This window comes from Homo sapiens, chromosome Y, assembly GCF_000001405.40.
Source record: "Homo sapiens chromosome Y, GRCh38.p14 Primary Assembly".
NCBI lineage: Eukaryota > Metazoa > Chordata > Mammalia > Primates > Hominidae > Homo > Homo sapiens.
The window spans coordinates 22,425,137-22,569,315 of record NC_000024.10 but is presented as its reverse complement, the minus strand read 5'-3'; the positions used below and the strand labels follow the sequence as shown (position 1 = coordinate 22,569,315).

Below are 144,179 nucleotides of genomic sequence, written 5' to 3'. Positions count from 1 at the left end.
CAAACCAGGGGTCCTCCTTCATGACTCTGTGGAAACAGTAGATGATGTATTCTCAAGCCAGAAAGACCTTATAGAGCAACCCCTCTGGGACCCAGATGGTAAATACTATATACTGAAAGGGGTCCGTGAAACTGGGTATGCAGTGATAACATTAGATTCAGTGGTAGAAGCTCAGCCCACCAGAACATCAGCCCAAAAGGCAGAGCTAATAGCCCTAATGAGAGCGTTCTGCTGACAAAACGTAAAATGGCCAATGTTTATACTGATTCCAAGTATACTTTTGCCACGCTGCCTGATAATGGGGCTATATATAAAGAAAAAGGATTCTTAACTGCGGTGGGCCAAAAAGAAAAAAAAGTACAAAGAAAAAATTCTGCAACTCTTAGATGCTGTATGGACTCCAAAGAAGACAGCTGCTATGCACTGCAAGGGGCACCAAAAGCCAGGATCACTGGAGGCCAAAAGGAACAAAAAGGTAGACAGGTATGCAAAAGGGGCAGCAATGACTACCCATAGACAGACAGACAGCCATAGCTGACTCTCCTCCCAAATATGCACCTCTCAGAGGTTTCAAGTTACCTCCAAATGAGAAGCTCTGCTTTTCCCAAGGGTCTGGAAAATATATAAAAAGGGACGGTGAAAATTCTCCAATAGGAGGCTAGCCAACCACGAAATGCTGGCCCCAAAATTTGTAAAACAATTCCATCAAGGAACCCACATGGGAAAAATGTCACTGAAAACACTGCTAGGACACCATTTCTATGTGCCACAGCTCACTGTCATCACTTGATCTGTCTGCAAACAATGTCTAACTTGTGCCCAGAACATTCCATGACAAGGGCCCACTTGGCCCCTGGGAATTCAGGAAATGGGAGCCACACCCTGTGAAAACCTTCTTAGAAACTTCACTGAGATGCCCCAATCAGTGGGCTGTAAGTACATACTGGTGATTTTCTGTACCTTTTCAGGATGAGTTGAGGCTTTCCCCACCCTAACAGAGAAATCATGAGAAGTAACAGAAGTACTGTTAAGAGACGATATCCCCAGATTGAGAATGCCTCTAACTCTAGGGTCAGAAAATGGACTGAAATTTGTGACCGAGACAGTTCAGGGACTATTTTCCACTGGCCATCCCCAATCATAGCTCAAATTAGGGGTGAACTTTGCAAACTAGGGAATTAACTTTAAGAAGGCAAAGGCAGGCGTTAAAGAGAGCCATGCAAGAGGTCCATGGCTGGGTATGGGAAAGATTGTCCATAAGCCCAACAAACACAGCACACCACTTTAGACCTGGGGACTCTGTGTAGGTCAGAAATAAAATCCAACCACTCTAGAACCCATATGGGATGGGCCCCATCCTGCAACCTTGTCCACTTCCACTGCTGTTAACATTGCAGAAATTGTGCGTTGGATCCACCACAGTCAACTAAAACTTGCAGCCCAAGACAAGTGGACCAGCAAACATGACCCAGACCATCTGAGCTGGCTAATCCTATGACCTATTTGCCCTGAGAAATGATGAAGCCCTACTCTGGTCATTCCGAAAGCTGACTAGTCTGTTCTCAGCTAAAACTTGAGGAGTCAACAGCCCTGCTGTAGTCATCCTGGAAGCTGACTACTGTACGTACGTTTGAAGCTGGAGTAAAATATAATAAAATAGTGATAAAAATCTTAAATCCAATCATTGTTTTACTATTGTTCTCTCACTTTGCTCAACCTCCTCCCCTGTGTAAAAACTTCTTCTTTTCCTCCCTGGTATAAACATGTTACTCTTTACTTATTTCCTATTCCAGGCAATAGGAAAGCTAAGCCCACTTCTTTTCCTCCTAACTATAATACTCCCCTTATTTGTTTCAGAAAAGGAGACCAGAGAAGAGTGCCCACACTGCACTAACAATATGGTCAGGGAGCACCATAACCAAAACCCTGTTATATCACACTTATTAAAAGTGTACAGGGACCCACCTAGAAACTTGTACTCACAACGAAACTACTCAGTCTGTGACCCAGGAAATGGCTAGACTTATATGTGTTATAACCCCAAATTCCTACCTGAGACCTCTTTTAAAATTCATGGGTCAATAGAAGGAAACCTGCTACACCAAACCAAGGTCTCATCCTCCCATTGGGGAGTTATGTCCTTATCCTTTAATATATGCCAGTTAACATCCATGGGCTCAACCTTTCCCATAATCTCTAATTCTGAAGAGCACTATAATAGTTGCCACAAAAATATATGTTCACCCCTTGCTTTCTTTGCCAGTTTCTCAGAGACAATTTGCTGGAACTGCATAATTCAGTCCTGTAACCTGCAATCACTGGGGTGAGTCATACTTACAGCAAAAACAAACTGTAAGGCAAGCACTTGCTACCTGGAAAATCTCAGTACCTTAAAACCGTATCTGGCTGTATGGGCTACAAGTTTAAAGGCTCCTCTAGGAATACAAGTTAGTGGCCAGAAAACAGACTCAAAAGCCTATTTACATATTATCAAGAAATCTCGGATGGTTACACCTGAAAACTCTGTTTTAAAATCATTCTGTAAAAATTTCAACCAGGAACTGTTTGAACCCTCTCTCTTAGCCAGAAGCCTATTCAGTTGAAGTATATGGAAGCCTATTCAGTTGATGTATATTCAACTGGCTGAAAACATAGCCAGCAGCCTACATATCTCCTCATGCTATGTTTGTGGTTGGACCAACATGGGACACCAATGGCCATGGGAGGCAAGAAAGCTAATGCCCCAAGATAACTTCACTCTTACTGTCTCTTCCCCTGAACCTGTGTTCACAAGCCAGAGCATCTGATTCTTAAAGACCTCCATTATCAGAATATTATGCATTTCTTGTTGGAGAAAAACCTTACAGGCCCAGTAGGAAAGTCAACTTGCCTAGAACAATAATATTACAATAAAACAGTAGGAAAAACTGTATGTTGTGGTAAAAATAATTCCAAACTGCCCCAACCAGGCCCATTCTCCTGATTCCCTTCTTTAAAGCATTCTTTGTACCAACTTAACGCTCCTAATACCCGTCAGGTGCCCTCTGAGCTCTACTGGATCTGTGGGCCATGGGCATATTGCCCATTGCTGGCTAAATGGTCAGGGGCCAGTGTACTGGAAAAAATTAGGCTGTCTCCTTTCTAATCGCCTTAGGACAGGGAGGACCTTTAGGGTATCCGGTCTATTATAAAACAAATACAGAACAAACAAACAAAAGACATAACCATAAGAAATTGGTAAAACAATTAATGACCCCCTAAAAATTCCAACACCATGGCTCAGCCACCTGGACAGAAAATGGAATTTGGGGATACTGCACTCCTATTTACATATTCTACCACAACATAAGGTTACAGGCAGTGCTGAAAATTATTACTAATAACACTGCAAAGACCCTAAATCTGCAGGCCCAACAAGCCACAAAAATGAAGAATGCTATTCATCGAAATAGACTGTCTTTAAACTACTTCCTAGTCCAGGAAGGAAGGGTATGTGGAAAGTTCAATCTAACTAAATGCTGCCTAGAAAGATCATTAAGAATACAACTTCCAAAATCCAAAAATTGGCCCATGTTACAGTCCAGCCTTTTAAAGGGTAGTCTCCAGTTTCCCTCTTTGGGGGCTTGTTTTCATCCTTTGAAGAATTTAAGATCTTAGTAAAAATAGTTCTAGCCATACTAGGATTCTGCCTTGTTCTAATTTGTCTCTTACCCTCCTTGTTAAAAACATTCAAGCAGCCATAGAGGCTCTTGTAAACAAACACACGACTACTCAACTAATGGCTCTAACTAAACATCAACCCCTGCCAAATAGGGAACTGCTCCCCCTTGAAGAATTACTAGGTGATTCTCTCTATTAATCCTCATTTACAAAAAGCATGAAAGGTGGAAATGAAACAGGGAATGTTAAAAAAAAAAACATATTCTGTGTACTGAGCTGACTCACTCCAAAAACCCAGGGATAAGCCAGGCCCTGTTGGGGCTCTGATAGCACTATCAGCAGAGATGGGGCCTGTAAAGAATGGGTTCCAGGAGCAGGAGTGAAAATAACACGTTCTTATCTGTTTCCCCTCTATAGTACTCTCACCCAATACCATTATTCTTTGATGTGCTCTCACATATACTTTTATAACTACTTCTGGAAGTTGACAAAAATTTTGTAGGTTTCTGTTTTCCCATCCATATATTATTGAAAGTCATGATACATGCCTGAGTTATAACACCTGTCACTTTTTTTTAAAAACTCTCTTCATTCTACTCCTATAAGCTTGCTTGCCCATCCTGCAGATTTCATGCCATTAGCTGCCAACCCTCTTCAGTTGCATGTATGAAAGTCAAGCCCTATCTTTGTTCAGGGCTCAGTCTTTAAATGTTATTCCGCTAAGTCAACGTACGCCCAATAAAATCCTCCTGTTCCACCCATTGGTCTCTCCTGTCCCTTAATTCCCACAAGAGTGGGAGCTTTGTCCTTTGTTTCAGGGATGAGCAAACAGCCAGGCTCTTTTCTTTTGGGACCAAAGTATTTCATCCTCAAATATGAAAGTAATTTTCTCAAGGAAAGCCACCTCTTACTCCCTCCCAAACATTGGAAATACATCTTAAAAATATTTCCAAAATGTCTGGTTAGCAGTTTCTTGGGTATAGTCATGGCATTCAGTAACATATAGAATTACTTAAAGAGGCAAGGGATTTTGAGAAGTTTGATTTTGCTTATTCCAGAATAAATGCGTTTTGGAAACCACTCTGTAAGACCTGATCTAGAGCCTGTCTCTGCTGGGCAGTTTCCTTGGGGCTGATCATACAACAGTGAATCAAACCAAGCTCGTGTCATCCTGAATTTCTAGACACTGAGGCAGATGGTCAGCAAACCATTACCCAAGACTGTAGTAGAGTTGGGCTGAAGCAGATGAGTAGGGGCCATGGCTACAAGAGGGAGTTTTGACCGGCAGCCATTTGTCACAGACCTGGGAAAGGGACTGAAACAAGGTAATAAGATAAAGGAATTCAACTGAATAACTTGGTGTTCTGCCTCTGAGGTGGAATGTAGATTATAATACTGGATTTAGAAATTATTTACTGGGTGCAGTGGCTCTTTTGGAGGCTGAGATGAGTGCATCATGAGGTCAGGAGATTGAGACCATCCTGGCTAACGTGGTGAAACACCATCTCTACTAAAAATACAAAAATTAGCCAGGCATGGTGTCATGGGCTTGTAATCCCACCTACTTGTGAGGCTGAGGAAGGAGAATCAATTGAACCCAGGGGGTGGAGGTTGCATTAAGCTGACTGCTCAACTGCACTCCAGCCTAGGTGAAAGAGTGAGATTCAATAATAATAATAATAATAATAATAATAATAATAATATAAAAAAACATTATTAAGCAGCATAGTGAGTAACATTGGTGTTACTGAGAATTTTTTATATTCATCATTTCACTTCTTCTAGCCTCAATGGAAATTGAAAAGGCTGAAATATGCTCTCTCTGATGCAAGGGGCACAATGGACATACTTCATTTCTTTCCGTTGTGTCCAAAGAGGTTTCAGTATTCCACCACGTAGGTACAAAATATAAACCAGAGCAGTGAAGTAGTTTTGCTTCCTTTCTTCCTTAATAAAGAGGTGCTTAAATAATATTACTATCTTGAAATTACTATTTCATATAAGAAAGCAATCTCATTTATAAGTAACTTTTTTCTTCTTGTTCTTCTAGCACACAGAAAGTTGCCTTTCTACTTGCAGAAATGATTAACTGTCTCTTAAGGTATTTTAATTTCATGAGAAGGATTGAGAAGAGATGGTGGGTGGAGACAGAGAAAAAACTGTGTTGCTTTTCTCCTGTTTTTGAAACTAACTCAGTCCCTGCTGATGACTTTAGAACAAGGCAGAGCAAAAAGGTTCATGACCCTCTGGTGAACCTATAAATTCTTCTGTATATTTGCATTGCTTACTCATAAAAAAATAGGTTATGGGTAGAACTGGAAGAGAAAGGTCAGCATAATTGTTTCTGAGAATGAGGTCTATTTAAACATTTGAGATGTAGGGACCCGTGCCATGATGCAGAGGGAACAGACAATTTGTTGAAATATGGGCCTTCCCTGGAAGAGATAGAAACAGAAGAAACAAGTATGTGTATATTTTCAAGAAGCAGGTACAAGATATTGCACAATTAATGTGCTGGAGTGATTACTTTTCACTTCAGAAATAAGGAAGAGTTGGAATTTCAGTTTGGTCTCCAACAGCATATCACCCTTTATGACAGAATGGAAATGTCACCAGCTGAGGAGATAGTGAAGGCAAATGCCAAGCAAGGAAGCTACAGCCATAGTCAGACCCCAGAAAATGGGTTGGTACAGATGAAACATTTGTAGTACAATGTTGGTGGTGTTATGTGAAATCAATCTGGAAAGAAAAAGGCAGATTATCAGAGCCCAGAATACCATGGCATTGGACTCTACCAGAGCAGAGACACTGTACATGAGATACAATCTTCCCCTCAGGGAATGCCTGGTGCAGATGACCACAGGTTTCTCGCAGGCAGAGACTGAATTCACAGAGAGCCTTGACAGGGCTGTTTCAGTATTCCAGGCAGATGATGAGGAAGACCCCTCTTGCAGCCACAGGACAGAGAGTGTGAATGTGCCAGGGCTAGTTACTGGGTGGATGGAAGATGGCTCATGAGCGAAGGACTGGGATGATCACTCCTGGGATGAAGCTGGTGCTGTGGAGTTTCTACATGTGTATGGAAAGAAACTATCAGAAATGTGGATGGGAGGCTAGGTATAGAGATCAGGAGTGGAGTAAAAGATATGGAAAGGATCCACATCAGAGTAATCGCTGAAACTCTAAGAAGGGCTGCCGTCCATTTGCAAGACTCAGTTTCAACACAAACAAAAAATTAAGAATAATAATAAATTTAAAAAAGAGCTGAAATAAGAGGCTGTCAATGTCAGCTAGTTGGCTGTAGAAGAACCAAACAGTGAAGGTGGCTGCCAGTCCAAGGTTGCTTCCAGGGGCATACATTGCCTCCCTCCTTCCTCTGGTTCTCTGCTTCCCTTCTATATTCTGATTCTGGCCTAGCAGATAAATTTATCTGTCCAATTAATAGACCTGCTAAGTCTTGCTTGAATTACAGCAACATATGAATGTTCCTTAGATTCCTGGTTAATTCAAATCTGAAGCACAGGACACTTGAGGGAAATTAATCACTTCCTTCATTGAGATGACCTATTTGTTTTCCATTGATGATAGCAATGATTCCAATTTTAAAAATTAGTTCACTGGCATACACGATGGAATTATAGTACTGCATTTTTAAACACTTAAAATGTTTTATAAATGTGTTTGTGTATTTTGTGCTTTCATGCCCATCTGTTTTAGAGAAGATGATTCTGGAATCAATGAAGATGTTCGACAGCTTCTCCAGTCACAGAATTTCTCATTCATTACACTAAAAAGAGCTGTTTTTCTAAGCTTATATTTCCTAAATTTTAAATGAGTATAACCTATCATATTGATTAACTCCAGGCCTACTCTTTAAAGATTAAGCTATTTTCTTTCCTCTCCAGTGAAGGACTGCCATCTGTAAAATGAGGTCATCTTTTGCCGGCACATTTCAGTTTTCTCCCGGAACATAAAAACACACAGAAATTCCTAGGCTTTATGAATAGTACAATATTGCCTCTGATCTTTACATTTAATACCTGTGGTTTGAATGTGTGTGTCCTTCCAGAGTTCATATGTTGGAAGTTAAACCCTCCAGTGTGATAGAATTAAAAGGTGGGGGCTTCTGGAGGCAATTAAGAGTGCAATTAGCAACGCTATAAAAGGGCTTAATGGAAATAACTGGGCCCTTTTGCCCTTCCACCATTTAAGGATACTTTATTTGTCCTCTCTGGAGAACACAGCAACAAGATACCATCTTGGAAGCAGAAACTAGGCCTACGCCAGGCATTGAACCTGCCAGTGCCTTTACCTTGGGCTTCCCAACCTCTAAAACTGTAAGAAACATATTTCTGGTTTCATAACTTACCCAGTCTAAGGTATTGTGTTATAGGAACAGGAAGATACTGAGATAGCATCTTTATTGTGGAAACTTTGGTCATAATACTTCATGAATTGGCTTCAAGTATTTCATTAGTTTATAAATATAGGGTTCCTTCCCAGGTGGCAAGATCACTTTTGACAATTTAGAGACTTCTGGTGATCCTATCTATTACTTACACTTTCCTCTGTTGATTTGTGTGAATTAAATAATTGCACAAATTGTTACTTAAACAGAAGGTAGTATGTAGTGTGACAAATAGTACACCAATTGAACTGTGTACTCTTCTCCTGCCATGCATGAATGAAAGGAGATGATCCAGAGTCAGAACCTGAATTAGAGATGGCCATGTGTCAATAGTGATAAAGACTATGAGGCACTAAGAAATGTCAGATGCAGAGAACCCAAATTTAGAATCATGTTGACAGATAAGGAGTTCAAACAGATTATTAAATAAAATCCTGAGTAACATATTTAGCTCTGCTATTCTAGAGAGTAACTGTTAGAACCAGGTTTTTTTTTTTTATATATTCCTGAGTAAACCTTTCCATAGAATTTTGTACTATTGATTTGAAAAAATAACCAACTACACAGGGAAACTTATTGTTGTACTTTGCCCAAGTTTAAGCCTTGTTAATCTTACTGGTAGATAGATTTTATTTGTTGCAAAACTGGTCATAAAACGTATAACTTTATACAGAGAACTACAGAAGTGTTAGTGGCACTTTTATGCCCAATACAGCCCAGTGGATTATAATATTTTCTTAAATTGCTGAAGAGATTTTTGCCAAAAATAAAACAAGTAGCACTCACAGACTTGATTTTTATAACAACATGAAATCTTTACTATGCACATTATTCAAATGTGACACCATACTGGGGACAAAGATAGATTTATATATAGTAAAAAGGCAAGTAAATGAAGCTATAATATTACTTCATTACTCTTAGTACATCTACAACTATTTCCACTTATGGATGTCAGCAAAATAAGCATGCATAAATATTGACTATTTTCTACAAGTATTTATTGTAACGCTTGATTAGAACTATAGGAAGCGCTTGGCACTTGGGCACTGACGGAAGTTTTTTCTTTTTTTTTGTTTTTTTTGAGATGGAGTCTGCCCTGTTGCCCAGGTTGGAGAGCATTGGTGCAATCTTGGCTCACTGCAAGCTTTGCCTCCCGGGTTCACGCCATCCTCTGGCCTCAGCGTCTGGAGTAGCTGGGACTGCAGGCACCTGCCACAACGCCCGGCTAATTTTTTGTGTTTTTAGTAGAGACTGCGTTTTACCGTGTTAGTCAGGATGGGCCCAATCTCCTGATCTCATGATCCACATGCCTCGGCCTCCCAAAAGTTCTAGGATTCAAGGACTGAAAATGTTGATTCACTTTTAGATTATGACAATTTATACACAGCAAAATTTAATGCTCTTTACATAAAAAATATTAGACTACTTAAACAAAACTTTCAAAAATTCCTGCAGCTACCAGAATTAGAAAAGTAAAATTAGGGTTGAGACACTCCCCTTCTAGAAAACTGGACTTCAATGCATCACCACTGCTGGAAAAAATAGTCATGGAACAGGAAAACAAACAGTGAGATACTTTGAAATAGCCATTCTGCACAGAAGAGAGCTTCTCTCAATTAAAAAAAAAATCCCAAATAATAAAAAAACCCCCAAAACTCTACCGATATATGATACTTGATGTTCAAGTTTAATAGCATGCTGATAGAGGTGTGCTTCCTTACTCAATTTTGAATACATTTCTGCACATGTATATTATAAAATTCAGGAAACAGCCAAATCACAAGTTAATTCTTGACATGAATTTACAGTTAATCCTATTCTAAGCAGCACATTTGAAAGCACTGATATACCCAACAGTTACACAGATTATTTCATAATGAAAAACACAAAGTTTACCATCACTAATACCCAGTAACTATAGTCACTTAATGTCTGCTACTCAATAATAATGCAGAAGGCAAGCTTGTATTGAAACTGGCTTAAACTCAAGTACTTTTCTTGCTAAACATCAAACTTTATTATTCCAGGAAACTAAGATTTAGATTAAACAAATAAATACTAAACCTAATTTAAATTCTGTCTTCGAGTCTATAAAAGTAAGAGATTAGTGGCCTATGGTCAGTTTAAATTTAGGTTTTAGAGAGTTGGTATGAAACTGTTTAACTAGACCACTGAAATGGTTAAAATTGGGGGGTCATTTTAATAAAGTAACATTTTCTATTTAAGAAAAATATTTATGGAGCAAAATTACATGAAACATATTTGGGTCTGTGGTTGTGATACAAATTCTTAGAAATTTAAACATATCCTCCTTAAGATGGAGCTGACATTTTTATCCCAAGGATAATGAAAAATGGATGAGTATGTTGTTGGAATATAACCTATTAAAAAATTGCTTTTGGAAATCTTGTGAATGAGTCTTAATCCAGATCTGTTAGGAGTAGATTATAAAATTGCATTTGGAAAGCTAATCAATGAGTCAGAATCCAAATTCTTCTGTAGTGGAGTCAGCATAATTGTTGCTAATTTTTGCATTTTTGAAAAATATTTTCTTATTGGCTGAGGAAATTAAGGGAGCCTGGACTTGGGAAGAAAAGCTAATTTGAAAAGTCAGTCATAAAAATCACATTATCTTTGAGGCAAAGTTTAATAAATGCCAGCTCTAAGAATTGAAACTTCACCCCTATTCCATTTTATTTCCTATGTAGATAGCAGTTATTTGAGGATAGATGGCGTATATGTGAATTCGTGGTCTCATCCCTTGAAAGCTGGCATGTTACAGGTCCCTATCAAGAAGCATCACATATTCCAATGAGTGTCTTAATAGAACTGCTCTAGCAACAAATGTGAACATGCCACAAATTTCCGGAGTATGAACAATCATTTTAACAAAGGGTTGCCTTTTAAAATTGCTAACTTAAAACCTCTCATATTTTTTCTGAATAAAAAGATTTAACCACTGGGAAGTTTTCCTTGGAGATACATCCCAGTAGCTTGAGATAGAAAGTGAGGTATTTGAACATTTACATTAGTTTGGTGGAATACATATGTTTACTGCAGAGCAGCCATGTGATGATTTGTCAGAGCTGTAAATGCTTCAGCTGAAACACTCTGCCAAATATTTATGTGTAAGAATTGAGTTATTCATTTTACTACGACTTGATATCTTGCAGTTCCTGTTCCTTCTTTGCTTGGATATCTTCACAAGCCTGCATTGTGTTGGCATCCAAGTAAGCTCTGTTAGAAGACAGTATCATGAGAATGTGGATCTAGAAAAGAAGGGTGAGTAGGATGTCTAGAGAGCATGTGAGAAGGCAAAGCATCATGCTAGTTAGGTTAGATGGAGTTGACGTTGAAGGGGAAAAGTGTTATTCTGTATTAATATTTGCTCTATTGCAGAGCTGTGAAATTCTGAAAACATGCTCTACTACTTGGCTTCACATTTTGAAACTGAAGAAAAGTAAGTACACAAACATTGCAAAGTGTTTCTATTGATGACTAAATGTCTGTATACTCATTAGTCTAGATGAGTCACATATATAACACATCTCACTACAATTGGGGCTTGTCTATATAAATAGATATTCATAAAATTTGCCTCAGATGTATATTGTGATAATGCTACTGAGGAATTTATGTTTGTGACTGTTATATTATCTTTAAAATTTTTTAATATTTTGATGTTTCATATTTTGTCTGTTGCCTTGCATCTATAGTTCTCCATCTTTATTCCTTGCATTTTTTCTAAAATTCTCATTTTCCTTATATAATAACAGTGGCCTAATTTTTTTGGATAAATACTTGTTAATTTTTTCTAAATCCTTATTTTCAATATTTCAGTGTGATTATTCCTAGGTGAAAGCAAATTTTTATCAATCTAACGGTAGAGTATTTTATATTTTAACACATGAGTTTAAACAGCTTACATCTAATATGGTTACTCTCTTATCTAAATAACTAACACCTGCTCAGTCAGTTTTTCATTTACCCTAGATTTTCTTTGGCTCTGCCTTTGCCTCCTATCTGCCTTTGTTCTTCTCTCCCTTTCCCCACCCGTCACCTGTTTTTCTAATTGTATTCATTTACTTTTCTTACTCGTATTTTTTTCTTTTTGTGCTTTTGACATTAATCACCAAATTTCTACAGTTTCTGTAGTTAATCAAATTCAAAAATCAAATTAAAAAAATCAGAAAATCAAATTAAAAAAATTAAAGAATCAAATTAAAAAAATTCAATAGCATTTTTTAAACAAAGTAAAACCTATGTCTAGCCCCGTTCAGAAAACAAAACAAACAAACAAACAAAAACTTCCTGCCTACCTCTTTTATTTTGAGATTTATTTTTCTCTTTGCTAAAATAAAATAAGCTTTATGTTTCTTTCTCTTGGTCTTTTGATAAGTCTTTAATATTGGCATAATCTTTGAGAGTTAAAAATATGTTTCTAGTAAATGATAATTTATGTGGATAAATATTTTCTGTAGAGATTATTTTCAAAATCTGTGTGTTTCCCTTTCTGTATATTTTTGTCTTCTTTTGTTTCTTGTAAATGTATATAAAACCTTCCACCACTGAGTTCCACTTTCCTGACTTCTGTTTCATTTACGGTCACCAGATATAATACAGGATTACCAGTTATATTTTCATTTTAAATAAGCAAATAGCATTTTAGTATAATTCTCAATATTCTAGTAACTTACTAAAATTCTCGTTATCTCATGGGACAGGCTCATACTGAAAACAAATTCTTTATTGTTTGTCAAAAAGTAATCAAATTTTAAATTGAAATGTTATGTCCCTGCACCTGGCAAACTTACTACAGATCAACATAGGAAAGTACTTTTCCTACTGTACTTGTTCGGGGTCTACTGCAGAAGAAACAAACAAACAAAATATTATTTGAGTTCCTTTAATATATGGTTGATTTTTCAATAATGTATAATTGTCTATTTAAAAAAGATTATTTTTTTCCTCCTACCCACATCTTTTTTCCTTTAGATTCCATTTCTTCATCTCAGAGAACTCCTAAACCTACTCATTATGAAGACTTTTTTGATTCAACTTTTTATCCTTGAGTATGACCATTAAGTGTGTCTTCCTTTGCTACCCCTTAGGACATGGAACATCCATCTGTGAATTGTTAATGTCGTCTGTGAAGTGATAAAGCAATCTTTAGTTCTTGAGTGTAAAGTGATTCTTAGTGGGGCAGTTTTGTGTTAACCTTTTTAGGTTAACCTTTTAGGTTAATTGTTCAATCTAGTATTGTATACCCATTTCTGCCTTTGGGGACCTTATATTTTGTAGGCAACATGAAAAAATCTAACCTCAGTCTTGAATATACCACAGGATAGAGGCTGAGATATAAATCTTTCTCTCATGTATTTGAATACAAACCTCATTCTGTGTTAGATCCTAGTATCTGTGAGACATGACTCTCTGTACTGACTTAAGTATTTTACCAAAATGTCTGAATCATGCTTTCTTCCACCAATTATTTAGGCAGGGTGCCCAACCCCACTGGACACAGAAATGGTCTCTTTCCTGAAAATATATCTAAATTTACTCCTCAGTTTACTGTATCAATGAACTGTCAGGTTTAATCTCACACTAATATTGCTGGAGTCCAAACCTCAGGGATGTTTCTTTTCTTGATAGTCAGTGTGTTATTCTTTTTTAAAATTTTATCTTACACTTAGAAGCTCTGGCTTTCATAGGAGTTGTTTTTGCAGCTTTTAACTTTGCTCCAGTGAACTGAAAAATAAACGCTTGATTTCTATTAAATCATTTGTCACTTAACAAATAAAATCTCTGACAAAGGTCTTTCTACTATAACCCTTCAGCATTTGAGGAAGAACACATTTTTGCTTATATTTTCTGGAAGTCTTCCCAATTTTGTTTTATTTTGAAGGGTAGGATATGTATTTTATAATTTTTTCATTGATCTATATTATTAATATGCTCTAAATCATTGGCTATTTTACATATATTATAAAGGCTTTGTTGGGAACAGGCCCCAAAATCTGGTCATAGATTGGCCCCAAAACTGGCCATAAGCAATATCTCTATAGCACTGTGACATGCTTCTGATTGCTATGATGACTACAATGAAGGTTGTTTATCAGAATGAAGGCCAAGGACACCTGGCACACCCAGGGCAGAAAATCACTGAAGGTATTCCTGAACCACAAATAATACCATGAACGATCTGTGCCTCAAAGACACTTTCCCACTGCAGATAACTAGCCAGAGCCCATCCTTTGTCTCCTGTTTTAGTTAATCTGTAATCTATAGAAACAATGCTTATCACTGGCTTGCTGTCAATAAATATGTGTGTTAAACTCTGTTTATGGCTCTCAGCTCTGAAGGCTGTTAGCCCCCTGATTCTCACTGTGCACACTATATTTGTGTGTGTGTGTGTGTGTGTGTGTGTGTGTGTGTCTTTAATGCCGCTAGTGCCATTGGGTTATGGTTTCCATGACCGAGCTGGCCTCGGCAAGTGGTGACTATACGGGGTCTCAAACCCAGGTCAAAGGTCACCGGAGCAATGGTTGGAGAATGTAGGACTACACTGGAGGACATCTGGCTACTCTTAAGCAATCGCCATAGTGAGTTAGAAGGGGAGTTTGGAAGCATCAGGTTAACAATGGGACAAGTCCAGGTTCTGGTTTGTTCCACCTTGGAACATTTTCACATTGATGATTAGGAGGAAGGAGAGTATAGCAAAGTAACAGAAGAGGTGACAGAATAGGTTTGTTTGCCAGCTAAAGCTAAAGTGGCAAAGGAGAGAGAGGTTTGTCTCTGCCCTTCTTCACTCCCTCACTATTTTGAAGAAAAAGAGTGGTCTGACCCTGTAGATCTTTCTTTTCTGGAACCCACTGACCAAAAACTAGTTGCCCCATGATTGTTCAAGCAGTGCCATGAGCAATTGCTCTTCGTTCTATTCAGGCAGGAATTCAGCAACCTAGACGAGAGGGTGATATAGAGGCTTGGCAGCTCCCTGTTAGGATACATGCCCCAGGTCAACAGGGAAATATTATCACTACTTTTGAGCCTTTTCCTTTTAAATTACTCAAAGAATTTAAACCAGCTATTAATCAATATGGACCAGGTTCTTCTTTGGTAATGGTACCGTTAAAGAATGTTGCTGTCCCCAGTCAGATGATTCCTACTGAATGGGATGCTCTTACGTGAGCTTGCCTGACTCTCGCTCACTTTTTACAGTTTAAAACTTGGTGAGGAGAAGAAGCTTTTTTCAGCCTTCTCACAATGCGCAGGCCCAACCTCAAATTAATATAACTACAGACCATCTTTTGGGGGTAGGCAGCTGCGTTGGTTTGGATGCACAAGTGGTCATGCTGGGTGATGCCATAGAACAGCTTAGAGGAGTATGCATTAGAGTTTGGAAAAATAACTTCAGGAGGAGAACAATATCTTTCCTTTAGTGCTATAAAACAGGGACCAAAAGAACCATATGCAGATTTTATAGCTTGGTTATAGGAGTCTCTTAAAAAATGACTGCAGATTTAGCTGCTGAGGATATAATGTTGCAGTTATGAGCTTTCGACAATGAAAATCCATATTTCCAGGTGGCTCTGTGACCTATTAGAGGGAAAGCACATTTAATTGACTATATCAAGGCCTGTGATGGTATCAGAGGTAATCTGCATAAAGCTACTTTGGTGGTGCAAGCCATGACAGGACTGAAAGTGGGTAAAGGAAATACTCCATTTCCTGGAGCTTGTTTTAACTGTGGGAAGCATGGTCACACTGGAAAAGAATGTGAAAAAAATCAGTGAGTCAGGCCACAAGTTGAGGGATAAAAGGAAAACTGCTGAGCCTGGAATATGTCCAAAATGCAAAAAGAAAATTACTCGGATAATCAGTGTCACTCTAAGTTTGATAAAGATGGAAACCTGATTTTGGGAAATGCCAGGAGGGGCCGTCCCAGTCCGCTTTCTAAACCAGGGCATTTCCAGCTCAGGAAATGCCCTATATTTCATCTCAAAAGGTGGAGTTTGCAGCTGTAATTGAGGTATGGACTTGTTTTAGTATGCCTATAAATGTGATTTCTGATTCTTCATATGTGGTTCATTCTACACAGTTACTTGAAAATGCTCAGCTATGATTCCACACAGATGAGCAACTGATGACTTTATTTACCCAATTACACACAGCAGCTAGAAGTAGAATGAACCCTTTTTGCATTACTCATATTAGAGCTCATAAACCTCCTCCAGGACATTTGACTGCAGGGAATCAAATGGCTGATCCGCCAGTTGCTACTACAATATCTAATGCCAGACACTTTCACAATTCAACCCATGTTAATGTTTTTGGTCTCAAACACAGTACAGCATTATCTGGAAAGAAGTGAAAGCTATTATCCAGCGATACCCAACTTGCCAAATGGTGCATTCCTCATCTTTTACAGGAGGAGTTAATCCTCGAGGATTAGGACCTAATTCTCTTTGGCAAATGAATGTCACACATTTTCCCTTGTTTGGGAGACTAGCTTATATACATGTATGTGTGGACACATTTTCTCACTTTGTCTGAGCTACTTGCCAATCAAGAGAGTCTTCTGCCTGTGTTAAATGTCACCTTTTGCAGTGTTTTGTGGTGATGGGCATTCCAGCTTCTTTAAAAAGGACAGTGACCCAGGCTATAGTAGCCAAGTTCTAGCTACATTTTTCTCTATATGGAATATTAAACACATTACTGGTATCTCATATAATTTTCAAGGACAAGCCATAGTGGAAAGAATGAATCTCTTCCTTAAACAACAGTTGCAAAAGCAAAAGGTGGAAACAGGGACTGTGGGATGCCACATATGAAATTGAATCTAGCATGATTTACTCTAAATTTTTTGAGCTTGTCTAGGACCAGATGCTATCTGCAGCCAAACAGCATCTACAGAAGCCAGCTGCAAAGATAGAAGCAGAAAAACTGGTTTGGTGGAGAGATCCAATAATGGAAAGTTGGGAAATAGGTAAAATAATAACATCGAGTGGAGGTTATGCTTGTGTTTCTCCAGTACCAAATCAACTGCCAATGTGCATGCCATTGAGACATCTAAAGCCCTGCTATGAGCCAGATACCAAGAAAGTGGTTTTGAGAGGATTCCAAAGACACATCGGTGGCAGTCTTGTCTAAGTTGACCCTGAGGAGGACCCCAAATATCATGAGCAACACCCATCAAAAGCAGCCACCCACCTGAGGACAGATCAAGAAGCTGTCACAGATGGTGAGAGAAAATCTGAGGTGGGACAACCAGTCCCAGTGAGTAATTTAATGATAGCTATCAAAGCGGTGATCACCATTGCCATGAGTATTTCTTTAACAGAACTGACACAGTCCTGTCCATGCTGACACACATGCTTTCTGGTCTCAGTATATTTCATAATAAATCTGCTCCTATAATTGAGGCATACCACCCTTAAAAACCTATTTGTAAACAGAGCTGGACGTGGCCAGAGAAAATGAATGTACTTGTTTGGGAAAATTGCATTGCAGAACAGACTGAGGTGCTGTGTAACAATTCCTAGGGAATCCTTATTGTTTGGCCCCCTAAGGGGATGTTTACCTTAAATTGCAACTCTCAGTCTATGTGCCACAGCCACATTATGTTCAGCTGGTCTGAACAAAGCCATCAGATGGTAAAAATGGTAAGAAGTACCGCAAGAGTTCCTCTGGAAACATGGCGGTATAATGGCACCTCAACCTCAAATGATATGGCTCGCTCTAGGAGCTAAAAATAAGGATTTGTGGAACCTATTAATGGCTCTTCGTAGTATAAACATTTGGGAAAGAATAAAAAAGCATCTAGAAGGACACTCTATGAACATGTCTTTGGATATTGTAAATTAAAATAACAATTATTTGAAGTATCCCAGGCACACTTAACCTTAATGCCAGGAACAGGGGTACTTGAAGGAGCTGCAGATGGATTAGCAGCTACTAATCCAATAAAATGGATAAGAACTCTTGGAGGTTCTGTGATTTTAATGATGATTGTGCTTTTAGCCTCTGTTGTTTGTCTTTGTATAGTCTGCAGATGCAGATCCCGACTCCTGCGAGAAGTAGCTCAGAGTAGTAAAGCTGCATTTGCTTTTATTGTCTTAGAAAAACAAAAAAAGAAGACATGTTGGGAAAAGGCCCCCAAATTTGGCCATCGACAGGCCCCAAAACTGGCCATAAGCAAAATCTCTGAAGCACTATGACATGCTCAAAATAGATATGACGTCTACACTGAAGGTTGTGGGTTTACCAGAATGTGGGCAAGGAACACCTGGCCCACCCAGGGCAGAAAACCACTTAAGGCGTTCTTGAACCACAAATAATATCATGGGTGATCTGTGCCTCAACGACATGTTCCTGCTGCAGATAACTAACGAGAACCCCTCCCTTTGTCTTCCATTTTACTGAATCTATAATCTATAGAAACAACGCTGATCTCTGGCTTGCTGTCAAGAAATATGTGGGTAAAACTCTGTTCATGGCTGTCAGCTCTGAAGGCTGTCAGCCCACTGATCCCACTCTGCACTTTAGATTTCTGTGTGTGTGTCTTTAATTCCTCTAGTGCCACTGGGTTAAGGTCTTCACGACCTAGCTGATCTCAGCAGACTTCTCTAAGAATATTTAATTTTGGTGAAGACTTTATTTTATAAAACCACTTTATTGTAGGTAAATCATATCATGTCATTCTCTATAATCATATCTTCCCATGTTTTGCGTTATGAGATTTGGTTTGCATGGAACTTTCAAAGCCGTTCTCAACCATTCACTTCCTAGGATTTCCAGTTACGATGCAACAGCCCAGTGTTTCCTCCAAACAACTAAAACACCATGGATATAACGAGAAAAAAACAAGGACAGGCTCTGAAAGGCAGAAAGAGGAAGGCAGTTTGTCTAGGGACTTTAGGACTTAAAGATTGATAACATTGTCACTTTTCTGGGTTTTCCTATTTTCTTCCATATATCACAGATGATGGACTGTAGAAGCTTCCAACACAGAATCTCCAATAGGCACAGATAAAAAGGACTTCAAGCAAATCCTGTTCTCTCTCAGCCAAAGGACCAGGAGAGGATGGCCTAACCATACACAATCACACAAAACATTTCTAGGGGTAATAACCAAGCTATTCCAGACAAACGCTACGAGAAAAAAAAAAAAAAAGCTAGTATTGCCATTTGTGTGGAGCCATATACAAAGACAATCTTCTCACGGGGCAGTAATGCTTGATTCTCCATAAAGTCAAAGTAGGCAGCAATTTTTTTTTTTTTTTGAGCTGGAGTTTCTTTTTTGTTGACCAGGCTGGAGTGCGATGGTATGCAATCTCAGTTCACTGCAAGCTTCACCTCCTGGGTTGAAGCAATTCTCCTGCCTCAGCTCCCTGACTAGCTGAGATAACAGGAATGTGCCTCCACACTGAGCTAATTTTCCATTTTTTGTAGAGTCGGGGTTTCTCCATGTTAGCCTGGTTTTGAACTCCTGACCTCAGGTGATCCACCTGCCTCGTCCTCCCAGAATGCTGAGATTACAGGCGTGAGCCACCACATCTGGCCAGAGGGAATCTTCTATCACCCTCCCGGAGAAAGCAGAGGAGAGCATTCCAATTCCCTTATGTCAGGAGTCTCTGGTAGCAAGCTGATCATCTAGGTTGACTCAACAACAACAATTTTTAAAGGGCTAGAGCTGATTAGGACTGATTGCACTGTGTGGTTTGACTGCCTCCGCACCACCCTCCTCTATTCTATCCTGTCAGTGGGCTTTAGTGGAGAGTTAACCATCTACCACCACCCACCCTCCTAGGAACTGAACAACTGAAGTAAATCCAAACTAATTAGCACTCTGCTATTTTCCCACACTGCAGGTCAACAGGACCCCAAATTAGCAACTGTATGATCTACAACTGCTCCAAAGAACATCAAATGTTTTGATATGCATTTAAACAAAAGAAAACATGTATGAGATCTATGTGCTGAAACATGTAAAACACTGGTGAAAGAAATCAAATAGAGATAATGAGAGATACACTGTGTTCATGGATATGAAGACAATATATCCTGTTAATTTTCCCCAGCTTGATCTATATATTTGGTGAAATTCCTATCAGTATCTCAGCAAGAATTTTTGCAGACAAAGCAAACTTACTCACCATGATAGCTAAGACAATTATGAGTATACAAGTATATAGTGGGAGAAATTCATCAACATTTCTAAGACTTATTACACAGCTAAAATGAACATAACAGTTTGGTATTGGCATAGAAATAGATTCATATAAAAATGGAGCAGAAGAGAAGGCCCAGGAATAGAGCCACACTGGTGTGGATATGACCAAGTGATATGACACAAATCTGGCAAGCAGAAATCAGTGGAGGAAAAACAGCCTTTAAACAAATGGTGCCAGGGCACGTGGATATTTATAAATTTAAGAAATAAAGCCATAACATAAATCTTATACTACAGAAATTAACTCAAAATGTCTCATGAATTTCAATGTAATATAAAATTACAACACATTTTATAAAACGTTTTCAGAAAAAAAGAACGTAAAAAAATTCAAGCTTCTTAGTTGTAGCAAAATGTTATTATATTTGATACCAAATGCATAAGCCATAAAAGTAAAAAAAAAGATTAACTGTATCAAATCAAAATTAAAAACTGCTGCTCTGTGAAGGATCTTATGAAGACATTCAAAAGCCAGTCTGCTAAAGAAAGGAGTACCCTTCTTGCTGATTGCTGTAGACAACGGGAGGAGAGCAGTACCCTCTCCGCTGAGAGCAGCAGCTGCAACAGAGAGCTTCACAGACCTGCAGAGACATCTAAATGACTTGCCGACAGAGAGGAGCCTCTCTCTCTAGAGTGAACACACCATAGGAAGACCTGCCTATAGAGGAGAGCTACCCACTCCTTTGTGAGGTATTGCTCCTCACAAGAGGGCACTAGCTTCAGGGGTCTGCCCGCAGACCCTGACCCAAATTGCAGATGGATAAACCACACACTAGCACATAGATACTCTGTTTTGCCAGTCTAGCTGAATGTCTGAGCACCTGCATGACAAGAAAAGTTTGTTACTGAGGCCGGCCCTGAGCAGCTCGCACTCCAGGCATTTATTTAGTATACAATTAACAACAGAAGCTTTGAGTCAGCACACTTGTGGATAATTAACCTGGCTGAGAGAGTAGACCTATGAATGATTAAAGCTCAGGTACCGTGGTCTAAAGTAAATTACAGTATGGGGCAATATCCTTGGTCGACCTCCCTCCAATTGAATAATTGTTCAATTATTACAAGCTATGTAATCTTTCGGCCTTCCAAAAAGTTTGTGACTATTCCCTATACCTTTCCATAATATTTCCATTTCATATTTCTGCGACCGTACTGAAGGAATCCCAACACTTTGAACCGTTTTAATGCCAAATAGAACTCTGCTTCTTCTTTACCCTTCACCTGTCTGTGTACCTCATTCTTCCTGCAAACAGGACAAGAAGTCAAGCAAAGGCATCATGGCCACAGAAGTTTCTGGCAAGAAAAACTGACACCATAGTGATCCTTTAACAGTAGCACTAACATTTCTGTGTGAGATTTTTATTTGAAAGTTAAACATTTGGGGAAATGTTAGGAAACTCTGAACCATATTATGACATCCTATTTGTTCATTTGTAGCTGGCTTTGTCTGATACCACCATAACAAAGGAAAGTGTATGCTTGTAAAGGAAGGGCACAATTCCAAATTCTCTTCTTCACTTCCTTTGACATCCAAGGCAGCCCTTCTAGCTACTGATAAAAAAATATGCAGATTCCAGCTTCAACCTGGGTGTTACTTGTACCTCCCTGGCTAGAAGCAGAAGGGTGTCCCCATATGGCAGCATTGAAAACTCTAACTCTCTACTTTCCCTTATGTGATTCCACTCCAGCAGAGGGTTGGGGTGCCTCATTACTGCCTGGTGCTCTCTATGTTTCAACTTAAACATTGTTGTCCTGGCTAGCTTTTTTGGTTTGCTTTGTTTTCTGTTGTAATGTTTGACTAAAGTAGGAAGGCTATTGTAAAAATATTTTTCTCTTTGTAAGGTGTCCCTTTCCTAGCCATGTGGCTATAGAAGTTGGGTTTTGGGAGAACTTTTTGCCTGTACTTATTTACATTTTTGGGTACCAGCTCCATTAGGATCAAGTCTGTGATAACACCAGGCAAAAAGAATCCAGGAAACTCAACCATCTTATCACTTGTTGCATCTTAAATTTCCTCACCCGTTTATCTTCTTGCTCCATCCTTCAGTCTTATGTTTGCTTTATATACATTATGTGGTGCTATTAATTGTATTTATGTAAGGGGGAAAGTACATTTGCTCCATCTACTTCATTACTCAAGTGATGACCCAAGATGAAGAACGTCCGTGATGTTCCTTTTGGGCAGAAAATTCAAAGTAGTTTTTGTTGTTGAAACAGTTTAGTTTAACCTAGATGGAGAGAGAATACCTAAGAAGGTACAAGGTCTTTGAATCCTAGAGGAAGCTAGGATATTTTCTGGGTTAGACTACTCCGTGATTGATTACATTAAAATCTTGTCAGGATGTTCCTCAAAATACAAAGAATTTGCAGAGAGTGGGAATGAACAGATATTCTAATCATGCTGATTACTTTACATTTTGCATTTGCTTTCTCTTTTTCCTCATTCACCCTCTCTCTACCCCTCCCTGTGCTTGTTTTATTGTTGCTTTTGTTGTTTTTTTGACACTTGCATTATTCTGGCCTTAAATTTACAATAATGTATTCCACATTTTAATCTGTCTCAGTCCATCTTTCATTACTTTATCCTCACTTTCTAAAATATCATTTTCTTTTTTCTTTGTTGTCTTGGGGTTCACCCAAGTTAATCTTTTCACTTTTTATTTATTTGGCATTATCCATTTTATTGTTGTCCATTCTTTTGAGATGAAGTCTTACTCTATCACACAGGCTGGAGTGCAAAGGCAGGATCTCAGCTCACTGCAACCTCCACCTCCCAGGCTCAAGTGATTCTCCTGCCTCAGCCTCCTAACTAGCTTGGATTACAGGCACACATCACCAGGCTTCACAATTGTTGATTTTTTAGAAAAGATATGGTTGCACCATGTTGGCCTTGAACCACTGACCTCAGGTGTTCTACCCATCTTAGCCTCCCAAAATGCTGAGATTACAGGCCTGAGCCATCACCACTGGCCTAATTTTTTTAAACATTCTTCATATTAACTATTTAACCATGTCCATCGCACTACCCTCTGAAAATCCAGCGTGAGAACTAAAAAGTTAATAGTATGTGGACATAGGTGAAATGATCTTTGTCTTGTGTCATGGTCTGCCAGGAAAGGAAATCAGGATTCCCTTTTTATAGCATTGATTCTAAATTTCTTCTACTTATGCACAATCTGAAAATATAGGCATAGGGTAAGATGGCACCACTAGGTTTCCATACTGAGGAATCTGTCTGACCAAATCCATACTCCATTCCAATTTCAGTTGTCCCAGAAAACTGAGTGATGAATCTTGTCAGGCCTTAGCTGGTGACACCAAATGTTGCATAATATACCAAATCCACAGTGAATGCTCCTTCTGAACAATTGTGCAGCTGGATCCCCAGTGTAAGCCATTTCAGCACAACAACTGGGAATCTCTACAGCAAATAAAGGAAGGAGTGGCAAAGATAAAGCTATTCTTTCAGGCAAGGACCTGCCAGTCAAAGCAGAAGATGAAAAATAATTTTTAGAAGAAGCTGGGAAAAATCACAACCAGACCTTTTTTTCCAAAATGGTGGAATAGGAACAGCTCCAATCTACATCTCCCAGTAAGACTGATGCAGACGATGGGTAATTTCTGCATTTCCCACTGAGGTACGGGGTTCACATCACTGGGACTTGTCAGACAGTGGGTGCAGGACAGTGGGTTCAGCGCACTGAGCATGAGCCAAAGCAGGGCAAGGCATCACCTCACCCAGGAAGCACAAGGGGTCAGGGAATTCCCTTTCCTAGCCAAGGAAAGCTGTGACAGATGGCACCTGGAAAATCAGGTCACTCTCACCCTAATACTGCACTTTTCCAATGGTCTTAGCAAACAGGACACCAGGAGATTAGATCCCACACATGGCTCGGAGGATCCCATGCCCACAGAGCCTCACTCATTGCTAGCACAGCAGTTGGAGATCCACCTGCAAGGTGGCAGTGAGGCTGGGGGAATGGCACCCACCATTGCTGAGGCCTGAGTAGGTAAACAGAGTGGACAGGAAGCTCGAACTGGGTGGAGCCCACCCCAGCTCAAGGAGGCCTGCCTGCTTCTACAGACTCCACATCTGGAGGCAGGACATAGCCAAACAAAAGGCAGCAGAAACCTCTGCAGACTTAAATGTCCCTGTCAGACAGCTTTCAAGAGAGTAGTGGTTCTCCCAGCACGAAGTTTCAGATCTGACAACAGACAGAGTGCCTCCTCACATGGGTCCCTGACCCCCAAGTAACCTAACTGGGAGGCATGCCCCAGTAGGGGCAGACTGACACCTCACATGGCTGGGTACCTATCTGAGATGAAACTTTCAGAGGAATGATCAGGCAGCAACATTTGCTGTTCAGCAATATTCACTGTTTTGCAGCCTCCACTGCTGATAACCAGGCAAACAGGGTCTGGAGTGGACCTCCAGCAAACTCCAGCAGATGTGCAGCTGAGGGTCCTGATTGTTAGAAGGAAAACTAACAAACAGAAAGGACATCCATACCAAAACCCCATTTGTACATCACCATCATGAAAGACCAAAGGAAGATGAAACCACAAAGATGGGGAAAAAACAGAGCAGAAAACCTGAAAATTCTAAAAATCAGGGCACCTCTCACTCGCCAAAGGAACACAACTCCTCAGCAGCAATGGAACAAAGCTGGACGGACAATGACTTTGATGAGTTGAGAGAAGAAGGCTTCAGACAATCAAACTTCTCCAAGATAAAGGAGGAAGTTCAAACCCATCACAAAGAAGCTAAAAACCTTGAAAAAAGTTTAGCTGAATGGCTAATTAGAATAACCAATGTGCAGAAGTCCTTAAATAACCTGAGGGAGGTGAAAACCATGGCACGAGAACTACATGATGAATGCACAAGCTTCATTAACTAATCCAATCAACTGGAAGAAAGGGTATCAGAGATTGAAGATAAAATGAATGAAATGAAGTGAGAAGAGAAGTTTAGAGAAAAAATGAATAAAAAGAAATGAACAAAGCCTCCAAGAAATATGGGACTATGTGAAAAGACCAAATCTACGTCTGATTGGTGTACCTGAAAGTGAAGTTGAGAATGGAACCAAATTGGAAAACACTCTGCAGGATATTATCCAGGAGAACTTCCCCAACCTAGAAAGGCAGGCCAACTTTCAAATTCATTAAATACAGATAATGCAACAAAGATATTCCTCGAGAAGAGCAACTGCAAGACACAAAATTTTCAGATTCACCAAAGTTGAAAAGAAGGAAAAAATGTTAAGGGCAGCCAGGGAGAAAGGTCGGGTTACCCACAAAGGGAAGCCCGTTAGACTAACAGTGGATCTCTCAAAAGAAACTCTGAAAGCCAGAAGAGAGTGGGGGCCAATATTTAACATTCATAAAGAAAATATTTTTCAACCCAGAATTTCATATCGAGCCACACTAAGCTTCATAAGTGAAGAAGAAAAAAAAATCCTTTACAGACAAGCAAATGCTGAGAGATTTTGTCACAACAAGGCCTGCCCTACAAGAGCTCCTGAAGGAAGCACTAAACATGGAAAGGAAAAACTGGTACCAGCCACTGTAAAAATGTGCCAAATTTTAAAGACCATCAATGCTAGGAAGAAACTGCATCAACTAACGAGCAAAATAACCAGCTAATATCATAATGACAGGATCAAATTCACACATAACACCATTAACCTTAAATATAAATGGGCCAAATGCTCCAATTAAAAGATGCAGACTGGCAAATCGGATAAAGAATCAAGATCCATCAGTGTGCTGTATTCAGGAAACCCATCTCACATGCAGAGACACACATAGGCTTAAAATAAAGGGATGGAGGAAGATCTACCAAGCAAATGGAAAACAAAAAGAGGCAGCGGTTGCAATCCTAGTCTCTGATAAAACAGGCTTTAAACCAACAAGAACAAAAGAGAAAAAGAAGGCCATTACATAATGGTAAAGGGATAAATACAACAAAAAGAGCTAACTATCCTAAATATATATGCGCCCAATACAGGAGCACCCAAATTCATAAAGCAAGTTCTTAGAGACCTACAAAGAGACTTGGACTCCCACAGAATAATAATGGGAGGCTTTAACACCCCACTGTCTACATTAGACAGATCAATGAGACAGAAAGTTAACAATGACATCCAGGAATTGAACTCAGCTCTGCACCAAGCAGACCTAATAGACATCTACAGAACTCTCCACCACAAATCAACATAATATACATTCCTCTCAGCACCACATCTCACTTATTCCAAAATTGACCACATAGTTGGAAGTAAAGCACTCCTCAGCAAATGTAGAAGAACAGACATTATAGCAAACTGTCTGTCAGACCATGGTGCAATCAAACTAGAACTTAGGATTAAGAAACTCACTCAAAACCACTCAACTACATGGAAACTGAACATCATGCTCCTGAATGACTACTTGGGTACATAACAAAATGAAGGCACAAATAAAGATGTTCTTTGAAACCAATGAGAAGAAAGACACAACATACCAGAATCTCTGCGACACATTTAAAACAGTGTGTAGAGGGAAATTTATAGCATTAAATGCCCACAAGAGAAAGCAGGAAAGATCCAAAATTCACACCCTAACATCACAATTAAAAGAACTAGAGAAGCATGAGGAAACATATTCAAAAGCTAGCAGAAGGCAAGAAATAACTAATATCAGAGCAGAACTGAAGGAAATTGAGACCCAAAAACCCTTCAAAAAATCAATGAATCCAGGAGCTGGTTTTTGGAAAAGATCAACAAAATTGATAGACCGCTAGCAAGACTAACAAAGAAGAAAAGAGAGAAGAATCAAATAAACGCAATAAAGAATGATAAAGGGGATATCACCACTGATCTCACAGAAGTACAAACTACCATCATAGAATACTATAAACACCTCTATGCAAATAAACTAGAAAATCTAGAAGAAATGGATAAATTCCTTGACACACACATCCTCCCAAGACTAAACCAGGAAGAAGTTGAACCTCTGAATAGACCAATAGCAGGCTCTGAAATTGAGGCAATAATTAGTAGCTTACCAACCAAAAAAAGTGCAGGACCAGATGGATTCACGACTGAATTCTACAAGAGGTACAAGGAGGAGCTGGTACCATTCCATCTGAAACTGTTCCAATCCACAGAAAAAGAGGGAATCCTCTCTAGCTCATTGTATGCAGCCAGCATCATCCTGATACCAAAGCCTGGCAAAGACACACAAAAAAAGAGAATTTTAGACCAATATCCCACATGAACATTGATGCAAAAATCCTCAATAAAATACTGACAAACTAAATCCAGAAACACATCAAAAACCTTATCCACCATGACCAAGTTGGTTTCATCCCTGGGATGCAAGGCTGGTTCAATGTACACAAATCAATAAATGCAATCCAGCATATAAACAGAAAAAAAGACAAAAACCACACGATTGTCTCAATAGATGCAGAAAAGGCCTTTGACAAAATTCAACAGCCTTCATGCTAAAAACTCTCAATAAATTAGGTGTTCATGGGATGTATCTCAAAATAATAAGAGCTATGTATGACAAACCCACTGCCAATATCATACTGAATGGGCAAAAACTGGAAGCATTCCCTTTGAAAACTGGCACAAGACAGGGATGCCCTCTCTCACCACTCCTATTCAACATACTGTTGGAAGTTCTGACCAGGGCTATCAGGCAAGAGAAAGAAAGAAATGGTATTCAATTAGGAAAAGCTGAAGTCAAATTGTCCCTGTTCGCAAATGACATGATTGCATATCTAGAAAACCCCATCATCTCAGCCCAAAATCTCCTTAAGCTGATAAGCAACTTCAGCAAAGTCTCAGGATACAAAGTCAATGTGCAAAAATCACAAGCATTCTTATACACCAATAACAGACAAACAGAGAGCCACATCATGAGTGAACTCCCATGTAAAATTGCTTCAAAGAGAATAAAATACCTAGGAATCCAACTTACAAGGGATGTGAAGGACCTCTTCAAGGAGAACTACAAACCACTGCTCAATAAAATAAAAGAGGAAACATACAAATGGAAGTTTATTCCATGCTCATGGATAGGAAGAATCAATATTGTGAAAATGGCCATACTGCTCAAGGTAATTTATAGATTCAATGCCATCCCCATCAAGCTACCAATGACTTTCTTCACAGCATTGGAAAAAACTACTTTAAAGTTCATATGGAACCAAAAAAGAGCTCTCATTGCCAAGTCAATCCTAAGCTAAAAGAACAAAGATGGAGGCATTGCGCTATCTGACTTCAAACTATACTACAAAGTTACAGTAATCAAAACAGCATGGTACTGGTACCAAAACAGAGATATAGACCAATGGAGCAGAACAGAGCCCTCAGAAATGATACGACATATCTACAACCATCTGATCTTTGCCAAACCTGACAAAAACAAGAAATGAGGAAAGGATTCCCTATTTAATAAATGGTGCTGGGAAAACTGGATAGCCATATGCAGAAAGCTGAAACTGGATCCCTTCCTTACACCTTACACAAAAATTAATTCAAGATGTATTAAAGACTTAAATGTTAGACCTAAAACCATAAAAACCCTGGAAGAAATCCTAGGCAATACCATTAGGATGTAGGCATGGGCAAGGACTTCATGTCAAAAACAAAAAAAGCATGGCAACAAAAGCCAAAATACAAATGAGACCTAATTAAACTAAAGAGCTTCTGCAGACCAAAAAAAAAAAAAAAAAAAAAAAGTACCAGCAAAGCGAATAGGCAACCTACACGACTGGCAGAACATTTTTGCAATCTACTCATCTGACAAAGGGCTAATACCCAAAATCTACAAAGAACTCAAACAAATTTACAAGGAAAAAACAAACAACCCCATCCAAAAGTGGGTGAAGGATATGAACAGAGACTTTCTCAAAACAAGACATTTATGCAGCCAACAGACACATGAAAAAATGCTTGTCATCACTAGCCATCATAGAAATGCAAATCAAAACCACAATGAGGTACCATCTCACACCAGCTATAATAGCAATCATGAAAAAGTCAGGAAACAACTGGTGCTCAAGAGAATGTGGAGAAATAGGAACAGTTTTACATAATTGATGGGAGTGTAAACTACTTCAACCATGTGGAAGACAGTGTGGTGATTCCTCAAGGATCTAGAACTAGAAATATCATTTCACCCAGCCATCCCATTACTGGGTATATACCCAAAGGATTATAAATCATGCTTTTATAAAAACACACACACGTGTGTATTCACTGTGGCACTGTTCACAATAGCAAAGACTTCGAACCAACCCAAAATGTCCATGAATGACAGACTGGATTAAGAAAATGTGGCACATACACACCATGGAATACTATGCAGCTATAAAAAGTGATGAGTTCATGTCCTTTGTAGGGACATGGATGAAGCTGGAAATCATCCTTCTCAGGGAACTATTGCAAGGACAAAAAAACCAAACACCTCATGTTGTCACTCATAGGTGGGAATTGAACATTGAGAACACTTGGACACAGGAAAGGGAACATCACACACTGGGGCCTGTTGTGGAATGGTGGGGGAGGTATAGCATTAGGAGATATATCTAATGTAAATGACGAGTTAACAGGTGCAACACACCAACATGGCACATGTATACATATGTAACAGAACTGAACGTTGTGCACATGTAACCTAGAACTTAAAGTATAATAAAATATACAAATATATATAAAAATATATACAATATATTTAGAAAAATATGCAAATAAATATACAAAAAATATACAAATATAAAAATATACAAATATAAAAAAATAAAATATACAAATATGTAAATAATATATACACATTATACAAATATATAATATATGAATAATATAATATATAAATATATAAATATTTTTTACAATATATATAAATATAAATATATAAATAAATTTTTTACAAAAATGTAAAATATAACAAACATATACAAATAAATATACAAAAATATACAAACAAAAATATACAAATATAAAACATATACAAATATAAAAAATACATATACAAAAAATATACAAATATATACATATATAAAAAAACATACCTATACCGAAAAAGAAAGCGTGATAGTTGAAATGATAACCAGGGATGTTAATCTCAGTAAGTCAAAATTATTGCACCTCTAGTGAACAAAACTCTGACCTACCCTTTTATGAAAAGTTGTGGTGAGTAATGAAGAATAACAAGTAATACCACAACACCAATAATGTTCATTTTTGACAATGAAAATAGATTTTATGGTTGTATGTCCACAGTCAACATTCACAAATTCACATACATATGTGTGTGTGTGTGTGTGTGTGTGTGTGTGTATATAAATACAAAAATGTACATATATGTATTAGGTACTGTGTGACATCAGTGCTGGGTGTCCAGGAGACACAGACAGACAGACAAGAAAACTAATGTGACAGATAAGAAGCACCTTCTGGAAGGAGTGATGTCTGTGTTGTAGGAGTCTTAAGTAGGCAAATCGGGAGAGAGCATTTATCTCCAAGAAAAAATGGGGCCCAAGTTACAAGATAGGAAAGGGCATGGCTGAAAGTGGAGTTGTCCAGATGTTGCTCCAACTGGACTGTGGTGAAACAGAAAGACATGAAGCTGACAGGAAAATAAATATTAGGTCTGGAAGGGATTTGTTCAGCCATGCTGAGGATATGGATTCAGAATCTAAAAGGTATCAAATCCTGACAAAAGCCATGAAATCTGACTTTGTATAGATGAAACCAATGTGATGAACATCTGTATTAGAGGAGGGGTTTGGTGGCTCAACCTTGTAATTCCAGCACTTTTAGGGGCCAGGGTGGGTGGATCACGTGAGGCCAGGAATTCAAGACCATCCTGGCCAATTTGGTGAAACTCCGTTTCTACGAAAAATACAAAAATTAGCCCAGCTTGGTGGGCATATATAATTTTACCTACTCAAAAGTTTGAGGCACAGTAATTACTTGAACCCAGAGGCTGAGGTTGCAGTGAGCTGAAATAATGCCACTGCTCTCCAGCCAGGGTAACACAGTAAGACTATCTCAAAGAAAAAAAGAAGCAAGGAAATGTGCATTAGAAAACATGAAACATGGACTCTAACAGGAGGTAATGAAAGGCACAAACATGTTGGAATCCTTTAATGTAAGATCAAAAGTGTGTACTGTTAATGTTAGCTCCTGATCTAAAATGCTTCTTGTTGAAATCTTCATTGAATAAAGTAGGTATAAGTGAAGCATTTTTAACACCAATTCTTCTTTTCACCCTTACTAAATGCTGGGGACAGCCACGTTTGAAATTTGGATTATAATAAAACTTTAACTAAAACCAAAGAAAAAGGTAATTCAGTGCCATTTTAAACCGGGAGACAAGTGACAATAACAAACATAACACATAAAATATCAGATTTCTCTTTCGTCACACAAACTTAATGACATCAAATAATTCATGAACATTATTTGCTATTTTTAAGAAAGTGCTTGTTGGGAAAAAAAAGCACTCAAATTGTTAAGCCCTCAGGTGAAAACATGTTATATATTAATAGCAACATTACATTAAGTGGCTTTGATACATTTATTTGGAGTTCACTGGTAAGATTCAAAGTTTTAGCAACATTTCTGAAAACTCTGAAAGGTTGATGCTCAAGCTGAACTCAATAATTTCAAAAAAATAAATAATTTCTACCTTAATATTTTATATAATTTTCAACATCTGGTCTTGTTGCATGTATTAACATATTTACTGATGTTCAAAGTAAAATTACATACATACTTTACATAGAGTGGTAACTGAAATATGTTAAATGCTTTGCTTAAGGCATCGGATTCTTTCTCTTCTGCCAGAAAGGTGGCTAGAAAGGCAGATCTTTGAAAATTCTGTCGCAACGGAGACCTACTGGAGGCTTCTGAACCAGTTAACTAATCTTTGGGAGAAACATCTTGAATTTCTGAAGAAACATGTGCCATCTCAAATAAACATTTCTTTAGCTACTCTTCCAGCCTGCATGGTTTTCAAGACTGTGGCTTCAAATGCTGCTTCAGAAGGCCTAGGCAGGTAAAGAAATCTAGACCATCACGATGTTCCCAAGGTGAGTAGCAATGACATCACAAGAGGATTTTGGTCTCCTAGCAACCAACAAAAAATCTGACCAAAAGTGCTTCCTTCCCAGTCTGAGAAATGTATCCATTGAAAATCAAATATACACTGCTAACTTACACAGTGTCAGCTGCAAAAATCTCATCCCTTCAGCATGATTTAAATAAACAAGAAAATAATGTCCTCAATCCCAGAAATAAATGTAATTTTCTCCCTGACACACACACTTACTAGATTGGTGACAGGAGCATAGGTAATTGCAAAACAAAACAAAAAAAGGAAATTATTTAAATAGCAAGTGCTTAATTGTGTTACCATACCATAAACAGAGAATGTGTCCCCATGTACAAATGTTCTCATTTCCCCAGCAAATATCAAAAACAATGTAATGATAATTTTAAAGCTTATAATCTTTTTAATTTATTTATAAAAAGGTAAGTAAATAATCATTAACATCATCATGGTAATTATGCCATAACTAACTTAAGCAATACTTTCTTATCAAAGCTTAACATATTTATATATAGCAATCCTTTGGTATCTGTAGGGGATTGGCTCCAGAAACATCTCAAATACCAAAATGTATGTCTGCTCAAGCTTCTGCTTTATAATGATGCAGTAGGTAAGTATAATGCACACCCATCCTCCTGTGTAGTTTACTTTATCTCTACATAAATAATTAATAAAATGTAAATGCTATGTAGACAGATATTTTACTCTAATGACTTTAAATTTGTTACATTTTACCATAGTATTGATTTTTTTGTTTTTGTTTTCAAACACTTTAATATATGTCTAGGGAAATCTGTTTGCAGAACCTTTATATGCAAAAGGTCTCTTATTTGTTGCAAATCAGAAAACATTACTGACACAGAGAGTGATGGCTATGTGGTTCCATATAGCCACTACTATCTGTGTTACTTCTCTAATATTTTCTTTTATGCAATTAAGCAGAATTTGGTGTGAGCAAACTGAAGATACAAAGTAAGCAATAATGATAGCAGTTAATACTTATAGTGCTTAAAGTCAAGGTAATACACTAAGAGCTGCACACATATTAATAAATTTAATCCTCACTGTCCTTTCTTTTTGTGTGACAGTTTCACTCTCTTCACCTAGAATGCAGTGCAATGGCAGGATCTAGGCTCACTGCAACCTAGACCTCCCAGATTCAAGCGATTCACCTGTCCCAGCCTCCCCAGTAGCTAGTATTACAGGCATCTGCCGCCACACCTGGCTAATTTTCATATTTTTAGTAGAGATGGGGCTTCACCCTGTTGGCAAAGCTGGACTCTCTGTCTTATAAAAAGGTAAAACCTATACATAATACTTTAAACGGTGTGAATTAAGAGTGGCAGGCAGGGTGAAAAGAAATTGTTCCAAGTCTCAGAGGTGAAAATAGCAGGCAGTATGCTGTTAAAAATAAACCACAATTTAAATGGCAGCTAAGTGCAAGATAATGCAGACAGCTTGGAGGTGAGATGTTATGAAGGTCAAGAAAGACATACCTGTCATTTAATATATAATATCTTCAAAGACATTTTACCATTATATATCCTAGTCAAATTGCGAAGAAATAAAATTAGCTGGTTAGGCCTAAAGAAAGAGACCTGTTTGTGAAACTACAAGTGGTCGTTAAAATCTGTTGGAAGCCCATAAAATGAAGGAACATTTTTGCTTCAAGAGATTTTTATAGTAGAAAAAGAATAATGCTTTCTTCTACCAACTCTTCAAGATTCAATCATTAAAATGCAATTTATTTTAGAGTAGAGATGAAAACAATCTGGGAGATTATTTTACATCTCAAATTATTCACCTAATGAGAATAACTTTTTTTTTCCTAGTCAGTCATTCGATTTTGTCAATAACATTCTCCTTTAAGCCAGTTATCATCTTGACTACCTCTCTGATACCGTGCAAATACTAAAGAGAAAGCAGAAGTTAATTTTGTGGATGAGCACAAACACTTCTAATTGTCTTCTGGTTGTTTTCAATGAGATAATTATTTTTTTCAAAACTGAACAAAACAAACTTTTTATCACATTTTACAATGATGTGCATTTGCACATTCAATTTGATACACTGTTCCAAAGAATGAAGAAGATTTTGAAGACTGTTCATGTCCACATTTAAAGTTGTAAAAGATTTCTCACATTTGTATCAAAAGATATTATTTAAAATACAAATTATAAAATGTATTTTTTACTTTTATTTGTGAAGACAGGTTCTTTGTCACTGAAGCTAAAATGCAGTGGCACAATTCCAGTTCACTGTGGTCTCAAACTCTTTGGCTTGAGCTGGGGTTTCCCTAATCAGTATCCATCTGCGTCTTGTTATGAACTGGGGCTACACATCAACAGGTGAGTGGTGGCCAAGCATGGAAACCTTATCTCTATTTAAAACACTAAGTATGGTTCACAGTACTGCCTGAGATCCGCTTTCTGAAGATCAGTGGCAGCATCCGATTTTTATAGAAGCGAGGGAACTACTATTTACTGCACTTGAGAGAAATTTACGTTTTGCACTCTTTATAAGAATCAAAACAACTGATCACCTGCAACAGTCTCCCATCACCCACAGATAGAACCATCTAGCTACAGGAAAATAAGTTTAGGGCTCCCACTGAGTCTACATTATGGTGAGATGTATAATTATTTTGTTAAATATTATAATGTAATAATAAGACAAATAAAGCGCAAAATCAATGGAGGGTACTCAAATCTTCCAAAAACTGTCTCCACAACCCCAGTTGATGAAAATCTTGTCTTTCACAAAAACAGGCCCTGGTGCCAAGTGATAGCAGATGATCACATATAGATGCATGCACACATAAATTATTGAGTGAAAGTTTTGAAGACAGAAGCTCAAAGAGTTATAATAATTTGAGAGAACAAGAACAGAAATGTTGACTAGATTGCAGAAAAAGAAATGTTTTGAGTAGAGAAAGCTAATGAAAATAAATTGTTGACACAAGAAAAAATGAGAGTGAGGGACGTGTGCAGATAAAGAATTGAAATATGTAAATTAGAATTATATATGCAAATCATATTTATAACCTAGGTTTACAGTTTAGCTATGAAATTTGGAAACTTTTACTGAAAGCTATAATGGGCAGTCAGTTAATTACACGTGCACTAAAGACTTTTAAAGGAAATCTAAGTGATATGCTAATACATAGAAAGGGAACTACTGTGAGTAAAACAGAAGACAGCCCAGAAATCAGAAGATCCCTTTTTCTTCCTACCTCTGAGCTATCTAAGAAATACCTTCTTGAAAGAACACTAAACTCTTTCTCTGTGTGTGTGTGTGGTTTTGTGTGCATGTGTGGTTGTGTGTGTTTGTGTGGCACAGCTTCTCTTCATTACTCAGTCTGCAATGCAGCAACACGGTTACAGCTCAGGTGATGTTTTCGCCTTAGTGTCCCGGGTAGATGGGACTAGTGCAGACAATTACACTCAGCTAATTTATTGCATCTTAGTAGAGATGGGATATCACCATGTTGCACAGGCTGGTTTTGAACTCCTGAAATCAAGTAATCTGACTCCCTTGGCTTCCCAAAGTGCTAAGGCTATCCATGTGAGTGACAGGGCCTGGCCTAGTTGAGATTTTTCAAATCTAAACACGGACCAAGTGTTATTGGTCACTTTTGTAAGAGGCTCAAAATCTATGAGATTACATTCAGGCTTGCAAAAATTATGTGTATATTACATGAAGTTATAGATTATATATTTATATAAAAGTATATCATATATATTTTATCTTGCAGGACTAGGAAGCAGTACTTTTTTGTCAGTGATTAAAAGGTTTATTTGATAATAAAAATGCTTATTTGATGATGAGTAATATGGATTTCTGAGGTGATTATTATACATAATCTCAGGCATAAACATTACTCTAGAAACTAAAAGACATCATTGATGTGCTAGTCTAAATTGAACAGTATAATGAGGAAAGTGTAATCAAATATCAAAGTTAGTCAAATAAATGGTATTTTATCTTTCCAAGTAGCTGATACTACAGGCTCATATATCCACACCTGAATAATTTTTGTTTTGTTTTCATAGAGGCAGGGTTTTCTACGTTGCCCAAGGTTGTAAAATAATTTGTATTATGTGTGATAACAGTACCCTGGTCATATATTTTTGAAAAAACTTTAGGGATGTATTAAAATATCTGTACACTTAAAAAATGTACTTGACATTTGCTTCATTTGAGAACTGTTAAATCAAGGAGATGACTTCATTTTAATATTTTGATTATATAGATTACAAATCTTCCTATAAGAAGTCAATTATACCTTAAGAGATGAAAGAATACAGTGGCCTGTCTTTGCTGTGACAATTTTAACCTTTTTCTATTAGTATGACAATAATAAAAATGATCAAGAAATGCAGCTAGGATATTACTATTTTTTAAATATTACATGCCAAATAAACTATGTATTTTAAAGATCTATTTAAAAAATTTAATGTACAGACGATTTTATCAAAATTAAATTGATAAATCACCCATAATTTACCTGAAGTGTTTCCAAAAAATTTTCAGTACATAGTATTTTAGTCAGAAGGCAACTAAATGTAAAAGAGGCTTGAAGGTGTCTTTGGACACGAATATTGTTCTCTTTCCTATCTTCTATCTTGTTTAATGTGGGCTCATCTTTAAATTTATGACGTTAACTACGTACATCATTTTGGAGATGAGCATTGCTATAGAAACCAAAATACATTGGTGATGCACTAATCTAACGTTAAAATATAATAAAAGAAGTTGAAATAAATACCAAAACTTAGTTAATAAGATGATATGCATGTTTTAATATTATTTTCAAAGAACTTATTGTTTTTAATGTTTAGGATTAGTGATTATTTCACAGGGGGACCATCAGAAAGAGATCACAGAAAAATTATCCTTAGCAATAATAAAACAATAGCATATATTGCAGGTAATAAAATATACTACAGTGTTGTTGAGTAGACAGATTAAAAACAAATCAGTGCTCTGCCATATGAGGAATAAGATACTTTGTTCTCCTAGAATTCAGTGTCTTCTTGTGATTTTAATGCATTTTTACAGATTTCATGATATAATTTATGTGATGTATTTGGAATTATTACTGCACAATAAGTACAGCTATTAAGAGTAGTTGTGGAAGGAATGAGAGCACACACAGGAACGCCAAAGGTCATAATTTCCTTATAGCTACAGAGCAAAATACAGTTGTTTTACACATATCTCTCATGTTTCTGTATGTTTTTCTCTACATCTGAGGTTTTTGATACAATAATGAACAATATCCAGTTTGTGCCCTGATGAAGTTCATTGTATAGAAAAAGCAGCTAGGCAGACATGCAGCCACAGTAAAGCGCTAAGACATCATAAAGCACAAGCAATGAAGCACAAAGGTGGGGATTTAATTTGAATTTTATATTCTGTCTGCCTCATTCACTTCTTGCCAGTGTAATTAACCATCTCTATCTGTTTTAAATTCAAAACCCTAGGGGTAAAACTGATTACAGTACAAGGAACTAAATTTTACTTTTTGTTGTTGTTGTTGTTTATTAGTGACTATTAACCAAGTGTTAGCGAACGTCCCATATGGACATTCTACTAAAAGAAATGCTACCAAGGTTTTAATGCCTGCGTGGTGTGATCTATCAGATCTAGAAAGGGAGAGGCAAGTGTGTTTTTAATCTCCATAAATGATAAATGCTGAGATGCTATTTGAAAACCAAACTATTTCTGATCACTGAGGAAGAGAAATGTAGAAATTTAAGATTTATTACAATTAAAATATTCTAATTTCTTTATTTAGTTTCTATCAATACCTATGCAAAAAGTAAAGGAACTACTTGAGTACAAACATTTCCAAAATTCAAGTTTTTGGTATTCACTTATTTAATAGCTATATCTTAAATATGTAATCTGCCACTAAAACCTAATATTTTTGCTGCTTTATTTTCAACCAGATACTTTTTATTTTCAACCAGATGATTTATACCCTTAGCAGCCTGATTGTAATAGTTACGTCATGTTGCTAACAGGTCCATGTAGCATTATCTGAAAATCAATTTTTTTCCTTAGCAGAAAAAACCCTAATTTGAGAAAAATATTTAGAGAATCCTAAAAATAAGCACAACTTATATAACACAGATAGAACAGTAAAAAAGCCTACTTTATAAAACAAGATGAAAATATAATTATTAAAAACAAAAATTTCTCATTATCCAAAGAATGAATTGCATTTACCATGTTGTGCAAATGTGATTATATCAACCATGCTTTGAAAACAACAAAAAACATTGATAAATATTATTAACTAAAATTTCAACTTACTAGATAGTGATCACAATAAATATGCCAGTCATAGTATCTCAGATATTATAGCCATATCATCAAAATGCAGTCCTGATAAAACCTCATGAAACTATACTAATTTGAGGAAGAACAACAGTATCTACTATGAGAATATTCAAAAAATGATAATTAAAACTTACTTCACAATTTTGTTTCTCATCTTTGAACGATCATCGAGTTCATCACTAACTGTGTTTTCAATTGTAGAAATACTGTTTCTGATGACTGGGATTATGTATAGTTGCTGGATCACAGAATTATTAACCACAGACTTCTTAAGTCCACATTTTTAATGACATTGCTTCTGTAACAATTTTCTTAGAAAAGGTCATGCATGATGGTATAATATTAAATTCTAATGTGTTACACAGACTTAGCATTAATCATTACAAATTTACATATTAAAAAACTTTTGCACTTAAATGTATTCAATACATTTTAATCAGATCTTTACATAAATAGAACTTTAGAGTTTTCTCAGTTTTAATTGAGCACTACATTTACATTATTGTTCTGACTCATAAAAACTATAATCTTCACATAAATATCACTTTCTTCCTCAGCTAATAGTGATAATTGTTTTATCTATGTTCATAGTTTTATTGTGAGAAGAAGTCAATTAGAAGTTGTCTTTAAAATACCTGTGAAAATTGTAAATGCTACTTTTTGTAAAACTGAATATGACTTACACATAAATCCAACTTAGAGATGGATTACATAAATTAGAGCACATTGAACTGCAAGTTATGTAGCTACAAAACAGAATTAAATAGATCTTGTTGTATTGACAGGCGTGTGACTAAGTACAAAACAAGGTTAACCATATTGTATATAAACTCATTACTTAAAAAGTCAGATCATTCTGTGTCCTGTGGGATCTATGTAGAGAGAAGAGTTTCCTTTTTGAAAACACTTTTTTTTGTTAATTTGTTTAACTATTGTATTAGAATAGTAAATATATATTTTCAAAAGATTTTTTTACTTTGATCAGAAATATGATCATTTCTGTAAGAAAAAAAAATAGCTAATTGTATGAAGATGTGCATATATCTCAAAGAAAATCTCTGTACCAGAAATATAATATTGGTGGCAAGATAATAGTTTTTAGTGCATGTCCTCTTGTATATTTGAAAATATATATTAATCACAAGAAAACATTGGCTAGTTTAACAACAATACTGTTTATTTTAAAAAATCTCTTTTGAAAATACAAATTTACTATTCCAATACAATAGTTAAACAAATTAACAAAAAAAAAAAAGTGTTTTCAAAAAGGAAACTCTTCTCTCTACATAGATCCCACAGGACACAGAATGATCTGACCTTTTAAGTAATGAGTTTAGCTAGAAACTCCTACAATGTACTAAAAAATATACTCACACAGAGAAAAACATAAATATAATTTCACATTTTCCAATTAAATATCTGTACAGAATGCTGTTGTTAATTATGTACTTAACCCTCAGATTTCTCTTGAAATCAACTAAATTTCATGTTATTACTTGTTAATTTACTTACATTGGCTCCCAGTCTGAGTTTCAGTTTTGTGTAAGATTTCAACATTGCTACCTATTTTGCTTAACTAATATGGACATTTAAAAGTAATAAAATGCACTCAAATGTTCTCTTCTCACATTATGATTTTTAAAACAATACCTCTCTTATAATATAACTAAAATACCATGAAACAACTTCAAAGTTTGGGTTATGAAAATCTTTTTAATGCATACAGTTTAAATATAAAGTTTTTGTAGCATTAAATTTGGCTTCTTGTTATTCTAAAGGGTTAGTATTTTTTTTTCACATACAACTAAATAAAACCCACTGTGGTAAATTACCAAAACCAGCTATAGGAGAGAAGTTAAGAAATACATGCTTATTTTGAAAAATAATGTTCTCTTACTTACATGGTTTTAATTATATACCTGATGGCTACAAAATGGTAAACTAGTTAATCAAAAAGAAAAAACCCATAAGTTAATTTTTGCAAATGAAATAATAGAATTTTAAACTAAAGTGTGATTAATGAACAAAAACTGCTTTATAATTTAAAATATTCACTAGTTATTGCTTTGTCTTTGTAATATGTTTCAGTCAAACAGTCTAGCATCATTGTGAGATTTTTTACACAGCCAATAGCTGGTGCTGCAAGCAGCTCAAAACCAGGGTTGATGGTAGTGGGTCAGTTACAGACAAGAACAGCCTTCTCTGCTAGCAGTTATTCACTTCTTATGTATTGCAGGTGAACTTTAGATGAAGGCAAGATGAAAACGAATTAATTTCTAGTAAGTTAGAAGAAGTAATCACATATTATTAGTAGAAAAGACAGGTTATAAAAACTTTATTTTCAAAGAAAATACCTTTAAGTCTATTTCACATAATTAAACATCTCAATGTATCTTGAAACAATTTTGAATTTTCTTACAAAAGAAAATCCTGAGGAAAAAAAACTGAGTGCAATCAACTAATGTAACTAATTATCCAAATTAGATTTTTACAGAAATTTCTAAAACTTCAGAACTTTACACCAAAGCAAAATAACATTCTAAATATACCTACTATTTTAGTTACATATTAATAAAAATAAATTAATTTCCAAGTATAATACATTAAAATTATATTATTTTTCTTGAATTATGAGACATATAAAGAAACTCATCAAAAATATGATGTAGAAAATAAGGTTTTGCAAGATGGACTTTTTTATTCAATTAGAAATTCAATCAGGGGCCAGGCATGGCGATTCACACATGTAATTCCAGTACTTTTGGAAGCCAAGGCAGGCAGAGTACTTGAGGTCTGAATATTGAGACAAGCATGACCAATATGGTAAAAACACATGAGGTGTGGTGGTGCACACCTGTAATCTCAGCTATTCAAGAAGCCGAGGAAGAATAAATACTTGAAGCTGGGAAGCAGGGTGCTGCAGTGTGCTAAGATTGCACCAGTGCACTCCAGCCAAAGAGGCAATGTGAGATATCATTCTAAAAATAAAAGAAAACAAATTCAATCAATTAAAAATTGAGATGTACTACTTATTTAACTTTTCAATGCAGTTTGTGACAACTCTGATTTTTAATTACAAAATGTTTTAAATAAAGTGTGCACACATTTCAAAGTTACTACAACCCCACATCCAGAAAAAAAAGTTTTATTTTTATTTAATTAATTTAATTTTGTTTTATATTAAGTTCCACAGTACATGCAGGACATCCTGGTTTATTTCACAAATGACAGAATGTTAGAACAGCAGCAAGTTAGAGAAAATGTCAGGATGGCAGAATAGCCAAAAGTTAGAGAAAAATGAGATCTCATATAAAATTTCAGCAATTTTTTTTTTAAGACAGAGCTTTGCTCTTGTCATACAGGCTGCAGTGCAATGGTGTGATCTCAGCTCACTGCAACCTCCACCTCCTGGATTTAAGCAATTTTCCTGCCTCAATATCCCAAGTAGCCGGGATTCCAGCTGTCCACCACCATGCCCACCTAATTTTTCTTTCTCTATGTGTGTGTGTGTGTGTGTGTGTGTGTGTGTGCGCGCGCGCGCGCGTGCGTGTGTGTAATTTTAGTGAAAAAGAGGTTTCACCCTATTGACCAGGCTGGTCTAGAACTCCTAACGTCAGGTGATCCTACTGCCTCAGCCTCCCAAGGTGCTGGGATTACAGGTGTGAACCACCCCTCCTGGCATCTGCAACATTTTAAAAAGTGGTTTTTAATTTATTCTTCAGAACTCTCTAGAATAGTAAATGTCAACAATTTAGATTCCATGAGACACAAACGTATTAGGGTATTTCAACCACAGAAAAATGATGTTACTATTGCATTTAACAGAAAATGCCAGAAATGCGCTCATCATCTTACAATGCCCAGCAAAAGTGCCTCCCAAACAGAAACTACATAAGTACAAAATGTCAAAGTCCAGGAATTAGAAATACTGTTTCATAAGCAAGCTTCATAATCTACTAAAAGAATGCTAATCTGAAGCCCAATGCCATGCTAGGCACCATGGTGGGTGCCTGTAATCCCAGCTGCTTGGGAGGCAGAGGTGCACTGAGCTGAGACCATGCCATTGCACTCCAGCATGGACTACAAAAGTGAAAGTCCGTCTTTAAAAAAAAATGCAGTATACATAAGATGGATCAGGTGGTTCCATGCAAATAATAATCTTTCAAATTTGATTTTGTAAAAATTTTGAAATATAATCATTTCCAAATAAGGTTAAAAAAATCCAAAATGTAGGACACTGAATTTTCAGTATTTCAAGAACTAAAAGAAGTAAGTCATTTAAACACAACCAGCTATGCTGCTTTTGCAATGGGATTTTAGGGGAGTCACTTTGTCAGATGAAATCCTCTGTGGCCAGTGGGGCTTTCCCTGAGCTTTAATCAAGCCTGCTAAATTTGTTCTACCCACACTACCTGGCAGGCTACACCCAGCTGGAGTTACTGGAGTTATCACCTGCCAAGGGCAAACATGGATGAGTGGTGAGAGGTGTATGAGCAAGTGTGGCTTCCAGCCTCTAGACATGGTCAGTCATGCCAGCTGTGTCAGGTCAGGAAGTTTTAGGTGCCAACAGAACTGCTAGATCACTGAAAAGCTGCAACTGGGCCAGGCCTACTGCAAGCAGCCTCCACAGCTGATACTGGGGAATGTAGTGATGCCCAGAAGCTTGCAGATGCCAGAAAAGGCAAAGCCCCAAGGAAGGTGTGACAGCCCTCCCTGGCTTTGAGAGCTCCCTGGTCTGTGCGCCCTGAAGGGCCACAGCTCTCGTTTTATTTTTGTCTACCACAATGTGATAAGCAAGGGGAATGTTTTCTACCCGTTTGTGTTCCAGGTCATTCAGCCCTGCCATTCAGGTGATCTCATATTATTTTCCTGCATCCAGGAAAAACGAAGTTCATGCTGCCATGAGCCCTTCCACCTGTGTCTGTAGAGATAATCCCTGCGCTGGTTATGGCAACAGTGATGGCCTCCCCTAGAAGATGCTTGAGTATTCATTCTACTCAACACCTAGAATTATCTAGCCCTGGCTATAATCCTTGAAATCTTGGTTTTCATTTGGCTTGGTTATTGTAAAATCTTCACAACTTTTCTGTCATAAGAGACATTTAATATTTGTCTTATGGCAATCATTACGCTCGATGGGTATGCATAATGTAGTGTACCAATGCACATGTGTGCATCTGTATTCTGTATGCCTTCCAGTCGTATTCCGGATTAGCTCTATCCCAAAAGGCTTTGATTCAGTTTTCTCCATGGTATCTCAAAAATAGAGTGTGCCTAGGGTTTTATTTTGCTATATTAGCGTTTTACATAAATATTTAAAAATAATGGAAAAGAAAAGGGGAGAAAAAGGAAATATTTAGTTTACCTTTTTGTTTTTATTTGTTTTTTTGGAAACGGAGTCTCGCTCTGTTGCCCAGGCTGGAGTGCAGTGGCGCGATCTCAGCTTGCTGCAAACTCTGCCTCCCGGGTGTTCCCGCCATTCTGCCTCAGCTTCCGGAGGAGCTGGGACTACTGGCTCCCGCCACCATGTCCAGCTAATTTTTTTTCTTTTTTTTTTTTTTGTATTTTTAGTAGAGACGGGGTTTCACCAAGTTAGCCTGGATGGTCTCCATCTCCTGACCTGGTGATTGGACAGCCTTGGCCTCCCAAAGTGCTGGGATTACAGGCGTGAGCCACCGCACCCGGCCTATAGTTTAATTTCTAATTATTGATTAACTGAACTGACTTTACTTTACTAACGCTTACCCTAACTTGAATCAACTGAACTTTAAAAGAGCTTCTTAAAATCCTTCCGATTTACAGAAACCAGGGATTTTGAGTTAAGTGACTGTGAATATATAAAATCAAATTGTTCTAAAAGTGTGCTCCTATTTTTTTGTTTACAATTTTCTGGAGAGATGGTTCAATACTGTTAATTGCTCAAAGGTGCCTGACACTAGATTTTAAGATATTCAACAGCATTTCTAGCCTCTTGGCACTAGATGCTAGTAACAACCTTACCAATTCCACTTCCAGTCATGAACTTGGCTTAGAGTAAAACTCAAGTAAAATCTACTGACCTGTAGAAACCCTAGACAATCACATGGACTTTGTGTTACCCCCATGAGCTCATTGTCTGCAATCGTTTTCCTTCCACAGTCTGCTCCTTCCACAGTCTGCTCCATCCACAGTGACCTGGTCGTTTTTCAAACTGTTTATACAGGCTTCTGCCAGAGATCATCACACTTGTAGATCTTGCTGCATGCTTACATAATTATTCCCTTATTGTTTTATTTAGATATGTACTTGAAAGTCACTTTGGAAACAAATTATTTTATACTTTTTGTTTGTTTTTATTTTTTATTATACTTTAAGTTTTCGGGTACATGTGCACAACGTGCAGGTTTGTTACATATATACATGTTTTACATAAAACCAAGATGTACTACATAAGAGAATATTGCCCCTTGCCCTTTATACTAAATTGATAATATCAATTAATAGAAAGCAAACAACAAACTTCATACCGTAACCACTAAAACAAAAACCTAACAACTGGAAACATAAATTAAAAGTGTAACTTTCAATTTAAGTGTTTTAAACAACATTTTCATGGGACAAAAACATAGATCTCCTAAATAAAAATAAACTCTGAGATTACAAAACAATCAGTGCTTCCCAAATAAAAACGCAGGCAAAACTGCAGGCCTGGCAGCTTTGAACCATTCAAAGAAACATCACACCAATCAAACACTGTCTGAACCCTGTAAATCAATTGTTTGTATCAACCAAGGAATCCATCCAAAGAGACAATTTTAAAGTAGTAAATTTTTTTTAGATTGCCATACTGCCTCCCAGGCACAGATGAAGCCTTCAAAATTGAAATCCACATTTTCCATTTTAAACCCTGGTTCCTAATTCTGGGAGGAGTGAAGAAGCACTTGTGTGTTAATTTATTGTGTTTGTTCTAGTCTTTCTAGAAGATAAATAAACAATTGATGAAACATATTTATTACTGTTTTGCCAAACTCAGAAGTCACTCTTGGTTGAAAATGCCAGGAATTGGTCACAAACAAAATTTTAAGTTGTTGAAAGCAAAGAATACAGTTATTTCCTACAATAGACAATATAACAGATTTGTTAATACAGATCCAGTATTTAAAAAATAATAGTTTATATATCACTCTTATTCATAATGCTAATGGAATGTATTCAATGTATGGTTAACCTTTCTCTAAAAAAAAAAGAAATGCTATTACTATTACAATTCTGGCAAAGTTAGCTATTACTATTACAGCTCTGGTAGGCAGCTATTACATAAAAAATTACAAATTTACTTTAATGGACACTCAGTGTGTGCAGATAAAATCTGAGACAATAATATAAACTGAGAAAGAAAAGTACAAGAGCAGCATATATTTATATTGTTGAAATTAAAATTTAGATTATTCAAATAAGTTAATATTATTCAAAGAAGGCTCTATTAAGTTTAGAATACAATTAAAGTCCCAAATATAATGAATTATAACATAAAAATACAGAAAAAAGTTTTAAAAAGTTAACATTTTTTAATGGACAAAGGAGAAATTGAGGATCCAATAAAATAAAGAACATATAGAAAAAAAGTAAAATGTCAGAGTAATTTTTTACTTGTAATAACTTTAAATGTGAGCTCTTACATAAAAACACACAGACTGGCACAAATGCACCTTTAAAAGAACAATTCACTCGTGATTTCTATGCAAGTCTTACTTTAGGTTCAAAGAAACGAGATTGAAACTAAAATAATACAGTTTCTTGGAAAAGCATGACAACTTATTTTCAAACATAAAAAAAAAAAATTCTGGGCCAGTTCCAGTGGCTCTCAGAAAAAAAAAAATTCTGGAGATGAAAAATAAAACAATTGACATTAAAATTGACTAGAGGCCTGCAATTCCAGCACTTTGGGATGCCAAGGTACAGATCATAAGGTCAAGAAGTTGTGACTATCCAAGCCAACATGATGAAACCCCATCTTTACTAAAAACACACAAATTAGCTGGGTGTGGTGACACGTATCTATAGTTCCAGCTACTCAAGAGACTGAGGCAGGAGAATCAGTTGAACCCGAGAGGCAGAGGTTGCAGTGAGCCAAGATTGTGCACTGTACTCCAGCCTGGTGACAAAGCAAGACTCCATCTCAAAAAAAATTGTATAAATAACTAACTAAATAAGTACTACAGACATTTAAAAGGAGACTTGAGCATACAGAAGAAAATGTCACCAAATCGAATAAAAGGGGCAATTGAAATTATTAAGTCAGGAAGAGAAAAAATAAATAAATAAATGTGAAAACAGTCTAGAAACCAGTGTGACACCATCAAGCAGACCCACTTATCCATTTTGGAAGTTCAAGGAAAAGAAACAAAGAAATAGGGAGACTAAAAAAATGTGGTCAAACCTGTCACAAATTTAAGATAATAAATACCGAAGAAACTGAACAAACTCCAAGTAAAATAAACTCAAAGAGGCACATTCAAACATACATGATAGTTAAACTGTCTAAAATAAAGACAAAGAGAATCTTGAAAGCAGCCAAAGAAATTTTGACCAGTAATGTATGAAAGAACCCCTCATAAATAATCAGGGAATTTCTTATCTGAAAACTCAGGGTAGACTCATATATTCCAAATGCAGTAAGAAAAAAAAATTCAAACAAATGTTATGTTTAAACAAAGTGTCCATCAAAAATGAGGGAGAAATTATGAAATTCCTAAATAAAAGCCACATTCTTTTGCCAGTAGACAACCATTTAATAAATGCCTTATGTATTATTCCAGGGTAAAATGAAAGGACATCGAACAGCAGTACAAATAAACAAAGATTAAGGTAAAGATAAATATCCTGATGCAGAACAGACTGGAGAAGAGAACAGGTGCAAGATACACCCACTAATGTCTCAGGGGTCTGGCTCGGTTACTGCTTCCATGGTTACGGGCTCAGCTAACAAGGAAGGTACACTGGTATTAGCAATTCCATAAACAGCCAATGGAAGAAAAAAACATCCATACATTTGTTCCAAGCATGAGAGGGGGGAAAAGAGAGATTATTGATGATGAAAAAGACCAGCCTTTTATCAAAAGGATGTATTTAACCATAAGGCTAATAGAAAGTGCCAGTAGACTCAGAAACATTTTGGTGAGGGAAAATGATGGCTTTACCCAGAAAGTGCTATCAATGAGATTGACAGAGAACAACTCACTAAATATTGAAGTAATGAAAAAAAATCAAGAATGCTCTGTATAGGGCTGCTGCAGATGACAGGAAGCTTATGCTGCCTAGTGCAGATGGCTGCGTCCCTTGCTGAGGTCTTGATTTTGTTTGCATTTAAGAAATGACAGAAACAGAGAAAGCATTGAAAGAGTGGATACTGTAAAGAACATTGTGAATAGTTTCATTCAGTTTAAGAAGCCTATTGTTGTATCAGCCAATAGCCCAGCCATTTGACTAGATGCATCCATACTTCCTCTTTGTGATTTGGTTTAGGCTAACAAAAAGGCTTGGTTTTAAACTGCTTCTATGACCTTTGGACAGAGTCCAGGTTGCTGTTTTACCATTAAATTTCCCAAGATGATGGGTGAAGCATAGGCCAATGTAATGTTGATTGGTGGGAGAAAGCTGAAAGCATGGGAGGCATGTGCCAGAGACCTGGTCTCTCAGGTGTCTTGGACTGCAACTTTTCCCCCAAGTGGTTATGACTCAAATTAAGGACTTTGCCTCATATAATTCAGTTGTGCTAGAGAAAAGTAATGCCCTTATTTACTGTAAAGTTAAAGATGAAGTTAAAACAGGTCAATGAGAGAGTGTGGTGTGCCGAAAAAAATCTGAGTCTCAGCACAAGGAATAGAATCTGTGTTGATGTTAAGTGTGGGTTTCTGTGTTTCAGCCTTGTTTCTGTTACTAATCTTCAGGTTCTCCATTAAGTGGGTCTTGAATTCTTGATGCATATCCAGGGAGAATTATGTATGTGGAAAACAGGAGAATAATTAGGGTAAATAGATGCTTTATTGAGTGATGGCGCAGCTTTCAGGAGACAGAAAGTGGGTAAGTCCATTTCAAAAACAGGAAATACCTGCATCTCTGCAACACTCAGTGAAGACAGGGCCAAGAGAGACAAGATGAAGAAGCAGGTTGTTAAAACATCACTGAAGGCTTCAGTGGAGAGAAGTTTCAGAGTGGGTAGCGTCTATCTGCAGGAAGGTTGTTGAGATGTATCTGCAGCTTTAAGTTTGGAGAAGACATATCCATTTGCAGCCGTGCAATCCCAAGAAGTGTACAACTCACAGTGAAGAGGTGGCACATTGTTGGTAGATCCACTTTAAGTCAGGTTATTTCAAAGTCTGATGCAGGGCATGGTGGCTTTTGTCTATAATACCAGCAATTCAGGAGGCCAAGGCAGATGGATCACTTGCAGTTGAAAGTTTGAGACCAGCCTGACAAACATGGAGAAACCGTGTCTCTAATAAAAATACAAAATTAGTTAGGTGTGATGGTGGATGCCTTTAATCTCAGCTACTCAGGAGCTGAGGTAGGATAATCGCTTCAACCTGGGAGGCGGAGGTTGTGTGAGTTGAGGTCAAACCATACTACTCCAGTCACGTCAACAAGAGTGAAACTCCGTCTCCAATAAATAAATAAACAAACATATATAAACAAACAAACAAATAAACAAATAATCTAAATACGTATGGAATGCATATGAACCTCAGAAGTCAGAAAGAGAGTGCTGATTAGTCGGGTGAAGATGGGTGAAAAAGATGTCTAACCCTAAATATAACCCCTATTACTAACACTAAAACACTAACAATAACCCTCAAGCCCTAACCCTAATCTCCACATAAACCCAACCTGAACCATTAACAAAACATATCCCTATCCATAAATATAACCCTACCGCAACCCATAACCCTAAACATACACCTACACCTACCCCTAACCCTAAATCTACCCCAAACCCTAAATCTACCCTTAAACATAACACTCAGAAAAACACTAACAGAAATACTAAACCAAACCCTAACTCTAACACTACCTCTAAACACTGAACCCTAACCCCTAACTCTAACTCTGACCCCTAAATCTCCTTCAAACCTAACCCTAAAAGCACCCTTAACTCTAACCTGAAAATTAAAATTCTAACCTTAAAAACATAAGCATAACACATAACCAACATCCCTAATCCAAATTCCTACCCCAACCCTAATTCTAAAAATATGCTGACCATATCCCTAAACTTAATCCTGACACTAACCCTAACCCTAACTCTAACCCACAACCTCAAATGCAACTGCAACCATAGCTCTAACACTAAAACTTAAATGCTAACTATAATCACATATAATAAACCCAATCCCAACTGTAACCCTGAACTCTAACCCTAAAACTAAACCCACCCTAACGCTAACCCTAAAGCTTAACACTAGGCCAAACACTAACCCCTCATCCTAACCCTAAAGTGACCCTAACCCTAACCTAAATGCTAAACAATAACCCTAAAAATAACACTGCACCCTAAACACTAACCCTAATGCTAACCTGAAACCCTAAACCGAATCCTTATTCTTATCCTAACACAAACCCTAAACCCAAACCCTAACGCTAATGCACTAACCCTCTTACCCTAACCCTCACCGTCACCTTAACTCTCACCCTAAGCACTAACTCTAACCCTCACCATGAAGTTAAGCCAGAACCTAACCCTACACTAACAACAACCTCTAACTGTAGGCCTATTTCTTACCCTAAACCTAAACATAACCTGACCCTAAAACTAACATCTAATCTTGATTCTAACTGTAGCCCTAAACATAACACTAAACTTTAACCCTGTCCCTAATCCTAATCCTAATCATAACCCTAATCCTACCACAACACTGACCTCTAACCCAACCCCAGATCTAACCCTCAATCTAAACTTTTTTCTGCAATTGTAAACCCCTATTCCTAATCCCAAACTTCTATCCCATTCTTAATATTATCATATCACCCTTCAAAGAATTTTAAATATATCATCTATGACTCTAACCCCTAATGCCCATAAGAGTACACTTAACCTTACCTCTTAACTCCAATTGAAAATTGAATTAAACAGATGATGTCACTGGGACAAAACACTAAATGTTAACAAATATGATAATTAGAGACATTAGATTATGTAACCAAATAATAGTACATGGAATTAACTACACGAGGAAGACATTATGCACCTATGTGATTACGTTTTTTTTCTAGAAAATTGAGGCTTGTTTTAACATTCTGAAGCCATCCCTCTTCAATATACCACGTAAATTAAATGCTGGGAAAACAGTACATGTATATCTCAACTGTTACAGAAAATACTTAAAGTTAGTCAACATGTTTACTGATAACAACATCCAATAAACTGTGATTAAAATGTCTTTCACATGATAACACGTCTTTATACAAAACCCATAACAATCAGCGTCTGAATTGTTGGGAACAAAAGCTTTAAGATGAAGAACACAGCACTGATGCTCACTTTCATCATTGCATTTGATACTGTATTAGAAGTTCCATCCGAAATAATTGGAAAAGAAAAATATATATGAAGCCATTCATATGTCAAAAAATAAAATAAAACTACCTACTCATGGATCTCATGATCTCATATACAGAAAATCATAAGAAATCAACAAGAAATAATAAAATCTAATAAACAAATTAAACAAACATACAGTATATATATCAATACACTAAAATCTATTTGTATACACTAGCAATAAATGATATGAAAATGAAATTAACACAACAATTTTATTTGTAAAAACAACAAGCTGCATGTTCTCCAACTTCCCTTGAACACACAGGAGCAGGCAGCTGGGGTTGGGGGTGGCCTTGGAGTGGGGTCTGTGCTGCTTTATTGGGACCTGGGCTGCACTGTCCATGGGCTAAGCAGAAACTACTCAAGTTCCTGGGGAGTCAAAGTAGAAATACTTAAGTACATAATGGATGAAGAGTAGAAAATCTACAGTGGTTTTGAAAGCCCTCATGCCACGATGTCAAATGGATATCTTCAGAGTCATAAATTAATGATAAAAAGAGAACATGCATGAACATCAGCAACAGTGAAAGCCAGGGAGAGTGGCCCAGGTCATTTTGCTGAGAAGAAATGCATTGAGTTTAATTTGAGAGACGTCCCTTCACAAGTGCTGCTAAAGGCATACACATATTTTACCTAAATGTTTCACTGCGCCTACAGTTCCACAGAAATTCCTAAATTCCCATTTCACCTGAAACTGCAGTAGAACTGTTGATGGCTGTGAACTTTCTATATTGTATATAAATACAATTGATTTATAGGATAAAATAAATTAGAATAAACTCTTAAATTTTTTTTAGTGTTTAAGGCCTGTGGTTCAGTTCATATTTTTTATAGGTAGCACATTCCCTGTATGCAAGGTAACTATAAAATTAATCGCAGAAATCAAAACCACAATGAGATACCATCTCACACCAGTTAGAATGGCAATCATTGAAAAGTCAGGAAACAACAGGTGCTGGAGAGGATGTGGAGAAATAGGAACACTTTTACACTGTTGGTGGGACTGTAAACTAGTTCAACCATTGTGGAAGTCAGCGTGGCGATTCCTCAGGGATCTAGAACTAGAAATACCATTTGACCCAGCCATCCCATTACTGGGTATATACCCAAAGGACTATAAATCATGCTGCTATAAAGACACATGCACACATATGTTTATTGCGGCATTATTCACAATAGCAAAGACTTGGAACCAACCCAAATATCCAACAATGATAGACTGGATTAAGGAAATGTGGCACATATACACCATGGAATACTATACAGCCATAAGAAATGATGAGTTCATGTCCTTTGTAGGGACATGGATGAAATTGGAAATCATTGTTCTCAGTAAACTATCGCAAGAACAAAAAACCCAACACCGCATATTCTCACTCATAGGTCGGAATTGAACAATGAGATCACATGGACACAGGAAGGGGAACATCACACTCTGGGGACTGTGGTGGGGTGGGGGGAGGGGGGAGGGATAGCACTGGGAGATATATCTAATGCTAGATGATGAGTTAGTGGGTGCAGCGCACCAGCATGGCACATGTATACATATGTAACTAACCTGCACAATGTGCACATGTACCCTAAAACTTAAAGTATAGTAATAAAAGAAAAAAATTAATTGCAAAGAAGATTCTATTCTGTTTTTTTGCATAACAGAGTTGAAATTTATTTGTATTCTGAAAAAACTATGGACATTTTCACAAACAGAGAAATAAACAAATATGCCAATTCATAGGCGGTTTTGCCTTACCCCTTGAATATGACTTTAAAATGAGTAATGTTGACATAGAAAATGATGAAAATTAGACATATATAATTGCATAATATGCATGTTCATAACTTAGCCAAAAGATTGATTTTTATCTAACCCTAACATAAATGTTATATTAATGCCTGTAATCTCAGCACTTTTGGAGGCCAAGGCAGGCAGATAATGTGAGTCCAGGCATTTAAGACAGGTCCAGGCAACATGGCAAGTCTTTGTCTCTCTCAAAAAATACAAAAAGTTAGCCAGATATGATAACTGAAGCTAAGGCAGAAGATCAGTTGAGCTCAGCAGTTAGAGGCTGCAGTGAGCCATCATAGCACTTCTGCACTCCAGGCTGGGAAAAAGAATGAGACCCTGTCTCAAAATAAAAATAAAAGGAGAAGAAGAAGGAAAGGAATAAGAGTTGAAATTTTGTATGTCCTTTGATAAACCTCAGTAATGTTTAATATTGTCTTTTCATTTTGTTTATTGCTACAATTTAAGAAATTTACTTAAAAACACTTTTGGAAGGTTGCTGGGTACAATTTTTGAAGAAGCAACAGAACTATACCCAGATGGTCAACAGGTCAAATATATGACTTACAAGCAAAGCATCCTTGGCAACTTTAAAAACAGAAAGAAAAAAAAATCCATAAGGTTTGATGGGTTAGGTTATTTTCTATGTTTTTAGATTTAAGAAATCCCTTTTTTCTCTTAGATAATTATAATTTATAACACTTTAATAGGTTATACTTTTGTAAACAGAAATGAAACACTTGTTAAAAAAAATTAACTCTCCTGTCCCCCCGCCAACCACAGCCATCTGAATGGACCCCTCCTTTTGATCAAGAGCATTCCAAAATTGCTTCACTTCCTGACAAGAAAGAGGGACACACATGCTTCATTACATACTATTCCCTTTTGAACTTTAGAAAAAGCTGACCACCACTAACAGCAACACATACCTTAAATCTGATAAGGAATATTTACCACCTATTTTCTCGAGCCTGCTACATGGAGGCTTCATCATCATAATAAAACTTTGGTCTCTACAGCCCTTATTATTTATTGTAACCCAGTCATTCCTGTCTATTGATTTTATGTTTTTAGATAATAATTTAACTCTTTCAGCCAACTGCCAATTAAAACATATTTATATCTACCTGTAACTTGAAAGCCCAGCCCCACACCATCACTATTTTCAAGTTGTCCATCCTTCCTGGACCAAACCAATGTACATCTTACATGTGTTTGATTGATGTCTCAGGTCTCTCTAAAATGCATAAATGTAGGCTGTGAACATACCACCTGGGGCACATGTTCTCAGGATCTCCTGAGTAGGGATGTGTCATGGACCATTTGTCACTCATATCTGGATCAGAATTCTTCAACTAATTTTATGGCATAATATCAAAGTTTGATATTGTTAGTATATCTCAGCTAATGTAGGATGTCAATATGTATAAAGCAGACATTTACATTACCATTACAAATGCACTCTCAGTTAAACTGTGACTGTCTCAGGAAAAGAAAAAATGTTGCTAACCAGGCATATATCATATATTTAAACTTACATAATAATTCAAGTTCTAATATGCCTACTTAAAAAATGTTTCTATATTGTTTCAACTACTTTAGTTCTCTAAGAAAAATGAGTTATTAAAGCATGAAAAAAAGTGTTGTTGGAGGTTGTGATGTCTCCCCTGGCCTCAGCCCATCGTGGTTCCACTCAGCGCCTCTCCTTTCTCTGTACCAGAATCTCTGCCAGAAACAAGCCCAGATCATCTGCAAACCACACTTTGGTAGCTGTGACAATGCGTGGTCACTGCCTCACTCAAGGGACACTTTTGTAAGGTCAGAATTGGAGGCCAGGGCTGGGAAGTAAGGCCCAGGGCAGTGCCCCTCCTCAGTTCTGGGTGCTGCAGACAGGGTGTCTTTTCCTCACTTGGCCGCCAGATGTCTCAATGCCATGTACTCTCCTGGGAGGGTCCTGAGGAGACGTCTTTATTCTCACCCTGGTCGTAGCACCAGGTGACTTGTAGCAACGGCCACTCCTGGACATGTCCAGAAGAGAAGGAGGTTTTATCCTCATGGTGGACCCGACCCCAGGTGTCCCAAAGCCGCGGCCACTCTTGGGCGGGTCCTGAGATGAAGTAGGCTTAGTCTTCTTCATGAACGTGGCCACAGATGTCCCCAAGTGCCCTGAAACCACGGCCTCTCTCGAGTGTCCTGAGAAGGAAGCTCTGTCCGAGGCACTGTGAAGATAACCTGCTTCTCAGAGAGTTGGTTTGCAGGCTCAGTGCATCAGCTCCGTGCACCCTCTGGTGGTAGCCTTGGAAAATCTCTGAAATTTGGGGTGGGTTAATCCAGGCGGTCATCTCACGAAGTGGAAGTGAGATACAGCCAACCTTCCCATATCTAGAATGGAGATAAAAGGAAGCAAAGAAGACGGTCAATATACAAAACTCAATTGATTTTCTCTATATCAGCAATAATGAATATAAATAATTGGATTTTGAAATATTAAAACACCATTTACAATACTACCCGCAAAATTGAATCCATTAAGTATAACTGTAACAAAATATGCAGAATTCATTCAGAAAACAATGAGTCACCATTGGGAGAAATCAAAGGAAATGTTAGCAAATGCAGACAGGCTAGGCACGTTGTCACACGCCTGTAATCCCAGCACCTCGGGAGTCTGCAGCAGGCAGATACCTTGAGCCCATGAATTGGAGACCACCCTGGGGAACATGGTGAAAGCCCATCTCTGCCCAAAATACAAAAAAAATAAGCTGAGCTTGGTGGTGCATGCCTGTGGTCCCAGCTACTTGGGTCGTTGAAGTGGGAGAATCTGTGAGCTGAGATCATGCCACCGCACACCAACCTGGGTGACACAACTCCTCACAAAGTAAATAAATAGATGTTTCTTGTTCTGGAGAAGCACATTTATTATTATTTCAGCTATATTCCAATCAAATTCCAGGTAAATATATCAACAACTCTTCCTAAACCTAGAATAGATGAAATAAGACTGAAGAAGTGCAATGCCAGATGTGATATGAATACTTACACTAAAGCTAATGTAATAAACAAGAGTGTGTCATTCATGATTTAATAGACAAGCAGATAAGTGGAACAGAATAGTCAGCCCCAAAACAGGCCCAAGTCAAATGATTTTGTCGAAAATGCAAAGAGTGTCCTTTGGAAACAATAAGTCTCTTTCACAAGTGGCAAGAAAACAGCTGGAAACTATACGGAAACAAATGAACATAGACACAAATTTTACAGTTAAAAAAATTAGTCAAAAATACCCACACATTAAATTTTTTCAGTGCAAAGTTGTAATTGGAAAATATCTTCATGAGCTTGGGTTTAGTGATGAGTTATTATCAAGTCCATGAAAGAAAAAAAAACGGATAATATGAACTTTATTGAAAGTTGAAATGTCTACTCTGTAAAACACTCTGTTACCATTGGGCATGGCAGTTCAAGCTTGTAATCTCAGCACTTTTGGAGGTCGAAGCGGCCAGATCACCTGAGGACAGGGATTCCAGATCAGCATGGTAAACACGGTGAAACCCCGTCTCTAGGAAAAATTCAAAAATTTAACTGTGAGTTCTGGCGTGCACCTGTAATCCTAGCTGCTCAGGAGTCTGAGCCAGGAGTTTGAATCCCTTGAACTTGGGCGGTGGGGATTGCGGTAAGGCCATATAGGGTCATTGCACCCCAGCCTGGGTGACAAAATGAGACTCCACCTCCAGCTACTCGGGAGGCTGAGGCAGGAGAATGGCGTGAACCCGGGAGGCGGAGCTTGCAATGAGCCAGGATCGCGCCACTGCACTCCAGCCTAGGTGACAGAGTGAGACCCCGTTTCAGAAAAAAAAAAAAAAGAACCAAAGAACCAGCCACAGCCATAGATAGAAAAATTTAGCAAACTTATCTGAAAAGTGACTTGTATGCACAACATATGCAGAAACTCTAAAACTCAAAAAGATAAGCAACCCAATTCCAAGGTAAAAACCTGAGTAGATACATCACTAAGGAAGATACAGAGATGGAAAACAGGCAGACACACCAAACACTGCTTGCGGAAAGCCTGCTGCTTCTGCTGAAGGCTGACTCTAAGCCGTCCCATGGGGAGCAGCAGTGGCTGCCAGAGCGGCAAGTGGCTCCAGAGACCGCCCCCACCTACCCCACCTCCGCTCTTCCTCCAAGGTCCAAGGGTCCTGAAGGCACTAGGCATACTCTCCTAGAAAGAGCCGGAAGCTGGATACTTTATTTCTCGGCTTTCCTTAAAGTTCTGGAAGCTGCCAAGTATCCTTAAGTTGGAAGTTTTATTTTTTTCCTAAGCACCTTGAGGCACTGAGAAGCATTAGGAGAGGTGGTTTTTAACTCACACTTGTCTTCATAAAGAGATAAAAGAATTTGCTCCAACCCCTTTGTATTAAGTTGTTTTAAAATGTTTGGTTCAATATGTTGTTATTTTGCTTTCCTCCAGACACGAAACACAGAAAAAGCATTAAGTAAAAACCGAATAGGGAGTCATCATAAATTCATGGATACTATTTAGTTTTTCATTTAACCTGCCTTTTTTTATTGTAATTTAAATTATAGGATACATGTGCAGAACAGGCAGTTTTGTTACATAGGTGTACATGTGCCACGGTGGTTTGCTGCACCCATCAACCCATCATGTAAGTTTTAAGCCCTGAATGCATTAGGTATTTGTCCTAATGATCTCCTTCCACTTACCCCCTACTCCCTGACAGGCCCCATTGTGTCCTCATTGTTCCATTCCCACTTATGCATGAGAATAGGTAGTGTTTGCTTTTCTGTTCCTGTGTTAGCTTGCTGAGAATGACGGTTTCCACTTCATTCATGTCTCTGAAAAGGACATGAACTTATTCATTTTTGTGGCTGCATAGTATTCCATCGTGTATATGTGCCACATTTTCTTTATCCAGTCTATAATTGATGGGCATCTGGGTTTGTGCCATGTCTTTTTTGTGTGTAAATAGTGCTGCAATAAGCATACATGTGCAGTTTCCTTAGAGTAGAATGATTTACAATACTCTGGGTGTATACCACATAATGGGATTGCTGGGTCAAATGGTATTTCTGGTTATAGATCCTTGAGGAATCACCACACTGTCTTCCACAGTGATTGAACTAATTTATACTCCCACCAGCAGCATAGAGCATTCCTTTTTCTCCACATCTTCGCCAGCATCTGTGGTTTCCTGACTTTTTAATGGTCACCATTCTGACCGATGTGAGACAGTATCTCATTGTGGTTTTGATGTGCATTTCTCTAATGCTCAGTGATGCTGAGCTTTTTTTATATATATTTGTTGGCTGATTAAATGTCTTCTTTTGAGAAGTGTCTGTTGATATCCTTTACCACTTTTTGTTGGGGTTTGTTTTTTATTTTCTTATAAAATTTTTTAAGTTCCTTGTAGCTTTTGGATATTAGACCTTTGTCAGATAGATAGGTTGAAAAAATGTTTTCACATTCTGTATGTTGCCTGTTCACTCTGACGATATTTTCTTTTGCTGTGGAGAAGCTCCTTAGATTAATTAGGTCCCATTTGTCAATTTCGGATTTTGTTGCAATTGTTTTTTGGTCTTTTTGTCATGAAGTTTTTGCCCATGCCTATATCCTGAATGGTATTGCCTAGATTTTCTTCTAGGGTTTTTAGGGTTTTAGGTTTTACATTTAAGTCTTTTAATTCATCTTGAGTTAAGTTTTGTATGTGATGTAAGAAAGGGATTCAGTTTCAGGTTTCTGCATATGGCTCGCCAGTTTTCCCAGACCAGGGAATCCTTCCCTAGTTGCTTGTTTTTGTCAGGCTTGTCAAAGATCAGATCACTGTAGATGTGTGAATTACTTTAAGCAGTATGGTCATTTTAGGATAGAGCAGGATTTCAATCCCAGCTTTTTTTTTTTTTTTTACTTTCCATTTGCTTTGTAAATATTCCTCCATCCTTTTATTTTGAGCCTATGTGTGTCTTCACCCATGATATCAGTCTCCTGAATACAGCACACCAAAGGGTCTTGATTCTATCCAATTTGTCAGTCTGTGCACTTTAATTGGCAAATTTAGTTCACTTACATTTAAGGTTAATATTTGTACGGGTCAATTTGATCCTGGCATGGCAATACTAGCTGGTTATTTTGCATATTAATTGATCCACTTTCTTCTTAGTGTTGTTGGTCTTTATATTTTGCTACTTTTTTTAGTGATGAATACTGGTTTTGTTTTGTGTTGTTTTGTTTTCTGAGACAGAGTCTCGCTTTATTGGCCAGTATGGAGTGCAGTGCTGCGATGTCAGCTCACTGCAAGCTCCAACTCCCAGGTTCCTGCCATTCTCCTGCCTCAGCCTCCTGAGTCCAAGTACCTTTGACTACAGGCACCCGCCACCATGCCCAGCTAATTTTTTGTATTTTTAGTAGAAATGGGGTTTCACCATATTAGACAGGATGGCCTTTTACCTTTAGTTAAATAAGTTAGAGTAGAAACAAAGGAATGCGGGGTGTTTACCTAAGTAGCTTGCTTAGTCATGTGGTCCTAAGACTAATATTTGACTTAGCACAGTGCTAAATTGCTTTCTAACTGGGAAGTCCACACTGTCAATTACCCTTTAGTGGTGTTAACTAGAGCCTTGGTCAATTAATCCTTACTGAATAAATGCAAGTCTCACTAGCTGGCTGGGGCCACAGTCAAAACTGTTTGCAATAATTTGCCTGTAGTCTGTAAGCAGCTTGATGTTCAGCTGGACTGGCAAAGCATAATATCTGTGTGCTTTATTCATCCATTTATTCATTGTAGAAATCATGAATTAAAAAAATAACAGGATAAATGCGACAATATGTACTAGCATATTTTTTTCTTTCTTTTTTTTTAGTTTTTACTAAGTAGAGCTTAGAATATGATCAGTTTTCTGTGGCACAACACATGCCTGCTTCTTTTGGCAGCAATTATAGAATAATGAGAAAACAATAATAACAAAAAGTGCCAGTCTGAAGAGATCATGTATTTTATGATCATATTTCTATGACATTATAGAAATGTCTACAGAGAAGGTAAGCAGACCTGTGATGTACAGTGGTTTGTAGGGGAAAGAGAGTGAGTTGAATAGGGGAATAGGATGTTGGAAAGGGGGTACAAATGGGCCAGTTAGACTTAGACTGCCTCTGGTTCGTGAGGTCATGCTTGGTGTGTGGAAGAGCCAGGAGTGTGTAGTACAAGCATGATAAGAAGGTTTCTACTCAGCCAGATGTGGTGGCTCACCACATCTGCAGTCCCACCACTTTGGGAGGCTGAGTTGGGTGGATCACTAGGTCACGAGGTTGAGACCATCATGGCTAACACGGTGACACCCTACCTCTACTAAAAATACAAAAATTAGCCAGGCATGGTGGTGGGCACCTTTAGTCCCAGCTACTCAGGAGGCTGATGAAGGAGAATGGCATGAATATGGGAGTTGGAGCTTGCAGTGAGCAGAGACCACACCACTGCACACCAACCTAGGCCACAAAGGAAGACTCTGTTTCAAAACAAAAACAAACACAAAACAACAACAGCAACAAAAAACAAAGGCTTCTACTCACTCTAGGAGAGAGAAGGGTCCTCTTCTTTCCACATGGAACTATCTCAGGACTAGTTCTCAGGAAGCCTTTTTGGTATGTGGTAAAAGAAACGTAACATAAATTTACCAATCTAAACATTTGTAGGTGTACAGGTAAGTGGCATTATGTATGTTCATGTTACTGTGCAACCATCACCACCATTTCACATTCTCACCAGCAATGCACAAGGGTTCCATTTTCTCCACATACTCCCCAACTCTCCCTTTTTCAAAAAAAAAAAAAAAGACATTCTAGTGGGTTTAAGGTGATAATCTCATTGTGATTTAGATATCCATTTACCTAATGGCTAATGATGTCGAACATATCTTTCTGCGCTTATTGGCACTGAACTTGTTAATGGTTTCCTGGGTATGACAGAGAATGCACAGAAAACAAAAGAAAAAATAGATAAATTGAACTTCATTAAAACTAAAATCTTTCATGCTTCAAAGGGCACTATCAGGATGGTCAATAGAAAACCAACAGCATAGGACAAAATATTTTCAAGTCATATATAAGGGTAAGGGCCTAGTATCCAGGATATAGGAGAAATTCTTACAACTCAAGAACAAAAAGACAATCAACCCAATTAAAAAAATGATAGAGAAATTGAAAATACTTTTCTCCAAAGATACACACACACACAAAAACACATAAAAATTAGCTCAACATCACTTATTTCAGGGAAATGCAGATCAAAACCACAAGAAGACACCACTTTTCACCCATTGTAATTATTATTATTTAAAAACCATGAACGAACAAGGGTTGACGTGGAAGTGGAGAAAAACAAAAGTAAAATAGTTCATCTGCTGTGGAAAATAGTTTGGTGTTTCTGCAAAAAGCTAAACATGGAACCATCATAGAAACCAGCAAATCCCCCCCACCTCAGGTATATACACAAAAAATATAAAGCAGGTATTCAAACAAAACTGTGTGTGCACATATACTCATGGAAGAATTATTCACAATAACTAAAATGTGGAAACAAACCAAATGTCCACAAACAAATAATAGGAAAACAAAATGTAGTATACCTATACAATGGCATAATATCTAGCCATAAAAAGATTGAGACACTCATACTACAATGTGAAGATACTGCAAAACCATTGTGTTTAAAGAAGCTAAGCACAAAAGTCACATAGTGTATGATTTTATGTATATAAATGTCCAGAATAAGTAATTTCATAGAGAAAGAAAGCAGATTTGCTAATTGTCAGGGGTCAGAAAGAGGACAGATTGGGTAGTAGTTCCTTAATAGGTAGGGGATTTACTTCAGTAAAAAATATCCTATCCCCAGTATTCCAACAGCAGGCTGAGCTCTCATTCCATGGTGTCCCCTTAACCTGGGGTTCAAGTCCCCCCACAGTCCGGAAGTGCCTGGGGCCTGAGCAGGCACATTCTGGACACATACTCCAGCCATTGTGTCCACCAGCTCCTAGACCTGTTACCGGTGAAAAGTATCTGAGTTACTGGCAGCAAATCCGTCCGGGTCTTTAGCAATATCAATTCTTGCCTCCTCAGGTGAAAGAATTCAACTGGTGGGCATAAAGAAGGAAGAAGGAAGAAAATGCCATGGCAAGTTTCACAGCAGGAGTGGACGTTTATTAAAAAGCTTTAGAGCAGGAAAGAATGAAAATTGCACTCGAAAGAGATCCAAATGGGTGACTTGAAGAAGTGTGGCCATTAACCTTCCTTCTGGGACATTTTAGGCTGGCCTACCGCCAGCATCTGGTGCACCCTTTCCCATGATTCTTCCCCTAGCATGGGCTGCCCACAGGCACAGTGCCCTCGTTACCCTTGGGAAGTAAGTATAGACAGTGTGTTTAAGCAGTTATATGTATGCCCATCTGAGGCTTCCTCCCTTTTATTGGTGGGGTGACCCCAGAAAGTCATACTCCACCATTTTGTCTCTTAATGTGCACTCCTGGGTTCAGTCATCCAATGTCTGAGATTTTATGGGACGCCCTTTTTCCTCCTCTCTGGCATGTGAGTTTAATTAACACTTTAATGTTACCAGCTGTGTATCAGGCTATCCCTGGCCCCAGCCGCTAAATTATTATTTTTAGAGAAGCAATATGATAACTGTCCAACCATCACCCGATGGCCTGACATTCCTGGTATGCGGATGTGGAGAACCCGCTCTTGCCCCACTCATGACTGTTTAACCAACTGTAACAAACCCACGGGCCAATTTCACTTCCAGGTCAGTTTTTCTCTGCTGCCTTTCCGGACACCCAGTGATCAGTGATGCCTCCTCAGGGTTTACAAGGTCTTCAGTATCATGCTCTATTTTGATCCAGACCTCAGCACATAATATCCATGGGTTGTTCCATTTCAATAAAGGGAAATTAACATTTTCTGATCACAAGTGCATGCAGGTGTCTTACTCAGGTGAACTCACAGCAACTCTGCAAAGTATGGGTAGTCCCACATGTAGAGAAAAATGCCAGGATCCAGTGACTGAGTGACTCACTTTCAATCACACAGCTTCCAAGTAACTTCATACTCACATTCCAGCCCATGGCCTGGTCTCCAGTTGTCATTTAGAAAAGGTTTGCGAGTACTTGAACATATGCCCAGGCCACACCCAGACTTATTTGTAACAACAAAGATGAGCTCCAGGGACAATGGTTGACAAGACCCACCCAGTCATCTTTCTTCCATTCAGAGCCATTGTAGTACTCGATACTCATCAGAAACAGTCTCTTATCCCAAAGCCCTCTCATACATAGGGTGTATCAATGGGAATGGGTCACACATGGGGCACAAAGGGCAAATTTAGTGAGGGAATCAGAGCCAGCACATAAAGAAGGAGCTGGTGATTCCAAGTGTAAAGAAAGGCGGTATGCTAAGAAGTTATTGCCCTGGAGGGTGAAGGATACAAGAGGTTTGTATGACTAAATCAGAGGGAGAAAGAGAGAAAGCAGGCAATGGACCAAACACTTAGCACAAGGGACAGTGATTCCTTAACAAGGTCGATGCAGACCTACCATGACATGATGTGGCCACTGCACTCCTAGGAATGAACCATGAGAAATGAAGGCAAGCTCACAGGCTACATACATAAATAAATATTCATGACATCCTTACACATAATGGTCCCAAACCAGGAGCCCAAATGCCCATACACAGAAGAAGGGTGAACAAGCTGTGGCACATCTATACAATGGCATGTGGCTCAGCATGAAAAGGAATGGACTGTTGATGCACTCAGAACAGAGTGACTCTGAAAGTAGTTCTGCTGAATAAAAGAAGCCAGATCAGAACGATGCACAAAGACCCAAGTACATACTGTATTTACCTGTAATTCTATAAAATACCCACAAGTTTTTAGTGAAAGAAGCAGATCTGTGGTCCTAGGGTGGCCAGGGAGTGATCGTTATTGATGGGAGGAAGATGTGTTTTCATGACCTTCATCACACTTCTGGCCTTGCGGTGAATGAAATACTCACATGGAGAAACCATCAGTTCTTCCATCTACACAGGTGCAGTTTACCATATGCCAATCACATGCCAACAAAGCTGTTTCTAAATAAGCAATCATGATCCAGAGCAAGGAATAAGGTTGGGCAGGAGACCTGATGAGGCAGATTGTTTTCTTTTCCTAATCTATAAGGCTGCACACTGAAATTAAGTTGGCCCTGAGCTCAGACACTGAACAGGCCTTTGGGAAAGGCTCACACAGTCCTTCCTCCTGAACAGAAGAGTGACCACCTAACACAATACCCAGCTGCCCCTCAGGAACTTTATATGTCAATGTGACCTTCCCATCCTTGTGTCTGTTTTCTGCAATTTCCTCTTTCAGGCAGAAGCCAATGTGGCCTCTGATGTAGAGGAAATAATGTTAAAGTTCTAATATGGACATTCTGGTTCCATCATAGTAGAGAAACGGGTTGCATCTTCTCTCTTCACGACAAAGAGAAGGGAAAAGCCATGAGAACAATGTCCACAGTTGTGTGATCAGGTTGCAAGTGGAGGAAGAACATCGCCATGCCAAGGAAGCAGCAGGGCAACTGAAGGTGAAGGTTTCTGCAGAGGAAAGAAGGAAGCTTAGGGATTCCCAGAGGAAATCATCCTTCCCATTTGTAGGCCCCTGGTTTGAAGGCCAGTTCCTCTTGTCCCAATGTGAAATGAGCGTGTGACAATCCCCATTTCAGCCTTAATGCTAATTACAGAGGCAAACGTGAGAGACCAACAGTTTTTAAAAAATGCAAACAAACAAAAAAAACAAACAAAGGCAAATATGATCAACAGACAACTCACCTCCAGAGAAATGAGTCTTTAAGATCCTTCTTCCTTCTGGCCTCAAGACCTCTGTTCAAGGAAAGTTCAGAACACATGCTCCCCGTAGTCTCAGAGAAGTATAAAATATTGCATCCCTGAAAAATAACAAAATTTAGGAAGATAATAGGAAAATTCAGAGATTAGGAACAACAGCTTGAAATTCTCTTAAAATGTGTAACTCTCAAAAATTGGAAGACAGAATCTAAAAAATATTTCAAAACCACATACAATTAACAAAATAAACCTAAGAAAAGTGGTTAGCTCTCTGGGAGATTTGTCCCATAGTTGCAGTAGCGAAATAGCATTTGACATGTAAAAACCCAGGGAGGCAGTTATAAAAGCTCTGGGAATGACAGCTCCACCCCAGGCCTAGAGAGATGTTGGTGGGATAGGAACAGGAAAACGGAAGGTGTCCACCAGTGATTTTTCAGGTGGGAGGTTAGAAATGAGGGAAGATGATAAGGATGTGATAAAAGGAGATTTAATTTGAATTTTAATTTAGTTCCAACTTAATTTAATTTAATTTTAAATTTAATTTAATTTTAATTTAATTTAATTTTAAATAGAAAGAAAGAAGAAAAGGCAATTAGAAACTCCAAGAAAAGAGAAAGCTAAAGAAAAAATATGTATATACCTATAGAATACCAAGAAATGTAGGTGAATTCAAAGTGCCAATATACTTCCTACAAGAAGAAAGTCACAAGATTCTATTGCATTGGATTGAAAAAATATATACATAAATATACATATACTCTACAGTTACTTTCAACATCAATGATAACTAAGAAAGAAACTAAAATCATGATATTTCTATCATTGGGTGAGGGTGGAGGAAAGGTCAGAAGTCTAAGAAACTCAGCCTTCCTCTGTTGTACCAGGTGTTAACAGGTAATTCAGGGGACTAGGGTTAGGTGCACATGGTGGCAGTTCCTTCTGAGTTACCCTTGCCTCATCTCTGTATTTTTCAGTCATGTGCATATATTTTTATTTTCAAAATAAAATATATGGGAAGTAATTTGTGGTGTCAGAGACTCTAGGAAGATTCTCTGTTCCAGGGTACGGGTTCCACATCTAATTAAACACCACAGATTCCAGCAGAAAATCCTAGCTCTACCCACACTTCCACTCCCTCAAACAAGACTCAAGTAATCACCACATCCAGCTCAAAAACTCAAGATCTGTCCAAAGCAGATCCACGTGTAGCCATCAGCAAGGGTATCAATAGACACAGCCACAGAGGTGTCTGCAGTGCATCATGAAGTCCAGCCGCTAGCAGTAGACCAACTGCACAGTCTGGAAGGAAATTTTCTTGGAGGATGCCAATGCTAGAGGAACCAGCCATGATGCAGGTGCAGCCATAGAGGGGTCCATCATGTTACTGCAAGCAGCCAGAGGGCAGAGGTAATGAGCAGGAAAGATGAGGGGGAGGGTGGCGACATCATGGTTGGGCCCCTACTGGTACATGTTGCCACCCTGCAGTGGCCTGTGGGAAACAGAGAACACCGTATTTTGGTGGGCAGAGGCTCTCTCAGGCCAGAGCAGTAGGACCTGGAAAGAAACTGAAGCCAAGCTCAGGAATGTGGGTTCCTGTTTCAATTTGGCTACTGGTGGCTGTGGACCCCAGGATATAACAAATTACATGCCTTTACCGTTTTCCCTGTGGCTGCAAAGACTTGGGTCAGGCTCTGAATTACCTGGCCCCCTTGAGGCGCTTAATAAAGCTTATTACTGGAAACTGATAATATATTAGCACTTTATTTACAATGACCTTCAATGAAGTGTTGTTCTCCAGTATTGAAAATAGGAAAACAATTATCAAGAGCTTAATAGTTATGGGATTAAATGATGGTTGATCCTCAAGAACTATTAGGCAGCACTTGATAATAAAGCATTGGTATTTCATGAATGCTCACTGTGTCTCAATTGTACTCTTAGGCTTTTGACAACCAGCCTGACTTAAGCTTTGCAAAAATCCCCATGGCAGATCCTGGCACCATCTCTATTTTACAGGTGAAAGGTCACATGAACCTGCTTAGGGACACATACCTGGGCAGGGCAGGATCTAAATGGAAGCAGGCCCAAGAGGTGTCAAGAAAGATGCTAATATCCTAATGGTATGTGGAAAGGAGGAGCAAATGTGCACATGGTGTGAAGGCCAGACAAGATTTAGGACAGCCCTAAATGTAGAACAGATCCACAGCAGGCCAGCCTCCAGTTTTCTTATTCTTAAATGATCCTCCTCATCAAGTAAAGATCACAGAGTGCAGGGAGGCTGCTCAAAAAAGTACTGATATGTAGCAGAAACATGAGAAAAGCAAAAGAAACAAAATACTAAAAATAAACACACCACAATGACAGCTGAGTTTGTCTTTAGGTGGCCGGCCTACAAGTGTCTTTTTCTAAGTCTGTTTTCACCATTCTCCAAAATAGACATAAATTTAGGTAATGTGTCCAGCTGCAGGAACAAGTGTTGGGTCAGAGGAAACTGCTTCCCAAACCTGGCCCCTGACCCAGGCTCCTTGCTGGCAGCTTCCCCTTCCCTGTGGTCTGTCCTGATCCCAGTGACAGGGCACTATCATCCCTACACATATTCCATGTCCTAGTCCCCACTAAAATGTAGAGGGGTACTGAACAGGTGAGATGTTCTCATGGCCCATATGATGACAGTACCTGGCAGTCAGTGCCATTCAAATTGTCTTGTCTCCAGGAAAGTAGAAAGCCAAGCCCAGTGGCTCCCATTGTCCTTGAGTGGTCTCTTGGGATTGTTGAGGCCCATTTTATTCATGTCTCTCTAAAAGAGATAAGATGGGAGAAGAGGTTTTGTGGGACTCTGAGGTACATCCTTCTTCCCAGCAGGTAAAGCAAGCCTGCTGGCTGGAAAATGCTGTTACCACAGGGGCACCCCAATATTCTTTGTTCATCTCTGGCCCTATCTTTGGTCTAAACCAACAACCCATAATTACTAACTGTGGGAAACAAAGTTTCTGGGGTGCCAATTAAGTTGGTCTCCCCTGTATGAGACACCCATGGGGAGCCATGGGCAGCCTCTGAGAAGAAAAATCTCCTTATTACCTTCATGTATTTATGCCCCCAGAGCATAACCACTCAGCGGCATTCCACTGGTTGCTCAGGAAGATAACGTTCCCTTGAAGCAGTGGAATATAATAAAACATCTTGGCTCCTCCTGAAACCCACTCCCACCCATTTCAGTCATGATAAGTTGAAGATCTTAAGTAGTTTAGACACATGCCTTTGCTCAAGGAAATTCACAGAAACCACCAGTGCTATACATCTTATTGAATGGCTGATGAGTTCTCCTTCACTGCTTAATCCTTTTCCTTATTCCTTCCTCCCCCTCCCATCTCCTTAAGGACAAAGAATTTGTAAACCAATAAATTGGGTGGAGCCTGAGAGCTCCAGGCCATGAGCAAGTCTCCAATGCTCTGGTGCCCTGGACCTACCTTTTAAGTGCTTATTCTGTCTCTTTCTAACACCTTTGTCTCCTCCAGATTCGGGGTACACACTGGGTCTTATGTGGCTGGTTTCCCCAACACTAACCTGGGACATTCCAAATCTTGGTGCTTGTGTTGTCTCTCAAATCAACTCACCAAGCCCTCCTCAGAAAACGCAATGCCCTTTTCTGCAGCCAAAGACCTCATTATGCCACACAGTGACCTTGAAATGCAGAGGGGCAGCCACAACCCCACTTGGGCCTGTTCTGAACCTGAGATCTCTGGTTTCAGTGATCTCACAGCCAGTTGATTGAAAGGGACAGGGAAGTGTGTGGAGGAAGCACTCTCCACACCACTGCACTGCAGCCTGGACAACAGAATGAGACCCCATCTCAAAAAAAAAAAAAAAAAAAAACCTTTAAAAATGCATCCTATTTTTTTCTGAGGGTGTTCCAAGATGGCCAAATAGGAACAGCTCCAGTCTGCAGCTCCCAGCATGATCAATGCAGAAGATCAGTGATTTCTGCATTTCCCACTGAGGTATCTGGTTCATCTCATTGGGAATGGCAGGGCAGTGGGTGCAGCCCACAGTGAATGAGCTGAAGCAGGGCAGGGCATCACCCCTCCTGTGAAGTGCAAGCAGTCGGGGAATTTCCCTTTCCTAGCCAAGGGAAGCTGTGACAGACTACCTGGAAAAACGGAGCACTCCTGCCCAAATACTGCACTTTACCCAAGGTCTTAGCATCCAGCAGACAAAGTAATTCTCTCCCATGCCTAGCTTGGTGGGTCCCATGCCTGGCTTGGTGGGTCCCATGCCCACAGAGCCTTGCTCACTGCTAGCGCAGCAGTCTGAGATCAAGCTCTGATGTGGCAGCCTGGCTGGTAGAAAGGCGTTCACAATTGCTAAGTCTTGAGCAGGTAAACAAAGCACCCAGGAAGCTAAAACTGGGTGGAGCCCACCACAGCTCAACAAGGCCTACTGCCTGTAGACTACACCTCTGTGGGCAGGGCACAGTTGAACTAAAGGCAGCAGACAACTTTGGCAGACTTAAATGTCCCTGTCTGACAGCTCTGAAGAGAGCAGTGGTTCTCCTAGCATGCCATTTGAAGTCTGAGAATGGACAGGCTGCCTCCTCTCATCTGTCCCTGACCCCTGTGTAACCTATCTGGGAGACAGCTCCCAGTAGGGGCTGACAGACACCTCATATAGGCAGCTGCCCCTCTGGGATGAAGTTTCCAGAGGAAGGATCAGGCAGCAATATTTGCTGTTCTGAAATATTTGCTGTTCTGCATCCTCTGCTGGTGACACCCAGGCAAACACAATCTGCAGTGGACTACACCAAATCCCAAAAGTCCTGCAGCTGAGGGACCTAAGTGTTAGAAGGAAAACTAACAAATAGAAAGGAAGAGCATCAACATAAGCAAAAAGTTCATCTACACCAAAACTCCATCTGTAGGTCAACAACATCAAAGACACAAGGTAGATAAAACCACAAAGATGGAGAGAAACTACAGCAGAAAAGCTGAAAGTTTTAAAAATTGAGTGCTTCTTCTGCAATGGATCACAATTCCTCACAAGCAATGCAACAAAACTGGACAGAGAATGAATCTGATGAGCTGACAGAAGTAGGCTTCAGGAGGTTGGTAATAACAAAACTATTTGAGCTAAAGTTTCATGTTCCAATCTATCACAAGGAAGCTAAAAACCTTGGAAAAAGATGAGATGAATGGCTAACTAGAATAAATAGTGTAGAGAGGATTTTAAATGACCTGACGGAGCTGAAAACTGTGGCACAAGAACTTTGTCATGCATGCACAAGCTTCAGTAGCTGATTCAATCAAGTGGAAGAAAGGGTATCAGTGATTGAAGATCTCATTAATAAAATAAACTGAGAAGACAAGGTTAGAGAAAAAAGAGTAAAAAGAAACAAAATCTCTGAGAAATATGGGACTAAGTGAAAAGACCAAATCTAAGTTTAATTGGTGTATCTGAAAGTGATGGAAAGAATGGAACCAACTTAGAAAACACTCTTCAGGATATTATCCAGGAGAACTTCCCCAACCTAACAAGGCAGGCCAACATTCAAATTCAGGAAATACAGAGAATGCCACAAAGATACTCCTTGAGAAAAGCAACCACAAGACATACAATTGTCAGGTTCACCAAGGTTGACATGATGGAAAAAGTGTTAAGGTCAGACAGAGAGAAAGGTTGAGTTACCCACAAAGGGAAGCCCATCAGACTAACATTGGATCTCTTAGCAGAAACCCTACAAGCCAGAAGAGAGTGGGGGCGAATATTCAACATTCTTAAAGAAAAGAATTTTCAGCACAGAATTTCATATCCAGCCAAACTAAGCTTTATAAGTGAAGCAGAAATAAAATCCTTTAAAAATAAGGAAATTCTGAGAGATTCTGTCACGACCAGGCCTGCCTTACAAGAGTTCCTGAAGGAAACACTAAACATGGAAAAAAACAACCAGTATCAGCAACTGCAAAAGCAAATTTTAAAGACCATCGATGCTATCAAGAGACTGTATCAATTAACAGGCAAACTACACAGCCAACGTCATAATGACAGGACCAAATTTACACATAACAATATTAACCTTAAGTGTAAAGAGGCTACATGCCCCAGTTCAAAGACACAGATGGGTAAATTGGATAAAGAGTCAAGATCCATCAGTGTGCTGTATTCAGGAGACCCATCTCACATGCAAAGATGCACATAAGCTCACAATAAATGAATGGAAGAAGATATACCAAGCAAATGGAAAGCAGAAAAAAATATAAGTAGGAGTTGCAATCCTAGCCTCTGATAAAACAGACTTTTAACGAACAAAGATCAAAAGAGACAAAGAAGGCCATTACCTAATGATAAAGGGATCAATTCATGAAGAAGAGCTAAGAATTCTAAATATATATTCACCCAATACACAACCCAGATTCAGAAAGTAAGTCCTTAGAGACCTACAAAGAGACTTAGACACCCACACAATAATAATGGGAGACTTCAACACCCCACAGTCAATGTTGTCTCATTAATCAACAGATCAATGAGACAGAAGGTTAACAAGGATATCCAGCACTTAAACTCAGCTCTGTAACAAACTGGCCTAATAGACACCTACAGAACTCTCCACCCTAAATCAAGAGCATATACATTCTTCTCAGCACCACATCACACTTATTCTAAAATTGACCACATAACCTGAAGTAAAGCACTCCTCAGCAATTGTAAAAGAACAGAAATCACAACAAAGTGTCTCTCAGACCACAGTGTAATCAAATTAGAACTCAGCATTAAGAAACTCACTCAAAACTGCACAACTACAGGGGAACTTAACAACTTGCTCCTGAATGATTGCTGGGTAAATAACAAAATGAAGGCAGATATACAGACATTCCTTGAAACCAATGAGAACAAAGACACAACATGCCACAATCTCTGAAACACATTTAAAGCAGTGGGCAGAGGGAAATGTATAGCAGTAAATGTCACAAAAGATAGCAGGAAAGATATAAAATTGACAACCTAACATCAGAACTAAAAGAAATAGAGAGGCAAGAGCAAACAAATTCGAAAGGTAGCAGAAGGCAAGAAATAACTAAGATCAGAGCAGAGCAGAACGGAAAGAGATAGAGACACAAAAAACCCTTCAAAAAATCAATGAATCCAGGAACTGGGTTTTTTTTTTTTTTTTTTTTTTTTTTTTGAAAAGATCAACAAAATTGAAAGACCCCTAGCAAGGCTAATAAAGAAGCAAAGAGAGAAGAATAAAATAGAAGCTATAAAAAATGATAAAGGGGATATCACCATCGATCCCACAGAAGTACAAACTACCCTCAGAGAATACTATAAACACCTCTAACAAAATAAACTAGAAAATCTAGAAGAAATGGATAAATTCCTGGACACATACACCCTTCAAAAACTAAACCAGGAAGAAGTTGAATCTCTGAATAGACTAGCAACAGCCTCTGAAATTGAGTAAATAATTAATAGCTTACCAACCAAAAAAAAGCCCAGGACCAGGTGGATTCACACCCAAATTCTACCAGAGGTACAAAGAGGGACTGGTACCATTCCTTCTGAAACTATTCCAATCAATAAAAAAAAGAGAGAATCCTCCCCAACTCATTTTATGAGGACAACTTCATCCTGATACCAAGGCCTGGCAGAGACACACAAGCAAAAAGAGAAGTTTAGACCAATAGCCCAGATAAACATCCATGCGAACATCCTCAATAAAATACTGGCAAACTGAATCCATCAGCACAACAAAAAGCTTATCTACTACTATCACATCAGCTTCATCCCTGGGATGCAAATGTGGTTCAATTTATGTAAATCAATATACCTAATCCATCATATAAACTGAACCAATGACAAAAATCACATGATTATCTCAATAGATGCAGGAAAGGCCTTTGACAAAATTCAACAACCCTTCATGCTAAAAACTCTCAATAAACTAGGTATTGATGGAACATATCTCAAAATAATAAAAGCTACTGACAAACCCACAGACAATATCCGACAGAGTGGACAAATACTGGAGGCATTCCTTTGGAAAACCGGCACAAGACAAGGATGCCCTCTCTCACCATTCCTATTCAACATAGTGTTGGAAGTTCTGTCCAGGGCAATCAGGCAAGAGAAAGAAATAAAGGGTATTCAATAAGGAAAAGAGGAAGTCAAATTGTCCCTGTTTTCGGATAACATGATTGTATATTGAGAAAACCCATTGTCTCAGCCCAAAATCTACTTAAGCTGATAAGCAACTTCAGCAAAGTCTCAGCATACAAAATCAGTGTGCAAAAATCACAAACACTCCTGTACACCATTAACAGACAAACAGAGAGCCAAATCACAAGTGAACTCCCATTCACAAGTGCTTCAAAGAGTATAAAATACCTAGGAATCCAGCTTACAAGGAATGTGAAGGACCTCTTCAGGAAAAACTACAAAACACTGCTCAACGAAATCAAAAAGGACAGAAACAAATGGAAGGATATTCTACGATAATGAGTATGAAGAATGAATACCTTGAAAATGGCCATAGTGTCCAAAGTAATTTATACAAGCAATGCCATTCCCATCAAGCCACCAGTGACTTTCTTCAGAGATTTGGAAAAAAAAAGGTACAGTTCATATGGAGCCCAAAAATAGGCCATATTGCTAAGATAATCCTAAGAAGAAGAAGAAAAAAAAAGCTGGAGACATCATGCTACCTGACTTCAAACTATACTACAAGCCTACAGTAAACAAAACAGTATGGTACTTGTACCAAAAGAGATGTATTGACCAATGGAACAGAAAAGAGGCCTCTGAAATAATACCACACATCTGCAATCATCTTATCTCTGATGAATCTGACAAAAAGAAGAAATGGGGAATTGACTCCCTATGTCGTAAATGGTGCTGGGAAAAGGGGCTGGCCATTTTTAGAAGGCTGAAACTGGATCTCTTCCTTACACCTTACATAAAAGCTAATTCAATATGAATTAAAGACTTAAATATTAAATATAAAACCGTAAAAACCCTAGAAGAAAACATAGACAATACCATTCAGGACATAGGCATGGGCAAGTACTTCATGACTAAAACACCAAAATTAATGGCAACAGAGGCCAAAATAGACAAATAAGATCTAATTAAACTAAAGAACTTCTGAATGGCAAAAGAAACTACCATCAGAGTGAACAGGCAACGTACAGAATGGGAGAAAATTTTTGCAATCTACCCATCTTACAAATGGCTAATATCAGAATCTACAAAGAACACAAACAAATTTTCATTAAAAAAAAAAAACACCTCATCAAAAGGAGGGCAAAGGATATGAACAGACACTTCTCAAAAGAAGACATTTATGCAGCCAACAGACACATGAAGAAATGCTCATCATCACTGGTCAACAGGGAAATGCAAATCAAAACCAAAATGAGATATCATCTCAAGCCACTTGGAACGGCAATCATTAAAAAGTCAGGAAACGACAGACGCTGGTGTGGATGTGGAGAAATAGGAATGCTTTTACACTGTTTGGGAGAGTGTAAATTAGTTCAACCATTGTGGAAGACAGTGTGGTAATTCCGCAAGGATTTAAAATTAGAATTACCATTTGACCCAGCAATCCCATTACTGAGTATATACCCAAAGGGTTATAAATCATGCTGCTATAAAGATACATGCACACGTATGTTTATTATCGCACTATTCACCATAGCAAAGACTTGAAACCAACCAAATTGTCCATCAATGATAGACTGGATTAAGAAAATATGGCACATATAAACCGTGGAATACTATGCAGCCATAAAAAGGACAAGTTATTAATGGTATTATAATTAATATCTTGAATTAATAATAATATAGTGTGAATTATAACAACTGAGCATTGACATTATACAAAAATCATTTTCCCATACTGTTTTCCCCAACTTTCTATTTTTTTGTCAAAAATAGTTTGTTATGCAACATTTGCTAACAACCCAGATGTGTAATTATTGCTTTATTTTTTGTCATTTCTTTATTTTATTATTGTATTGTATTTTAATTCATTGAGACAGGGTTTCAGTCACACAGGCTAAACATGGTTCACTACAGCCTCGAGCTCCTGGGCTCAAGGGACCCTTCCAACTCAGTGCCCTATGTTCTGGGGACAGAAGTCCATGCCACCACAGCTGGCTAATTTTGTTTATTTTCTCAAAAGACGGTCACATTTTGTTGCCCTGGCTGGTCTCAAACTCCCAGACTCAAGGAAATCCCCCTACTTTGTTGGGATTACAGTTGTGAGATACTTTTAAATCCAGTAGAAAAATAAAGTCACAGAAAACCCAAATATAATAATATTGGCTTTTCTATTTCGTGACGTAATTATTTTATTGATGTTCTTATTTCTTTATTTGCACATGGGGCACTATTTTTCTTTCATTCCTTGCTTGTTTTCATCATGTTTTGTAAGGCTGATCTAGTAGTAATGTACTCTCTTTAATTATGTTTGCTTGGAAATGCCTTATTTGCTCATAAAGTTAAATTTTTGTTTGGCCAGATATTGAGTTTATGATTGACTTTATCTTCTTATTCCAGCACTTTAAAGATCTCATCACAGTGACTTCTTTCCACTATAATTTTTAATGAGAAATTGGCTGTTAATGTTATGAAGGATAACTTGCATGTGATGAGTTACTTCTGTCTTGATTCTTTTAAAGTTCTCTATTTATTTGTCTTCTGTCAATTTCAGTGCATGTGTTTCAGTGTGGATATCTTGGATTTTATTCTCCCTGGAGTATTGTGTTCTTTAGAGATACTTGGATCAGTAGATTTGCATCTATCGACACTTTTGGGAAGTTTCAGCCACTATTCATTTAAATATTCTTTTTTTCCCCATCTCACCTATTCCAGTGGGACTCCCATTATGAATATGTTGATATTCTTGATGGTGTCCCATGGAAACCTTAGTTTTGATCATTATTCTTGTTTCTCTTCCTTACACTGAACAATATCAAACAATCCATCTTCAAGTTGCCTCATTAGGCATTCCTGAGGCAGGCTAAGGCACCCTTCAGAGCTGTCAGTCTGCCTAAGCAGAGGAAAATGGTACAGGCAGAGCCTTCCTGGTATAGGGAAAAATGCTGCCTGTAATAAGCCACCACTGGACACAAAAATATAGATGATAGGGCCCTTTTGGGCAGTCTCTAAGGTTGGGTTCCACAGAAGAAGTCATTTTGAGACTGTGAAGGGGTCACTGCAATCTGCACCTCTGCCTCTATTCCCAATAGAGGATGTGTGCAAGAGTTAATTCCCATGGGGATTGAAATACCATTTGGTGAGTTTTTGAAGCATCTCTGGGTGATGGAATCATCACTGAGACCCAAGAGAGTGGTGTCAGTGAAAGATGGCTGGGCCGTTGACATCACTGACTCCCTTCATCCTGGGCCTCACAGGGGAAATACAGGGAAGCACAACAAAAGCAAGTATTTGTTCCTCTCTGGGAAATACAGGAACCACAACAAAAGCAAGTCCCAGATAAAGCATTGTTTTCACACCTCAAACTGGCCTTTCTCGGATGCAGATGTGGTTGAGAGAGTATCTCTGAGGTGGTCCATGGCAATTGCAAGACAGAAAAGGGTGTCCAGTAGTGCTGATGAGGGGCAATGTGGACTCCCCATGAAAGCAAAGAAAAATGAAAGCTCGCCTGAACGAACAAGCTGACTTGTGCAGGAGTACAAGCAAAGTTCAAAGATTCCTGTCAGAGGACCCAAAAGCCTCCTGCAAAGTGCAAACAACATCAGCCCCTACAAGGACACCATGATCCACAACCTGGTGCATAGCCACCGTATGCAAAGTCCTTTTGGCTTCCTGAAATTCCTGGCACTGAAAAGATCTATAGCAAGAGGCAGTCCCATCTAGCAAGAGCCAATGATAGACCCACTCCACAGCAAGGAAGGACATGCAGATGAAGTGAAACAGAGCCAAGATTAGCAGGAAAATGCAGAACATGGCTGCCTGCCTCTCATCCTACAGGAATCATGCAACCCTTCAATAAAAGAGGGATAATAAAAGTTTCCATATGGATGGTTGTAATGGGAATTTATGCCTTTAAAAGTCTCATATTGCCTAGTCATTAAAACGTGACAGAATTAAGAAAGAAACAATGATGCAATGGATTCACATAAGAGTGGTCCTCCATGAACTGGGAAACTTCTAGTGTGGAAGATATGGAACCAGACCCAGAAAACCCTAGGCCAAAGAGGAACATGGAAGTCAGGAAAAGAAGACGCAAGTGTGATGGCTACACTCACCCAGCATCAATCCATCACACTCTCATTTGGCTCCGGTTATGAAAGCCCTCACATTGAGAGTTCTCCAGATGGCCCCAGTTTGTTCTCAAAATATTCTCTTCATGTCCACCTGAAAACCAGGCTATTTACTTGGAAGCAGATTCTGTGTCATCTATCTTCATTTTTTTTTTGCAAGTGATGTTGCAAAACCTTATACACCCCTCACGAGATTTTGTCCTTAAAGCTATCTGACTTTATTCCTGCTCATACTCTATGTCCCAGGATGAAATCAAAAGATGATGGAGAGTGCCCCCCCACCACAAGATGTGAATCACCTGCTCAGCTGGGAACCAAATTCAAGGTTAATTCAAAGTGCCCAGTGGACAGGACTGCTAGTGTCTATGCCTGGGTTGGCCTCACGACAATGAAACACTAGGAGATGTCTCTTTTGGGCATGGTGTGCTCCTCTTCTTTTTAGAAGAGTGGCTTTTTTTGAACACACAATGCCACACACACATTCAGACATCCTACACTCACTATACTCCCACAGAAATACACAGCCCAGCAGCTACCGAGGCTGCACGAAGCACTACCTGGAGAGAGTCCCACAGCCCAAGCAGAGAAACACAGGCCACCAAAATGTTGGAAGACTCAAAAACAGAAAGCACTGGAGTGCATAAGTAATATGCTTTTAAGCAGACTTCACTTACAGTCACACACACACACACACACACAATACCACACAAACATGCAGACATCCAACACTTGAAATGCTCCGCCAGAAATGTTGGGAGACTAAAAAAAAAAAGAAGGGAAAAGGGCTGAAGCGGGTTAGCCATGTAATTTCCAGCACACTCTACTGTCAGGCGCACATGTGCACACCCAATGCCACACACACACGCAGACATCCAACACTCACAACACTCCCACAGGAAAACAGAGCTCAGCACTCCTGAGGCTATGTGATTCTGCAAGAATCCCAACCTGGGAGACAGCAACCACAAGAAACCCCAGTTGGCTATACCTAGAAATCACAGTTGGACAAGTTTCAAAAGACTCATGCCTACAATGTCTAGGCTGGCCTGAGAAGTCCTGCAGATGTTTTTCCCTGTGTTTAAGCAAGCTGACATCCTAAGCAGAGAAAAATAATACAGGCAGAGTAGGCCTGTTGTTGATAAAAAAGGCTGTGTTTGAAAACCCTCTGTGTGACCCTAAATGTCTCAACCTCAGGGCCCCTTCAGGGAGGAGGTATTTTTAGATAGTAACCTGTTCACTGGAAACTGCCCTTCTGTCTCCATTTTTGAAACAGGCTGTGTGCAATAATCTGGTCCCATAAGAATTGGAATATGATCTGTTGTGTTGTTGAGGGTTCTTTGGGTGATACAATCATACCTGAGTCCTTAGAGGTGGGTGTCAGTGAAAGAAGGTTGGGCTCTTGACCTCACTGCATCCCTTCATCCTGGGTCTCTCAGAAGCTCTCTGGGAAAGGTAGAAACCACGACAATGGCAAGTCCGAGGTGGAGGAGTGTTCTCATACCTCAGACTGGTCTTTCACTATGCAGTTGTGGTTATTCTCTTACCTCAGACTGACCTCGGACTGTGCAGATAAGGTTGAGACAGTGAAACACTGCAAGATGTCTGTTTCTGGTGTGGTGTGCTCCTCTTCTTTCTAGAAGAGTGGCTCTTTTTTGTTTTATTTCTTTCAGGAGGAGTTGATTTTGACACCTGCATGTCTTGGCCCACCTCCCGATTCACTGCAGATTCATGATCCACAGAAAAATAAAGAACACGGAGCCCCACAGCACAAACAAAGCAACAGAGAGGCCAACAAAGATTGAAACATTCAAAAAAAAAAAAAAAAAGAGGCACTGAAGTGCATTAGACACATTATTTAAGCAGACTCCACTTACAGCAACAAACACATTCTTAAACACACAATGAAAAACACACACACACACACACATCCAACAGTTGCAACACTCCCACAGAAAAACATAGCTCAGCAGTGCATGAGGATGCATGGCTCTGCAGGAATTCCCACCTAGGAGAGAGCAACCCCAAGGAACATAGGCAGGCTGTACCTAGAAACCACAGTAGGGCAAGTTTCAAAAAGATTCACCCGTACAATGTCTAGGCAGGCCTACCAAATCTTGCAGATGTTTCTGGATGCTTAAGGATTTTGTGGTTTATTCCTGTAGCTATGCTTGTTTCTTCACGCTGGCTAACGTCTACCCTCTCCTAGGATCATGAGACTATCCGTGGATTTCACAGAGAAGACAGACGAGAAGACACAGCTGACGCTCCTCCACGGAGGTCCCCTTTTCCAAGATGCAGATACTTCTTGCTAGGCAACGGTGACATTTATAGCGATGCTAGACAGAGCTCACAATCGGATCAGGTACCCTGAGACTAGCGCATGCGCATTTGTGAGGCAGACTCAAGTCAGGTTGTCAGAGCTGTCAGTCTGCCTCAGCAGGGGATAATGGAACAGGCAGAGCCCGCCTGGTATCGGGAAAAAGGCTGACTATAAAAACCCACTGCAGGACCCTGAAAATCTCGACCTCAGGGACCCTGCTGGCCATTTCCTTGTTCAGGTCCCGCTGGAGGAAGAGGTGTTTCGCGACTGCGATGTGGTCGCTGGAAACTGCTCTTCTAACTCCATTAGCGAAAGAGGGTGTGTGCAATAATTGGGTCCCAAGGGGGTTGGAATATAATCTGGTGTGTCGTTGAGTGTTCTTTGGGCGACAGAAACATACCTGAGACACCAGAAGTGGATGTCAGCAAAAGATGATTGGGCTTTTGAACTGAATGCCTCCCTTCATTCTGAGCCTTGCAGGGGCTATCTATGAAAGGCAAGAACCATAACAAAGGCAAGTCTAATGTGGAGCAGTGTTCTCACATCTCGGAATGGCCTCTCACTTGTGCAGATGTAGTTGAGACAGTGTCTCAGAGGCCATCTGTGGTGATGGCAAGCTTGAAAATGGTGTGCAGTGCTGCTGTTGGGGGGCACTATGGATTCCCCAAGAAAACAAAGAAAAACCAAGGTTCACCTAAGAATGAGCTGCCTTTGCTGGAGTCCAGGCAATGTTCAAGATTCCTGTCAGAAACCAAAAGCCTCCTGCAAAGTGCAAACAACTGCAGCCTCTACGATGAGACAATGATCCACAATATGGAGTGCAGCCAGTTTATCAAAGTCCCTTTTACTCTCTGAAATCCCTGGCAGCAAAATAATCTGTGGCAAGTGGCAGTCCTAGCCAGCAACAGCCCAGTGAAAGGGCCCCTCCACAATGAGAAGTCCATGCAGATGAGATGAAACAGGGGCTAGATTATCAGGCTAAAGCCAGACATGGCTGCCTCCTTCTCATCCTAGAGGAAACATGCAACCCTGTGATAGAAGTGGGAAAAAAAACAGATTCCTTGTTGGTGGGTGTAACAAGAATTTACCGTTTTAAAACTATCAAAGCTTCCCAGTCTTTAAAAGGTGACAATGTTTAGAAGGAAACACTCATGCAATGGATTCCCAGGAGGGTCGTTCTCTGTGAACTAGGAAACATGTAGTGTGGAAGTCATTGAGCCAGAAACAGGAAACCCTAGGTTGACGAGAAACGTAGAAGTCAGGGGAAAAGAGGCAAGTACGGAGGCCACATCCAATACAGAATCAATCAATTCTGCTCCCATTTGGCTCATGTATGAAGGCTCTTAAATGGAGAGTTTGCAAAAATGGCCCCAATTTGCCCTCCAAATATTCCTTGCAGGTTAAAGTACTCCCACCAGAACACTGGGCCATGGTGTGTACTGCTTGTGCAATTAAGGGGATGCAGAGATAAAGTTGGAAGAACCTTCTGTGTTTTCTGCCTTTATGTTTTGCAGGTGAAGTTGGGGGATTACTTCCACCCCTCACCAGATTGTATCTTCACCCCATCTGACCTCATTTCTGCTCACAATCTATGTCCCAGAATGAATTCCAAGATGATGAAGGAGATCTTCCTCATGACATGAAGCATCTGCTCAGCTGGAGACTGAATCCAAGCTAAATTCAAGGGGCCATGCACACAGATCTGTGAGGGTCACTTTCTGGTTTGGACTCTGGACAATAAAACACTGGGAGATGTCTTTTTTTTTTTTTTTTTTGGTATGGTGTGCTCATCTTTATAGACGAGTGGCTTTTGTTGCAGGGGAGGTGATTTCGATGCCTGCGTGTCTCAGCCCACCTCCCAATTCACTGCAGATTCATGATCCACAGACAAATAACAGGAAGCCCCACAACCCAAGCTGAGCCACACAGACAGGCCACCATAAGTATAAGAGACTCAAAAATAAAAGAAGTGCTGCAGTGCATTAGCCACATTCCTTTAAGCAGACTCCACCTACAGGCACACAAACACACACACAAACACACAATGCCACACGTACCCACAAAGACATCCAACACTTGCAACATTCCCATGGAAACACACTGCCTGGCAGCTACTGAGGCTGCATGGTTCATCAGAAATCCCCACCTGGGAGAGAGCAACCCTGAGGAACACAGGCAGGTTTTACCTATAAATCACGTTGGGACAGGTTTCTAAAAGACTCACACCTGCAACTTCTAGGCAGGCCTGAGGAATCCTGCAAATCCTTTTGGATCCTTAGGCAGTTCACCATTTATTCCTCTTCTTGATGTTTCCTCAGTCTGTCTCACGTCTGCCCTTTTCTAGGACTATCCTGTGAATCCCACAGAGAAGACAGGTGTGGTTCCACCGCCGATGGACCTCCACAGAATTCTCCTTCTCTACCAAGCCCCAGGCCTTCTCCCAGGATCATGAGACTATTTGTGGATTTCACAGAGAAGATAGGTGACAGTATACCACTGACACACCTCCCCAGTGGTCTCCTTCTCTGGCAAGAGGCAGGGACTTGTCACTAGGCAATGGTGACCCTTTTTGTAACTTTTGCCAAAGCTCACAATCAGGCCTGCTACCTTGAGACTAGCACATGTGCATTCGTGAGGGTGGCTCAGGCACCTGACTGTCACAGCTGTCAGCCTGCCTCAGCAGAGGAAAATAGTACAAGCAGAGATGGCCTGGTATCAGGACAAAGTCTGCCTGTGAAAACCAACTGCGGGACTTTAAAATTCACAAACTCAGGGCCCCTTCCATTCATCTCCGTGACAGGTTCCCGCTGGAGGAGAAGGTGTTTCAAGATGGTGACTTGGTTTCTGGAAACTGCTCTTCAGACTCCATTTATGAAAAAGTCTATGTGCAAGTATCAGGTCCCATGAGGATTGGAGTATTGTCTGGTGAGTTGTTGAGGATTTTTTGGGTGATAGAATCATATCTGAGACCCCAAAGGTGGGTGTCAGAGAAAGATGGCCGGTCTCTTGTCCTCACTGCCTCCCTTTATTTTGGACCTCGCAGGGGCTGTCTGGGAAAGGCAGCAACCTCAAAAAGGCAAGTCCAAGATGGAGCAGTGTTCTCACACCGCGGACTGTCTTCTCACAGGTGCAGATGAGATTGAGACAGTGTCTCCAAGGCTGTCTGTGGCCATGCAAACCTGAAAAGTGTGTCAAGTACTGCTGTTGATGGGCACTATGCATACCTTATGAAAGCAAAGAAAAATCAATGCTCGCCTGAAAGAATGATCTGACTTGGGCTGCAGTCCAAGCAATGTTCAAAGATTCCTGTCAGAGGACCCAAAAGCCTCCTGTAAAGTGCAAACAACCTCAGCCCCTATGATGACACCATGGCTTACAACCTGGATTTCAGCCAGCATAACCAAAGTTTCTTTTGCTCCCTGAAATCCCTGGCATCCAAAAGATCTGTGATGAGAGGTAGTACCATCCAGCAACAGTCCAGTGAAAGGTCCCTTCCACAATGAGAAAGGATGTGCAGATGAAATGGAATAGTGCCTAGAATGCCAGGCAAAAGTGAGATATGGCTTCCTGCTTCTCACCCTACAGAAATCTTGCATCCCCCGATAGAAGTGGTAGAACAAGAGTTTCCTTGATGGCAGCTGTAACAGGAAATCTTGGTTTTAAAAGTATCACAGCTGCCAAGTAATTAAAATGTTAAAATGTGACATTGTTAATATGAAATACTCACAATGGATTCTCATAAGGGTCATAATCACTGTATGGGGAAATGTTTAGTGTGGAAGATATTGAGCCAAACCCAGAAAACCCTAGGCTGGTGAGGATCATGGAAGTCAGGAAAAAAAGAGGCAAGTGTGGATGCCACATCCTACCTAGGATAAATTCATCGTACTCCCATTTGGCTCTAGTATGAAAGCCCTCAAATTGACAGTTTGCAAGATGGCTTCAGTTTGCACTCCAAATGTTCCCTGCACCTTGTAGTACTACCACCTCAACATCAGGCCATGGCGTGGACTGCTGTGCAATTAAGGGAATGCAGGGATGCAGTGTGAAGCACCTTCTGTCTTCTGTCTTCATCTTTTTTACATGTGAAGGTGCAGGTTCTCATCCACCCCTCACCACATTATATCTTCATCTCTCTGTGACCTTATTGCTGCTGACATTCTCTGTTCTAGAATGAAATCTCACGATGATAGAGGAATTCTCCTTCACGACGTGAAGCAGTTGCTTGGCTGGGAACTGAATTTGAGCTACATTTAAAAAGCCCTGCAGACAGGACTGCTGCTGTCTCTCCCTGGGTTGGCTGAAGGACGATAAAACACTGGGAGATGTCTGTTCTTGGGAGTGGTGTGGTCTTCTTTCTAGGAAAGTGGTTTTTGTTGGGAGAAGGAGGTGGTTTGTTACCTGGCAGGTCTCATCCTGCCTTAGACTTCATTACAGAGTCATAATCCATAGAAAAAGAAAGAATACAAAGCCCCGCAGCCTGAGACAATCCACTAAAAAGTTGGAAGACTTGAAAAAGGGGGGGCTGCAGTTCTTTAGCAAAATTGTTTTAAGCAGACTCCCCTTACACACACACACACACACACACACAGCCACACATACATGCAAACATCCAACACTCACAACACTCTCAACAGAAAAACAAAGCTTGGCAGATTCTCAGGCTTTGTGATTCTTCAGGAAGCCCCCCCTGGGAGACAGCCACCCCAGGAACAGAGGTATGCTTTACCTACAAATCACAGTGGGGCAAGTTTCAAAATGACTCACCCCTGCAACATCTAGGCAGGCATTAGAAATACTGCATGTCTTTTAAATCATTAGGAATGCTGCAGTTTATTCCTGAGGCTGCCCTTGAAGTTTCTTGAGGCTGGCTTCTGTCTGCCCTCTCCTAGCCTCATAGGACTATCCCATGCAATTTACATAGAAGACAGGTGAGAGTCCACTACCTATGCCCCTACATAGAGGTTTCCTCCCTCAATCCACATTGACTTGTCACTAGGCAATGGCGGCATTTATTGTGACACTAGCCAGAACTCCCAAACAGGCCTTTTGCACTGAGACTAGAGCATGAACATTTGCCAGGTAGATTCAAGTGCCTGGCTGTCAGAGCTGTCAGCCTGCCTAAGCAGAGGAAAATGATATAGACAGAGATGATCTGCTATCATGAAAAAGTCTGTCTGTGATAATCAACTGTCAGACCCTAAAATTATTGACCTTAGAGCCCCTTCGGGATGACTCTGTGGCTGAGACCCACTGAAGGAGGAGGCTTTTCCAAACTGAGATGGTCACTGAAAACTGCTCTTCTGGCTCCATTCGTGAAAGAGGCTGTGTGCAAGAATCAGGTCCCACGGAGATTGGAATATAGTCTGGTGAGTTGTTGAGGGGATTTTATGTGATGGAATCATACCTGAGATCCCAGAGGCAGCTTTCAGTGAATGGGGCTGGGCCCTTGACTTCCTTGCCTCCTATCATCCTTGTCCTGGCAGGAGATCTATGAGAAAGGCAGGAACCATGACAAAGGCAAGTCCAAAGTCAAGCAGTATTCTTACACATCAAACTGGCCTCTCACTGCTGCAGATGATGTTGAAAAATGTTCACAGAGGGTGTCTGTGGAAATTGCTAGTCTGACAAAGGTGTCCAGTAATGCTGTTGAGGGGCAAAGTGGACCCAGCCTGGAAAGAAAGAAAAATCAAGGCTTGCCAGAGAGAAGGAGCTGACCTGAGCTGGAATATAAGAAACTTTCAAAGATTCCTCTCAGAGGAACCAAAAGCCTCCCAAGAACTGCAAACAACCTCAGCTCTCACAAACAGACCACAGACCTTTCTGAAATCAGTGGCAGGAAATCTGTATATAGAGGCAGCCCTATCCAGCAACAATCAATGCTATACACCCTCCACAATGAGAAAGGATTTGCAGATGAAATAAAACAGAGTGTAAATTACCAGAAAAAAGCCAGACATGGCTGTCTGCTTCTCATCATACTGGAATTATGCAGCCTTTTGACAGAAGTGGGGAACAAGTGTTTCCCAAGGGCCGGACACGGTGGTTTATTCCAGTAATCCTAGAACTTTGGGAGGCTAAGGTGGGAGGATCATGAGGTCAGGAGATTGAGACCATCCTGGCTAAAATGGTGAAACCCCATCTCTACTAAAAGAACAAAAAATTAGCCAGGCATTGTGGCAGGTACCTGTAGTCCCAGCTACTCAGGAGGCTGAGGCAGGAGAATGGCATGAACCCGGGAGGCAGAGCTTGCAGTGACTGGAGATCATGACGCTGCACTCCAGCCCAGGCAACGGAGTGCAACTCTGTCTAAGAAAAAAAAAAAGGAATTTATCTGTTGGTGCCTGTAAAGGGAATTTATGGTTTTAAAAGTATCACAGCAGCTCTGTCATTAAAATGTGACAGTGTTTAGAAGGAAACACTGATGAAATACATTCCCATGAGGGTCATCCTCTGTGAACTGGGAAACATTTAGTGTGAAAGACATTTAGCAAGACCCAGGAAATTCTAGGCCAATGAAGAATATGAAAGTGAGGAAAAGAAAAGGCAAGTGTGGAGGCCATATCCCACACAGCATCATTCCATTCCACTCCCCCTTGGCTCCATGTACTGAAGCCCTCCAATAGGGAACTTGCCAGCATTGCCAAAGTTCACACTAACACTGTTTCCTGAAACTTGGAGTACTCACACCAGAAAACTGGGCCATGGTGTGGAATCCTTTTGCAATTAAGGGAATGCTTAAATGCAGTTGGAAGCACCTTCTGTGTCATCTGTTTTTACCATTTCTACAGGGGAAGGCATGGGACCCCATCTACCCTTCACCAGATTGTATCCTCACCCATATCTGACCTTATTGCTGCTCACACTCTGTGTCCCAGAATGAAATTCTAGGATGATGGAGGAGGGCCCCTTCACAACATGAAGCACCTGCTCATCTGGAAACCTAATTCGAGGTTAATTCAAGGGGCCCTGCAACATGACTGGTAGTGCCGTTTTTGGGTTGGCTGTAGGACAATAAACCATCCTCCAGCAATCATGCAGCTTTTCTGTAGAAGTGGGAGAACAAGAGTTTCCTTGTTTGTGGCTGTTGCAGGGATTTACAGTTTTAAAAGTATCGCTGCTGCCCAGTCATTAAAATACAACAGTGTTTAGGAGGAAATACTCACACAAGGGAATCCCATGAGGGTCATTTTCCATGAACTGGGAATGGTTGAGTTTGGAAGACATTGAGCCAGACCAAGGAAACTCTAGGCTGACGAGGAACATAGAAGTCAGGAAAAGAAGAGGCAAGTGTGGAAGCTACATCCCACCCAGTATCAATCCATCCCACTCGCATTTGGCTCCGTGTTTGAAAGCCCTCAAATTGAGAGTTTGCCAGGATGGCCCCAGTTTGCACTCCAAATATTCCCTGTGTGTTAGAGTACTCCCATCTGAAAATGGGGCCATGGTCTGGACTGCTTGTGATATTAAGGGAATAGAAGGCTGCAGTTGGAAATAACTTCTTTGTCATTTGTGTTCACCTTTTTTTCAGGTGAAGGCGTGGGACCCCATCAACCCCTCAACAGATTGTATCCTCAACCCTATCTGACCTCATTGCTGCTCACACTCTCTGACCCAAAGTGAAACCCCAAGATGATGGATTAGTGCCTCCGTACAAGGTGAAGCACCCGCTCAGAACCGAATTCGAGGTAAATTCAAGGAGCCCTGTGGACAATACTAGTGTCTATCACTGGGTTGGCCGCAGGATTAAAAAACACTGGGAGATGTCTGTTGTTGAATGTGGTGTGCTCCTCTTCTTTCTAAAAGAGAGACTGTTTTTCCAGGGAAAGGTGATTTGGACCTCTGCCAGCCTCCCAAATCACAATGGATTCATTATCCACAGAAAAACAGAGAACATAGAGCCCTGCAACCAAAGCATAACGACACCGACAGGCCACCAAAATGTTGGGAGACTTGAAAAATGAAGCACCACAGTGCGTTAGCCATATTTTTTTAAGCAGACTCCACTTACAGGTACACACACACACAAATACACAGACACAGGAAGCCACACACACACACGCACACACACAGATATCCAGCATTCTCAGTGCTCCCACAGCAACACCCAGCCCAGCAGTTCCTGGGTTGTGTGGGTCTGCAGGGAGCCCCACCTGGGAGAGAGCAACTATATGGAAAACAGGCTGTACCTAGGAATCACAGTAGGACAATTTTCCAAAAGACTCACCCCTACAATATCTAAGCAGACCTAAGGCATTCTGCAGATCTTTTTAGATCCTTATGGATTTCAGGGCTTATTCCTGGCTCTGCTTGATGTTATTTCAGCCTGGCTCACATCTGCCCTCTCCTGGGATCACGGGACTATCCCATGAATCCTACAGAGATGATAGGTGAGAGTCCAATGCCAATGCCCCTCCATGAAATTCTCCTTTTCCGCCAAGCCATAGAGACTTGTTGCTAGTCAATGTCAGCATTGATTGTAATGCTAGCCATAGTTCACATCTCATGCCTGTTGCCCTGATACTAGCACATGTCCATTTGTGAGGCAGGTGGTTGTGCCCAGCTCTAGGAGATGTCAGCCTGCCTAAACAGGAAAATGGTACAGACACAGCCGACCAGGTGTCAGAAATAATGTTGCCTGCGATAATTCACTGTAGAACTCTAAAATTTTGAGCTTAGGGCACCTTTGGGCCATCTCCGGGTAATTTCCTCTGGAGGAGGAGGCGTTTTGATACTGTGAGGTGGTTGCTGGAAAGTGCTCTTCTGACTCCACTCCTAAAAGAGGCTGTGTGCAGGAATCAGGTCCCATGGGTATTGGAAAATAGTCTGGCGATTGTTGAGACGTCTTTGCGTGATGGAATCATACCTGAGACCCCACAAGTGCATATCAGTGACAGATTACCAGGGCCTTGGCCCTGAAGATGAAAGTGTGGAGGCCACATGCCACCAGCATCAATCCCTCCCAATCCCAAACTGGCCCTGTCTTTGAAAGAGCAACCCCGGGGAATACAGGCAGCCTGTACCTGCAAATCACAGTTTTAAAAAGACTCACCCTGACAAAGTCCGGGAGGCCTTAGGCATCCTCCAGGTCCTTTTGGATCTGTAGGAGTTTTGCGGCTTATTCCTGGGGCTGTGCTTGACTTTTCTTCAGGCTGGCTCACCTCCTCCCTCTCCTAGCCTCATGGGACTATCACGGGAATCCCACAGAGAAATGAGGCGAGAGTCCACCACTGACTAACCTCCACAGAGTTCTTCTCCGCAAAGCCGCAGAGACTTATGCCTAGGCAATGGTGGCCTTCGTTGTGATGCTAACCCGAGCCCATAGCTCAGTCCTTGTGCCTAAGAGTATGCAGACTTGGGCGACGGGCTGTCAGAACTGTCAGCCAGCCTAAGCGAAAAAAAAGAAAAAAAAAATACATGAAGAGACGGCATGGTATTGAAAAAAATGCTGCCTGCAATAACCCAGAGTGGGACCATAAAAGTCTCGACCATAGTGTCCCTTTGGGTCATCCCTCTGCTCAGGTCCTGCTGGAGAAGGAGGTGATTTGAGACTATAAGGTGGTCTTTGGAAATGCTACTCTGACTCCATTCCCAAAAGAGGCTGTGTGCAACAGTCGGGTCAGATGGAGATTAGACTATAGTCTGGTGAGTTGTTGAGGGCTCTTTGGGTGGTGGAATCATACATGAGAGACCAGAGGTGGGTGTCAGCAAAAGATGGCTGGGCTCTTGACCTCACTGCCTCCCTTCATGCTGGGCCTTGCAGGGGATCTCTGGGAAAGGAAGGGACCATGAAAAAAGCAAGTCCAAGGCAGAGCAGTGTTCTCTCACCTCCAGCTGACCCCTAAAGGATTCAGATGAGGTTGAGACAGTGTTTCAGAGCCCGTCTGTGATGATTGCAAGCCTAAAAGGGGTTTCCAGTAGTGCTGTTGAGGGGCAATGTGGACCCATGATGAAAGTAAAGAAAAATCAAGGCCCTCTTGAGAGAACCACATGACTTGTGCTGGAGTCCAAGCAACATTCAAAGATTTCTGTCACAGGACGGTAAAGCCTCCTGCAAATTGCAAACAGCATCAGCTGCAACAACGAGACCATGACCCACAAGCTGGAGCACAGCCAGCCTACCCAAATTCCCTTTTGCTTTCAGAAATCCCTGGCAGCCAAAAGATTTGTGCTGAGAGGCACTCCCATCCAGAAACAGGCCAATGAAAGATCCCCTCCACAATGAGAAAGGACATATAGATGAAATGAAACAGAGTCTAGTTTACCAGGCAAAAGACAGAAATGGCTGCCTGCTTCTCATCCTAGAGGAACTGTGCAGCCCTCTGATAGAAGTGGGAGAACAACAGTTTCCTTGCTGGCTTCTGCAATGGGAGTTTACAGTTCTAAAATTATTACAACTCTCCAGTCATTAAAACTTGATATTGTTTAGAAGGAAATATTCACTCAGTGGATTCCCGTGAGTGTCGTCCTCCATGAACTTGGAAGTGTTTAGTTTGGAAGACATTGACCCAGACCAAGGAAACCCTATGCTGACCAGGAACACGGAAGTCAAGAAAACAAGAGGCAAGTGTGGAGGCCACATCCCACCCAGCATCTATCCGTCGCCCTCCCATTACGCTTCAGATATAAAAGCCCTCAAATCAGGACTTTGTCAGAATGGCCCCAGTTTGCACTCCAAATATTCCCTGAATATTGGAGTACTCCCACCTGAACAACAGGGATGGTGTGGACTGCTTGTGCAATTAAGGGAATTCGGGGATGTAGTTGGAAACACCTTCTGTGTCATCTGTCTTCAACTTTTTTGTAGGCTAAGGTGTGGGACCCCATCCACCCCTCAGCAGATTGTATCCTCACCTGTATCTGTCCTTATTGCTGTTCACACTCTCTGTTCCAGAAAAAAAATCCTGAAATGATGGAGGAGTTGCCCTTCATGACATGTAGAACCTGCTCTCCTGGGAAACAAATTCGAGGTAAATCCAAAGGGCCTTGTGAACAGCACTGCAACTGTCTCTTCCTGAGATGGCCGCATAACAATGAAAAACTTTGTGATGTCTGTTCTTAGGTGTGGTTTCCTCCTATTCTGTCTTGAAAAGTGACATTTTTTCAGCGGGAGGGGACTTGGACCCTGGTGTGTCACAGCCAGCATCTCAATTAACTGCAGATTAATGACCCACAGAAAAATAAAGAACATGCATCCCAAGTAAAGCAGCAGAGACAGACCACCGAAAGTTCTGGAGACTCAAAAAAAAAAATGCTACAGTGTGATAGCCACATTCCTTTAAGAAGACTCCACTTACAGACACACACACACACACACACAAACACACAATGCTACACACATGCAGACTTCCAACATTTGCAACACTGCCACAGAAACATACATCCTGGCAACTCCTGAAGCTGCATGGTTCTGTAGGAAGCCCCACATGGTATAGAGCAACCATGGACAACACAGCTGGGCTCTAACTAGAAATCATAGTGGGGCAAGTTTCAAAAAGACACCCCTACAATTCTTAGGTAGGCCTGAGGAATCCACTTCTGCCCTATCCTAGGATCATGGGACTATGTCGTAGATCCCACAGAGAAAAATAGCAGGAGTCCACTTTGCATGCATCCCCATGAATGTCTCCTTTTTCTGCCAAGTCACAGGGCCTTGTCGCTAGGCAATGATAACATTCATTGTGATGCTCAAAAAAGCTCACAATCAGGCCTGGTGCCCTGAAACTAGTGCATGCACATTCTGGAGGTAAGCTCAGGCACCTGGCTGTCAGATCAGTCAGCCTGCCTAACCAAGGAAAATGGTACAGGCAGAATCTGCCTGGTATCAGGAAAAAAGCAGCCTGTGAAAAACCATTGCTGGACCCAAAAAGCCTCCATCTCAGGGCCCCTTTGTCTGTCTCTGTGGTTGGGTCTCACTGGAGGAGAAGGCGTTTTGAGACTGTGAGGTGGTTTCTGGAAACTACTCTTCTTACTCCATTCCCAAAAGAGGATGTGTGCCAGAATTGGGTCCCATGGAAATCGTTTTATAGTCTGGTGTGCTGTTGAGGGGTTTTTGGGTGATAGAATCTGACTTCGTTGAGGGATTTTTGGGTAAAAGAATCATACTTGAGACCCCAGAGGCAGTTGTCAGCAAAAGATGGCCGGGCACTTGACCTGTTCTTACACATCAGACAGGCCTCTCACTGCTGCAGATGACGTTGAGACAGTGTCTCAAATGCCATCTGTAGCGATGACAAGTCCGAATAGTATGTGCAGTAGTGCTGTTGAGGGGCACTGTGGATTCCCCATGAAAGCAAAGAAAAATCTAGGCTCAAATGAGAGAACAAGCTGCCTTGTGCTGGAGTACAAGCAATGTTCAGTGATTCCTGTCTGAGGACCCAAAATCCTCCTGCAAATTGCAAACAACCTCAGCCTTGCCAACGAGACAACAACCACAATGCGGAACCCATCCAGCCTACATGAATTCCCTTTCACTCTCTAAAATCCCTGGCAGCTAATTCAACTGTAGTGAGAGGGATTCCCATCCAGGAAGAGCCCACTGAAAGAGCGCCTCCACAATGAGAAGGCCATGCAGATGAAATAAAACAAGCTAGATTATCAGGCAAAATCTAGACATGTTTGCCTGCTTCTCATCCTTCAGAAATCATGCAGCTTTCTGATACAAGTGGGAGAACAGGAGTTTCTGTTTTGGTGGCTATAACACAAATTTACAGTTTTAAAAATATTAAAGCTGTGCAATCATTAAAATGTGACAGTGTTTAGAAAGAACCACTCACGCAATGGATTCTAATGAGGGTCGTTCTTCATGAGCTGGGAAATGTTTACTGTGGAATTTGTTAAGCCAGACCCAGGAAACCCTAGGCTGACAAGGGACATGGAAGTCAGGAAAAGAAGAGGCAAATGTGGAGACCACATCCCACCCAACATCAGAACATTCCACTCCCTTTTGGCTCCGTGTAGGAAAGGCCTCAAATCAAGAGCTTGCCAGCATGGTCCCAATTGGCACTCCCAATACTCCTTGCACATTGCAGAACTTCCACCTGAACATTGGGCCATGGTGTGGATTGCTTGTGCAATTAATGAAACGTGAGCATGGGGTTAGAAGCACCTCCTGTGTCATTTGTCTTCATTTTTATTGCAGGTGAAGTTGTGGGATCCCTTCCACTTCTCATCAAATCATATCCTCACTCCAATCTCACCTTATTCCTTCTTATACTCAGTGTCCCAGGATGAAAACCCAAGATGATGGAGAAGTGCCCCTTCATAACACAAAACACCTGCATAGCTGGAAACTGAATTCATGGTCAACTCAAGGGGACCTGCAGACAGGACTGCTAGTTCCTCTCCCTGGGTTGGATGCAGGACAATGAAACGGTAGCAGGTGTCCATTTTTTGGGTGTGGTGTGCTCTTCTTCTTTCTAGCAGAGTGGATTTTTATTTTTATTTTATGTTTATTAATTAATTTATTTATTTATTTTTGCAGGGGGAGGGATTTGGACACCAGCAGGTCTCAGCCTGCCTCCCAATTCACTGTGGATTCATGATAACCAGAAAATTCAAAAACATGGAGCCCCACAGGCCAAGCAGAGCACACATAAAGGTCAAACAAAAGGTTTGGAGGCACAAAAAAAGAAGCGTTGTATTGCAGGATCTGGCCAGAAGCCCACAATGCAATGGAGTTCTCTCTTTGTTCCTAGGTGGATTGGCAGGTTGAGAAATAATAGACACACACAAGATAGTGAAAGCTGGGTCCAGGGGGGTCACCGCTTTCTGGTCCTGTGGTGCCAACAATGCACTGGATATACCAGCATTTATTATTAAGTGTAGTGAGGGCAGGTGTAGGTTAGTGAGGGATTTAGGGTCATTTCATTATAAGGTGAGATGGTCACATGGGGATGAAGTAATTCTTTAACATAGCATTTGTATGTACAAGTACAGTACATTTTTTATGTAGAAGTACAGTATACAGAGAGATAAGAATTTACAATATAGTGTGTGCATCAGTAATTTCTAACAGAGCCTTAGAACAGAAACACAGTCTTTCCATAACCTATGATTAGCAAGATATTAATCAGCAGTAACAATTGCAACAAAGCTGGTTACAAACAATCCATGGAAACAAGATGTGAAGCTAGACAACCAGTTAGACCAGAAATTCTCAGAAAGGAGTATGCCTTAACCCTAAAGAGGCCTAGAAGAGCCGTGGCAAGATGAGGGCATTTATAGCCTTATCTTATCCATATGGACAGGCGCCCCCCATGTGTCCATTTATAGGCTCTCTATGAGGATTGCATTCCATTCCCAGAGCTACGGACATCTGCTTTTCTGGGACAGGAGTCTTGGTGATGTGAAACCTGACTGCATGTCCATTCATAGGGTCTCTGCAGGGGGAAGCACATCACGTGCTGTTGGCTCATTCTGGCAGTCCAATCTGGCATTGTCTTTACACAATCCTGCATGCAACTTTGTATTTACAATAATCAGGTCATTTCATCTTTTATTCTGTAGTAATAGTTTCATGGGGTCTCCCTACAGTGGTGAAGTGTGGTAGCCACATTTCTTTAAGAAGCCTGCACTTACAAGAGCACACACACACACAAAATCACGATGTGACACACACGTAGACTTCCAACACTCCCAACATTCCCACAGAAACACACAGTCTGGCAGCTCCTGAGGCTGTGTGGTTCTGCAGGAAGCCACATCTGGCATAGAGCAAGCCTGGGGAACACAGGCGGGCTGTAACTAGAAATCACAGTGGGGCAAGTTTCAAGAAGACTCACTCACACCTACAAGGTCTAGGCAGCCCTAAGGTATCCTGCAGATCCCTTTGGATTCCTAAACATTTTGTGGTTTATTCCTGGGGCTGTGCTTATGTTTCCTGACTCTGGCTCTCATCTGAAATCTCCTAGGATCATGGGACTATCCTGCGGATTCCACAGAGAAGACAGGCAACAGTCCACCATTGACGAACCTCTACAAAGGTCTCCTTCTCTGCCAAGAGGAAGGTACTTGTCTCTAGGCAATGGTGACATTCTTTGTGATGCTAGCTAGAGCTCACAATCTGGCCTGGAGACTAGTGTATGTGCATTTGTGAAGTAGGCTCAGGCACCCAGCTCTCAGAACTGTCAGCCTTCCTAAGCAGAGAAAAATGGTAGAGGCAGAGCTGGCCTACCATCAGGAAAAATGTTGCTTGTCAAAAACCACTTCAGGACTCCAAAACTCTCAGCCTCAGGGCCCCTTCAGGCATCTTCTGTGGTCAGGTCCTGCTGGAGGAGGAGGTGTTTCAAAACTGTGAGGTTGTCACTGGAAACTGCTCTTCCAGCTTCATTCCCATAGAAGGCTGTGTGCCAGAATCGAATACCATGGGGAATGGAATCTAGTCCAGTGTGTTGTTGAGGGTTGTTTGGGTGATAGAATCATACTTAAACCCCAGAGGCAGCTATCAATGAAAGATGGCCGGATTCTTGACCTCACTGTCTCCCTTCATCCTGGGTCTTTTAATAGTTCTTTGGGAAATGAAGGAACCATAACAAAGCCAAGTCCAATGTGGAGCAGTACTTTGGGCTGGCCTCTCATGGATGCAGATAAAATTGAGACCGTGTCTCAGAGGTTGCCTGTGGTGATGGCAAGCCTGACAAAACTGTCCAGTGGTGCTATTGAGGGAAACTATGGATTCAAAATGAAAGCAAATGAAAATCAATACTGGCCTGAGAGAATGGGCTGCCTTGTGCTGGAGCCCAAGAAATGTTCAATATTTCCTGTCAGAGGACCCAAAACCCTGCTGCAAAGTGCAAACAACCTCAGTCACCACAATGAGATAACGACCCAAACCTGCAGCGCAGCCAGCCTGCCCAAAGACCTTTTTGCTTTATGAAATCCCTGGCAGCTAAATAATTTGTGATGAGAGGCAGCCCAATACAGCAGCAGCCCAATAAAAAAACACTTCCACAATGAGAAGGTGGTGCAGATGAGACGAAACAAAGGCTAGATTACCAGACAAAAGCCAGACATGGCTGCCTGATTTTCATTCTTCAGAAATCATGCAGCCCTCCAATGGAAGAGGGAGAACAAGAGTTTTCTTGTTGGTGGCTGTAATGAGAATTTATAGTTTTAAAAGTGTCTAAGATTCCCAGTCATTAAAATGTGACTGTGAGAAGGAAACACTCCTGCAATGGATTCCCATGAGGGTTGCTCTCTTTGAACTGGGTAATGTTTAGTGTGGAAATTCTTGAGCCAGTCATAGAAAATGCTAGGCCAATGATGAACATGGAAGTCAGGAAAAGAAGAGGCAAATCTAGGGGCCACATCACACAGAGCACCAATGCATTCCGCTCCCATTTGGCTCTGGATATGAAAGCCCTCATATAAGGAGTTTGTCAGAATGGCCCTAATTTACATACCAAAAGTTCCTGGTAGGTTGGAGTACTTGCACCAGAAACCAGGTCATGGTGTGGACAGCTGGTGCAATTAAGGGAATGCGGGGATGGTGTTGGAAGCACCTTCTGTGTCATCTGTCTTCCTTTTTATTTTTGCAGGTTAAGTTGTGGGACTCCATCCACCCCTCAGCAGGTTTTATACTCACCGCATCTGACCTTATTTCTGCTCACATTCTATGTCACAGGATAAAATCCCAAGACAATGGAAGTGGACCCCTTCATGACATGAAGCACGTGATCGAATTCAAGGTAAATTCAAGGTGCCCTGCAGACAGGACTGCTAGTGTCTCCCCCTTGGTTGGCCACAGGATGATAAAACACTGGGATATGTTCGTTTTTTGTGTGTGTGGTGTGCTCCTCATCTTTCTAGAGAGGGCCTTTTTTTTCAGGGGGAGGTAATTTGGATGCTGGGGGGTCTCAGGCCACCTCCCAATTCACTAAGGATTCATGATCAACAGAAAAATAAAGAACATGGAGCCCTGCAGCTCCAGCAGAGCCACATAGACAGGCCAAGAAAAGATAGGAATCTAAAAAACAAAAAAAAAAAAGAAGCACTGAAGTGTGTTAGCCCCATTCCTTTAAGGTGGCTCCACTTATGGGCACACACACACACAAACACACACAGACACACACACCCACACATCCAACATTTGCAACACTCCCACAGAAACACACAGCCTGGCAGCTCTAGAGGCTGCATGGTTCTTCATGAAGCCCTACCTGGGAGACTGCAATCCTGGGGAAAAAATGGGGGCTGTACTAGTTATCACAGTGGGGCAGTTTCTAGGAGACTCATTTCTACAACAATTTCATGGACCTGATAAATCCTGCAAATGCTTTTGGATCTTTGGGGATTTCACAGTTTATTCCTTGGGCTGTGCTTGAAGTTTTTCAGACTGGCTCATGCCTGTCCTCTCTTAGGATCTTGGGACTATCCCATGGATCCCACAGTGAAGACAGGCAAGAGTACACCACTGATGCACCTTCACAGAGGCCTCTTTCTCAGCCAAGCAGCAGGGACTTGTCACTAGGCAACGATGACATTTAATGTGACACTAGCCAAAGCTCACAATCAGGCCTGGTGCCCTGAGACAAGTGTATGCATATTTGTGAGGTCAGTTTGGGAACTCTTCTGTCAGAGCTGTCAGCCTGCCTTAGCAGAAAAAGGGTACAGGCAGAGCCAGTTTGGTATCATGAAAAAGGCTGCTTGAGAAAATCCACTCTGGGACATTAAGAGTCTCAACCTCAGGGCCCCTTTTGGCCATCCCCATTTTCAGGTTTCTCTGGAGGGGGAGGTGTTTCAAGACTGTGAGTTAGTTCTGTAAACTGCCCTTCTGAATCCATTTTCAAAAGAGGTTGTGTGCAAGAATCAGCTCACATGGGGATTGGAATATTGTGTGGCGTGTTGTTGAGAACTCAGATGCAGGTGTCAGTGAAAGATGGCTGTTTTCTTGACCTCACGGCCTCCCTTCATCCTGGTCTTTGCAGGGGCTCTCTGTGAAAGGCAGGAACCACGACAAAGGCAAGTCCAAAGTAAAGCAGTGTTCTGACACCTGGGACTGGCCTCTCACGGGTGCAGATGACGTTGAGACAGAGTCTCAGAGGCTGTTTCTGGTTATGGCAAATCTGAAAAGGGTGTCCAGTACTATTGTTGAGGAGCACTGTGGATTCCGCATGAAAGCAAAGAAAAATCAACTCTCACCTGAAAGAATGAGCTGCCTTGTGCTGGAGTCCAAGCAGTGTTCAATGACTCATTTCAGAGGACCCAAAAGCCTCCGACAAAGTGCAAACAACCTCAACACCCACAGCAAGACAACGACACATAACCTGGATCTCAGCCAACCCACCTGAAGTCCCTTTGGCTCTCAGAAATCTCTGGCAGCTAAATAATCTGTGGCAAGAAGCCATTCCATCCAGCAACAGCCCAATGAATTAGCCCCTCCATAATGGGACAGCCATGCAGAAGAAATAAAACAGAAGCTAGATTACCAGGCAAAAGCCAGAAATGGCTGCCTGCTTCTCATCCTACAGGAATCCTGTAGCCCTCGATAGAAGTGGGAGAACAAGAGTTTCCTTACTGTTGGCAGTAATGGGCATTTATGTTTTTAAAAGTATCAAATCTCCCCAGTATTTAAAACATGATAGTGTATAGAAGGAAACATTCACGCAATGGATTCTTATGGGGCTTGTTCTTAGTTAACTGGGAAATGTTTAGTATGGAAGTCATTGAGCCAGACCCAGGAAACCATATGCCAATGAGAAACATGAAAGTCATGAAAAGAAGAGGCAAGTCTGGAGGCCACATCCCACCCAGCATCAATCCATTCCATTCCCATTTGACTCCAGGTAAGAAAGCCCTCAAATCAGGAGTTTTCCAGGATGGCCCAAATTTGCACTCCAAATAGTTCTTTTGCTTTGGAATACTCCCACCTGAATACTGGGCCATGGTGAGGACTGCTTGTGCAATTAAAGTGACGGAAATGGAATTGAAAGCTCCTTTTGTGTCGCCTGTATTCATAGTTTTTTGCAGATGGAGTTGCAGAACCCCATCCAAACCTTACCAGATTGTGTCCTCACCCGTATCTGACTTTATTGCTGTCACACTCTCTGTTCCAGCATGAAATCTCAAGTTGATGGAGGAGTGCACCCACAGGACATGAAGCACCTTCTTGGCTGGAAACTGAATTCTGGGTAAATTCAAGAGGTTATGGGGACCAGAGTGCTACTGTCTCTGGGTTGGCTGCATTATAGTGAAACATTGGGAGCTATCTGTTCTTGGGTGTGATGCTCTCCTCTTCTTTCTAGAGGAGTGCCTTTTTTTTTCAGGGGCAGATAATGGGGAACCCAGCTTGTCACAGACTGCTTAACTAGTCATTGCTGATTCATGATCCACAGAAAAATAAAGAACAGGGAGCACCACAGTCCAAGCAGAGACACACAGACAGGCCACCAAAAGGTTGGGAGAATAAAAAATAAAAAAGCACTGCAGTGTGTTAGTTACATTCCTTTAAGCCGAATTCACTTACATGCACACACACAGACACACACACATAAACACATAAAGCCACACACACATGCAGACATCCAACACTTGCAATACTCCCGCAGTAACACACAGCCCAGTAGCTTCTGAGGCTGCTTCATTCTGCAGGAAGCCCCTCCTGGGAGAGAGAAAGCTTGGAAAACAAAGGAAGGCTAAACTTAGAAATTACAGTGGGACACATTTCAATAAGACAAACTGCTACAATGTCTAGGCAGGCCTGAAGAATTCTGCAGATCCTTTTGGATCTGTACGGATTTTGTGCTTTATTCCTGGGGCTCTGCTTGACATTTCTTCAGGCAGGCTCACATCTGCCCTCTCCTAGGATCATGGGACTAGCCCATGGATCCCACGGAGAAGACAGGTGAGAGTCTACTGCCGATGCACCTCCACAGAGATCTCCTTCTCCATCAAGCCAAAGAGAATTGTCACTAGGCAAAGGTGGCATTCATTGTAATGCTAGCCAGAGCTCGCAGCTCAGGCCCATTGCCCTAAGACTAGCACATCCACATTAGTGACTCAAATTAGAGCACCAGGGTGTCAGGGCTGTCAGCCTGCCTAAGCAGAGGAAAATGGTACACACAGAGTTGGCCTGGTATCAGGAAAAAGGCTGCCTGTGATAACCCATTGCAGGATCCTAAAAGTCTCAACCTTAGGGCCCTTATACGCTGTCTCCATGGTCAGGTCACACTGGAGGCAGAGCCATTTCAAGACTGTGAGGTTGTCACTGGAAACTACTCTTCTGACTCCATTCCTGAAAGAGGCTTTGTGCAAGAATCCTGTCCCATGGGGATTGGAATATATTACGGTGAGATGTTGAGGGTTCTTTGGGTGATGGGCTCTTACTTGAAATACCAGAAAAAAGTTGTCAGTGAAAGATGGCCTGGCCTTGACCTCACTGCATTCCTTCATTCTGGGTTGCTCAGGTGCTATCTGGGAAAAGCAGGAACCATGACAAAGGCACGTCCAAATTGAAGCAATGTTCTCAGACCTCGAACTGGTCTCTCACAGGTGCAGATGAGGTTCAGACAGTGTCTCAGAGGCCACCTGTGGAGATTGCAATCCTGAAAAGTGTATCCAGTAGTGTGGTTGAGGGGCAATGTGAATCCCCCATGAAAGCCAAGAAACATCAAGCATCACCTGAAAGAAAGAGCTGACTTGTGCTGGGGTCCAAGCAACATTTCCATATTCCTGTCACAGAAAGAAGAAGCCTCTTTCAAAATGCAAACAACCTCAGCTCCCACAAGATAATGATTGAAAACCCAACGTGCAGCCAGTCTACTCTACAACGATTTTTCTTCCTGAAATTCCTGGCAACGAAAATATCTGTGGCAAGAGGCAGTCCCATCCAGCAACAGGCCAATGAAAGAGCCCATCCACAAAGAGAAGGATGAGCAGATGAAATGAAGCAGAGGCTATATTACCAGGCTAAATCTAGACACGGCTGCCTGCTTCTCATCATACAGGAATCATTCAGCCCTCTGATAACAGAGGGAAAAGAAGAGTTTCCTTGTTGGTGGCTGTAATGGGAATTTACCGTTTAAAGGTATCAAAGCTGCCCAGTCATTAAAATGTGAAAGTGTTTAGAAGAAAACACTCACTCAATGGATTTCCATGAAGGTTGTTCTCCATGAACTAGGAAACATTTAGTGTAACAGTTGTTGAGGCAAACCCAGGAAACCACAGGTCAATGAGGAACATGCAAGTCAGGAAAAGAAGAGGCAAGTTTGGAAGCCACATCCCACCCAACATCAATTCATTCCAGTCGCATTTGGCTCTCAGATTGAAATCCTTCAAATCAGAAGTTTGCCAGGATGTCCCCAATTTGCACTCAAAATGTTCCTTGCACGTTGCTGTGCTCCAATCTGAAGCTGAGTTATGGTGTGGACTACTTCCGCAATTAAGGGAATGAGGGGATGGAGTTGGAATCACCTTCTGTGTCATCTGTCTTCATTTTTTTTTTCAGATGAAGTTCTGGGGCTCCCTCCACCCATCACCAGATTGTATCCTCACTCCTATCTGACCTTATTCCTGCTCATACTGTATGTCCTGGGATGAATGCCCAGATGATGGAGGAGTGCCCTCTCATGACCTGAAGAACCTGCTCAGCAGTGAAACTGAATTCGTGGTATGCCCGTTTTTTGGTGTGGTGTGCTCCTCTTCATTCTAGAAGGGTGGCTTTTTTTTTTTTTTTTTTTGCAGTGGCAGGTGACTTGGACACTGGCAGGTCTCAGCCCACCTCTCAGTTCACTGCGGATTCATGATCCACAGAAAAATAAATAACATGGAGCCCCACAGCCCAAGCAGAGCCACACAGACAGGCCACCAAAAGTTTGCAAGACTCAAAAAAAACCAAGCGCTGAAGTGTAGTAGCCACATTCTTTAAGCAAACTCCACTTACAAACACACACACACACACACAAAACAATGTCACACACCCATGCCAACATCCAACTCTCACAACACTCTTTCAGAAACACAGTTTGTCAGCTCCTGTGGTTTTGTGGTTCTGCAAGAAGCTAACCTGGGATAGGCAACCCCAGGGAATACAGGTGGGCTGTTCCTAGAAATCACAGTGCTGCAACTTTCAAAAAGACTCACACCTACAAAGTCTAGGCAGGCCTAAGTTATCCTTCAGATTTTTTTGGATCCTTAGGGATTTTGAGGTTTATTCCTCGTGCTGTGGTTGACGTTTCTTCAGGACGGCTCTCATTTGCCCTCTCATAGGCTCATGGGACTATCCTGTGGATTCCACAGAGAAGACAGATGAGAGTTCACCAACCACGCAGCTCCATGTATGTCTTTTTCTCTGCCAAGATGAAGGGACTTGTCACTAGCCAGCAATGACAATCATTGGGATGCTCACTAAAGCTCAGTAACAGTCTTGGTGCCCTGAGACTTGTGCATGCACATTCATGAGGCAGGCAGGCTTGGGCACCTGGCTGTCAGACCTGTCAGCCTACCAAAGCAGAGGAAAATAATACAGGCAGAGCTGGCCGGTATTGAGAAAAATGCTGCCTGTGAAAACCCACTGCAGGACCCTAAAACTCTCAATCTAAAGACCCTTTCTGGCCATCTCTCTGGTCAGGTCCTACTGGAGGAGGAGGTGTTTCCAGACTGTGAGGTGGTCACTGGAAACCTTCTGAATCCATTCCCAAAAGAGGCTGTGTGCCAGAAATGGGTCCCATGGTGATTGGAATATTGTCTGGTGTGTTGTTGAGGGTTCTTTAAGTGATAGATTCATACCTGAGACCCCAGTGGTGGATGTGAGCAAAAGATAGCCTGGCACTTGACCTCATTGCCTCCCTTTATTTTGGGCCTTTCAGGGGCCCTCTTTGAAAAGCAGGAACCACGGCAAGGCAAGTCAAAGGTAAAGCAGTGTTCTCACACCTCATACTGGCCTCTCAGGGGTGCTGATGAGATTCAGATGGTGTCTCAGAGGATATATGTGGTGATGGCAACTCTGAAGAAGGGTGTCCAGTAGTGCTGTTGAGGGGCACTGTTGAATCCCCATGAAAGCAAAAAAAAAAAAAAAATTCACTGCTCACCTGAGAGAACAAGCTTCCCTGTGCTGGAGTCCAAGTAATGTTCAATAATTCCTGTCAGAGGACCCAAAATCCTCCTGGAAAATGTAAACAACCTCAGCTCCCACAATGAGAAAAGCACCACAAGCTAGAGTGCAGCCAGCCTACCCAAAGTCCCTTTTGCTCTCTCAAATCCCTGGCAGCCAAAAGATGTGTGGTGAGGGGCAGTTCCATTCAGCAACAGCCCAGTGAAAGAGACCCTCCCCAATTAGAAGGCCATGCAGACAAGGTGAAACAGAGGCTAGATTACAAGGTCAAAGCAGACATGGCTGTCTTCTTCTCACTTTTCGGGAATCATTCAGCCCTCTGATAGAAATGGGTGAACAACAGTTTCCTTATGATGGCTGTAATGAGAATTTATGGTTTTAAAAAATTCAAAGCTGCACAGTCATTGACACATGACAGTGTTTAGAAAGAGGCAGTAAGACAGTGAATTTTCATAAGGCCCATTCTCTGTGAATTCTGAAATGTTTAGTGTGGAAGTCGTTGAGTCAGACCCTAGGCTCAGCCTAGGAAATCCTAGGCTGATGAGGAACATGGAAGTCAGAAAAGAAGAGGCCAGTGTGGAGGCCACATCCCACACAGCATCAACCCATTCCACTCCCATTTGCCTCTGGGTGTAAAAGGCCTCAAATCCAGGGTTTACCAAGATGGCTTCAATTTGCAGTCCAAATGTTTTTTGCACATTAGAGTACTCCCACCTGAACACTGGGCCAAGGTATGGACAGCTTGTGTAATTAAGGAAATGCAGGGATGGAGTTTAAAGAAGGATCTTTGTCATTTGTATTTATTTTTTTTTTGCAGATGAATTTGCAGAGCCCCATCCACTCCTCACCAGATTGTATCCTCACCCATATCTGAATTTCTCCCTGCTCATATTCTATGTCCCAGGATGATATCCCAAGACAAAGGAGGAGTGCCCCATCATGACATGAAGAACCGCTCAGCTGGGAGCCAAATTCGATGTAAATTCAGGGGTTTCTGCAGAGGACTGCTAGTGTTTCTTTCTGGGTGGGACACAGGACAATGAAACACTGGGAGATGTCTGTTTTTTGGTGTGGTGTGCTTCTCTTCTTTACAGAAGTGTGGTTTTCTTTGCAGGGGCAGGTGATTTGGACATTGGCAGGTCTCTGCCCACCTCTCAATTTGCTGCAGACTCATGATCCACACAAAAATAAATAACACAAAGCCTCACAACTGAAGCAGAGCCACACAGACAGGCCAACAAATGATTGGGAGACTCAAAAAAGATGAAGCCCTGGAGTGTGTTTGCCACATTCCTTTAAGCAGAAGTGACTTACAGGCGCACACACACACACACACACACACACACACAAAATACCACACACACAGGCAGACATCCAACACTTGCAAGAATCCTGAAGAAACACACTGCTTGTTAGCTTCTGACGCTGCATGGTTTTGCTAGATCCCCTTTTGGGAGACAGCAACCCAGGGGAACATGCAGGCTGTAACTAGAAATCACAATGGAACAAGTTTGAAAAAGACTCACCCCTACAACATCTAGGCAGGCCTGAGGAATCCTGCAGATCTTTTGGATCCTTAGGGATTTTGCAATTTATTCCTGGGCCTCTGTTTGATGTTTCTTTTGGCTGGCTCACATCTACTCTCTCGTAGGATCATGGGACTATCTCTTGGATCCCACAGAGAAGACAGGCAAGAGTCCACAGCCGACATACCTACAGGGAGGTCTCCTTCCTCAAGAGGCAGGAACTTGTCTCTAGGCAATGATGACATTCATTGTGATGCTAGCCAGAGCTCACAATGAGGACTGGTGTCCTGAGACTAGTGCATATGCATTCCTGAGGCAGGTACAGGCACCTAGCTGTCAGAGCTATCAGTCTGCCTAAGAAGAGAAAAATTGTGCAGGTAAAGTCAGTCTGGTCTTGGGAAAAAGGTTTCCCATGAGAAACCACTGTCAGACCCCAAGGTCTCGACCTCAGGGCCCCTTCTGGCCATCTCCATGGTCGAGTCTTGCTGGAGGAGGAGGCATTTTGAGACTCTGAGGTGGCGACTAGAAACTGCTCTTCCTACTCCATTCCGAAAGGATGCTTTTTGCAAGAATCCCATCCCATGAGAATCAGAATTTGGTCTGGTGTGTTGTTGAGGGTTCTTTGGGTGACAGAATTATACCTGAGATCCCAGAGATGGGTGTCAGTGAAAGATGGCTGGGCTCTTTACCTCACTGTCTCTCTCCACCCTGGGCCTTGCTGGGGCCCTCCACAAAAGGCAGGAACCATGACAAAGGGAATTCCAAAGAGGGCCAGTGTTCTCACCTCGATCTGGTCTCTCATGGGTGCAGATGAGGTTCAGACAATATCTCAGATGCCCTCTGTGGTGATGGCAAGCCTGAAACTGGTGAACAGTAGTGCAGTTGAGGGGCACTGTGGATTCCCTATGAAAGCAAAGAAACATCAAAGCTCACTTCAGAAAATGACTTGCCTTGAGCTTGCATCCAAGCAATGTTCAATGATTCCAGTCAGAGTATCCAAAAACCTTCTGCAGACTGCAAACAACTTTAGCACTCACAATGACACCACAAACTACAACCTGGATGAAGTCAGCCTACCCAAAGTCCCTTTTCATCCTTGAAATCCCTGACAGCCAATTGGTCTGTGGTGAGAGGCAACCCCATCCAGCAACAGCCCAATGAAAGACCTCATTCGCATTGAGAAAGGACTGGCAGATGCAATGAAACAGGGGCTAGATTACCAGGCAAAAGCCCAACACAGCTGCCTGCTTTTCATGCTAGAGGAATCATGCAGCCCTCTGATAAAAGTGGGAGAACAAGAGTTTCTTTATTGGTGGCTGTAACGAAAACTTACAGTGTTAAAATTATCACATCTTTCCAGTCTTTAAAATGTGACAGTGTTTAGAAGAAAACACTCATGCATTGGATTCCCATGAAGGTCATCCCCCATGAACTGTGAATTGCTTAGTGTGGAAGATGTGGAGCCAGACCCAGGAAGCCCTAGGCCGATGAGGAACATGGAAGTCAGGAAAAGAAGAGACAAGTGTGCAGGGCACATCCCACCCAGCATCAACACATCCCACTCTCATTTGGCTCAGGGTATGAGAGCTCTCAAATCGGGAGCTTGTTAGAACCGCCCCAGCTTGCACTCCAAATGTTCCCTCAACATTGTATTACTCCCACCTCAACACCAGGACATAATATGAACTGCCTGTGTAATTAAGGGAATGTGGGCATGCAGTTGGAAGTACCTTCTGTGTCATCTGTCTTCACCGTTTTTGCAGGAGAATGTGCTGAACTCTATTTACCCCTCACCAGATTGTATCCTCACCCCTATTTTACCTTGTTACTTCTCACACTCTCTGTCCCAGAATGAAATCACAAGATGATGGAGGAGTGCCATATGAGGACATGAAGCACCTACTCAGCTGAGAACAGAATTCAAAGTAAATTCAAAGGTCCCTTCACATAGGACTGCTAGTTTCTCACACTGGGTTGGCTGCAGAACAATGAAACACAGAATGAAACACATTGTTTTGGGGTGTGATGTGCTCCTCTTCTTTCTAGAAGAATGGCTTTTTTTGCAGGGGGAGGTAACTTGAACCTATGCCTCTCTCAGACAGTCTCCTAATTCACTGCAAATTCATAGTCCACAGAAAAATAAGGGACACAGAGCCCTGCAACTCAAGCAGAGCCACACCAACAGGCCACCAAAAGGTGTGGAGTTTCAAAAAAAGGAAGCGATGCAGTGTGTTATCCACATTCCATTAAGCAGACTCCACTTAGCCACACACTAACACATAAACACACACACACAAAGCCACACAAACACGGAGATATCTAACACTTGCAACACTTCCACAGAAGAACACAGCATGGCAGGTTCTGAGTTTGCGTGGTCCTGCAGGAAGCCTTAATTGAAAGACAGGAACTTTGGGGAACACAGGTGGGCTGTAGTTAGAAATCAAAGTGGGGTAGGTTTCAAAAGACTCACTGCTACAACATCTAGGCATGCCTGAGACATCCCGCAGATCTTTTAGATCCTTATGAATTTTGTGGTTTATTCCTGAAGCTCTGCTTGATGTTTCTTCAGGCTTGTTCATATCTGCCTTCTTCTAGGATCATGGAACTATCTTGAGGATCCACAACTCCACAGAGGTCCCCTTCTCTGCCAAGATGTGTAGACTTAGGCCACTGTGGCATTCATTGTGATGCTAGCCAGAGCTCAAAACTAAGGCCTCGTGCCCTGAGACTAGCAAACGTGCATTTGTGTGGATGGCTCATGTACTGGCTGTCAGCCTTCCTAGGCAGAGGAAGATGGTACAAGTAGAGCCGCCTTCATACTGAGAAAAAGTTTGCCTGGGGTAATATCCTGTGGTACTCTAAATGTCTCGACCTTAGGGCTACTTCTTATCGTCTCCGTGGTTGGGTTCCGCTGGAGTATGAGGCATTTCAAGACTGTGAAGTGGTGGGTGGAAACTGTTCTTCTGACTTCATTTCCGGAATAGGCTGTGTGCAAGAATCTGGTCCCAAGGGGATAGGAATGTAGTACCGTGACTTTCCTTGTTGGCAGCGGTAGTGGTAATTTATGATTTTAAAAGTATCAAAGCTGCCCAGTCATTTAAACATAACAGTGCTTAGAAAGAAACACTCACTCAATGGATTCCCATGAGGGTCGTTCTCCGTGCAGGGGGAAACCTTTAGCGTGCAAGTGATTAAGCCAGACTCAGGAAACCATAGGCTGACAAGGAACATGGAAGTCAGGGAAAGAAGAGGCAAACATGAAGGCCACATCCCCATTCAGCATCAGTCCTTTCCAGTCCCATTTGGCTCCAGGTATGAAAAACCCCAAATCTGGAGTTTGTCAGAATGGCCCCAATTTGCACTCCAACTTTTCCTGGCACGTTGCAGGACTCCACTTGAACACCAGGCCATTGCGTGGACTGCTTGTGCAATTAAAAGAATGTGGGGATGGAGTGGGAAACCACTTCTGTGTCATCTGCCTTCATTTTTTTTTTTTTTTTTTTGGCAGGTGAAGTTGCAGGACACCATTTACTCTTCACCAAATTGTATCTTCACTCCTATCTGACTTGTTCACAATCTATTTCACAGAAGGAAATCCCAAAATGATGGAGGAGTGTTTCCTCATGACGTGAAGCACCTGCTGGGCTGGGAACCGAATTCAAGGTACATTCAAGGGGACCTGCAGACAGGACTGCTATTGTCTCTCTGTGGGTTGGCCACAGGAAAATAAAACACTGAGAGATGCCTCTTTTTTGGTGTGGTGTGCCCCTTTTCTTTCTAAAGGAGTCAATTTTCTTGCAGGGTGAGGTGACTTGGATGCCCACATGTATCAGCTCACCTTCAAATTCACTGCGGATTAATAGTCCACAGAAATATAAAGAACATGGACCTCTGGAGCCCAAGCAGACCCACACAGAGAGGCCACCAAAAGTTTCTGAGACTCAAAAAAAAAAAAGTGCTGAAATTCGTTAGCCACATTCCTTTAAGGAGATTCCACTTACAGGCACACACATAAAAACGCGCGTGCACACACACACACACACACACTCTAAGCCACAAACACGTGAAGACATCCAACACTTGCAAAACACTTCCACAGAAACACAGCCTGGCTGCTTCTGAGGCTGCCTGGTTCTGCAGGAAGCTCCACCTGGAGGAATAAACCTAGGGAAAACAGCTCGGCTGTACCTAGAAATCACAGTGGGGTAAGTTTCAAAAAGATTCATCCTACAACCTCTAGGCAAGCCTGCGGCATTGTGCAGATCTTTTTGTATGTGTAGGGATTTCTCAGTCTATTTCTAGGACTCTCCTTGACATTTCTTCAGGCTGGCTCACTGTACCATCTCTTAGGATCATGGGACTGTTCCTTGGATCCCACAAAGAAAACAAGGGAAAGTCCAACACCAAAGCACCTCCATGGAGGTCTCCTTTTCTGTGAAGCTGCAGGAGTTGTCACTAGGCAAAGGTGGCATTCATTGTGACTCTAGCCAGAGACCACAGCTCAGGCCTTGTGCCCTGAGACAAGCACATGGATATTCATGAAGCCAACTCTGGCATCTGGATGTCAGAGCTGTCAGACTGCCTAAGCAGAGGAAAATGGTACAGGCAGAGAATGTTTGGGAGCAGGAAAAAGGCAGCCTGCAATAAGCTAAGGCGGGACCCTAAAAGTCTCCACCTGAGAACATCTTCAGGACACCTCTGTGGCTGGGTCACACAGTAAGGTGAGGTGTTTCGAGATGCTGAGGTGGTTACTGAAAAATTCTCTTCTGACTCCATTTATGAAAGAGGTTGTGTGCAAGAATCAAGTCCCCTGGGGATTGGAATATAGGCTAGTGTGTTGTTGAGGGATCTTTAGTTAATGGAATCATAGCTGAGACACCAGAGGTGGTTGTCAGTGAAAGATGACTGGGTCCTTAACCTCACTGTCTCCCTCCACACTGGGCCTCACTGCCACTCTCTGGGAAAGCCAGGAACACCAACAAAGGAAAGTCCAAAGTGGAGCTCCATTCTCACACCTCCAAAAGGCCTATCATGCATGCAGATGATGTTGAGACAATGTCTCACATGCCCTCTGTGGTGATTGCCAGCCTGGAAAAAGTATCCAGTAGTGCTTTTGAGGGACACAGTGGACCACACATGAAAGGAGTGAAAAATGAAGGCTCTCCTGAGAGAATGAGCTGATTTGTGCTGGAGGCCTAGCAACGTTCCAAGATTTCCATCAGAGGACCCAAAATCCTCCTGCAAAATTCAAACAACCTCAGCCCCCAGATGGAGACCATGACCCACCACCTGGAGCACAGCAATCCTATTCAAAGTCTCTTTTGGTCCCTGAAATCCCTGGCAGCCAAAAGATCTGTGGCAAGAGGCAGTCCTGTCCAGCAACACCCTCCATGATGAGAAAGGACGTGCAACTGAAATGAAACAGAGTCTAGTTTACCAGTTAAAAGCCAGGCACGATGGCCTGCTTCTCATCCTACAGGAATCATGCAGCCCTCTGATATAAGTGGGAGAAAAACAGTTTCCTTGTCAGTGGCTGTAATGGGAATTTATCATGTTAAAGGTATCACAGCTGCCCACTCATTAAAATGTCACAGTGTTTAGAAGGAAACACTCAAGCAATGGATTCCCATGAGGGTCGTCCTCCGCAAAATGGGAAACATTTAGTGTGAAAGACTTAGAGCCAGACCCAGGAAACCCTAGGCCCACAAGAAATAAGGAAGTCAGAAAAAGAATAGGCAAGTGTGAAGGCCACATCCTACCCATCATCAATCCATCTCACTCCCATTTGGCTGCGGGTATGAAAGCCCTCAAATCCGGAGTTTGCCAGGATATCCCCAGTTTGCAATTCAAATGTTCCCTGCCCGTTGGAGTACTTCCAACTGAACACTACGCGATGAGGCTGAAAGCACCTTCTGTGTCATCTGTCTTCATTTTTCTTGCAGGTAAAGTTTTGTCACCCCATGCACCCCTCACAAGATTGTATCTTTACCTCTGTCTGAACTTAATGCTATCCACACTCTATGTCCTAGGGTGAAATCCCAAAATGATTTTTAAAATGTGCCCCCCACCCCAGCAAGATGTGAATCACCTGTTCAGCTGGGAAGGGAATTCGAGGTTAATTCAAGAGACCCTGTGGACAGGACTGCTAATGTCTCTCCTGGGTTTGCCAAAGGACAATAAAACACTGAAAGATATCTATTTTTTGGTGTTGTGTGCTCCTCTTCTTTCTAGAATGGTGGTTTTTATGGCACACACAATGCCACACACACACAGACATCCAACATTTGCGACACTCCTACAGAAATACCCAACCCAGAAACTACTCAGGATGCATTGTTGTGCAGGAAACACCACCTGGGAAAGAGCCCCACAGCCCAAGCAGAGCCACACAGACAAGCCAACAGAAGTTGGGTAGACACAAAAAAAGGAAGCACTGAAGTGCGTTAGCAACATTCCTTTAAGCAGACTGCACATACAATCACACACACGCATATACACAAACACTCAATGCCACACACGCATTCAGACATCCAACACTTGCAACACTCCACCAGAAAGGTTTGGAGACAAAAAAAAAAATGAAGCACTGAAGTGCATTAGCCACATTATTTTAAGCAGTCTCCACTTACAGGCACACAAACACACACAAACAAATACACAATGCCACACACACAGGCAGACATCCAAGATTCACAACACTCCCACACACAAAAAAAAGTTGGATAGCTCCTGTGGCTGTGTGATTCTGCAGGAATCCCAACTTGGGAGAGAGCAACACCAAGAAACACAGGAGAACTGTACCTAGAAATTTCAGTGGGGCAAGTTTCAAAAAGACTCACTCCTACAATGCCTCGGCAGGCCTGAGGATTCCAGCATATCCTTTTGCATCCTTAGGGATTTTGCAGTGTATTCCTGGAGCTGTGGTTGATGTTTCTCCAGGCTAGGATCATGGGACAATCCCGTGGATACCACAGAGACAGGTGACTGTGCATTCTTGAGGAAGGATCAGGCACCTGGCTCTCAGAGCTGTCAGCCTGCTTAAGCAGAGGAAATTGGTACAGGCAGAGCTGGCCTGGCATGGCCAAAAATACTACCTGTGATAACCCACTGCCAGATCGAAAAAGTCTAGACCATAGGGCCATTTTGGCAGTCTCTGAGGTCAGGTTCCACTGAAGGAGGAGTCGCTTTGAGACTGAACTGGCCTTTGTAATCTGCATCTCTGCCTTCATTCCCCAGAGAGGCTGTGTGCAAGATTCCATTCCCATGGGGATTGGAATGCCCTTTGGTGAGTTTTTGATGGGTCCTTTGGTGATGGAATCATTGCTGAGACCCAAGAGGCAGGTGTGAGCAAAAGATGGCTGGCCCCTTGACCTCACTGTCTCCCATCATCCTGGACCTATCAGGGACTCTCCGGGAGAGGCAGAAACCACGACAAAAGCAAGTCCAAGATAAAGTATTGTTCCCACACCTCAAACTGGCCTCTCATGGGTGCAGATGAGGTTGTGACAGTGTATCAGAGGCATCTGTGGTGATAGCAAGCCAGAAAAGGCTATCCAGTAGTGCTGATGAGGTGCAAAGTGGACCCCCCATAAAAGCAAAGAAGAATCTAGGTTCATCTGGGAGAACAAGCTGACTTGTGTGGGAGTTCAAGCAATGTTCAAAGATTTTTGTCAGAGGACCCAAAAGCCTCCTGAAAAGTGTGAACAACATCAGCCTCCACAAGGAGACTGATGACACAAAACCTGGGGCATAGCCAGTCTACACAAAGTTCTTTATGCTTCCTGAAATTCCTGGTAGCCAAAAGATCTGTAGTGAGAGGCAGTCCAATCCGGCAAGATCCAATGAAAGATCCACTCCACAGCGAAGAAGGACGTGCAGATGAAGTGAAACAAAGCCAAGATTACCAGGCAAATGCAGAACGACTGCCTGCATATCCTCCTACAGGAATCATGCAGCCCTCTGATAAAAGTGGGAGAACAAGAATTTCCATGTTGGTGGCTGTAAGAGGAATTTAAGTTTTTACAAGTATCACAGCTGCCCAGTCATTAAAACTTGACAGTTTAGAAAGAAACACTCACGCAGTGGATTTCCATGAGGGTCTTCCTCTGTGAACTCAGAAAGTTTTAGTTTGGAAGACGTGGATTCAGACCCAGAAAACCCTAGGCTGAAGAGCAACATGAAAGGCAGAAAAAGAAGAGGTAAGTATATAGGCCACATCCTATCCAGCATCAATCCAATACACTCTCCTTTGGCTCCGGATATAAAAGCCCACATAGTGGGAGTTTACAAGGATGGCCCCAGTTTGCTCTTGAAATGTTCCCTGCTCGTTGGAGTACTGCCAACTGAACAACTAGCTATGGAGTTGGAAGCACCTTCTGGGTCATCTGTCTTCATTTACTTATCTATTTATTTTTTTGCAGAGATATTGTGGGACCCCATGAACCACTCACCAGATTGTATCCTCAACCCTACCTGAACTTATTGCTGCTCACCCTCTATGTTCCAGGATGAAATCTCAAGGCGATGTTGGAGTGCCCACTCACGACATGAAACACGTGCTCAGCTGTGACCCATATACGAGGTAAAGTCAAGCGGCTTTGCAGACAGTACTGCTATATTTTCTCCCTGGGTTCACCACAGGACAACAAAACACTGGAAGATGTCTTATTTTTGCTGTGGTGTGTTCCTCTTCTTTCTAGAAGAGTGGCATTTTTTTGCAGGGGGAGGTAACTTGAATGCCCATGTGTTTCAACTTGCTTCCCAATTCACTGCAGATTCATGATCCACAGAAAAATAAAGAACATGGAGCCCCACAGCCCAAGCAGAGCCACACTGACCACCCAACAGAATGTTGGGATACTCAAAAAAAGAAGCGCTGAAGTGCATTAGCCACATTATTTTAAGCATACTCCACTTACAGGCACATACACACACACACAATGCCACACACACACACAAACAACACTCACAACACTCCCACAGATAAACACACACTGGCAGCTCCTGAGGCTGCATGGTTCTGTGGGAATCCCCATCTTGGAGACAGCAACCCAAAAAAACATTTGGGCTGTACCTAGAAATCACTATGAGGCAAGTTTCAAAAAGACTCACCCCTACAACATCTAGGCTGTCCTGAGGAATCCTGAAGATCTTTTGCATCCTTAGGGATATTATGGTTTATTCCTGGGGCTGTGCTTGATGTCTCTTCAAGCTGGCTCACGTCTGCCCCCTCCTAGGAATGTGGGTTATGTCATGGATTCCACAGAGAAGACAGGTGAGAGATCAAAACCAACACACTTTCATGGAAATCTTCTCCACCAAGTAGCAGGGACTTGTTGCTAGGCAACGGTGGCATGCACTGTGATGCTAGCCAGAACTCAAAAATCAGGCCTGGTGCCCTAAGACTAGCACATGCACATTCGTGAGGGAGGCTCGGGTGCAGTGCTGTCAGAGCTGTCACCCTACCTAAGCAGAGGAAAATGGTAAAGGCAGAGCCGTGCTGGTGTAAAAAAAAAAACGCTGCCTGCAAACACTCACTTCAGGACCCTAAAACTGTCAAACTGGTGAACACTCCAGGCTGTCTCGGTGGTCGGGTCCTGCTGGAGGCAGAAGCATTTTGTTACTGTGAGGTGGTCACAGGAAACTGCTCTTCTGACTCCATTCAAGAAAGATCTATATGCAAGAATCCGTTCCAGCAGGGATTGGAATATAGTCTGCTGTGTTGTTGACAGCTCTTTCAGTGATAGAATAATACCTGAGACCCCAGAGGTGGGTGTCAGTGAAAGATGGCCAGGCTCTTGATCTCAATTCCTCCCTTCATCCTGAGCCTCGCAGGGCTCTCTGGGAAAAGCCAGAACCAAGACAAAGGCAAATCAAAGTTGGAGTAATGTTCTCACACTATGGCCTGGCCTCTCACAAGTGCAAATGAGTTGAGACAGTGTCTCAGAGTCCAGCTGTGGTGATGGCAAGCCTTGAAAGGGTGTCCAGTATTGCTGTTGATGGGCACTGTGGATTCCCCATGAAAGCAAACAAAAATCAAGGCTCACTACAGAACAAACTGTCTTGTGCTGGAGCCCAAGCAATGTTCAATGATTCCTGTCACAGGGCGCAAAACCATCCTGCAAAGTGCATACATCCTCAGCCCCCGCAAAGAGGCAACAGCCCAAAACCTGGAGAGCAGCCAGAATACCTGTCATTTTTTATGATCTCTGAAATCCCTGGCCACTAAATAATCTGTGGTGAAAGGCAGTCCAATCCAGCAACATCCCAATGAAAGAGCCCCTCCACAATGAGAAGGCCATGCAGATGACATTAAACAGAGGCTAGATTACCAGGAAAAGCAAGACACTGTTGCCTGTATCTCATCCTGCAGGAATCATGCAGGCCTCTGATAGAAGTGAGAGGACAAGAGTTTTCTTGTTGGTGTCTGTGACAGGAATTTATGGTTTTAAACCTATCAAAATGTCCCACTCATTAAATTGTGACAGTGTTTAGAAGAAAACACTAAACAATGGATTCCCATGATGATCATTCTCCACAAACTGGGAAACCTTTAGTATTTGTGCTCCTTTTCTGTCTAGAAGAGTGGCATTTTTTTTTTTTTTTTGCAGGCGGATGTTATTTGGATGCCAGCACATGTTGGCATGCCTCCCAGTCCACTGCAGGCTCATGATTCACAGAAAAATAAAGAACACAGAGCGATGCAGCCCAAGGTAAGCCACATAGACAGGCCATCAACGGGTTGGGAGACAAGAAAGAAGGAAAGAAAGAAAGAAAGAAAGAAAGAAAGAAAGAAAGAAAGAAAGAAAGAAAGAAAGAAAGAAAGAAAGAAAGAGAAAGAAAGAGAGACAGAGAGAGAGAGAGAGGGAGGGAGGGAGGGAGGGAGGGAGGGAGGGAGGAAGGAAGGAAGGAAGGAAGGAAGGAAGGAAAGAAGGAAGGAAAGAAGTAAGGGAGAGAGAGAGATGCTGTAGTGTGTTAGCCACATTGTTATAAGCAGACTGCACTTACAGTCACACACACAGAAACACACACACACACCCAATGCCACACAGACACACAGACATCAAACACACAGATATTCAACACTCACAACACTCCCACAGAAACACACAGTCCAGGAGCTCCTGAGGCTGTGTGGTTCTACAAGAAGCCCCACCTGGAGAGAGCCACCCTGGTGAACACAGGGGGCCTGTACTTAAAAATCACAGTGGGGCAAGTTTCAAGAGGACTCACCCCTACAATGTCTAGGCAGGCTGGAGGAATCCTGTAGATCCTTTTGGATCCTTAGGGATTTTGTGGTTTATTCCTGGAGCTGTATTTGATGTTTCTTCAGGCTGGCTCACATATGCCCTCTCCTAAGATCATGGGACTATCTATGGATCCCACAGAGAAGACAGTTGAGAGTTCACCACTGAGACACCTCCACAGAATTCTCCTTTGCCGAGACAAAGGGACTTATTGCTAGATAATGGTGACATTTATACTGAGGCAAGCCAGAGTTCACAATGAGGCCTAGTGCCCTGAGGCTAGTGCATGCACATTCATGAGGCAAGCTGGGGAGCATGGCTGTCAGAGCTATCAGCCTGCCTAAGTAGACAATAATGCTACAGGCAGAGTTGGCCTGGTATCAGGAAAAAGGCTGCCTGTGAAAAAGGCTGCCTGTGAAAAAGACTGCAAGGTCCTAAAACTCCCAACCTCAGGGACCCTCCAGGCCATCGTGGTGGTCGACTTCCACTGGAGGAGGAGGCATTTTGTGACTGTGAGATAGTTTCTAGAAACTGCTCTTCAGATTTCATTCTGGAAAAAGGCTGTGTGCAAGAATTGAGTACCATGGGGATTAAAATATAGACTGGTGTGTTGTTGAGGGTTCTTTGTGTGATAGAATCATACCTGAGACCCCAGAAGTGGATATCATGAAAAGATGGCCAGACTCTTGACCTCACTGCCTTCCTTCAACTTTGACCTCACAGGGGCTCTCTAGGAAAGGCAGAAACTACAACAAAGGCAAGTCAGAGTTGGATCACTGTTCTCCCACCTTGTACTGCCCTCTCTTGGGTGCAGATGAGGTTGAAACAGTGTCTCAGAGGCCGTTTGTTGGGATGGCCAGCCTGAAAATGGTGTCCAGTAGTGCTGTTAAGGGGCAATGTGGATTCCCCATGAAAACGAAGAAAACCCAAGGCTTGCCTGAGAGAATGAGCTACCTTGTGCTGGAGTCTATGCAATGTTCAGTGAGTCCTGTCAAAGAACCCAAAAGCATCCTGCATAGTGCAAACATTCTGAGCCCCCACAACCAATGACATGGAATGCAGCCAGACTACTTGATGACCCTTTTGCTCTCTGAAATCCCTGGCAGCTAAATAATCTGTAGCTAGAGGCAGTCCCATCCAGCAACAGCCCAATGAAAAAGACCCTTCACAGTGAGAATGCCATGCAGATGAAATGAAATAGAGGCTAGATTACCAGGAAAAATTGACACATCTGTGTGCTTTTCATCCTGCAAGAATCATGCAGCCCCCTGGTAGATATGGGAGAACAAAAGTTTTCTTGTTGGTGGCAGTAATGGGAATTTACAGTTTTAACAATGTCAAAGCTTCCCAGTCATTAAAACCTGACAGTGGTTAGAAGAAAACACCCATGCAATGGATTCTCATGAGGATCTTTCTCCGTGAAATGGAAAACATTTGTTGTAGAAGTCACTGAGCCAGACCCAGAAAACCCTAATCCAATGAAGAACACGGATGTCAATATAGGAAGAGGCAAGTGTAAAGGCCACATCACAGCCAGCATCAATCCATTCCACTCCCATTTGTCTCTGAATATGAAAACTCTCAAATCGTGAGTTTGCTTGGATTGCTCCAATTTCTACTCCAAATGTTCCTTGCATGTTGGAGTACTCCCACCTGAACACCGGGTCATGGTGTGGACTGCTTTTGTAATTAAAGGAATGCAGGGATGGAGTTGGAAGCACCTTCTGTGTCATCTGTCTTCATTTTTTTTTCAGGTGAAGTTGTGGGACCCCACCCATCCCTCACCAGATTGTATCCTCACCCCTATCTGACCATACTGCTCCTCACACTCTATTTCACAGGATGAAATCCCAAGTCAATGTAAGAGTGCCCCTCATGACAGGAAGCATCTGCTCAGCTGGGAACTGAATTCAAGGTAAATTTAAGGGGCCTTGTTTACAGGACTGCTAGTGTCTCTCCCTGAGGTGGTTGCAGGACTATAAAATACTGGGATATGTCTGTTTTTTTGTGTGTGTATGGTGTGCTCCTCTTCTGTCTAGAAGAGTGGCTTTTTTGCAGGGGGTGGTGACTTGGAGGTTGGTGCATTTTGGCGTGCCTCCCAGTTCACTGATGGGTCATGATCCACATGAAAATAAACAACATGGAGCTCTGCAGCCCATGTAAACCACACAGACCAAAAATAGGTCATGAGACTCAAAAAAAAAAAAAAAAAAAAAAGGCTGAAGTGCATTAGCACATTCCTTTAAGCAGACTCCACTTACAGGCACACACAGACAATGTCACACTCACATGCAGACATCCAACACTCACAACATTTCCAAGAAATGCACAGTTTGGCAGCTCCTGAGGCTGCATGATTCTGCAGGAAGCTTCACCTGAGACACAGCAACCCTGGCGAAAACAGGCAGATTTTACCTAGAAATCACAGTGCAGCAAGTTTCAAAATGACTCACCCCTACAACGTCTAGGCAGGGCTGAGGAGTCCTGCAGATCTTTTTGGATCATTAGAAATTTTGCGGTTTATTCCCAGAACTGTACTTGATGTATCTTCAAAATGCCTTATGTCTGCCCTATCCTAAGATCATGGGACTATTGCATTGATCCCACAGAGAAGAAAGGCAAGAGTCCACCACCGATGCACGTCCATGGAGGTCTCCTTTTCTGCCAAGATACAGGGTCATGTCGCTTTGCAATGGTGATGTTCATTGTGAAGCTAGCCAGAACTCACAGTCAGGACTGGTGCCTTGAGACTAGCCAATGTGCATTCACTGGGCAGGTTCGAGTGTGCAGCTGTTAGAGCTGTTACCCTGCCTAGGCTCAGGGTAATGGTACAAAAAGAACTGGCCCGGTATCTCAAAAAATGCTGCCTGAGAAAACCCACAGTGGGACCCTAAAAGTCTCAAACTCAGTGCCTATCCAGGCACTCTCCTCTTGCTGGAGGAAGAGGCCATTCAAGACTGTGAGGTGGCTCTGGAAACTGGTCTTCTGACTCAATTTCTGAAAGACGGTGTGTGCAAGAATCAGGTCCCATAGGGATTGTAATATAGTCTGGAGTGTTTTTGAGGGTACTTTAGATGATAGAATCATACCTGAGACCCTAGAGGTAAGTGTCAGTGAAAGATGGCTGGGCTCTTGATCTCACTGCCTCCCTCATCCTGGGTTTTGAAGGACCTCTCTAGGAAAGGCAGGAACCAATAAAAAGGCAATTCCAAGGTGAAGCAGTGTTCTCACACCTCATACTGTCCTCTCTTGGTGCAGATGAGGTTGAGACTGTGTCTCAGAGACCCTCTGTGGAGACGCAAGTGTGAAATGGGTGTTTCAGTGCTGTTGACAAGGAAGAGTGGATGCCCCATGAAAGCCTTGAAAAATCAAGGCTCACTTGAGAGAATGAGCTGCTTTATGCTGGAACCCAAGCAATGTTCACTGAATCCTGTCAGAGGATCCACAGGCCTCCTGCAAAGTGCAAACATCCTTAACCCCCACAAAGAGACAATGACCAAGTATCTATAATGCAGCCAGCCTACCCAAAGTCCATTTGGCCCTCTGAAATCCCTAGCATCTAAATAACCTGTGGTGAGAGTCAGTCCCATCCAGCAGCAGCCCAATGATAGAGCCCTTCCAGAATGAGAAGGCCATGAAGATGAAAGAAATAAGAGGCTAGATTAATAGGCAAAAGCCAGGCATGGCTTCCAGCTTCTCATCCTACAGGAATCATGCAGCTGTGCAATGGAAGTGAGAGAACTAAAATTTCTTTTTGGAGGCTGTAACAGGAATTTATGCTTTTAACAGTATCAATGAGATCCATTCATTAAAATGTGACAGAGTTTAGAAGGAAACACTCACACAATGGATTCCCATGAGGGCAGATTTTCATGAACTGGGAAATGTTTAGTGTGGAATTCATTGAGCCAAACTCAGGAAACCCTAGACCGATGAGAAAAATGGAAGTCAGAAACAAAGAGGAAAGTGTGGAGGCCACATCCCACACAGCGTCATTCCGTTGCACTCCCGTTTGACTCTGGGTATGAAAGCCATCAAATCAGGAGTTAGCCAGGATGGACCCAATTTGCACACCAAATGTTTTTGGCGTGTTGGAGTACTCCCACCTCAACATCGGGCCATTGTATGGACTGCTTGTGCAATTAAAGGAATGTGCGAATGGTGTTGGAAGCACCTTCTGTGTCATCTGTCTTTCTCAGTGTTGCAGGTGAAGTTGTAGGACCCAATCCATCTCTCACCAGATTGTATCCTCACCCCATCTGACTGTATTGCTTCTTACACTGTATGTCCCAGGATGAAATCCTAAGATGATGGAGGAGGGTCCCCTCATGATGTAAAGTACCTGCTCAGATAGGAATCTAATTTGAGGTAAATTCCAGGGGTCCAGTGGACAGGATTGCTAGTGTCTCTCTCTGAGATGGCTGCAGGACAATAAAATACAGGAAGATGTCTGTTTTTTGGTGGGGTGTGTTCCTCTTCTTTCTAGAAGAGTGGCTTTTCTTTTGCAGGGGGAGTTGATTTGGATGCCGGCAGGTCTTGGCATGCCTCCCAATTCACAGTGGATTCATGATCCACAGAAAAATCAAGAACATGAGGTCCCGCAGCCCAAGCAAAGCCATATAGGGTGCCCACAAAAGGGTTACAGTCTAAAAAAAAAAAAAAAAAAAAAAAAAAGAAGCACTGACGTGTGTTAGCCACATTCTTTTAAGCATTTAAGCAGACTCCACTAACGGGCACACACAAATACAAAACACACACAGTGCCACACACGAACACAGACATCCAACAGTCACAACAATCCCACAGAAAGAAATATCCTGGCAGCACCTGAAGCTGTGTGATTCTGCAGGATGTCCCACCTGGGAGAGAGCAACCCCAGTGAACACAGGCGGGATGTACCTAGATATCATAGTGGGGCAAGTTTCAAGAAGATTCACCCCTACAATGTCTAGCAGGCCTGAGGAATTCTGCAGATCCTTTTGGATCTTAGGGATTTTGTGGTTTATTCCTGGGGCTGAGCTTGACATTTCTTCAGGCTGGCTGAAGTCTGCCCTCTCCTAGGATCATGGGACTATGCCATGTATCTCACAGAGAAGAGAGGTGAGAGTTCAACACTGATGCACCTCCACAAAGGTCTCTTTCTCTGCCAAGCCACAGGGACTTCTCACTATGCAGCAGCCACAGTCATTGTGATGCTAGCAAGGTCTCACAATCAGTCCTGGTGCCCTGAGACTAGTGTATGTGCATTCGTGAAGCAGGCTCAGGTGCCTATTTGTCACAGCAGTCAGTCTGCTTAAGGAGAGAAAAATAATACAGGCAGAGCCAGCCTGGTATCGGAAAAAATATGACTGCAAAAACCCACTGCGGGACCCTAAAAGTCTCTACATCAGAGCCCCTTCAGGCTGTCTCTGTGGTCAGTTTTTCATCGGAGGAGGAGGCATTTTGAGACTGGGAGATAGTCGCTGCAAACTGCTTCTCTGACTGCATTCCCAAATAAGAATGTGTGTGTGCAAGAATCAGGTCACATGGGGATTGCAGTATAGTCTGGTGTGTTGTCAAGGATTATTTTGCTGACACAACCCCAGAGGCTTGTGTCAGCAAAAGATGGCTGAGATCTTGATCTCACTGCCTCCCTTCATCTTGGGCCTAACAGGGGCTCTCTGGGAAAGGCAGTTACAATGACAAAGGCAACTACAAGGTGAAGCAGTGTTCTCACACCTCAGACTGGCCTCCAACGGGCACAGACGAGGTTGAGACAGTGTCTCTGAGGCCATCTGTGGTGATGGCAAACCTAAAAAAGGTGAATATTAGTGCCGTTGAGATTCACTGTGAATTACCCATGAAAGCAAAGAAAAATCAAGACATGTCTGACAGAATGCGATGCTTTGTGCTGGAGTCCAAGCAATGTTCAGTGATTCTTATCAGAGGACCTAAAAGCCCCCTGCAAAGTGCAAACAACCTTAGCCCCCCAATAAGGCAACGACCCATAACCTGGATGGCAGGAGCCTGCCCGAAGTCCCTTTTGCCCTCTAAAATCTCTGGCAGCTAAATAATCTGTGGCAAAAGGCAGTCACATCCAGCAACAGCCCAGTGAAAGTGCCCCTCCACAATGAAAAGGCCATCCAGATGAAATGAAACAGAGGCTAGATTACCAGGCAAAGGCCAGACAAGGCTGTTCATCCTACAGGTATTATGCAGCCATTTGAAAGAAGTGGGAGAAAAAGAGTTTATTTTGGCAGCAGTAATGGGAATTTTCAGTTTTAAAATATCAAAGCTACCCAGTCATTAAAAGGTGACAGTGTTTAGAAGGAAACACTCTGTGAACTGGGAAAGCTTTAGTGTGGAAGTGGTTGAGCCAGACACAGGAAACTCTAGGCAGGTGAGGAATATAGAAGTCAGAAGAAGAAGAGGAAAATGTGGAGGCCACATCCCACCCAGCATCAATCCATTCCACTCTTATTGATCTCTGAATATGAAAGCCCACAAATCGGCAGTTTGCCAGGATGGCCCCAATTTGCCCTCCAAATGTCCATTGTATGTTGCAGTATTCCCACCTTAACACCATGCCATTGTGTGGACTGCTTCTGCAATTAAGGGAATGTGTGGATGGAGTTGGAAACACTTTCTGTGTCATCTGACTTTATTTTTATTGCAGGTGAAGTTACAGGGCCCCAACCACCTTTCACTAGATTGTATCTTCACCTGTATCTGACCTTACTGCTGCTCACACTCTATGTCCCAGGATAAAATCCTAGCATGGTGGAGGAGTGTCCCCTCATGATGTGAAGCACCTGCTAGGCTTGGAACTGAATTCAAGGTGAGTTCAAGTGGCCCTCTGCACAGGACTGCTAGTGTCTCCCCCTGTTTAGCTGCAGGACAATGAAACACCAAAAAATGTCTGTTTGTGGGGGAGTTTTTTGTTTGTTTGTTTTTTTGATGTGGTGTGCTCATCTTCTTTCTAGAAGTGTGGGTTTTTCTGCAGGGGGAGGTGATTTGGACACCAGTGGGACTCAGCCCACCTCCCAATTCATGTCGGATTCATAATTCACAGAAAAATAAAGAACATGAAGCTTTGCAGCCCAGGAAGAGCCACACAGACAGGCCACCAAAAGGTTGGAAGACTCAAAATAACAATAATAATAATAACACTGAAGTATGTTAGCCACATTGCTTTAAGAAGACTCCCTTTACAGGCACACATACACACACAAACACACACAGAGAAACACACAATGCTACACACACACAGAGACATCCAACACTCACAACACTGTCACAAAAACACACAGCCCAGCAGCTCCTGAGGCTGCTTGGTTCTGAAGGTAACCCCACCTGGGAGAGAGCAACCCTGGGGGAACACAGGCAGGCTGTACCTAGAAATCACAATAGGGCAAGTTTCAAAAAGACTCACCTCTACAATGTCTAGACACATCTGAAAAATGTTGCAGATGTTTCTGGATCCTGAGAAATATTGTGGTTTATTCCTGGGCCTCTTCTTGATGCTACTACAGGCTGGCTTACATCTGCCCTCTCCTAGGCTCATGGGACAATCCTGTGGATCACACATAGAAGGCAGGTGAGAATTCATGACTGATACACCTCCACGGACATCTCCTTCTTTGCCAAGATGCAGAAATTGTCACTAGGCAATGGTGAAATTCATTGTGGCACTAGTTAGAGCTCACAGTCAGGCCTGGTGCCTCAAGACTACAGCATGCGCATTTTCAGGCCCTGCTGTTAGAGCTGTCAGCCTGCCTAAGCAGAGGAAAATGATACATGCAGAGCCAGAAAGTTATCCAGGAAAATGCCACCTGTGATAACCCACTCTGGGACCCTAAAAGTCTCATCCTTAGTGCCCCTTTGGCCATCTTTGATGCTGGGTCCCGCAGGATGAGAATGCATTTCTATTTTTAGACTGTGAGTTTGTCGTGAAAAACTGCTCTTGTGACTCCATTCCCGAAAGAGGCTGTGTGCAAGAATTGGGTACCATGGGGATTGGAATGTAGTCTGGTGCATTGTTTAGGGGTCTTTGGGTGATAGAATCCTACCTGATACCCCAGAGATGGGTGTCAATTAAAAATGACCAGGGCCTTAACCTCAGTGCCTCCCTTCATTCTTGGCCTCATAGGATCTCTCTCGGGTAAGCGGGAACCACACCTCAAACTGGCCTCTTACAGGGGCAGATGAGGTTGAGACAGTGTCTCAGAGGCTGTCTTTGGTGATTGTAACCCTGAAAAGGGTGTCCAGTAGTGCTAGTGACTGGCATGAAAGCAAAAAAATCAAAGCTCGTATGAGAGAAAGAGCTGCCTTGGGCTGGAGTCCAAGCAATGTTCAAAGATTCCTGTCAGAGGGCCCTGAAACCTCCTGCAAAGTGCAAACAACCTCATCCCACAAAATGAGACCAAGACACAGAACCTGGGATGCGGCCAGCCTGCCTGAAGTCCCTTGTGCTCCTTGATATCCCTGTCAGCCAATAAATTTGTGGTGAGAAGTAGCCCCATCCACCAACAGCCCTATAAAAGACCCCCTACACAATGAGAAAGGATGTGCAGATAAAATGAAACAGAGCCGGTATTACCAGGTGAAATACAGACACGGCTGCCTGCTTAACCTTTCGATAAAACCTAGAGAACAAGAGTTTCCTTGTTGGCAGCAGTAACAGGAAGTTACTATTTTAAAATTATCACAGCTGCCCAGTCATTGAAATGTGACAGTGTTTAGAAGGAAACACTCACTCAATGTATTCCCCTGAGGGTCAACTTCCATGAACTGGGAAATGTTTAGCATGGAAGACATTGAGCCATACCCAAGAATCCATAGGATGATGAGGCACACGTATGTCAGGATATGAAAAGGCAAGTGTGGAGGCCACATCCCACCTTGTATCAATCAATCTCACTGCCATTTTGTTCTGCCTATGAAAGCCCTCAAATCGATAGTTGGCCAGGGTGGCCGCAGTTTGTACTCCAAATATTCCCTGCACATTGGAGTACTCCCAACTAAACACTGGGCCAAGTTGTGGACTGCTTGTGCAATTAAGGAAATGTGGGAATGCTGTTTGAAGCACGTTTTGTGTCATCTGTCTTTATACTTTTGCAGGTGAAGGTGTGGGACCCCATCCACCCCTCATCAGATTGTATCCTCACGCTATCTGACCTTATTGCTACTCACACTGTATGTCCCAGGATGAAATCTCAAGGTGATGGAGGAGTGAATCCTGATGATGGGAAGTATCTGCTCGGCTATGAACCAAAATTGAGGTAAATTCGTGGGGCCCTGTGGGCAGGACTGCTAGTGTTTCTCCCTGGGATGGCCACAGAAAAATGACACACTGAAGGATTTCTGTTCTTGGCTGTGGTGTGCTGCTCATCTTTCTAGAGGGTGGCTTTGTTTTTTTCCAGCGGTTGGTTATGAGGACCCCGCGTGTCACAGCCAGCCTTGCAATTCACCGCAGGTTCATAATTCACAGAAAAATAAAGAACAGGGAGGCCTCCAGACCAAGCAGAGCCACACAGATGGGCAAACAAAATGTTGGAAGTCTCAAATAAAAGAAGCTCTGCAGTGTGTTATCCACATCCCTTTAAGCAGATTCCACTAACAGGTGCATGCGTGTGTGCACGCACGCACACACACACAAAAACACACAAAGCCAAAAAGCCACACCACACCCAGACATCCAACCCTTTTAACACTCCCTCAGAAACAGAGCCTGGCAGCTTCTGAGGCTGTGTGTTTCTGCAGAAATCCCCACCTGGGAGAGAGAAACCCCGGCAAACACAGTGGGATCTACCTAGAAATCACAGTTGGGTGAGTTTCAAAAAGACTCAACCCTACATCTAGGCAGGCCTGAGAAATCCTGCAGATGCTTTTGTAACCTTAGGGACTTTGCAGTTTATTCCTTGGGCTCTGCTTGAAGTTTCTTCACGCTGGCTCACGTCTGCCCTCTCCTAGGAACATGGATCTATCCTGTGGATCCCCCAGAGAAGACAAGCAAGAGTCCACCACAAGGCACCTCTATGGAGGTCTCCTTCTTGGCCAAGCAGCTGGGACTTGTAGCTGTGTAAGGGTGACATTCATTGTGATGCTAGCTAGAGCTCACAATCAGGCCTGGTGCCTGGAGACTAGCTCATGCGCATTTGAGGGCATGCTCAGTGGCCTGGCTTTCACAGCTGTCAGCCTGTGGAAGCAGAAGAAAATGGTACAGGTAGAGCCAGCTGGTAATGGGAAATAGGCTGCCTGTGATAACACACTGCGGGACCCTACAAGGCTCGAAATTAGGGTCACTTCGGGCTGTCTCTGTGTTCAGTTCCCACAGGAGTAGGAGGCATTTAGAGACTGTGAGGTGGTCGCTAAAAACTGCTCTTCTGACTCCCTTTCCGAAAGAGGCTGTGTGCAAGAATCAGGTCTTATGGGGATTGGAATGTAGTCTGGTGAGTTGAGGAGGGGTGTTTGGGTGATGGAATTATACCTGAGACCCTAGAATTGGGTGTCTATGAATGATGGTTGGGCCCTTAACCTCACTGTCTCCCATCATTCTGGACCTCGCAGGGTCTCTCTGTGAAGCACAGGAACCAAGACAAAGGCAAGTCCAAAATGGAGCAGTGTTCTCAAACCTCAAACTGGCCTCTCATGGGTACAGATAAGGTTGAGACAGTATCTCAGAGGCCATCTGTGGCCATGGCAAGCCAGAAAAGGGTGTCCAGTAGTGCTGTTGAGGGGCACTGTGGACTTCCCAGGAAAGCAAAGAAAAATCAAGGTGTGTGTGTGAGAAAAAGATGGCTTGTGCTGGAATCTAAGCAATATTCAAAAATTCCTGTCAGAGAACTCAAAAGCCTCCTTCAAAGTGCAAACAACCCATAACGAGACAGCGACCCACAACCTGGAGAGGCACTAAACCTACCCAGAGTCCATTTTGCTCACTGAAATCCCTGGCAGCCCATAGATCTGTTGTAAGAGGCAGCCCCATCCAGCAACAGCCCAATGAAAGACCACCTCCACAATGAGAAAGGATGTGCAGATGCAATGAAACACAGTGTAGATTACCAGAAAAAAGCCAAACATCGCTGCCTGCTTCTCTTCCTACAGGAATCATGCAGCACTCCAATAAAATTTGGAGAGCAAGAGTTTCCTTGTTGGCAGCTGTAAAAGGAGTTTATGGTTTTAAAATTATCACAGCTGCCCAGTCATTAAAACGTGACAGTGTTTAGAAGGAAACACTGGAAAACCTTTACCGTTGAGCCATCTGGGAAGATGTTGAGCCAGATCCAGGAAACCCCAGGCTGACAAGGAATATGGAAGACATGAAAAGAAGAGGCAAGTGTGGAGGTCACATCCCACGTTGTATCTATAGGTCTCACTTTCATTTGGAGCAGAGTATGAAAGCCCTCAAATTGGGAGTTTGCCAGGATGGCCCGGTTTGCATTTCAAATGTTCTCTGCACATTGGAGTACTCCCACCTGAACATCAGGCCATAGTGTGGACTACTTGCGTAATTAAGGAAATTTGAGAATGCAGTTGGAATCACTTTCTCTGTCATCTGTCTTCACATTTTTTGCAATTGGAAGTGTGGGACCCCACCCACTTCTCACCAGATTGCATCCTTACCCCTTCTGACCTTATTGCTGTTCATGTTCTCTTTCCCTAAATGAAATCCCAAGATGATCTAGGAGTGCCTTCTCAGGATCTGAAGAAACTGCTCAGTTATGAACTGAATTCAAGGTAAATTCAAGGGCCCTGAGGACATGAATGCTAGTGTTTCTTCCTGGGATGACCACTGGACAATGGAATACTGAAGGATGTCTGTTATTGCGTGTGTTGTGCTCCTTTTCTTTCTAGAAGAGCAGCTTTTTTTGGCAGGCAGAGGTGATGTGGACCTTGGTGTCTCACAGCCAGCCTCCCAGTACACTTTGGATTCATGATCCAGAGAAAATTAAAAAACACAGAGCCCTGCAGCTTAAGCAGAGCCACACAGGCATGTGACCCAAAGGTTGGGAGACTTAAAAAAAAAAATAGTGCTGCAGCGCATTAGCCACATTCCTTTAAGCAGACTTCACTTACAGGTGCGCACACACACACACACACACACACACACACACACACACATAAACACACAGTGCTAAAAAAAGCCACACCCATACACAGACATCAAAGACTCACAATAATTTTACAGAAACACACCACCCAGCAGTTTCTGAGGCTGTATGGTTCTGCAGGAAGACTTACGTGGGAGACAGCAACTCTGGGGAACACAAGCGGGGTGCACCTAGAAATCATAGCAGTGTCAGTTTCATAAAGATTCACCTCTACATGTGTAGGCAGGCCTGAGGCATCCTGCAGATCCTTTTGGAACCTTACAGATTTTGCGGTTTATTCCTGGGGCTTGGCTTGACATATCTTCTGGCTAGCTCACGTCTGTTCTCTCCTAGGATCATGAGACTATCCTGTGTATCCCACAAAGAAGACAGGCAAGATTCCTTGGCTGATGCACCTCCACAGAGGTCTCCTTCTCAGCCAAGCCTCAGGGAATTGTGGCATTCATGGTGAGGCTAGCCAGAGCTCACAGCTCAGGCCTGGTGCCCTGAGACTAGCACATGTGCATTCACCAGTGGGCTTGGCACTCGGCAGTCAGAGCTGTCAGCCAGCCTAAGCCGAGGAAAATGGTACAGGCAAGAGTGGGCCTGGTACTGGGAAAAAAAAATGCTGTATGCAATAACCCACTGTGGAACCCTAAAAGTCTCATACTTGGGGCCCCTTTCAGCTGTACCCGTGATCTGTTCCCACTGGAGGAGGAGATGTCTAGACTGTGATGGGGTCTCTGAGAACTGCTCTTCTGACTTTATTCCTGAAAGAGGCTGTGTGCAAGAATTGAGTCCCAGGGGGACTGGAATGTTGTCTGGTGAGTTGTGGAGGGTTCTTTGGGTGATAGAATCATACCTGTGACTCCAGAGGTGGGTGACAGTGAAATATGGCCAGGTTCTTAACCTCACTGCCTCCATTCATCCTGAGTCTTGCAGGGGCTCTTGGTGAAATGGAGGAACCATGACAAAGGCAAGTCCAAGGTGGAGCAGTATTCTCACAGCTCTAAGTGGACTCCCACAGGTGCAGGTGAGGATGAGACAGTGTCTCAGAGGACATCTGTGACAATTGCAATCCTGAAATGTTTGTCAGGTAGTGCTATTGAAGGGCACTGTGGACCCCCCATGAAAGCAAAGGAAAATCAAGGCTCACATGAGAGAATGAGCTGCCATGTGCTGTAGTCCAAGCCACGTTTAGAGATTTCTGTCACAGGACCCAAAAGCCTCTTGAAAAGTGCAAACAATCTCAGCCCCCACAAGTAAACCATGACCCCAAACCTAAAGTGCAGTCAGCCTACCCAAAGTCCCTTTTGCTCTCTGAAATCCCTGGAAGCCAATAATTCTGTGGTGAGAGGTAGCCTCATCCAACAACAGCCCGATGAAAGAGCCCTCCACAATGAAACAAGACAAGCAGATGAAATGAAACAGAGCCTAAATTCCCAGGCAAAAGCCAGGTACAGCTGCCTGCTTCTCCTACAGGTATCAAGCAGCCCTCTGATAAAAGCTGGATAACAAGAGTTTCTTTGTTGGCTACTGTTACAGAAATTTAGTTTTAAAACTATCGAAACTGCCTAGTCATTAAAATCTGACAGTGTTTAAAAGAAAACACTCATGAAATGGATTACTTTGAGGGTCATCTTCCGTGAAGTGGTAAATGGTTAACGTGGAAGATGTGGAGCCAGGCCCAGGAGAACTTAGGCCGATGAGGTACATGGAAGTCAGGAAAAAAGAGACAAGTGTGGTGGCCACATCAAACCTCACGTGAAATGATCTCACTTCCATTTAGCTCCTGGTATGATAGTCCTCAAATAGGGAGTTTGCCAGGATGGCTCCAGTTTGCACTCCAAACATTCCCTGCACATTGTGGTGCTCTCAACTGTACACCAGGCCATGGTATGGACTTGCTTGTGTAATTAAGGAAATGTGGGGATACAGTTGGAAGCACATTCTGTGACATCTATCTTCACATTTTTTGCAGGTGAATGTGTGGGACCGCATCCACCCCTCACCAGCTTGTATCCTCACCTTTATCTGATGTTATGGCTGCTCAAAGTATCTGTCCCAAAATGAAATTCCAAGACAATGAAGGAGTGACGTGAAGGTCCTGCTCAGCTAGGAACTGAATATGAAGTAAATTCAAGGGGCCCTGAGGACTGGACTGCTAGTGTTTCTCCATGGGATGTACACTGGAGAATAAAGCAGTGAAATATTTCTGTTCCTGGGTTTGATGTGCTCCTCTTCTTTCTAGAAGAGTGGCTTTTTTTTTTCCTCAGGGGGAGGTTATTTGGACCTGGCAGGTCTCAGCCAGCCTCTCAATTTACAGCGGATTCATGATCTGCAGAAAAATAAAGAACATGGAACCCAGCAGCCCAAGAAAAGCCACAAAGACAGACCACCAAAAGGCTGGGAGACTCAAAAACAAGAAAGCGCTGCAGTGTGTTAGCCACATTTTTTTAAGCAGATTCCACTTACAGGCATGCACACAAACAGGGAAACACACACACAAATGCAGACATCCAACACTCACAACACTCCCACAGAAACACACTCCTGGCAGCTTCTGAAGCTGTGTGGTTCTGCAGGAAGCCCCATGTGGGAGAGAGCAATCCCGGGGAACACAGGCATGCTGTATGTAGAAATCACAGTGGGACCAATTTCAAAATACTCACCCCTACAACATCTAGGCAGGCCTGAAGCATCCTGCAGATCCTTTAGGATTGTTAGGGAATTCACGGATTATTCCTGCGGCTCTGCTTGAGGCTTCTTAATGCTGGCTTACATCTGCCCTCTCACCCTCTCCTAGGATCATGGGACTCTCCCGAGGATTCCACAGAGAAGAGACCACAGTCCACCATGATGCATCTTCACGGAGGTCTCCTTCTCTGCCAAGCCTCAGGGACTTTTCACTAGGCAAAGAGTTATTGATTGTGATGCAAGCCAAAGATCACAGCTCAGGGGTGGTGCCCTGAGGCTAGCAGATGCACATTCGCAAGGCAGGCCCAGGGGCTCAGCTGTCAGAGCAGCCATTCTGCCTAAGCAAAGGAAAATGGTATAGGCAGAGCCGGCCTCATATCAGGAGAAAGGCTGCCTGTGATAACCAACTGGGGGACCCTAAATAAGTCAACCTTAGGACCCCTTCCATCCATCTCCTTGGTCGGGTCCCACTGGAGGAAGAGGTGTTTTGAGACTGTTAGGCTGTCATGCAAAACTGCTCTTTTGACTTCATTCTTGAAAGAGGCTATTTGTAAGAATCAGGTCCCATAGGGATTGGAATAGAGTCTGGTGAGTTGTTGAGGGGTCTTTGTGTCATGGAATCATAAGTGAGACCCCAGAGGTGGTTGTCAGTGAAATATGGCCAAACCCCTGTCCTCACTGCCTCTCTTCATTCTGGGTCCCCCAGGGGCTCTCTGGGAAAGGCATAAACCACAACAAATGCAAGTCTAAGATGGATCAGAGTTCTCACACCTTGAACTTCCCTCTCAGGGATGCAGATGAGGTTGACACATTGTCTTAGAGGCTGTCTGTGGCTATTGCAAGCCTGAAAACTGCGTCCAATAGTGCCGTTGTGGGGCAATGGCGACACCCCATGAAAGCACAAAAAACTCAAGGCTCACCCGAGAGAATGAGCTGACTTTTGCTGGAGTCCAAGCAACATTCAGATACTCCTGTCAGAGTACCTAAAAGCTTCCTCAGAAGTGCAAACAACCTCAGCCTCCACAATGAGACAACGACCCACAACCTGAAGTGCAGCCAGCCTACCTGAAGGCCATTTTGCTCCCTAAAATCGCTGGCAGCCAAAAGATCTGTGGTGAGTGGCAGTCGCATCCAGCAATGGCTGAATGACCCTCTCCACAATGAGAAAGGACCTACAGTGGAAATGAAACAGACCACAGATTACCAGGCAAAAGCCAGACATGACTGCATGCTTCTCATCCTATGGGAATCATGCACCCATCCGACAGAAGAGGGAGAACAAGAGTTTCCCTGTTGGTGTCAGTAACAGGAATTTATGGTTTTAAATGTATTACAGATGCCCAGTCATTAAATTGTGACAGTGTAATCTGTCTTCACCATTTTTGCAGGCGAATATGCATGACTCCAACCACCCCTTACCAGACTGTATCTTCAAACCTATGTGACCTTATTACTGCTCGTACTCTGTGTCCAAGAATAAAATCCCAAGACAATGGAGGATTGTCCCATTGTGATGAAAAGCACGTGTTCAGCTGGGAATCAAATTTGCGGTAGATTCAAGGGGCCCTGAGAACAGGACTGCCAGTGTCTCTCCCTGGGTTTGCTGCAGAACATGAAACACTGGGAGATGTCTGCTCTTGGGTGTGGTTTGCTATTCTTCTTCCTAGAAGAGGGTTTTGTTTTGTTTTGTTTTTTGCAGTGGGACATAATTTAACTTTGGCATGTCTCAGCCAATCTCCCAGTTCACTGTGGATTCATGATCCACACAAAAAAATGAAGAAGTTGTAATCCCATAGACCAAGCAAGGCCACACAGACAGGCCACCAAAAGTTAGGAGTCTCAAAAATAAGAAGTGCTTTAGGGCAATAGCCACATTCCTTTAAGAGATTCCACTTACAGGCACACAGATACACACACACACACACACCCCAACACTCACAACACTCCCACAGAAACACACAGCCCAGCAGCTTCTGAGGCTGCATGGTTCTGCAGGAAGCCCCACCTGGAAGAGACAATGCCTAAGGAACACAGGCTGGCTGAAACTAGAAATCACAGTGTGGCAAGTTTCAAAAAGACTAACTGCTACAATGTCTAGGAAGGCCTGAGGCCTTTTTCAGATCCTTTTGGATCCTTAGGGATTTCACAGTTTATTCCTGGGGCTCTGCTTGATGTTTCTTTAGGCTGGCTTGCACCCAGCATCAATCGATTCCACTTTCATTTGGCTACAGCAATGAAAGCCCTCAAATCAGGAGTTTGCCAGGATGGCCCCAATTTGCACTCCCAATCTTCCTTGCATGTTGGAGGACTCCCACTTGAACAGCGGGCCTTGGTGTGGACTGCGTGTGCAATTAAGGAATGTGGGGATGGAGTTGGAAGCATCTTCTGTGTCATCCGTCCTCTTCTTCTTTTTTTTTTTTTTTTTGCAAGTGAAGTTGCAGGACCCCATCCGCCCCTCTCCAGATTGTATCCTCACTCCATCTGACCTTATTGATTCTCACACTATATGTCCTACAATGAAATCCCAAGATGATGGAGCAGTGCCCCCTCATGACATGAAGCACCTGCTAGGCTGGGAACCAAATTTGAGGTAAATTCAAAAGGCCTGCAGATGAGACTGCTAGTGTGCTCCCTGGGTTTCCCACAGGACAATGAATCTCTGGGAGACATCTGTTTTTTGGGTGTGGTGTGCTCATCTTCTTTCTAAAAGGGTGCCTTTTTTTTTTTTTTTTTTTTTTTTTTTTTTTGCATGGGGAGGTGATTTGGATGTTGGCATGCCTTGGCCCAACTCCCAGTTCTTTTTGAATTAGTGATCCACAGAAAAATAAAGAACACTGAGCCCTGCAGCCCAAGCAGAGCCACACAGACATGTCAACAAAAGGTTGGGAGACTCAAAAAAAAAAAAAAAAAGAAGGACTGAAGTTCTTTAGCCACATTCCTTTAAGCACACTCTACTTACAGGCACACACAGACATACACATAGACACACAAACCCAAAATAACACACACACACACGCAAACATCTATCACTCACAACTTTATCACAGAAACACACAGCTCAGCAGCTCCTGAGGCTGCTTGGTTCTGCAGAAAGCCCCACCTGGGAGAGAACAACCCTGGGGAACACAGGTGGGATGTACCAAGAAATCAGAAAGGGCCAAATTTCAACAAGAGTCATTCCTACATCTAGGCAGGCCTGAGGAAACCTGCAGATCACTTTGGATCGTTATGGATTTCACAGTTTATTCCTAGGGCTGTGCTTGACATTTCTTCAGGCTGGCTCATGTCTACAGTCTCCTAGGATCAGAGGAATATCCAGGGGATCCTACGGAGAAGATAGGGGAGAGTCCACCCCCAATGCTCCTCCGTGGAGGTCTCCTTCTCCGCCAAGCTGCAGGGACTTGAGAGTAGGCAATGGCAAAGTTCATTGAGACACTAGCCATAGCTCACAGTTAGGCCTGGTGCCCTGAGACTAGCACATGTGCATTTGTGAGGCAGGCTTGGGAACCTGTGTGTCAGAGCTGTCAGCCTGCCTAAGCAGAGGAAAATGGTACAGCCAGAGCTGGCCTGGTATCGGGAAAAAGGCTGCCTGTGAAAACCCACTGTGGGATCTCAAAATGCTCAACCTCAGGGCGCTTTTGGTGGATCTCCATTGTCAAGTTCCACTGGAGAAGAAGGCGTTTTGAGACTGTGAGATAGTCGATGGAAACTGCTTTTCTGACTCTATTTCTGAAAGGGCTGTTTGCAGGAATCAGGTCCCATTGGGATTGGAATACTGTCTGGTTTGTTTTTGAGGGTTCCTCAGATGACAGAATCACATCTGATACCCCAGAGTTGGATGTCTGCAAAAGATGTCTGGGATTTTGACCTTCCTTCCTCCCTTTATTCTATGCCTTACAAAGGCTCTTTGAGAAAGGCAGGAACCAGAAGAGAGGCAAGTCCAAGGTAAAGCAGTGTTCTCACACCTCAGACAGGAGGCTCACGGGTGCAGATGAGGTTGAGACAGTGTCTCAGTGGCAGTCTGTGGTGATGGCAAGCCTGAACAAGCCTGGACGGTAGTGCTGTTGAGGGGCACTGTGGATTCCCCATGAAATGAAACAAACAAAAAAATCAATGCTCGCCTGAGAGAACGAGCTGCCTTGTGCTGGAGTCCAAGCAATGTTCAATGCTTCCTGTCAGAGGACCCAACACCCTCCAGCAAAGTGAAAACCACCTCATCCCACACAACCAGAAAACAACCCACAACCTAAAGCACAGCCAGCCTACACGAAGTCCCTCTTTCTCTCTTAAATAGCTGGCAGCTAAATAATCTGTGGCAGGAGGAAGTCACATCCGACAAAAGCCCAATGAAAGAGACCATCCACAATGAGGAGGCCAAGCAGATAAAATAAAACAGAGGCTTGACTGCCAGGCAAAAGCTAGACATGACTGCCTGCTTCTTATCCCACAGGAATCAAGCAGCCCTCTGATAGAAGTGGGAGAACAAGGGTTTCCTTGTTGGTGGCTGTAACAGGAATTCATGGTTTTAAATGTCAAAACTGCCAAGTCATTAAAATGTGAGTGTTTAGAAGGAAACCCTCATGCAGTGGATTCCATAAGGGTCTCTCTTCATGAACTGGGAAACATTTAGTGTGGAAGTCCTTGACCCAGACACAGCAAACTCTAGGCCGATGAGGTACATGAATGTCAAAAAAAGAAGAGGCAAGTGTGAAGGTCCACATCCCACGCAATGTCAATCCATTCCACTTACATTTGGCTCCAATTATGAAAGCCCTCAAATCAGGAGTTTGCCAGGATATCCCCAATTTGCACTCCAGGTGTTCCTTGCACGTTGGAGTACTCCCACTTGAACAATAGGCCATGGTGTGGACTGCTTGTGCAATTAAGGGAATGAGGGGATTGTGTTGGAAGCAATCTGTGTCATCTGTCTTCATTTTTATTGCAAGTGAAGTTGCAGGACCCATCTACTCCTTACCAGATTGGATCCTCCACCCTGTCTGACCTTACTGCTGCCCACACTCTGTGTTCCAGGATGAAATCACAAAACTATGAAGGAGTTCCCCACAACGATGTGAAGCACCTCCTCAGCTGTCAACTGAATTCAAGGTAAATACAATCAGCTCTGCAGACAGGACTGCTAGTGTCTCTACCTGGGTTGGCTGCAGGACAATGAAACACTGGAAGATGCCTGTTTTTCGGTGTGGTGTGCTCCTCTTCTTTCCAGAAGAGTGGCTTTGTTTTTACAGTGGGAGTTTATTTGGATGCCAGCGGGACTTGGCAAGCTCCCAACTGTGGATTCATGATCCACAGAAAAATAAAGAACACACAGCCCAAGCAGACCCACACAAACAGGCCACCAAAAGGTGTTGAGACTCAAATAAAGTAGCACTGAATTGGGTTATCCACATTTCTTTAAGCAGACTCTACTTACAGGCACAAACACACACACACACAACACAAACACACAGTGCCACACACACACATGCAGACATCCAACACTCGCAACACTCCCACAGAAACACACAGTGATGCAGCTCCAGAGGCTGCATCATTCTGCAGGAAGCTCCACCTAGGAGAGAGCAACCCTAGGAACAGAGGTGTGCTGTGCCTAGAAATCACAGAGGGGAACGTTTCAAAAACACTGACCCCTGCAATGTGTAGGTAGGCCTGAATAATCGTGTGGATACTTTTGGATCCTTAGGGACTTTGTGGTTTATTCCTGTGGCTGTGCTTGATGTTTCCTCAGGCTGGTTCACATCTGCCCTCTCCTAGGATTATGGAACTCTCCCGTGGATCCACAGAAAAGACAGGCGAGAGTCCACCATGGACACACCTCCACAGAGGTCTCCTTCATTGACAAGTCGCAGGAACTTGTTGCTAGGCAACGGTGACATTAATTGTGATGATAGCCAGAGCTCACAATCAGGAATGATGCCCTGAGACTAGCTCATGCGCATTCATGAGGCGGCCTTGGGCACCTGGCTCTCAGAGCTGTCAGCCTTCCTTAGCCGAGGAAAATGCTACAAGCAGACCTAGCCTGGTATCAGAAAAGGGATGCCCGCAAAACCACTGGGGGACAGTAAAAGTCTTGACCTCACATCCCATTCAGGCCATCTCTGTGGTCAGGTCCCGCCAAAGGAGGAAGCATATCAATACTGTGAGGTGGTCTGTGGAAACTACTCTTCTGTCTCCCTTTTTGACAGAGGGTGTGTGCAAGAATCGGGTCAGGTGGAGATTGGAATAAAGTCTGATGTGTTGTTGACGGTTCTTTCGATGATAGAATCATACCTGAAGCCCCATGGGCTGGTGTCAGTGAAAGATGGCCGGGCCCTTGACGTCACTGCCTCCCTTCATCCTGAGCCTCTGAGGGGCTCTGTGGGAAAGGCAGGAGCCACAGCAAAGGGAAGTCCAAGGTGGAGCACAATTCTCACAACTTGGACTGACCTCTCACAGGTGAAGATGAGGTTGAGATCAGTGTCTCAGGGGCCGTCTGTGGTGATGGCAAGCCTAAAAAGGGTGTCCAGTAGTGCTGATAAGGGGCACTGTGGATTCCCCAAGAAAGCAAACAAACATTAAAGCTCACCTGAGAGAATGAGTTGTCTTGTGCTGGAGTCCAAGCAATGTTCAATGATTCCTGTCAGAGGACCCAAAATGCTCCTGCAAACTGCAAGCAACCTCAGTCCCCCAAACAAGACCATAAACCACAAACTTGAGCACAACCAGCCTCCACAAAGTCCCTTTTGCTCTCTGAAATCCCTGCTAGCTAAATAATCTGCGGCAAGAGGCAGTCCCATCCAGCAACAGTTCAAGAACCCCCCTCCACAATGAGAAGGCCATGCAGATGAAATGAAACAGAGGCTAGATTACCAGGTAAAAACCCACACATGGTTGCCTGCTTCTCATCCTACAGTAGTCATGCAGCCCTCTAATCGAAGTGGGAGAACAAGAGTTTTCTTGTTGGCGGGTTTAATGGGAATTTATGGTTTTAAAAGTATTAAAGGTGACCAGTCATTAAAATGTTACAGTGTTTAGAAGGGAACAATCACCCAGTGGATTCCCATGATGGCCATTCTCTATGAACCGGGTAACCTTTCGTGTGGAAGTCATTGAGCGAGACCCAGGAAACCCTAGGCTGATGAGGAACATGAAATTCAGGAAAGGAAGAGGGATATCTGGAGGCAATATCACATCCAGCATCAATCCATTCGACTTCTATTTGACTCTGGGTATGAAAGCTTTAAATCAGGAGTTTGCCAAGGTTGCCCCAATTTGCACTCCAAGTGTTCCTTCCACGTTGATGTACTCCCATCTGAACATATGGCAATGGAGTTTGAAACACCTTCTGTTTCATTTGTCTTCTTTTTTTTTTTTTTTTTTTTTTTTTGCATGTGAAAGTGTGGGACACTATCCACTGCTTACCAGATTGTATCCTCACCCTTATCTGACCTCATTGCTGCTCACACTCTATGTCTCAGGATGAAATCCCAAGAAAATAGAGGAGTAACCCCTCATGATGTGAAGCATCTGCTCAGCTGTGAATTGAATTTGAAGTAAATTCATGAGGACCTGAGGACAAGACTGCTAGTGTGTCTCCCTGTGTTGGCCACACGGAAATGAAACACTGGGAGATGTCTGTTTTTTGGTGAAAGAATCTGATTTCATGGGTATTGGTATATAGTCTAGCTTGTTGTTGAGTGTTCTTTGGCTGATAGAATTATACCTGAAACCCCAGAGACTGGTTTCAGTGGAAAATGTCTGGACTCTAGATCTCACTACCTCATCCTGGGTCTTGTAGGGGCTCGCTGGAACAGGCTGGAACCAAGACAAAGGCAAGCATGTGATGGAGGAGTGTTCTTGCACTTTGGACCTTCCTGTCACGGGTGCAGATGAGGTTGAGTCACTATCTCAGAGACCATCTGTGGTGACGACAAGCTTGAAAATCATGTCAAGTAGCACTTTTGAGGGGCATTGTGGATTCCACCATGAAAACAAAATAACAAAAAAAATCATGGCTCGCATGAGAGAATGAGCTCCTCAGGCTGAAATTTAAGCAATGTTCAATAATTCCTGTCAGAGGACCCAAAACTCTCCTGCAAAGGGCAAACAACCTCAGCCCCCATGAAGAGAAAATTACCCACAACAAGTAGCACAGCCATTTTTCCTAAAGTCCTTTTTGCTTTGTGAAATCCTTGGCAGCTAAATAATCTGTGGCATAAGGCAGTCCCATCCAGCATCATCCCAATGAAGAGTCCCTCCACAATGAGAATGCCATGCAGATGAAATGAAACTGAGGTTATACTACCAGGCAAATCCAGACACGGTTGCCCACTTCTCATCCTACAGAAATCATGTGGCATTCAATAGAAGTGTGACAATAAGACTTTCCTTCTTGGTGGCTGTAATGGAAATTTATGGTTTTAAAAGTATTAAAGCTGCACAGTTATTCAAACCTGAAAGTGTTTAGAGGGAAATACTCATGCAATGGATTCCCATGAGGATCATTTTCCATGAACAGAGAAATATTTAGTGTGGAAGTTGTTGAGCCATACCCAGGAACCCCTAGGTCAGTGAGGAACATAAAATTCAAAAAGAAGAGGCAAATGTTGAGGCCACACCTTACCCAGTATCAATCATTTCCACTCCCCATTTAGCGTTGGGTACGAAAGCCCTCAAATCAGGAGTTTTCCAGGATGCCCCCAACTGGCACTCCAAATATTTCTTGCATTCGAGTACTCTTACCTCAGCACCTGGCAATGGTGTGGACTGCTTTTGCCATTCGAGTACTCTTACCTCAGCACCCGGCAATGGTGTGGACTGCTTTTGCAAATAAGGGAATGCGGGGATGTATTTGGAAGCACCTTCTGTGTCATCTGTCTTCGTTTTTTTTTGTTGTTTTGTTTTGTTTAGGTTTTGGTTTTTGCAGGTGAAGTTACAGGACACCATCCATTCCTCAGCAGATTGTATCCTTTCCCCATCTGACCCGATTTCTACTCACACTGTAAGTCCCAGGATGAAATCACAAGATGATGGAGAACTGCCCTCTCATGATGTGAAGCATGTGCTCAGCAGAGGACAAATTCGAGGTAAATTCAAGGGGCCCTTTGGACAAGACTGCTATTGCCTCTCCCCAGTTTGGCCACAGTACAGTGAAACTCTAGGAAATGCCTGTTTTTTTGGTGTCATGTGACCCTCTTCTCTCAAGAAGAGTGGCTTATTTTGCAGGGGTGGGTATGACTCAGATGCCTGCACATCTCAACCCGCCTCCCTATTCACTGAGGATTCATGATCTACAGAATAATAAGGAACATAGAGCCCCACAGCCCAAGAAGAGCCACCAAGACAATCCACCAAAGTGGGGAGACAAAAAAAAAAAAAAAAAAAAAAAAGAATTGCTGAAGTGTGGTAGCCACATTCCTTGAAGTAGACTCCACTTATAGGCACACACACAGAAATCCAACCCTCACAATACTCCCTCAGAAACACACAGCCCGGCAACTCCCAAAGTTGTGCAGTTTTGCGGGAAGCCCCAACTGGGAGAGAGCAACCCCAAGGAAAAAAGGCAGGCTATACCTAGAAATCACAGTGGGGCCAGTTTCAAAAAGACTCACCCCTACAACATCTAGGCAGGCCTGAGGAATCTTGCAGATTATTTTGTATCCTCAGGGATTCACAGTTTATTCCTGAGGCTCTGCTTGACATTTCTTCAGGTTGGCTCACATCTGCCCTCTCCTTGGAACATGGGACTATCTGGTCGATTCCACAGAGAAGACAGGACACAGTCCACCAAAGACACATCTCCACGGAAGTCTCTTTCTCTGCCAAGGCACAGGGACTTGTCGCTAGGCAATGGTGACTTTCATGGTGAGGCTAGCCAGAGGCTTTTAGACTAGGGCATGCGCATTGTGAGGCAGGCTCAGGTGCCAGGCTGTAAGAGCTGTCAATTGCCTTAAGCAGAGGAAAATGGTACAGGCAGAGCCAGCCTGGTATCAGTAAAAACACTGCCTGTGAAAACCCACTTTGGGACCATAAAAGTCTTGACCTCAAGGCCCCTTCGGGTCATCTCCATGGTAGGATCCCACTGGAGGATGAGGTGTTTCAAGACTGTGAGGTGGTCGCTGGAAACTGATCTTCTGGCTCCGTTTCAGAAAGGGGCTGTGTGCAAGAATTGGGTCCCATGGGTTTGGGATATTGTCTGGTGTGTTGTTGAGGGTTCATTGAGTGATAGAATCATACCTGGGACCCCAGAGGTTCGTGTCAGTGAAAGATGGCTGGGCTCTTGACCTCACCCTCTCCCTTCATCCTGGGCCTTGCAGAGGCTCTCAGGGAAAGGTAGAAACTACAAAGGCAAATCCAAGGTGGTGCATGTCCTCACACCTCAGACTGGCCTCACATGGTTGCAGGTGAGGTTGAGAGAGTGTCTCAGAGGCCATCTGTGCTGATGGCAGCCTGAAAATAGTGTCCAGTAATGCTGTGAAGGGGCACTGTGGATTCCCCATGAAAGCAAACAAAAATCAAGGCTCTCCTGAAAGAAACAACTGCATTGTGCTGGAGTTGAAGCAAGGTTCAATGATCCTTGTCAGAGGAACCAAAAGCCCCCTGTAAAGTGCAAACAATCACAGTCCCCACAATGAGACAATGACCCACAACCTGCAGAGCAGCCAGACTAGCCGATGTCCCTTTTGCTCTCTGAAATTCCCAATAGCTACATAATCTGTGGCAAGAGGCTCTTCCATCCAACAACAGCCCAATGAAAGAACCCCTCCACTATAAGAAGGCCAGGCAGACAAAATGAAACAGAGGCTATATTATCAGGCAAAAGCCAGACACGGCTGCCTGCTTCTCACTCTACAGGAATCATGCATCCCTCCAATAGAAGTAGGAGAAGTATCAAAGCTGCCCTGTCATTAAAACATGACAGTGTTTAGAAGGAAATTCTCATGCAATGGATTCCCATGAGGGTCATTCTCTGTGAACTGGGAAATGTTTAGTGTGGAAGAGGCCAAGCCAGACCCAGGAAACCCTAAACTGATGAGTAACATGGAACTCAGGAAAAGAAGAGGCATGCATGGAGGCCACATCCCACCCAGCATCAATACATTCATCTTCCATTTAGCTCCAGGCGTGAAGGTCCTCAAATCGGGAGTTTGCCAGCATGGCCCCTATTTGCACTCCAAATATTCCTTGCACATTGGAGTACTCTGACCTGAACACCGTGCCATGATGTGGACTACTTGTGCAATTAGTGGAATGTGAAAATGGAATTGGAAACACTTCTGTGTAATGTCTTCATTTTTTGCAGGTGAAATTGGGGGACCCCATCCAGCCCTCACCACATTGTATCATTACCCCTTTCTAACCTCATTTCTGCTCATACTCTATGTCCCAGGATGAAATCCCAAGACGCTGGAGGAGTTTTCCTTTAAGACATGAATCACCTATTCAGCTGGGAACTGAATTCAAGGTAAATTCATGGGGCCCATGGGATAGGACTGCAGGGGCTCTCCCTGGTTTGGCTGCAGGACAATGAAACACTAGAAGATGCCAGTTTTTTGGTGTGGTGTGCTCCTCTTCTTTCTAAAAGACTGAATTTTTTTGCAGGGGGAGGTGATTTGTACACATGCCTCCCAATTCACTGTGACTTCATGATCCACAGAAAAATAAAGAACACAGATCCCCACATCCCAAGCAGAGCCACACAGACACACCACCAAAAGGCTTGGCGATGGCAATCCTGAAAAGTATGTCCAGTAGTGCTGCTGAAGGGCAAGACGGTGAGTAAGACCAAGCAAACCCTAATTTGATGAGGAAGATGGAAGCCAAAAAAAAAAAAAAAAAAAAAGAGGCAACTGTGGAGGCCACATCCCACACAGCATCAATCCATCCTACTCCCATTTGGCCCAGTGTATGAAAGCCCTCAAAGTGCAAACCCCTAGGTTTGCACTCCACAGGTTCACGGCACGTTGGAGAATTCACACTTGAACACTGGACCTTGGTGTGCACTGCTTGTGCAATTAAGGGGATGTGGGGATTCAGTTGGAAGCAACTTCTGTGTCATCTGTCTTCATCTTTTTTGCAGGTGAACATGCGGGATACAATCCACACCTCACCAGGTTCTATCCTCTTTTCTATCTGACCTTATAGCTGTTCACACTCTCTGTCCCAGAATGAAATCCCAAGATGATGGAGAGTGCCTCCCCATGACATTAATCACCTGCTTGGCTAGACTCATGTATTGATTAATTATTCTTATAGTTGTTTGTATTCATTGTGAGACACAATGCTTCATTTTTCTTCCTTATTCTTCACCATTTATTTTCTTCTCAGATTAGTTATAGTTTGTAACTTACTTTGTCAAATATATGCAATAAGGTAACACTGCAGTATTGTAGAAAGCACACTGCATTGGAAGCAGACTCATTAAAATGGGAAAACCTCTCTTATTACCTGCAGCTGGGCGATCAGTGAGGACAGGTTGCGGGGCTCTGACCCTAGGCAGCATCTAGGGGTGAATGCATACAGCTCCTGAATCCCTAGCGGGCATGTGTTGCACGGTGTTAATTTAGTTCATCCATCTGTAGACTACTAGTGTTAGTTCAATTAGACATCCAGCCTTACTGCAAAGACAGAGGGCTTTCTGGATCCTGGGATTACCTGCCTTGGTGTACCTGAAGAATTGGCTCCCATGTGGGTTTGGAGAATAAGTGCAAGTTTTCATTGATTGGAAGTGTTCAGAAAATCGATGGGGAGCCAGAATGGAGATGGAATGGGAAGGTGGTTTTCTCTCGGAATGGGGCAGCTCAGTGCTCTCCTCCCACAGCCCCATGAAACTTCGTGTTCTTCTGCAGTGGATGGCCTGCAGCCTCAGTCCTTGTGCTCTCCTTTCTCTGGTGTCCTCTCCAGGTCCAGATGTTGTGTCTTCTTCTGGTGATCATTCCTCTAAAAGTCCAGCTGCTGTGTATCTCCCTGCTAGCGTCTCAGGATTTCTTATAGAACAGGATGGGAGTATGGCAGGCGAGGGTGGTCTTGGAAAATGCAACACTTGTGCAAAAAAACCCAGAAACACATGTCCTCACCAATTTAGGCAAGAAAACAGAGGTGCGTGTCTTCAACTAAGTCAGTGAGCACAGGCCTGATGGTGGAGCCCTAGCCAAGAACCACAGCCTTCTCTACCAGGCACTTCTCTGCCCCTCTTCCATATCAATATTTTTTAAATTTAAAACTCCAAAATAGTACCCAAATCCTTTACAGATGACAACTGGAGAAAATGGCATTTGAAGAGCCAGTCTGGGATTAGGGTCACTATATGGAAAATGAAAACAGAGAGAGCATGTCCTGTAGGCATGGAATCACTGCAGAAACATATCCCTTATTGAGAAAGAGAAGGAAACAAACTGACTTCTCATATCTTCTTGTTCTCTAATCTCTGCAGTGTCACCCCTTGACTGAACTGAAACAAGAAGTAATTTTTATAGGAGCCTAGGAACCATGCCTTCCTGGGGCCAGGCCTCTCTCTATTACAGAACAGTGCCAGGGAGAAGGGAGTGATATAGCTGTGGGCATGCAAACCCAGGGCCTCCCACAAAGGAGTATTAGAGACAAATACAGTGTCAGGAGATAAAGAGAGAATTACTCTCAGGAATGATTCATTCATGATATTCGTGAAAAGACCAAAAAGTAAAACAGCTTGTGAGGTAGTAAACATAAAAAGATCATAAACAAAAGCAGGCAAAATTGTAAAGTCCAGGGTATTTACCTTCCCTTTATAGGATTTTAATGATCCCTTCCAGAAGCCTTTTCCCAATATCTTCCATTCATGGATTCATTCAAGAAATATTTATTGAGCTAGAATGCTCTAAGCATTCGGCAGATGGCATCATATGCACTGTTGGTACTTCTATCATTGATAGAAAGAATGTTTCTTTTTTCTCTACAACGTTTTCTCGCAAACATTCTTCTCGAAAATTTGTATCCTTACAGAT

At 42.1% G+C, this 144,179-nt stretch overlaps 4 long non-coding RNA genes and 4 pseudogenes across 4 annotated transcripts; 4 read left to right on the top strand and 4 right to left on the bottom strand.

Annotated features, from left to right (window-relative positions):
* The first annotated feature begins 11,270 nt into the window (after window positions 1-11,270).
* On the top strand, window positions 11,271-13,268 carry LOC107987357 (uncharacterized). The gene is made up of 3 exons (XR_001756093.1): window positions 11,271-11,353; window positions 11,471-11,531; window positions 13,067-13,268. It is a non-coding gene; the product is annotated as an uncharacterized LOC107987357 (long non-coding RNA).
* HSFY7P (heat shock transcription factor Y-linked 7, pseudogene) lies at window positions 31,467-32,269 on the bottom strand (annotated as a pseudogene).
* Window positions 32,677-41,035, bottom strand: USP9YP24 (USP9Y pseudogene 24; annotated as a pseudogene).
* On the top strand, window positions 47,520-48,728 carry CDY13P (chromodomain Y-linked 13 pseudogene; annotated as a pseudogene).
* Window positions 51,743-52,074, top strand: ELOCP8 (elongin C pseudogene 8; annotated as a pseudogene).
* PRY (PTPN13 like Y-linked) lies at window positions 54,679-78,919 on the bottom strand. Its single transcript, NR_197358.1, has 5 exons — window positions 78,832-78,919; window positions 78,644-78,730; window positions 67,683-67,803; window positions 64,992-65,107; window positions 54,679-55,504 (listed from the first exon to the last, which is right to left on the bottom strand). It is a non-coding gene; the product is annotated as a PTPN13 like Y-linked (long non-coding RNA).
* Window positions 78,920-84,601: 5,682 nt separating this feature from the next.
* LOC101929148 (uncharacterized) lies at window positions 84,602-130,376 on the bottom strand. The gene is made up of 13 exons (NR_110413.1): window positions 130,176-130,376; window positions 129,532-129,841; window positions 122,844-122,984; window positions 112,659-112,881; window positions 112,265-112,350; window positions 104,968-105,086; window positions 104,184-104,537; window positions 90,462-90,551; window positions 88,660-88,995; window positions 86,774-86,859; window positions 86,457-86,653; window positions 85,795-85,912; window positions 84,602-85,279 (listed from the first exon to the last, which is right to left on the bottom strand). It is a non-coding gene; the product is annotated as an uncharacterized LOC101929148 (long non-coding RNA).
* TTTY6 (testis expressed transcript, Y-linked 6) lies at window positions 127,857-129,723 on the top strand. The gene is made up of 3 exons (NR_001527.2): window positions 127,857-127,971; window positions 128,190-128,327; window positions 129,485-129,723. It is a non-coding gene; the product is annotated as a testis expressed transcript, Y-linked 6 (long non-coding RNA).
* Window positions 130,377-144,179: the final 13,803 nt, after the last annotated feature.